The 139,907-nt window shown below is 42.0% G+C and overlaps 14 protein-coding genes and 1 long non-coding RNA gene across 18 annotated transcripts in view; 7 read left to right on the plus strand and 8 right to left on the minus strand.

Moving 5' to 3' along the window:
• Nucleotides 1–4,730: 4,730 nt before the first annotated feature.
• Nucleotides 4,731–5,920, plus strand: LOC128454896 (uncharacterized). The gene is made up of 2 exons (XR_008341655.1): nt 4,731–4,972; nt 5,568–5,920. It is a non-coding gene; the product is annotated as an uncharacterized LOC128454896 (long non-coding RNA).
• Nucleotides 5,921–8,889: 2,969 nt separating this feature from the next.
• On the plus strand, nt 8,890–14,880 carry bcl6ab (BCL6A transcription repressor b). 2 transcript variants are annotated; one of them, XM_053438189.1, is made up of 9 exons: nt 8,890–9,001; nt 10,745–10,916; nt 11,134–11,355; nt 11,447–12,325; nt 12,433–12,557; nt 12,688–12,855; nt 12,981–13,111; nt 13,200–13,337; nt 13,479–14,880. In XM_053438189.1, exons 1-9 carry the CDS (start codon nt 8,971–8,973, stop codon nt 13,620–13,622), a joined length of 2,010 nt encoding a protein of 669 aa, XP_053294164.1. In that variant the 5' UTR covers nt 8,890–8,970; the 3' UTR covers nt 13,623–14,880. The 2 variants fall into 2 exon arrangements, with proteins under 2 accessions (XP_053294164.1, XP_053294165.1); XM_053438190.1 differs by lacking the exon at nt 8,890–9,001 and adding an exon at nt 9,432–10,462.
• Nucleotides 14,881–15,929: 1,049 nt separating this feature from the next.
• Nucleotides 15,930–20,557, minus strand: LOC128454583 (transcription initiation factor IIB). Its single transcript, XM_053438002.1, has 7 exons — nt 20,543–20,557; nt 20,304–20,442; nt 18,542–18,675; nt 17,955–18,101; nt 17,097–17,226; nt 16,397–16,678; nt 15,930–16,063 (listed from the first exon to the last, which is right to left on the minus strand). Exons 1-7 carry the CDS (start codon nt 20,555–20,557, stop codon nt 15,930–15,932), a joined length of 981 nt encoding a protein of 326 aa, XP_053293977.1.
• Nucleotides 20,558–24,981: 4,424 nt separating this feature from the next.
• cmpk (cytidylate kinase) lies at nt 24,982–29,516 on the minus strand. Its single transcript, XM_053438643.1, has 6 exons — nt 29,265–29,516; nt 27,874–28,020; nt 27,267–27,419; nt 27,077–27,153; nt 26,656–26,752; nt 24,982–25,700 (listed from the first exon to the last, which is right to left on the minus strand). The coding sequence occupies exons 1-6, from the start codon at nt 29,406–29,408 to the stop codon at nt 25,659–25,661; spliced, it is 660 nt and encodes a 219-aa protein (XP_053294618.1). The 5' UTR covers nt 29,409–29,516; the 3' UTR covers nt 24,982–25,658.
• Nucleotides 29,517–30,661: 1,145 nt separating this feature from the next.
• fam78ba (family with sequence similarity 78 member Ba) lies at nt 30,662–33,584 on the plus strand. The gene is made up of 3 exons (XM_053438509.1): nt 30,662–30,995; nt 31,171–31,450; nt 32,632–33,584. The coding sequence occupies exons 1-3, from the start codon at nt 30,664–30,666 to the stop codon at nt 32,872–32,874; spliced, it is 855 nt and encodes a 284-aa protein (XP_053294484.1). The 5' UTR covers nt 30,662–30,663; the 3' UTR covers nt 32,875–33,584.
• Nucleotides 33,585–34,612: 1,028 nt separating this feature from the next.
• slc35a3b (solute carrier family 35 member A3b) lies at nt 34,613–45,388 on the minus strand. 3 transcript variants are annotated; one of them, XM_053438900.1, is made up of 8 exons: nt 44,916–45,388; nt 39,992–40,239; nt 39,762–39,916; nt 38,868–38,990; nt 38,502–38,676; nt 37,404–37,522; nt 37,108–37,241; nt 34,613–35,335 (listed from the first exon to the last, which is right to left on the minus strand). In XM_053438900.1, exons 2-8 carry the CDS (start codon nt 40,194–40,196, stop codon nt 35,227–35,229), a joined length of 1,020 nt encoding a protein of 339 aa, XP_053294875.1. In that variant the 5' UTR covers nt 40,197–40,239; nt 44,916–45,388; the 3' UTR covers nt 34,613–35,226. The 3 variants fall into 3 exon arrangements, with proteins under 3 accessions (XP_053294875.1, XP_053294877.1, XP_053294876.1); XM_053438902.1 differs by lacking the exon at nt 44,916–45,388 and adding an exon at nt 42,505–44,676; XM_053438901.1 differs by lacking the exon at nt 44,916–45,388 and adding an exon at nt 42,267–42,482.
• Nucleotides 45,389–46,911: 1,523 nt separating this feature from the next.
• On the plus strand, nt 46,912–49,751 carry imp3 (IMP U3 small nucleolar ribonucleoprotein 3). Its single transcript, XM_053438679.1, has 7 exons — nt 46,912–47,149; nt 47,687–47,794; nt 48,340–48,414; nt 48,520–48,599; nt 48,775–48,826; nt 48,980–49,052; nt 49,256–49,751. Exons 1-7 carry the CDS (start codon nt 47,013–47,015, stop codon nt 49,280–49,282), a joined length of 552 nt encoding a protein of 183 aa, XP_053294654.1. The 5' UTR covers nt 46,912–47,012; the 3' UTR covers nt 49,283–49,751.
• Nucleotides 49,670–53,014, minus strand: sec22ba (SEC22 homolog B, vesicle trafficking protein a). The gene is made up of 5 exons (XM_053438678.1): nt 52,821–53,014; nt 51,377–51,486; nt 51,052–51,212; nt 50,817–50,963; nt 49,670–50,287 (listed from the first exon to the last, which is right to left on the minus strand). Exons 1-5 carry the CDS (start codon nt 52,893–52,895, stop codon nt 50,133–50,135), a joined length of 648 nt encoding a protein of 215 aa, XP_053294653.1. The 5' UTR covers nt 52,896–53,014; the 3' UTR covers nt 49,670–50,132.
• A 41-nt stretch (nt 53,015–53,055) lies between these two features.
• zgc:55943 (uncharacterized protein LOC406337 homolog) lies at nt 53,056–59,585 on the plus strand. Its single transcript, XM_053437323.1, has 7 exons — nt 53,056–53,153; nt 53,247–53,453; nt 54,481–54,622; nt 56,041–56,120; nt 56,944–57,014; nt 57,141–57,204; nt 58,607–59,585. Exons 3-7 carry the CDS (start codon nt 54,532–54,534, stop codon nt 58,643–58,645), a joined length of 345 nt encoding a protein of 114 aa, XP_053293298.1. The 5' UTR covers nt 53,056–53,153; nt 53,247–53,453; nt 54,481–54,531; the 3' UTR covers nt 58,646–59,585.
• Nucleotides 59,586–60,721: 1,136 nt separating this feature from the next.
• Nucleotides 60,722–62,489, minus strand: tsen15 (TSEN15 tRNA splicing endonuclease subunit). Its single transcript, XM_053437322.1, has 4 exons — nt 62,294–62,489; nt 62,121–62,202; nt 61,422–61,557; nt 60,722–61,339 (listed from the first exon to the last, which is right to left on the minus strand). The coding sequence occupies exons 1-4, from the start codon at nt 62,351–62,353 to the stop codon at nt 61,168–61,170; spliced, it is 450 nt and encodes a 149-aa protein (XP_053293297.1). The 5' UTR covers nt 62,354–62,489; the 3' UTR covers nt 60,722–61,167.
• Nucleotides 62,490–62,984: 495 nt separating this feature from the next.
• Nucleotides 62,985–68,138, plus strand: LOC128454586 (procollagen galactosyltransferase 2). The gene is made up of 13 exons (XM_053438005.1): nt 62,985–63,057; nt 63,383–63,533; nt 64,060–64,170; nt 64,292–64,409; nt 64,860–64,994; nt 65,086–65,290; nt 65,529–65,648; nt 65,925–65,998; nt 66,121–66,227; nt 67,037–67,169; nt 67,308–67,435; nt 67,534–67,739; nt 67,855–68,138. The coding sequence occupies exons 1-13, from the start codon at nt 62,985–62,987 to the stop codon at nt 68,136–68,138; spliced, it is 1,845 nt and encodes a 614-aa protein (XP_053293980.1).
• A 1,843-nt stretch (nt 68,139–69,981) lies between these two features.
• zgc:153115 (uncharacterized protein LOC768186 homolog) lies at nt 69,982–76,512 on the minus strand. The gene is made up of 2 exons (XM_053437324.1): nt 75,696–76,512; nt 69,982–74,000 (listed from the first exon to the last, which is right to left on the minus strand). The coding sequence occupies exons 1-2, from the start codon at nt 76,186–76,188 to the stop codon at nt 73,756–73,758; spliced, it is 738 nt and encodes a 245-aa protein (XP_053293299.1). The 5' UTR covers nt 76,189–76,512; the 3' UTR covers nt 69,982–73,755.
• Nucleotides 76,513–79,905: 3,393 nt separating this feature from the next.
• Nucleotides 79,906–85,010, plus strand: LOC128454587 (serine/threonine-protein kinase pim-2-like). The gene is made up of 8 exons (XM_053438008.1): nt 79,906–80,194; nt 80,451–80,726; nt 83,186–83,280; nt 83,395–83,442; nt 83,551–83,772; nt 84,329–84,509; nt 84,620–84,793; nt 84,907–85,010. Exons 1-8 carry the CDS (start codon nt 79,906–79,908, stop codon nt 85,008–85,010), a joined length of 1,389 nt encoding a protein of 462 aa, XP_053293983.1.
• Nucleotides 85,011–127,318: 42,308 nt separating this feature from the next.
• On the minus strand, nt 127,319–132,920 carry LOC128454602 (V-type proton ATPase subunit d 1). The gene is made up of 8 exons (XM_053438035.1): nt 132,703–132,920; nt 131,339–131,510; nt 130,984–131,162; nt 128,976–129,055; nt 128,712–128,789; nt 128,424–128,600; nt 128,257–128,334; nt 127,319–128,010 (listed from the first exon to the last, which is right to left on the minus strand). The coding sequence occupies exons 1-8, from the start codon at nt 132,821–132,823 to the stop codon at nt 127,837–127,839; spliced, it is 1,059 nt and encodes a 352-aa protein (XP_053294010.1). The 5' UTR covers nt 132,824–132,920; the 3' UTR covers nt 127,319–127,836.
• A 2,640-nt stretch (nt 132,921–135,560) lies between these two features.
• The window catches only part of asip2b (agouti signaling protein, nonagouti homolog (mouse) 2b), a 6,242-nt gene continuing 1,895 nt past the window's right edge, over nt 135,561–139,907 (minus strand). The window contains exons 2-3 of the mRNA XM_053438686.1: nt 136,543–136,610; nt 135,561–135,728 (exon numbers count right to left, since the gene is read on the minus strand). Coding sequence (XP_053294661.1) covers nt 135,561–135,728; nt 136,543–136,610 — 236 coding nt within the window. The remainder of the gene's footprint in view (nt 135,729–136,542; nt 136,611–139,907) is intronic.

A 139,907-nucleotide genomic window follows, 5' to 3' on the forward strand; every position in this document is an offset into this window, starting at 1 on the left:
AGTCCCTGCACACGTACAGAACGAATATGCAGAGAAAGAAATAACTTCACTCTAAGTGATGTGATTTGTTGTTTAGACGTCATGAACAACATGCCACTTCAAAAGACCATTTGTCATGTCCACGCCTTTTAAGCTTTTCACGTGTTGTTGCCGTCCAGTCCAGCGAGTCATTTGACACCACTTTAGTCAGGGTCAGGGGTTAGTCAGTGGAGAAATGACGTGGGTGAAATGACACGGGAAAATCAAAAAGATAAGTCGCGATAAGACGTGAAATGACTTTGAAATTGGATGTTGACACTGGCATGTTATTCAAATATAACACCAGGATGAACCTAACCTCTGTCCTTGGTGCTCAATAAAGCCAAAAGGTGTATTTTTTTACTTCTTTTCTTTTTATTAGTCAAAAGAGTGACAAAAAGACTCACATACAAGATAGATAATACATATCGTGTGTGCGCTTGTGTGTACATGTCCATGTTTAGTGGTCTTGAACAAGTTATTGTAGGGCGGTGTTGAGCAGAGACAGAGGAAAAGATGTGGTGTAAACAGTTATAATGAATACATTGTGTAATACCATGTGGCTGAGGGGTATGGCGCGGTTGTCATCCAACCAGAAAGTCGGCAGTTCAATCCCGGTCTTCCCCATCTGCGTGCCGATGTGTCCTTGGGAAAGATGCCCATAGAAAAAGGAGTGCTGCAGATAGATGAATGAGTATGGTGAAGGGGTGAATGGCAAACTGTACTGTAGAGCGCTTTGAGTGGACATCAAGACTAGAAAAGCTCTATATAAATACAACCCATTTACCATATCAACATCATTATAGTGGTAATGATACACCAATATGGTATGATATAATATTATATTACCACTTTCTGCAGCCACACATTAGCATTTCTCCTGGATTGTTTACAAAATAGTGAGCAGCCGTGCGCAAACAAACCAGCAGGCCACAGTCCAACACGGTCCAGGGCCACTGTTAATATATTTGAGTGACTGTCAGACAGCTGCTTTGTGCTGCGAGCTCACAGTTATCTCAGGAAAGAAGAGGAAGACAAAACATACAGGTTTTCTGACATTGGCAGAACACAACTATACCAAAACAAACAATATTGTAATGTAATGTAGATAATAAAAATGTTTAATTCTAAACATCCTTCTGTTTACATCAACATATCTTCTGGAATCAGAAAAGAGAATATGCTCAATGTTCCAGTGGTTTGTTGAATGATGACATTCCCTTATTGCCACAGATAGCAGATAAGGATGGTGTGTAGTGTAGATACAAACAAACACTGCAGGCAATGTTTTTGTTGTTCCTCCTAAGATATGTGCCGCCTTTATTACACTAAGCTGAAGAATTTCAAAATATGAGACTAGGATGTCACTCAGTAGATTGCAAACCTCCTACAGGGCCAAACCGTCCCCTTAGGAAACCATTCACATTTAACTTTACTAGATACAGATTTGAATTTTTTCAACAACATCCGTGCATTATTCTCTCGGGAAAGGGTGATCTGGATCCGTGCCAAAACTCAATGGGTTCTTCCCTAAACAATACCACATCTTTACATACAGTTTTGTCTTTCTCACAAATAAACAAACAAAGTGTGGAGACATTATTTTCTTTTTAAATCTAATGGTTGTTTTGTTTGATCTCATACTGAGATAAATATTCAAAGTTTTATGAGATGGCTATCCAATTTTAGCATAATCTATTTTGTAAATCACATTGTGTTACTGATACTATTATTAACACAATGTGATATTGCATTTTATCCTTGTTTCGCTACTGCAAATTATTCAATTTGACAACCTGATCCATGTGTGTGCACACACACACACGAACACACACACACTGTTTGCATACACTTCCACATTGACCCCTGGGAGCTGATTTGTGCGACAACAGTCATCTTCACCTCCATTCCCTCATTCATTTCTTAATCTGACTCTTTTTCCCCAGCGGCTTCATTGTAAATGTAATTTTCCAAACATAAAACCCACTGTACAGGGATCACGTCTATGTTCCCTCACTCTCTCACACACTTACGTGTACAAATACACACACACCCACAAACACACACACCACACCTCTTGTATCTGTGCCGCCCGGCTTGCCCCCATCCTTCTCCCCGAGGCTTTGCTGTAAAACAACAGTGGAATCTGCCATGGTGACACGACGTGCTCCGGTACTTTTCCACAGATAAAATGCAGCAATATGTGTTTAGATCGACTCTGCACGTTTATTGCCTCACATTCCATACAGCCAGGGAACAGCGTGCTCAGTTTTCCCATCAATGAATATGTTTTGGTCTTTTCCCCTGAGGAATTGGCTGCTGATCTAACTATGCGTCATGATCATTATCTCAAAGTGCAAACTATAAAGACGCTTGCAAAAAAAGATGCTAATAAATAGAATAAAAGCAAATAAATGATTACAAACAGGGAAAGAAAAAAGAGCATGACCTTTCAAGCCGGTGACAAACCGTCAACTGTATGTAATAATATATTTTCAATGAATTCCGGCGTAGAGGTGTGTGTTGTCTTGACCGGCCGTCAGAAAGTGACACATTGCTTTCCACATGATTTACTGCACAGTGCTTCACTCAGTGTTGACCTTTCCTCTGCATGTACAATCCATTTAGCCACCTACAACTGAGGATGCATTCTTTGCTTCAGCACAACAAAGCCGCCATTCATGTCTCCCCTCTGGGCGTTTTATTCAAGGTTGGTCCACGAGGACGACAGTGGCTGTCCTCCGACGACTTGAGATTAACGAGATGCTCCAAACACTGTGATTCATATTTCAGCTGGAGATAAAAACCTGTTTTTGACTTTAGAAAAACAATTAGGAGCTCGGTGGGGATGCTGAATCTAAATGCATGGTTTTAATGTTGGTGTGCTGAAGATTTCACTTAATGTGAAATGAGGAATCATAACTCTAGCTATCAGCCTCTTTTTAATGCGTGGCTGCTGTTATCTTGTGCTCAGCCGAAGCAGGATGGAACAGCAATGCTCTGAATTCCTTCCAGCTCAAATTCTTTGTGCACCTGTAAAAACAACGAAAGCTCGGGTCTCAACGAAAAAATAAGATGAGATGGTTCCGTTAAGCAATTACAAAAAAGCAACCCAAAGTAGGAATACAAATTGTACCTCTCAAGTGCTGAGAGGAAACTCGATGGGTTTAACATTCTCCCGCCAGGTTGTGGAAACTGGAGCTGAGGTTCCTGTTTGATGAGGAATAACCAAAATGTAATTTGACTTTATTCTAATGTGAAACTTTTATAAAATCTTCAGCCCTGATACACAACAGCAGGACCATTGTCAGCAAACAATATGGTCGTTTCGTAATGTTTTCATTTTAAAACAATAATCTGTACAGTTGCCTAAGGTGAAATATGTGCCTGCTCTTTATTCATACCGACTGGTGACGTAACTGAAGATGTTCCCTTTTCTCTACTAAACGTCAGCAGACCTCATGCTCTTACCCTGTCTTACATTGTGTATCAGGAAATGCCTGGTACAGTTTCCTATAAGTAACAAGTCAATGTGTTGAAGTAACTTATTAAAAGAAGAAAAAGAAGATATCACATATAGGACAAAGAAAAAACGAATCCTCACAATTAAGAAAGCATTATTAAGTTGTATTCTATTCGCTGCATATTGTAATTCATGTTAATGTCAAAATGTCTTGCCGCTTTGATTGTTGCTTTTATGCTTTTATTTATTGTTTGTATTTCATTTACACTTTAACATCTATATTGACTGGAGAGAGAAGCCTTTCTCTTTCTTTCGCACTATGGACTATGGGATTGATGCATTTTTGCCTAAAAACAGACTAAAAAAATTAATTTATTAAAAAAACATACATTTTCTTTTGTTGATCGACTTATCAATACATTGACTAATACCCTCGTTCATATGTTGTTTTTGGGTTAGTGACAATATAAATATGTGACGTGCTTCTTTGATTGAGGAAGAGTCACACCACCACCGACTGCATCAGGTTTTTCCCATCCACAGTAAAACACGTTCCGTTCTCCACTTATCTGCAAAGTCCGACACAGTATTTGCAGTTTGGCCCCACAATGTACTGGATGCACCGGGGTCACCAGAGGTTCAGTGACTATTACGCAAAGAACGCATAACACCTGCACTTTAAATGTATACGCGTCTAAGTGAGTTACATGCATGCTTCATCAAAGCAGTTGAAAGGTCACAATGTTCAGCTCACATAGACTTTGCACATTCAGTAGTGTCCAGGGTTTGTGGGTTAACTTATCAACATCTGCTAAAAGTGACACTGAGTCAGGGGTTTTTGTTTTACTTTTATGCTTCTCTATTTTTAAGAAGCTTCATAGCATATGTTGCCTTTCTATGGTAGGTTGGTGGAAAAAAATAGCCGTGTCAGTATGTTGCAATCACAAAGATCTTGAAATTTATTTTTCTCCTGTGCACACTCTCCAAATTCAAGTGCATGCTCCTAGTTCAACGGAAATTAATGCTTCCCTCTTTTCTGCCCCGGGCCGTGTGTCTGTTAAGACTGGGGTAGTTTCAGAGCCCTATTTTACTGATGTGACCTCTGATCCCTGTCAGGCAACCATGTGCCTGGGTCATGTTTTGGGACAGGCACGTTGATATCCGTCTGCGTCTAGGCCCCAGGTCAGAAGAGTTCATGAGAGGGGGGTGGGGGGGAGAGCTTGTTATCACACAGCTCCAGACTCTTCAACTAGCTGAGCAGGAGAGATGAAGAACAGGAGCGAATAAGTTCCAGGGTCGTCAAGATCCCATAATGAGTTGTTTTCATGACATGCATTCTTCCGAGGGGCCTTGCAGAAAATGAGAACGGACGTCTGTTTGTTCTACGGGGAACATAATCAGAGACAAATAACAAAGTTTGGTATATTTTTGGATTTTTTAAAGGCTCAGGGCCAGTCAACCGATTTTCCTATCTAAATCATGCCAGTCAAGGTTAGTACTGGGGCCAGTGGTTAGCACTGTCGCCTTACAGCAAGAAGGGTCCTGGTTCAAATCTGGCTGGGAGTCTTTCTGAGAGGAGTTTGCATGTTCTCCCTGTGTCTGTGTGGGGTTTTCTCTGGGTACTCCAGCTTCTACCCACAGTCCAATGACATGTTATCCTTTTCAACAAGACTGCTTGATATACAATATGTCCACTCAATTAATTTACTTTCTGTTATGTTACAAACTGTTTATTCTTGTCAGTGTTGTGAATACTGCTATATTTGCTGATGTTCTCAGTTACACATGGCATCTATTGCACTTCTGTCCGTCCTGGGGGAGGGATCCCTCACAAGTGGCTCTCTGTGAGGTTTCTATGTTCTTCCCCCTTGTAAATATGTTTTTTTGCTAGTTTTTCCTAACTCTTGTTGAGGATTAAGGGCAGAGGATGCTGAACCTTGTTAAGCCCCAATGTGATACATGTGATTTTTTTATATATGTGCTGTACATATATTTTTTGATTGAATGATTTTTTGATTTTTTGATTGATTGATGCCGGTTAATTGGCGATTCTAAATTGACCATAGACCATTGCTCGTTTCTGTAGGTCGGCCCTGTGATGGACTGGCGACCTGTCTGGGAGGTGCACCGCCCTTTGCCCGCTGTCAGCTGGGATTTGCTCCAGCTGCCCCCTGAGACTCTCAAAGCATTAGCGGTATAGTTAATGAATGGATGTATAATGGGTTCTGTGGCTCTGGAGGAACTGTCGCTCTGTCGTAAGTCTACAATACAAACTGGAGGTGATGAGAAGGATGTGTGGACATTTACCTGTGAGGGAGGGCTCTAATGACGGATGCCATCAAGCTGCATTATGGGAAATGTAGGACTGTATTTTTCGAACGCGACCCAGATAGGGACTAACAGTTTAAATAAATAAAATTATGAATGAGTCATGTTTTATTTCAGTGGCGTCGACCTTGATTTGTGAGAAACTTCAATACCTATTTCTTTCAGCTCGATTGTTTTGTGTCCCATGGGGAAAAAAAACAGACTGACAGACATTTATTCTGCAAAACAACCCTCAACCACAATATTTCTGTGATAAATGTTAGAAATCAAACTATATGAATGTATATGTGACGCACACCAGGTTGTGCAATTCACGTGTGCTCAGTCTTATCTGCTCCTGCGCCGCAGCAAAGCCTAATGTGAAGTTGGAGATGCTGCACTGATATAAGACAGGAAAAGGCTGACTAATCAAATCTCTGCATCCTCTTGCCTGTGAACAAACAACTGCACCAGTAGAGCAGAAGTTGGTTTTCTGCCGCCGACCGAACAAGTGTTGTCTGTTATCGTTCGGACCAGCAAACACTGCTTCTTTCAAAAGGATGTGAAGATGAACAACCCACAGAAACTTGGGCCACTGAAGATAACCGCAGGGGAAAAACAGCGAGGGTGAAAGCTGAAAGAGATGTGTTGTCATAGCCACCTGAACAGCTGTAATTAGACCAGTTGAGCTGCACTGCACATTTCTTTTATGAGGAGAGATTTAGCGTGAGACTTTTTCCTTCTCTGCAAAGTGTATGTCAGGTAGTTGCTTTGTGTGGGTGGGAGGAAGGCTGACAAATTAAGCCACAATACAATAGCTGTTTTTACTCTTAATGCTCTTAATGCTGCTATATTGCCTGTCTGTTATTCAGTGGCACATCGAGGACTTTTCTAAATCAGGGGCCAGGATTTACACAGAGGTGCCAATTATCATTTGATAGAATTTGAAAATTGTTTCTTGTTGAAGAACAATGTGTACTTCACAAAGATTAGAAAATCTTAGCAAAGTCAAATGTATTGGTAGTATTGTTTGTAAGTGACTACTTTATTCAAATAATAAATGAAAAAGACAACGACAGGATAGCGATATACAATATTATATATTTTGGAGACTGTTTTATTAATGGGAAAGTCTAAGGTGTGTGCAGTGCTCATTGAAGCATGTTAATATGCAGAATATAAATCCACTGACCAACCGACTGCCATACACATATAAGTAGAGGAAAATGCTGCATCAAGTCCAAAGCCTGTTATCGAGTCTGAATGTCTTTCTGCCCTGATTGTTTATATTCATGTGACAGAGGCAATCCTCAGTGGAGTCACAATTATCTCGCTCTAATTCTCCATTACTGCGATCCTAGTGGATAAAATGTTGTTCTATGTAACTTCATTAAGTCATAATAATTGATAATAATACTGCATAATTAGTAAGCTACACTTTGATCACATGCACAGAGCTGAAGGAAAACTCTCTTCACCATATTCCCAGATAATGTTTAACATACAGGCTGCATATGAACACGGTACAGAATAGACTAAGGTAGCAGGTTGCATAAGGTACAAATTCCTGAGCAGTTGCCAAGTAGCTGGTGAGGAACCAACCACTTTACATGAAGAAAGACAGAAATAGTCACAGATACATGATAAGGGGGTAATAATTAGGTCCTGCATTGAGGCATTTAGCTGAAGACTCACTGTTAATCACGAGCAAGTCATAAAGAGAGTGATCAGGAATATGTCATTACACACTGACTGATCTTAATGATCTTACCATTGCATTATTGTGTGCATGCCACTCATTGCATATCCAGACGCTTTTGATTAGGGGGTTCTCTGAAAAGCTCTTGTTGGTTGTTGGTTGAAGGGAAGTTTGTTTTGTGATTTGTTGACTCAAATGCTGAGTTGTTACTCAGAGTTTTTAACAAGATTCATGCACAGCTGGGACGGTGAGACAGGAAGTGGTGGGAACATACATGAGTGCAAGTAAGCCTTTATGGGGGTTGAGGACACAGACGCACACACACACGTACACAGACACACAACATTGCACTCCTGAGGACATTCATTGGCATAATGCCTTCCCCATCCTGTTACCCTAATCATCACAACTAAATGCCTAACCCTAACACTATTACTAAAAACGAGATTCAACCCTCAAACAGCCCATTGAAAGTGACCAGACAACACTCTCCCCAATGTCCCCTCTCAAAATGTTCAAAAATGGTATCTGTACAAGTACACGCACACACATGTTTGTACTTCTATCTTAGTGAGGACACTCATTGACATAATACATTCCAAAGCCCCTTAACCTTACCTTCACCATCCAAATTGAAAACCTAAACCTAATCATAACCTTAAAAACAAGTCTTAACCCTAAAACAGCACATTGAAATAGTGATGACCGGTCAAGATGTCCTCACTTTCTGAAAATGTCCTCACTCTGGAGGGTCTTAAGGACAGGAACACACACACACAAGGATGTGAGATCATTGACAGTAACCAGTGTTGCAGGTTTTTCCCAGAAGGCCAGTCAAGTGTTCAGTGCAAACATATCTGACAAGTAATTAAAGCACTGACAGGAATAAAGAATTTGCAAGACTATAGCGTGTCAAATATTAAATGATATTAAATTGACATGACATGTGTCACTCCCAATAGTTTTCTTCATCATTTGAACTGGGTGAAACACGGCTCCTGCGTCTGAAGCAGTTTTTCAGGGCAAGGAAATAAAAGAACAGATCAGACTCATGTGTCAGAACTAACCAACTAATATTTTTTGATTATTTGAAGATGACTGCCTTTTCGCAAATGTTCTCGGGATCTCGGGCAGGTTTACAGAGACAACATGTTCTCATGTTCCCCTCAGTATTTATAACTCGGTCAGCTGACCTTGCATTTGGAGCCAACCACTTCACGGGGAAATGAGCATACGTCGAACAAAAAACTCAACAACCGTTAAAATGGCGAATAAACTCCGCAACAAACATTGAAACATGTCTTAACAGTGGAGTTTGTCGCGCAGCCGTGTGTTGTGTTTAATGGCATACGCGGTGGGGCGGCGAACAGAGGCTCGCGGCTGGAAGCGGCTCCCCCGCGCTGGGCAGAATGGTACGGTCCTCTGTTAAATTTCCGAGAATTGAGCTGCTGTGTTTCTTAGAACTGGATTCTCAGAACTGGATATGCACAGAGTTTCGAGGAAACTTTTACAAGGTGACGTTTTTTCCTTCCCATTTTCTCTGAATTAGGTCAGAAGTGTAGTGAAGTAGCAAGCGGGCTCATGTGGCCGCTCGGGCTGCACCGGGGAGACCCAGCTTTTACTTATAGTGCTTTGAATAATGTGTTTGACTTAGAAGTGAAGTAGCAGATTTGAAAGTGTGACTTTGTTTGCTTTTTTCTTTGACAGCCGTGTGCGTCTTTGCTTGTGTTTGAGACGAAAGTGCGGCTAAGGGTGTGCGCTTTTGGATTCAGACGAACTTTGTCCACACATGTAGTTTTAAAAGAGCAGCGAGATGGAAACATTGGCCAACGCAGCTTTGTTTAGCTTCAGCTGGAGTCTCTTCGACTTCATGTATGAATGTTGTGGTTTTATCTGACGTGTGTTTTGGAAAGTTAGGGCGGGGGGGGGGGGGGGGGTTCGAGCGAAAGTGGCGCAACAGGACCCGGTCGGTCTGGTTCAGTGTCACTTGCGGATCTTCTTCTCCCGTCGTCAAACAATCTTTACACTTCACTTTAAGTCTTCCCATCGCCGAGCAAAGCCGACGACTCGTGCGCATTCACGTGAACCCGAGCGCAGACATGTTTTGATAACACGTTCAACAGCAGCGCGGAGAGATGTGCGCACTTTCGCCGTATTCTCGAAAAGTTGTTGCGGGCTTGTGCTTGTGCTGGCCCGCTCGCTGGCGCTCTGCCGAAGTTACGCAGCAAACAACTGATCGCTCCGCTAAAGCCACGTCCCGTTTAAACCCCCGCCGTGGTCTTAATGTTTGAAGGGTTTGGAAATAACTCGGCCGGGCGAGTTGATCTGCAGTGGGGAGTGAATGTTAATGGGTTAAACGGGGATGAGGGGAACAGGAAACCTCGCTGTGCACTGGCAACCTAATCTGAGCGGCCAGGACGGAATGTGCTCAACGTCAAACACACGTTTACAACTGCAGCTCCCCGTCTGCTCCCACTCAGGCTGCTGCTGCTGCTGCTGCCTCTCAGAGAACACACACGGAACTCTGCTTCAGAACAAACACTCCATCAGCACGAGGCTGTCTTGACATCTGCAGTCGTTTTTTTTTTAAATGCTCCTTTATGATCTGTAGTTTCGTCTTTTTGTTGTTTCCTCTATAATGATACTGGACTTTGTGCTAAACTTAAAAGAACAGGCCTTGAAAATAAATCGCAGTTTTGGGGGGGTAATAATGTTGTGTGAAAGACATTGATCATATGTAATAACACAGACATTAACGCCCAATAACAAGAAGCAAGGCGTCGCTCCGGGATTCAGTTCCCCTCCCTTTACTTCTCTGTGCGATGGCGCCACCCTCGGATAAAAAGGAGTCAAGACACGTTGGCTCCAAAGCTTGTTGTGATTTTAAATCCTGGGGGCACCTGGCTTGTGTTAGATCTGTGTATCAGCCGGAAGTTCTAAGACTATATATGATCTTGTATATTAAAAAAAAAAAGGTGATATATTGATTTATTTGTCTTTTGGGCTTTATGACTATTGCCTCAGTGTATCATACACTTTTTCTTCAAAGATGTTAGAAAGCCTTAGTTTGTTTTATAGTGTATATAGTATTATTAATTATTGAAGTTATGTCACACAAAACAGAGTTTTTGTTCATATTAGCTCTGATATACTCAAATTTGTGTCGGCGTATTACAGTGTGCTATTATTTAGCAGTAGATCCCATTTAAAGTCACATGTGATTCACACTTTATTATTTACTTTTCCCCCTGGTTCAGATTGTGACACCATGGCCACAACGGCAGATGGCTGTATCCAATTCACACGCCACGCAGGTGACGTGCTGCTCAACTTCAACCGTCTCCGCAGCAGGAACATCCTGACCGACGTCACCATACAGGTGGATGGGCAGCCCTTTCATGCTCACAAGGCCATCTTGGTGGCCTGCAGGTATGCACCATCATGAAATCTGACACCCGATCAGCAATATGAATACGCATTGTTATTTTGAACCTGTCAAAGAACTAGAATTGTGGTACGTTTTCATCAGATTGAGCTCACTGAATAAAGGCCCTTGTCACAGTCACACCTTCCTAAAAACTGATCCAGAGTTGTGCAGTCTAAGCTTTACAGATGATTAAACATGTTGTCTCTTTCTCTTTTACAGTGGCTTCTTTTATTCCGTTTTCATGAACCCAGCGAATTCAGACCTTAGTGCCATCAGCTTAGACCCCAAAGTGGACCCCAAGGGTTTCTCCATTCTGCTGGATTTCATGTACTCATCCTGTCTGAACCTCAAAGACAGCCTGGTCCTGGCCACCATGAACACAGCCATCTATCTCCAGATGGAACACGTGGTTGACACCTGCCACAGGTTCATCAACTCCAGGTAAAAGACAGCAGATTGTGTAATTAGACACATCTCTTGACTTGCTAAAAAATTGAATGAACCTGACTTGCATTTGAATGTGTTTCTGCAGGCATCACTCTCTCAATATGGAGCCTGGAGTGGTGCAGACCAACTCATTACATCTGGCTGAGGAGATCCCTGGATCGAGGCCTGCCGATGAGAAAGAGCCAGACTTTAGAAACAACCACACATCAACCATCTCCCCTTTCCAGGAGTGCCGGGGCACCGTTCCCAATGTCTTCAGGGGCATCAACACATCTGGCTCCTATCACGTCTATGGTGACATCCAAGCCCATGATGGGAAGTTTGAAGACCCGCATAAGATTACAACCCTTCCCAGAGGTGTCTCTTTGTCCCAAACACAATGCTCGCAGGTACCCAACCCCAACATAGCTCACAATGAATCCACCACAATGCTCTCTCATCCGGTGCCATCACACTCCAGTTGCCCCACTAATATCATCCAACCAGCAGGAGACCACGTGAGCAATCACGGGCTTGCTGCTCCAATGGAGGAAGAAAACATTCAGCACCCGCAAACCAGTTGCCTGAGGTTGTGTCCGGGCTTTAGCAAAGGTGTGATTTGTAGCCCTCAGAGCCCACTCAGATCTGACTGTCAGCCAAACTCGCCTACCGAGTCCAGCAGCAGCAGAAATGCATCCATGAGCCTCAAACAGCCCTCAGACTACCCAGCAGACACCAAGGCCCGCAACTGGAAGAAGTACAAGTTCATCGTCATGAACCAAACTCCCGATGAGAATGAAAAAGAGTCTCAGGGAGGCAACGCTGAAGCCATATCCCTTTCCCCAATGCTGAGCCCCTGCAGGAGTATAGGAACAGGTGGAGACAGCGAGGTCCATTCAGACGAGGGAGCCAGCGAGCACAGAGAAGACATCCCCAAGTCTCAGAGTGTTGACAGCTGCGGCAGCAGCACGTGCAGCAGCATTAGGTAAAACTTCATGTCAATGTCAAAACAATAAATGAAACATACTATACATTTGTTTAATATAATACGATAACTTCAAATTAACTTAATGGTCTTCCTTCTGTGTGCAGCCACCGCAGATGCTCCTCCTGTGGGTGTGACAGCCCTCCGCGCATGGAGATGGGTCACCTGTCTCCAGACTCATACAGCAGAGAAGAAACTACCAAACTACGCGAGTATTCCTCCTCCAGCTGTGGTACGTGCAGACTCAAAGGCCCTTACTGTTGTGTCAATACAGAATATGTCGGGTCAAAATGGCTGAGACCACTTTTCCCAATTAGAAAGACTTTGCGCAGGATTACTCAGGTGACTATTTCTTTCCACAGAAAACAATACATACTTCTGCAATGGCTGCGACTTCAAGTTCACAGATGAAGATTCCCTCAAAGATCACATGGTCCAGGTCCACAGTGACAAGCCATACAAGTGTGACTGCTGCCAGGCCGCCTTCCGTTACAAGGGCAACCTGGCCAGCCACAAGACGGTTCATACTGGTAAGTAATTTACGGTTAATAATAAAATGAAAAAGTAACTGCTGGCTTTCTAAAGGTACAATCAAGTGGACTTTAGGGATGTGACTGTGTTATTAAAAGCACAACCCTCTGATCTCAACCACCAGGTTCGAAGCCGTACCATTGCAACATCTGTGGTGCTCAGTTCAACCGACCAGCCAACCTCAAAACTCACACCCGCATCCACTCTGGAGAAAAGCCATACAAGTGTGAGACGTGTGGCTCTCGATTTGTTCAAGTGAGTACAGCCACATCTATACTAAAGCTTTGCACAATGTCAACCTCCGGTCTGTCTATATTAAACGTGTTTTCCATTTTCCTTCCAGGTGGCCCATCTTCGCGCTCATGTGTTAATTCACACCGGAGAGAAGCCGTACCCTTGCGAGATCTGTGGAACACACTTCCGCCACCTTCAGACACTTAAGAGCCACATGCGCATTCACACCGGAGAGAAGCCTTATCATGTAAGCTGCTTTGTCAGTTTCGTCTCCTAAGCCACTGTGTCAGCGATTAACTCAAACTGTGTGTGTGTGTGTGTAGAGGGGGGGATTAAAATGTCCAAGTGCAAAGTGGTTGAAATTAATTATTTTCATTTTCCTATTTAGTGTGAAAAATGTGACCTCCACTTCAGACACAAAAGTCAGCTGAGGCTTCACCTCCGACAGAAGCACGGGGCAGTCACCAACACCAAGGCTCAGTATCGCAGGACTCCCAGCAACATCGCCACAGGCCTGGTGACCTCCTGCTGAGTGGGCCGCAGTCCTCTTATGTGCCATTTCTTTCCCACCGGTTTTACATAGGCCACCATGTTGTCAAAAGAGTTTCTATTTTTTTTCGAAACAGAAACATAAACACGTATGCATTTGTAAATGATGCATATGACTTTGTGTAAGCTCTTCAGTATTTGGTAGCTCTTAGTTTAAGATTGTAGAAGTCCATGCTTCTGTGTGAATGTGTAAAAGCAGAGTGTACATTTTTGAATGTGATTCTGAGCAGGTATATCTCTATTTTACAAATTACGTAACTGAATGTCAGCATTGGAGGACAGTCCTCTTTGTCATTCGGATTGAGAACCACTGTTACAGTTCTGCTTTCGATTATGGTATGAATATCCCCAAATAATGTGGTCAAAGTTCATGCCGTTACTCTATTTTTGTAAATAAGATAATATATATTTCCACATTGCCATCTGCTGGCAGAGTACGAATATATTGAGTTTGTTTGGGTCACGCGCAGTGAGCTTCACTGACTTGACACCACGAGGGCTTGTTATTTAGCCATTTCCCAGTTTGCGCTACATGTGGTTCATGCACAGATTGACGTTCATTTTAGAAATTGCTTTGTACATATTTTTTTCTCAATATTTTTAGGCTTTTGTTCATATTTTGCACATACTCATAATGCTGTGATTCATATATTTTCATACTTAAATGTTTCTACTTTAAATGTTGACCCGTTGAAATTGTTTGTTCAAACCCCAATGTCCAGCACCTGCTAAATTCTTATTTATAGTCTATTTTTTTTTTTTTTCTTTACTTAATTAATTTTGGTGCTGCAATGATCCACGGTGCCACAGGATCATTAAAGTTAGGTTGTATTCATCTAACCCTATGTTTTATAGTGCACCTATATGTATCAGTGTATTCATAGTGCCTTACATTCACACTTTTCTATTGTCTGACTAGCTATTTAAGCATTTTCAGTTTGGTAATATGGAAGATATAAGCTGCTTTTGTGATGTTGCATTCGGTACTTTGCCCTGTCATTGTTTGTATGCATGTCAGGTACTAATGTTATGAAATCTGACAATCTGTTGTGTATCGTTCATAAGGTGCAGATACGCTCAAGCTAAAACGCTCAGGAATATTAGTAATATGTAAGCAAATGTCTTTGCAACTGCAATTTACATACATGTGTATGTGTGTACAATATATATATATATATATATATGTGTATATATATACACATATATATATTTAAAAAATGAAAATAAACGTTTATTATGTAGCATTGTTTCCAACAGCATTGTTCATTCTTTATAACAAAACCTTTAAGTATTTGTATATATTCACAGGCTGAACCCTCTCTCTGACTCCCCCTGCTGTTCATTCCTATGGATAATCATTTCTGGTCAACAAACACGCTAAACAAAATTAGTTTTAACCATTACATGATTACTTCCATCGAGTACTATTCATTCTTAATAAGCAATACACTTTATTACCATGTTACTATCATGGTTCAAAAGGGCAGTGAAGAGAGCGTAGAGAGTAAATTGTGTGTGTGTGTGTGTGTTTATGGGTATATGTGTGTAATGCATGCGAGTATGTCAAAAAATAAATTAATAAAATGTGTGTGTGTGTCTGATGGCAGACAAAAGGAGGAAATTAGTGAAGTTGGTTGATAAAGTGAATGGATCCCAGATTAAATTGAAGTCATCGTTCTGATTTTTAATTGAGGGAGATCATATTTCCATTGATGTGTAATTAATGAAGTTAGTAGATTTGAATAGATGACTGTGGTACTGATGGCCTTCCCTGATTTCCAGTTCATCAGGATAGCTTTCTTAGCAATGATAAGGAGAGTATACAAGTGCAGATCTGATAGTCACTCAGATGAGGTTTCCTTCCTGCGGCGACATTAAATCAATTAAGTGAAAGATTTTATGTAAAAAAATGTTTTTAATGTTATTTAAACCATAAAAGGATTACCATGTTCTACTGAAAATCCTTTTTTTATTAACTAACAAACTAACTTTTTTACTGACTAAAATTGTTTATGTATACAGTGTGAAACCAGCCTAAGTTTGCAAGCATCACGTTTCCCATTCCCACTTGGACATATATACATAGTACAGTATATACACACAAATGAAATACTGTAAGTTCAGTCTGCTTTCTTCAGAACTGGAATGTGTCCATCTTATTCCTGTGAGAGCGCCTCGATAAAGGGCCTGAAGTCTTTTGAAGAGACAAAGAAAAATCGCCCAAATTCAACAAAGATAGGATTTATTTTGTTAAAACAAAAATAAAAAATAAACAGTGCAGGCAGCGTCTTCACAGCCGGAGCAGCTTGTCCACGGGCGTGTCAAATTTGAAGACTGAAGGGAAAAGTTCCGCAGCTCGCGGGTAGATGAGTCGGTATGACTGTTTCATTGTGAAGTTTGAGACCCCGGTGATATCTCCGATTTCTGTGGAAGGTTCAGAGACAAAGCTGAAATGTTTGAACAGCAGTAAATCTACTGACTTCTGATGCATTTCCAACAATAAGTAAGTGGAGAAGCATCATTTAGGATCTGGATCTTCTTATAACATCATACAGTTACCAATTCCCACAACTTTCTTTCTTGTTTACAAATACATAGATTAACAATAACATGTACTTTACAGTCTTTCCTGAACCTGTTCACCCTTTATTTGGACCCTTCCCATTTTCAGGCTGGGACCAAGCTTTTATTTTATCTAAGAATTGTACAGATATGTCTGTTCCACCTCTGGTCTAAACTCAGTAGATCATCAATCACCTTTCTGGGTCTTCTTCTCTGCGGAGGCCTGGGAGGCCATGTAAATAGCTGCCGCGGCCACAGAGATCGGGCTCCTGCCGGGCACCAGGTCCAGCTCCACGGCCTTCCTGGCGATATAGGTGGCCGCCATCTGCACGTGCTTGGGCAGCCCGAGGTTTGAGCAGAAGCGGGACATGAAGTCTCCCGTGGTGATAAGGTCCACGCTGGTCTCCAGCGCCTTCAGGATCAGCTTGAAGCATCGACCAATCTCCTTCTTGGAGATTCTAGAGACGGCGCAGATCTCTGTGGAGAAAACGAGGAGATCAGTGGAAGAGATTAATTTGGACTGAGAAAGAAAACTGACTGTCATAATAATATCCGCGTTTTTCGAGGGGCTTTGTCCTCCTGATACTTCCACGGCAGGATGAGAGAAGAGAGATCATAGATCCTTTTCTTTTATTTAATTTGTTTTTTCAAACAGTACGATCATAGTCTTATTTAGTCACAGGAGTAAATTCCTTCCTTATTTCTTTATTAACAACATTTTCTCTTAACTAAGGAGAAATACGTATCTAGAATTTAAATTAACGTAAGTAAATTCTCAAGCATCTTCAAGAATTGGGGAGACCTGTTTGCATTCATGCAGAATTTCTTCTAGTGGTGAGAAATATCATTCTTCAAGAGCAGCTGTGACTTTAACAATCTAACCGATGATTCTGACCTTTAAAAGTTCTCGGTACACCTTCTTGTCTGCAGGCGATGTAGAGACAAGCTGAAGCAATGGCATCGTTGGCTCGTCCCCTCAGACTCTTCTGAGAATACAACTGCTTGAATAAGTTGTTGGATTTGTTCTGCAGAGCAAGAAGATTATTTACAGCAAACTCATTACTAGCAATTATTAGCAAATCGAAACGACAATCTTCTTGTATTCAATTGTGTTTTCTAATGAAATCGCAAATAAGAACTTCAATTGAGCAAAAACAGTCACGATATCACAATTTGCGTCTCTACACATATCCACTCGTCTTTTTTATTTCAATTAAAAATCACAATTTCCTTCACATCATTAATATATATTTCTTTTACATTTTATGTAAAACAGGAGACTTACATCCCAGAACACACACACATGATGAGATTGAACCCTTCATGAGACACAGACCCCAGATAAAACAGTTTTTGTAGCTTCCAGAGACTCCAGTCTTCAGTGTTTGTCTATACACTTATACATTCCTACACAGATTTACATAATCACCACGAGTTTCTGTTTTGTTTCTCTTGATCACCATGTTTGTTCCATGTGGCTTTCGTTTCTCTCTCTAGCTGCTTTAAGTCGGGGGTTCCCCAGGGTGTTCCCCGCTCGAAAACAAAAGACTTAAATGTCAAGAGTGTTGTGTTGTGAATGTATAAACTCCATAGTCAATTCTCCTGATTTTCCCCACAGGTCATATCTGAAAACGTCCTCTATGTCTTCTATGATTCAGCTGACTTTGAACATGCCTGTCGCTAACAGAGACACAACTGTGTTGTGGTATCGTCTGAACCAAACCAGGTTCAGAGAACAGTGACGTGAACTTACTATGATGTTTCTTGGAAGGTTGATGCGATCTGCCATGTTGCTGATCTCTTTAAAGCCATTGAACATGGCCCGGTTGGAGCTGCTCATATTTCGCAGGTTCTTATACTTTGAGTTTCCAAACTCATCAAAACTAGCTGCACCAGTTCCCTGGGGTGGAAACAAAGAAAATGTATTCTTAAAAATGATTGCAACTGTATTTCAAGAGAAGCCCTCATAACTCTGAAGTTGTGTTTGACTGGTTGTTCAATAATTGCCTTTTACTGGCTTGACCTGCATAAACACGCTAAGTATAAAAAAGTTATTACATGCATATAATGCAAGTTGAACAAGAAACAATGTATTGAATAATCCAGAAAAACAAGGGATCTGACAGTCATTCTGAAGGAAAATGGAAAAATACCTTTTATTTTTACATATTCTTTTGTATTTCTATACATGGCTTTGGAATTTCAGTCAGTCAAGAAACCTACGCCACATCCTCTAATCTTAACAAAAATGTGAGTAATTAAAATCACTCTAAGTTTTCTCACATCTTTCCAATGATCAAACTTGCGAGGTCATGGAGCGACTGTAACTGTAACGCTCACCTTGCCGATCATGGTGGTGAGGTCTCCTCCATTGAGCAGTGGGTTCTGGGCGTCTCCCACTCTGGAGGGGTCTTTAAGGGCTTTCTCATTAGAAAACGTCCGCCACTCTGAACCCACATCAATCACACGGTCACCTGAGGAGGAACAATTTGGTAAGAATAACCTCATAACATCATAACATCATAACATCTTAACATCATAAAATCATAAGATTATAAGAATAAGAATTTTGAACTTTAATAAGGCCCAAGTTAAATCTTTTACACATGAATTCTAAGCAGCTTTGATTTGCTGGATGATTATAATGAAAGTGTATTTACAAGTTTATTTCAATATAGATTATGTGTTCCATTCTGATTCTGTAATAATATCCAGAAACATCTTCACTCTGGATTAACCCGTTTTCCCTTTGCAAACACTATCCTGAGTTTTTAATGTATCAGTACTTAACTTTGGGTTAAACACAAAGCGTCAGTCTCGTTTGTCTCCTTTCAGTCTTTTGTATTGATGGCTACGTTTTTGATCAGATAGTGATAACTTTTTTTTCCTTCCAAGGGATGAGGTTTCAATTTCGAAGATGGAACAAGGTAACTGATGAAAATAACAGATTGGGTTCAAGTTCCACAAATCACTGGCACAGACAGTCTGTGCACATAAAACCACATTCACTCTGTTATTTAGTTTGGCTCAATTATATCCCTGTGGAATTATTAAGCAGAAGATTGTGCAATACTGAATACACCGTACTACGGTGGCCCTGAAAGCTCAACGAACGGCAACTTAAGAAAACACATGCAAGTTGACAAAACACCAGCAAAGTAAAAAAACATCTTCATCAATTTCACAACACAACACAACACATTACAGCAACGCGCTGCAAAAAGAGAAAAGCGCTGCAAATACCGGAACGAGCTGCAAATAGAGAAACGCGCAGCAAATACCGTAACGCGTTGCAAAAAGCCAAACGCGCAGCAAGAAGCCAAACGCGCAGCAAGAAGCCAAACGCGCAGCAAGAAGAGGCCACAACACAACGGAAGTGTTTCCAGGGGACAGCTAAAAGTGATGGACACTGCTGCCACAAAAACGTCCGATACACCATAGAAATTCGGTTCCACACAGGGTTCGGCCACCCACGGCTCTTCGGCCCCTCTGCAGTGCCTGTACAGTACAATGTTGTGCATATGTTTAGCGAACGCTGAATTTAACGAATCAGTTTTCATATTATTAACGTGAACGTAACGATGAACGTGAGTGAACGTCACGTACATTTTTTAAATCATCACCGTATCAGGCCATCATGAAATACCAGGAGCGGGCGAGTGTGTGTGTGTGTGTGTGTGTGTGTGTGTGTGTGTGTGTGTGTGTGTGTGTGTGTGTGTGTGTGTGTGTAGCGAGTGCTCCGGTCCCGGGCATAGGTCCGCCCACAAGCTCTTTTGATAGTAAAGGTTTCCTACCCCTGCACACTATGGATAATATACTGCCTCACAAACAGGGGCTTGCTTGTTAGCGCTGTTTATTCAGTTTAACAGGAGAAGACGACATGTCTCTAGATCGAACATCTTCCGTGATCAGAGCTCACTGTGGCTCTCTCCGAGTGAGTGGGCGGGGTCGGAGCGCCGGGGGACACACGTACATACACACACACACACAAAAATAATGTAAACATTCTCTCTTAGAGAAGACACTACTGTTGACCTCCTCCTTCCGTTTTGACGGAGTGCTCTCTGATTCAAAAACAAACATGCGTGAGGTAAACACTGACCTACTACAAGGCCGCATTCAGGACATATCATGTCCCCTGCTCTGTAGTCCTCCACCAGGATGGCCTCTGGGTGGTTGGGACACTGAACTTTGGTAAAGGCCAGAGCATCTCCGCTGGAGGAGGAACACAAACAAAAAATCTCTCAATGTACAAGAAATACAAGAAATGGTGGAAAATGAAAGGATGGGGTATGAAAAGAGAAAGACAAAAGTAACACAACCATGGTTCTTTTGATTTACCATAAGAGGGTACATTTATAGATTAGTGTTGAAATATCCAGATGTGTTTCACTTTCCTTTCCCCTGTGTGTGAATATACGTCACCAACCACCCTTTACAAAAAAAACTGCTTTATAACATAATCACATATATAAACCTATATTTACAACTGTCTAATTCAACTCCTTGTAACTTACAGATTTTTACATGTATTTCAATAGCTTCTATTTCGTGCTTTATCCTTCACTTTATTGAAATGTGTGTGTGTTACCTAATTAAGCATTCATAGGCTTGATCCACACCCAAATTCATTGTTCCTGAACAGTGACAAGACAGATATCTGGAATAATGAGTCTAATTCAGGGGTGTCCAAACTTATTATCCCGAGGGCGACATATTGAAAAAAATACGGAAGTCCGGGCCACTCACATCGGACTTTAAATTTTTTTTTGAGGCGGGCCCATTTAAAATGGATGGCGGGCCGCAGATGGCCCGCGGGCCGTAGTTTGGACACCCCTGGTCTAATTGAACAGGTAATGGTCTGCATCTGAAATGAGAATCCAGATTTACCACCCTGTTTGAGGACAAGAGACTTATTCCCTGTGATATATATATGTCGTTTATGAATGTTGATAAGCGTTTTACGGTTGTGAACACCCAGAATTATTGATCCGTATTTCTCCACTTGTATTGTGAAACACGTTCGTTTATATGGCTGATTTCTTACGATGTATTGGTTTTCATCTGAAAATAAGATTCAGGGGTTTAGTTAAACTAGGCAGCACATAATGTAGATGCACACTTATCTACATTATTCCCTGAAGATCAAGGAGAACAAGGTAAAGATGTAATTTTCTCTTAAGTATCGTGTCCTCATATTGCTTAGTAATTGTGTTTTTTGAGCAGCATTTAAATATAAAGCGATATTACTGTTGGATACATCTGTGCTATATTACAGGTGCTGCTGTCAAAAAACTTTTGAGAACATCATTATTACTTTGTACTGTAACAATGTGCAAAAGTGACAAGTGGACACTTCACCCCATTACCATCTGTAGATTCCAGGTATTTCCATATGTATATTGCTGTAGCCTATTATCTATATCTTTGTCTGATTCGTTATCTGGTCTTTTTCTGCAGATATGCAACTCGGGTAGTTGTTTGAATATATTGTTAATTTCCATTTATCTGCTAAATTTGTAGAAAAAGGTTTTTCCTTCACTTGTCTTTAGTCCAATAGCTTTGGGTCTCGCTGTAGAGACAATTTCAAGGTGTGTTAGCCTATAGCGTTTTATATTACAAATACTGAGTCAGTTGTACTTTCCGATCCACAGAGAAGTCTCAGGGAAAACGATGTACAACAATCTGTTAATGTCAATTAATGTTGTTGCCTTGTTAACTTCAAAGATCTTTTTATATTACAGTCACTTTAACTACAATACCATTGCTATCTTTGACACATGTAAAACCTGCTGTTGATGTGTCATTGCAGCTCTGTCGCCCTTTTAAGGTTCCATTATTAACATTTACCATCACTGACACCACATATGTCATAACAATAGACAATGCTATGATTTAATGCTTTAATTTAGTTATCATTCTCTGCATTTGCATTGAATAAGGAGATTATTTACACATTTTCAAAATGTCTTTCTGTCATCAAAACATTTTGTTATTTTTCAAGTTGTACTCCTTGGTGGAGAGGTACTTTAAATTACTGGTTAGCCAGGAAAGTATAAATAACAGTCTGCTTCAACATCAATTCATTTCACTTTGTCTTTATAGGATAAGCCAGCCTGTATCAATATTGATGTCGATGGAGTCATTGTCAATTAACTGATTTCATATAAATACTGAAGACATGAGAATAAATCTTGGTTAAAAAGTAGTAGGTAAGTAGCTGTTTGTTGTGAACAGATTCGTTTGTCATTTGTCCATATGCACCGATGCTTTTACACCATAAAGTTCATAACTCATAAGAAATATTTTAAAGTTGAAGGAGTAACACTAAGTCTATTTTAAATGGTCTTATGGATTTTAGTGTATTATGATAGTAAATAAAAGTGTCAATGGTTTATATGCAATTGGAAAGCCACATTTTGTGAGTGTCTCATTTCTGTCTTGTAGCCCAAAAACACTGAATACATTCATTCAGCCTGGAGAGCATGAATATAAATGGAGAGTGTGCCTTGTCCTACCGTTACTAAAAACTCTGTTCCACCATCTTATGATGAATTTAAGGCAAGGATAAACATTTACATTATTCATTTTGTTTATCACAGTTTAATCAGGCACAGTAGCAGTCACATTGTAACTGATTCTGGGAATACAGTCTTTGAGTTCTTACCTAGCCATAGACCTCCACATAATGGATCTGGTGCAGCTTTTCTTGATTCAGTGAAAACTACCTCAAACACTTGGTGGCAACTGCCTCCAAACAATGTGGTAACAGAAGCAGCTGCCTTTGAACAACGTGTTATCCAAGGAAGATGCAGCTCCCTTTAAACAATGTGTAATCAAAGGGATCGGCATAATTAAAACATTGTGGCATCACATGCAGCGGCCCTTAGAGGAAACTTTCTCCTTTTTCTCACTGTAGTCAACCTTTGTTGATGTTGTGCTTTGAAGTCAGTGCTAGTTATGTTGGAAAATCTGAAACGTATACAGTGATGTAAATTGCTTCTTCAAAGATCCGGCTTTAAACAAACTCCGAACCAGCCTGTGCACTAGCCCGGCACTGACACAAAATGTATGCAGGCTTGTGTCGCCTTTACCTGTCAGAGTGAAGTTATTGAATAAGTTGGATGTGTAGTTTGATTTTGGCGAGAATACACAGTATTAGAGGGAAATTATTGAACATTCATCCTAAAAAAATTCCTGAAAATTATGCAATGAATGTCAAATCATTATTGAGAGCACTCACCACTGTCATAGACTTCAGTTGTTTTAATTGAAACCCTATAAAAAGTGTGAAAGCGATGAAATTACAGCACCCTTGTAATAACAGTAACCATCTTTAATACATTTTAAAGCACTTTCTACATAAAATTAGTTAATATTTGAATGATTTTATCAATTAATATTAACTGATGAATACCAGCCATGTGCAATAATATAGGAAATTGTGGATGTGATACATTGTAATACATCAATATGCAGAGTTGTGTCCTTTGTTGTTATGTGCTCTTGTGATAAACCTAGTGAATACTAAAGGTCTCAGTTCACACAGAGAATTTTTTTTACTATTGTGTTAGTGAAGGTCATAAAATAATGTTTTGAGTAAGTCAAAGATGTTCTACTTCATTCACCATATTGTTTTAAAACATCTTTTTAAATAAATAATTTTGAGAAGTGCCCTTTTTCTGGCCAAAATGTCTGTGCACATCCCTGATTCCACTGGGCGGGTTATGTACAGTTGACGTTGATTGTCTGAGGGGATGATGGGATGAGGCAGTCCTAGAGGAAAGATAGATGTCCTGCCAGCATTATTTAGATGGTGTGCAGTCCCATGTAGTATTCTGTGCAGTCTGAATGGACATCAGACTTTATATAACCCATTTTGAACATTCTTTCCCCCATGTAGTGTGTTCTCTGAATGGTTTTGTCATTTATGTGAGAGGATGGGTCATTCAGAAATGACTGTGTCATATTATGTCTCTGACGGAGAAGATGACGTCATGTACGATTCCTCCTTCTGTCTGAAGGCTTCAACTAAAGTGAAGGAGAAAGTCTATGTTGCTGGAAGAAAACCGGCCATCATCACGGAGCAGGTCCAGATAGTAACTGACTTGGAGTCTCCATCAAGTCTCAGTCAATTAACTCTGAGTTTTCACTAAACCTCCTGCGTTCTGAGACAGGGCCCAGAGAGTAGGCCAAACTGTCAGTCTACATATGTGTATAGAGACATGACACAAATTATACAGAAGACAAAAAACGTCTTATTCATCAATTATTAAATGACCAAAGGCATAAAAATATATTAATATTAAACCTAAAATGAATTCAGTTATAAAAATAAAAATATATACTGAAACAAGACTAAATATATTTTACCTGGAAATCACTAAAGATATAAACACAGATACATTTTTTTTTTAACTTATTTCTCAATTAACCATGTTTATTAGATTTTTTTTTCTTTATACATTTACTAGATTCATCAAGATATTATCTGAGCATTTGTTTACCTTATTTGATAAATGTGTCATCTTCTCTAGATATAAACTCATGGATCAACTTTCTCAGACTGTCCAGTGACGCCACCTGCTGGTCGACCAGGGTGAAGGCTTACGTGTACGTCCACGTGGTTTTGTAAAGTCTTGTGCAGATGTTGACTTGATAGCGTTTCCCGATGGCACAATATGTTTATAGTGAATAAAGTATATTACAGGGGGAAATGTGTACAAGAAAGAAAGCTCATACTTTATAATTTAACTAAACAAAAGGAGAAAAAGTCAGAGTTTTCACTTTTGAGATTTATCATCCCTCCTTCAAGAAGATACAGTACAGATTTGATAGAATATGTATTTTGACCTGGCTGTTTTCTCTAAATGATGAGCCAGGATTCATGGCTCTGAAGAAGCACATCGGGTTCTAAAATATTAAGAGCCACTTATAACACAGATGGAGAGTACCTAATAACTCCACGTCATACAAGCAGTTTGACTGATGTATGCTTTTTATTTGAATGACAGACTATTTACCTCTCTATAAAGTCTGAAATCGTCGTCATGAGCTCAAACAACTATTTGGTCTGAAACAGTACGGCTCCTTCCGATGACATGATTCTGTGAGGGGAAACCACAAATACCATAGAGACCTCCCGTACTGTAAGTGTTCCTCTAAACTAACGATACATTTCGTTCTTAAGCGAAGGCCTCAGACTATGATTAAAGATGAGCTGTGAGCTCCCTGAACATGGATCACAATTAGCGGCTAGGCATGTCAACTTCTCACTCACACCAATACAAATTAAGCACACACTCACACAGAGTGCCGCAGATATAAAATACATTGAAAACAAAAAGTAACCAAAGTAAAAAGTCATATGAATGGACATAAACTTGCTATAGTGTACTTGCAGCTGGTAAAAAGAAAAAAAAGAAAAAGGTGAGTGAATGTTGGCAGTTGGGAAGATTCAATCCTCTTTGTCTAGGATGGCTTTCACATCAGCGAACACCTGCAAGGGTAAAACAAGGGGCAGGTCACAAACACGGAACAATATTTCAGCTTCAATTGTTCGAGTTCACAGCATTTTCATTTACTATCCCTTTGAAAATGTTATCTGTAAAGATGCTAAAGATTGTTTCCTTTTTTTGATAAATTGAATAATTGTTACTCACAAATACATCTCTCACATTTTCCCCAGAGCTCAATATGAGGTTTACAGATTAATGGTCGTGTTTGAGAGACACAAATGTTCTCTATTTACAATAACAAAAGGCAGACTAGTACTGTGATCACTAGCTAATACTTTTATTAGCGATGACGCTTATAATACTACTAATAATTTCCTTAACAGTTTCATTTCAAAAATGTAATCTGCAAGAAAATACCCTCAATTTCAATTATTTTTTATCCAGGAGATGTAGATGTCCTTGTAAGAATTTCAAAGGGTTTTAATTTGTTGACTTCTGAGTCAAGCACATTCATTAATTTTAAAGCAAAAACGTTATAGATGTTTACAACTACAGACACTTTTCCATTTTATTTGTAATAAATTTAAAAGTAATTTTGTTTAAATGCTCCGCCCATAGACACAAAATATTATTTCTATAATCTTTTTTTTTCTTAAAAGTTTTTTTTTCTTTTCTTTTTCTTTAAGGTTCTTAAAATGAATCAACTCGTTTGTTGCTTTTTAACTCATGTGCACACAATATTTTGGGAAAACATGTCACATTTCTCTACTTCTGTTCCCTTTTAACATCAGACTTCCAAAATTGTGTTCCCTCAGGATATCTTAAAGTTTAAGGAGAGGCATGTTAATGTTTTGTTGCCCTGTCTGACAGATTTATCTTGCAAATACACTCAGCTGTAGTGGAAGTAATTTGCTTATTTCCCTCCTTTCATCCACGTGTCTTTTCAGGAATCCAATGTTACTGTTCATAGATGCTACAGCCACATTATTTACTCACCTCATCCACAGAACGAGAGGCATCTACTTTGTGCACCTTGCCTTGCTTCTCATACAGTTCAATGATTGGTCGTGTGGACTGTAGGTAGGTTTGGATTCTGTATCAAAGAAAAATGTTCCTGGTTATTGGGGTCAGATGACACAGGGGACTTTAAGGAGACACAAATTAGGTCAAAAACCCACGTGCAGGTAGCGACAGTCAGTTAAGTGGGTCGGAGAAATCCATACTGATCAGATATGCTTGTTTTACTTGACACAGATACAAATAAATGAGTACATGAGACTGATTCTTGAAAGTGGCAGGAAATTATTCATAAAAAAACAAAGTATTTATACTCATGTAGGTATTTGTAACTTAAATCTGGGATTCAACAGTGATCAGGTCTTCAGTCATGTGTTTTGCTTGTGTCTCAGGACTGCACCTTTTCTCCAGACTTTCTCTGTTGTCATCTGTGCGTCCACTGTTCTTCCCTCTTTCTAGACATCTGTTAATGCAGACCTGTGCACAAACCACATCATGTCTTCAGTGTTAATTGGATCCTAGGTATATCAGCTCAGCACTTTGTATGCAACTGAAAACAGATGTTGGGGTTTCAGCTTTCCTCGACCTACCTCGTTACCGCAGTCGAAGAAAAGCACAAATTTGACGTCTGCTTTGCCATCCATGACAGTGTTCCACCCCTGGAGGTTGTCCTCATTGCGGGGGAAACCATCGATGAGGAATCTGAACTTTTTCGCATCTTTCTGCATAGTCTCTTCCATCGCCTTAACAAACATGGACAAAACGAATTTTAGTCCCAATACATAATTCAACGTAGGACAAGTCAGCACTAGAAAGGGACAGTATCACGGTGCTGACACTTCCTATGTCCGTCACAGATTATAGTCCACACGGTGTAAATCTTTTGTTAATCTAATTTAAATTGTAAAGCCATTTTGCCACGCCCATTTCAAAAGAGTACAAACATCTTCACCACTTTTTAATTTTCTGCAAACTTTGGGGACTTGGAGTGTTTTAAATCCCTCAAAAAGGCATTTCATTTGCCTGAAAAATAATAATAATCATTGTCGGTGCTCGGGCCCTAACTAAAAGCTTTTTTCAAACAAGGTTGAGTTGCATTTGGTTCTGAGTAAATAGTTGGGCACCAGTGGTCTGGTCTGGATTTATCTGGAGTTAAACAAACACAAACTGGATCTGCAGCCAGTATCTGATACATACCTTCCTGAGTAAATTGATGGTGATCTCCACAGGGACGATTTTACCGTCCTTGATGAAGTTGGCAATGAGCTGTCCAAACTCTGACCCCTCTCTGGCTCGCTCTGCTCTCAGCAGGTCCCCAGCCGACAAATGAGTGTAGCTGTAGTTCTAAGAGACAATTTTCACACATTAACTCATGTGGGGGAATAAAAAGCACCTGGACATTATTCATCAAGTGAAAGTAGCAGTCATGCTTTTTTATTCATGTTTGCACACAGCCCATTTGTACGAAGAGTAAAACTCCACAGTGAAGAGGACAGCTTTTTACACACAGGCTAAATCCTCCCCATTTACAACTCAGGAAAAGTCACTCCTTGTGGGCAGAATGAAAAGAGCCTCTATGCATTGCTGCCATTCAGGCCTAACCACTGTACACGAAGCACAGCAGCCAACACCCTTGGACATCTACGTGCACTGGTAGTCTCTCTTATAGGAGCTATGACTCACACATACACACATACTTTCAGACAAATATCAGGGCAGGATTCTTACGTGCAACCTTTTTAGATAGCTTGATAAAAAATATGCTTTCTCTAACACATGCTGTTTCTTTAGTATGGTGTGTGATAAAGTGGGGGGAAATGTATGAATGGGAGCAAATTACATCATATTTATACAGTCACACACACTCTACAACGGGACTTTTTAAACTCTGATCTTGACTTGTCTCAACATCAGTGAATAGTGACTGCAAACGGTCAGATCACACTCGCTGATGCTGTGGGTGCACCGCTGCAGAAAGTACAACACACACCTGAAGTGTTAAATCTGAGGTGTATCCTGCTGACGTGTGTTTGGGCTGTTACACCTACACGCCCATAATGAGGTGATGGTTCCTCGGACAATAAAACGTGACCACTGACCATTTTTAATAATCTCCACAGCGAAGATAAGTCAGTGATAAGGGTACAACGGGAGGCGAATGTCAACAGATCATCTCCTGTTGGCTGTGTTTGTATTGGGTGTAGCTAATAGGCACATTTTCATTAGGCTATTTACACTGAGCTTACCGGTTTTATTTGTTATTATTTCATGAATTCAGCTAATAAACATGAACTCGGAGAGAGTCTGGATAAGATACATATTTCAAATTGCTCTTACATGCTAACACCGGCTTGTAGAGCAGCACATAGTGTCCAACCTGTGCGGCTAACTAGCTAGCAGGGTAACACTTGTTCATTTTAGAGGACAACCGGAAGTCGGTGAAATTTAGTCATTGCCTCGTAAAAGAGCCGCACAAAACATCAGTAACTACCTAGATGTTAACTTTATACTAATGCCATCTTGCCCCACTCATTCCTAACAACAACAATCCACAGTTCACAGTGTCCTTTTATTGCCATCTCTCGTACCTCCACGATGTTGGAGCACTGGGTCCCTTTGCCGGCGCCAGGCCCGCCCAGCACGAACACAACCTTCGGCTTCATCACAAGCGACACCGGGGAGAACAAGCTCGGCAGCCTCTGAGACACAGCACCGAACAGACGGCCGATCATACACCAGCGACCACCGGCAGCAGCTGAGGACTCGAACCGGCGGTGCGGGGGCTTTGGTAGCTGAGGAGGGGGTGGAGGGAGGGCAGGGACAATAAAGCTGAGCTGACCGGTGAGTGCGTGTCGGGAGGAGGAGGCAGCGGAGCCTCATGACACCACTTCCGCTGTTGGCTCCGATGACCAATGGGGATCTCACAGAGGTGTGACGCGTCATAACCACCCCCACACAGGCGTGTTGTGTGTTTTTTTTTTTTTTTTACGCAGCGGCCGGGTGACGCCCCTCCCCTGCCTCCCTCCAGCATCAGCACCTCCACACCGACCAGGGCGACCCGCGAGCCGGAGGAGGATGCTCTGCGGACCCTGATGCTCACATCTTCCTTGGGGACGACTCACCGACACACGGCCGGGTGCACGTTAAGGATCGCCGCACGTTTATGCCGCCTCGCCGACTCCATTCATCACGCACCATTCATGCTTCCCCAAGAATGGGAGCGCACCGGGCGGACAGCATTGCAAGCAGCAGCCTTTTGTATCGCCCCGCCGTCTCTGCTGTGAGGGACCGGCCGCAGCGCGTCTGATGCGGCGACTCTGCTGGAGCGTCTCCTCATGTAGGTCAAAGTGATGGAGAGCCCGCTTTCTGTGTTTTGAGGGCGCCGCGCGGGCGTCTGGCTGACACCACGCGAGGAGGAGGGCCGAACAAACAAAAGGCATCCAGCGGCCACCCCCACCTCCCCACCCCCCCCCGCCTCTGACGCACCTGGCTGCCCTGTCGCCACCTGACATGACAGCGCGGAGCCGGGAGCAGAGCAGCAGGATCGAGGGGCACCGACGTGCAGCCGGACGAGTGGACTCGACACGGAGCCGTGGAGCCTCCGGACGCCCCGCGGAGGAGCAGCAGCAGCAGCAGCAGCAGCAGCAGCAGCAGCAGCAGCCCCGGGGAGGCCGGATTGCAGTTTCTGGGGACGAGCGCCAAGGGCAGTGCGGCAGTCAGCAGGCAGACCGGGGGGAGGAGGCTGCGGAGATCTGTGATACTTCCCCCCCCCCCGTCCCCCACTGCGCTCCCACCTCCATACCATCACATGCTGACAATATGATGGTGGATGCCTCTATGTTTGATCAATGGTGACTGTGATAGCCCTCCCCATCATTGTCTCTCCCTCCCCCCCCCTCCCCCCCACCTCTCCCAACTATCAGTGATGATGGGTATTTAAAATACTAGATCTGCTCTTCAGGCAAGGGTGGAATCCGGAGGGGACTGATGTGCATACTGGCCAGGTACCATTTGCTCCCCTCTCTGGTTTTGCTCATCCTGCTTGTCGCCTGCACCATGGGCTGTATTCAGAGCATTGCATGCAAGCCCCGCATCAGGCGGGAGAACATTGTGGTGTATGAGGTGTCAGCCTCCATAGACCAGTGTCCCACCATCATTGAGGAGAACTCCCCCATTGTGCTCCGTTACAAGACGCCTTACTTCAGGGCCTCAGCGGGAGTTGTGATGCCACCCGTGCCCCGCAATGAAACCTGGGTGGTGGGCTGGATCCAAGCCTGCACCCAGATGGAGTTCTACAACACCTATGGCGATATTGGGATGTAAGTGTCAAAGAAAACGCCGACACACTTTAACTTCTCATATGTTCAGGGTGCATGTGTCTAAAGTGTGTTTGGATGAGCTCAGCTCTGTTTGTGAGGGTTTCGGTAACAGCATGTCCAAAGCTCTGCCACAAAAGAGCATCTGACCCTCTGTACCCCCCATCTACTGCCGCAGGTCCAGCTGGGAGTTACCTGAGCTGCGAGAGGGTCGAGTCAAGGCCATCAGCGACTCAGATGGCGTCAGCTACCCCTGGTACGGCAACACCACCGAGACGGTCACCCTCACCGGCCCCACGTCCAAACCGTCCCGTCTGACCGTAGGCATGAACGACAACTTCTACCCGAGTGTGACCTGGGCAGTCCCCATCAGCAACAGCAACACGCCCATGCTGACCCACATCACGAGGGACCAGAGTTTCATCACCTGGCTGGTAGCCATGAACTCCGTCACCAAGGTGGGACAGACAACACATCGAAGAGAAAAATAAGGGGGAATAGGTGGTTTTCACATGCATCAAACCAGTATCCTGATCATTTAAGAAATCACAGTGTCACTAATACATTTTGTCCAGTTTGAATGAGGAACTCTGACTGTAGACTACATCTGAAACAGCTTTCACAGCACTTACAGACCGACTGTGATGTGATCAGCTCCTTCTGCACTTTTCTTTTCCGGTGTCACGTAATACGGCCCTGAATTTGTCCCTCAAAACTCAGTCAAGGATAAAATGTGTATCAAAAGGGCTTTAAGTGATTTTTGTACTGTCGACTGTTAGATTCTTTTCAGTCTATTACAGGTAAATTGTGTTCTCTTTGTTGATGCTTAATAAGTTAGGAGCAGGAAAGAGCAGGCCTGTCTCTTTGTGTGTTGAATGTTCAATACAGAAATCAGTGTTCAGAGGTGAGAAAACTGGCATTAAAACACCTATAGTCAAATGATGTCAATGTGTCAACTAAACTTACCTGATATAGGTTAAGTGATAAATCATTTAGTAGGAAGCACATTAACTACACATATACCATCTGTTAATGACATTCAATTGAAGCTTTAAATTGAGTGGTAGTAGAGTTCAAGGCCCAACATCCCCCTTACAAAACCACGTTTAAATTCACTAGCTACAGATATTATTTTGATCTGCACCAATTACACACTCATATATAGTAGTCCCCTAAACATGCATTATTTTTTTCATTAAGTTCCTCAAACTACTTTCTGAGAAATCAAAAATGTTAGGAAACATTTTATCTCACAATGTTAAAGAAAGGAAAAAACAGATCCTGGTTCTGCCCTCTGATCCGGTTCGGCACCAAATTGATGTAGGTTCTCCCCTGCGTTAAATCGCATCTTTCCACCAAGATTTGTGGTAATCTGTTTTAGAGTTTTTGGGTAAACTTGTCTACAAACAAACCAACAACACACACACCGACAGGGTTGAAAACAACAAAACACCCTTACCCCTGCTGTCTACTTAAACGAGACTGCATCATGCAAACACATATACGCAACACAGGTCATATCTGTGAAGAGTCTCAGTCATCCAGGTCAAGGAGTTCTGCAAGTGTACACACAAACACAGGAAACACGGGCCATATTAACCCATTCATTTGACCATTTGATATCGCTCTTCTCCTCCAGGAGCGTATTGTGCTGCAGACGGTGCGGTGGCGGATGCGAGTGGACATAGCTGTAGATCCAGACATGCCTCTGGGCTCCCGGGCCTCACTGATGGGTCGTTCCTTCCAGGAGCAGCCACACATCCTCAACTACCAGGAGCCCATCCCTCCCAACGCACTGGGGAGGCCCAACGCCAACGACGCCCAAGTGCTAATGTGGAGGCCACGGAGAGGGGCTCCACTTGTAGTAATACCGCCAAAATAAGAGGGTCATGAAGCTGCACAGACAAAAAAAAGTCGAATTGTTCCCTTTTGCAGAAAAATGAGGGTCGTGAAGTTTGATTAAGTGTGTCAAAGAGGAGAGAACTGATGGTTTCACTGCGCTCAAGATGCCAGCGGATCATTGTACCTGAGGGATTTTAGTGGAACATTGAAGCAAGCTGGAGTGGATATTACTGTTTGGATCTGACACAGAATGGTGTCATGGGGAAAATGAGCCGGCAGTGAACTAGTATCAGGGGCCTGGAGTTGCACTGAGGCTTGTTTGGCCCCTGGCAAGTTTTGGACTGCTTTGAGAAGACTGCTTTTAGACGTACCGCGGAGGTATGAGTCCACAACCGGAACTGCATCCTGCATCCTTATGTAGATCTTATTGCATGAGAGATTGAGAGACAAAAAAAACTGTCGTTGAGAAGTTTAAGAATAGCATTTGTTTTTTTTACAACTTGATACGTGAAGACATTTTGATTGAAAAGTCAGCCAAAAAACCCTGCGGCTGGTTAAACCTTGTCAGCGCCAATCCAGGCCTTCAGAACTCTCCAGAGTAACAGGATGTATTCAGAAAACTTAAGACACAAAAGTATTATATTATTATATATGGATCTTTTTAGGTTAAGATTTCAGTCATACATCAATCAGATTGTATTAAGAACATCCAACCCAGGTGATCAAATGTGCTGTAGTTGTCACTGGAGTTTTGCTAACACACCAAACTTATGCACCGACATGTTCCAGCCTCTGTAGTGCAGCTAATTCTGTTGTATTCAGGTGGGGGACAAAGCATCAGAGAGACGAGCCGGACCTGTTACCACTTTAAATAAATAATGTCAGCTATGCTCTAAATAAGTGTGGTGTAAATGACTTGGAACAGTGCATAACAGTCGTATATATGTCACAGCTGGAGCGGGGCCGAGCTGAACTCAGACCAAGGGCAGATTTGATGTGGTGATCGGGTCAGGTTGCACTACAAAGTTACACCAATCTTCCAACAATCAGGGAATCTAAATGTACTCTTCAAGTTGATAGTTTCCCTGATGTGGAATTAAACATGACTGAATTTATTAATTTGGATAAGTGCCATTTTCTTTTGCTTGCTACGAGGTCGTCTCACAATATCAGCCCGCATCGCTGTCGTCACCTTTTTTTCAGGTTTGTACAGATAATCATTGACGTAATCTGTGACGCTGTCCGTCCACTAGCTCAGTCCAAGTGTCCCCCTGTCACTCCGCACACAAATCACATGACCCATCCTCCATCTGTGCCTCTCTCCAGGTTCACATCTCACCTTCCCATCTGCTCGCTCTTTTCCTCCTCTTCCTGAAATATGCAACCCTAGAAAGATGACAAAAGCAGTTTTCTTCTGTCTAAAATCTGTTTTATCTGTCTGTTACTGCCACGTTAAAATTCACAGAGGTTAAAATAGGTGATATTAATTCAGTGGGTCCACATTTATCGCTGCACAGCTGCTCATCCAGCCATCTGTTGCTATAGAGACTGCTTTGGTTTTTCTGAGAGCACTGCAACTGGAAAAAAAAACTGTTCAAAATATTCATGGGTGTGACTTGGTCTGTGTGTGTACGCATGTGAGCCTGTGCACCCTCCCTTATGCACACAGACACACACACAAACAAACAATTTCAATCCATCCATTAATTTCACTTTGATGTAAGAAGAAAGGCAGAGCTCCTTGTTTCAGCATAAAAGAGACCTTATAATTTATGCAGTTGTTCTTGCATAAACACTTTTATTTTGCATTTAAATATTGAGTGCGTTTGATATAAATACACAGGCTGTGAGCAGCAAGGTCAAAGCAGTCATATCCCATCTCATCTCATCTAAAAACAGACATTCAGCATCTTTGAACAGAGGTAACCCCTCCTCTTTGCAGCAAGTTTGATCTTCACTCCACCACTAGATGGAAGCTCTGTCAAGGATTTGTCCCTTTTTCATGACTGCATCATCAACACCCTTTCCCTTTTGTAAATACAAAATGATCATTTTACTCACATTATATAAACTGAAACATGTCCCCTCAAACATTTCCAAACATTCATGTGGCCAAGGTTTCCTCAGTTTGTTCCTGCTGGTCCCTTCACACTGCATGAATAACATGTTTTCTGACGTCAGAGAAATACATCTACAAAGCAAATGTAATCGACATCATTGACTAAGAGGTGTGATGGGACCCATCTAGTCGCAACAGTCTCCAGTTGTAGTTGTTGGGAAGTAACAGGTTTGATCACCTCCATGTTTTTACCGCACCCTTCATTTCGGAATACTCTTGTATGTCACATGTCATAGAGTTCCACTCCTTTCTACGCTTGGGGGTGATTTCCTTTCAGGTGGCACCGGTCTCTATCTTGATCATGATAACACTGGAAGGTTTGCACTGGTAGCTGTAAAGAATGGTGGCGGCCATAACCAGCATGGTCCCAATGAAAAATAGTCTAAGAGGACAAAGAAAAAAAAGAAGAGAGAAAAATGTTGTCATTGTAGTTAATTCAACAAACAAACAAACAGCTGTGCACTCAGCTTACACCCATGAATGCTAGTGAGGTGGCACCATAACCTAACACTTCCCAAAAGTGAAGCCAAAGGGTCCCGATTGCCACCTGGTGGCTGGCAGCATGAAGCTGCCTCCTTAATGTAAGTGGATTGGACGTCGAACAAACCAAAAAGTCAATGGGCACATCAAAGATGGTTTCGGTAATTCACGGTATAGTTCTTATCACGCTGGTGTTTGTTTCAGTGTTAATTTTCCCTTTAAGTTTGGTTTTACTCAGCTATGTCATGTGATAAAAACTGAGACGGACTTGCGATTGGTCGAGTGTATCTGCAGCACTATCCCCTCATCTCTACTGTGCAGATTTTGGCTCCAAAGTCACAAGATGGCAACGTTTATTTACAAGGATATTTTGGCTTCATTTCTAGATAATGAGAAGGAAGTGGAGATTTGCCGTCCATCTTTAAATACACTCTATGGCAGTGGTCGTCAACCCGTCGCAGTCTTCACTGTCGATCCCGAACTCACTGGCTGTCGTCGCACCGCAGATCAGCTGTGTGTCGGTTGTCTGTGTGTCGGTTGTCTGTGTGTCGGTTGTCTGTGTGTCGGTTGTCTGTGTGTCCGTTGTCTGTGTGTCGGTTGTCTGTGTGTCGGTTGTCTGTGTGTCGGTTGTCTGTGTGTCGGTTGTCTGTTTTTCACACAAGCTGAGTGTCTGCTACTGGCGGTGGAGTTGCAGGTCTATCTCCTGCATTTCCTTCAAGAACAAGTTGGTTTATGTACTAAAGTAAATGTCAGGACTGTACAGTATCAAGATGCCCATCTTTCGGTCTGTCGATAACAATGAGTGGATTCAGAAGGTGAATCGCTGGAGTGCTTTTACTTTGAAATGGGTTCGGAAAGTGTTGTAAATACATCCGGTCATAGAGATAAACATTTTGGTTCACAGCAGAATAAACAGAGAAAATGATCTTTCACCTGAGTTGTAATGTTTATCTGATGAATTTAAATCACAAGCAAATAGTTTCAGCACTTTCTGTATGCCTTTTCAAAAATAAAAGCACTCCAGCATTTCTGTTGATTGAATCCATTCCTTTGTTTAAAAAGGGTATTTTATTACAAAATATTTGCAGGAACGGAAAATGCACGGCTTCATACTTTGTAGTACTGGTATTTATTTGAGAACAAAGGACTTCTTTCATACCGGGCAATATTCATATTTGTGGCCATTTCAAATCAAAGTCTATATCTAAAAACATTCTGTGGAACTCAGAAGCTATATATTGTGCATTGTAAATATGAATTGATATTAATTTAAAATTCTGTGCATTGATTAGAGCAAGTTGCACAACTGCCCTTCTTTGTGTAGATTTATTCCTTGTACATTCAGCCTTTAACAGAAATTGCAAAAAATAATAAGTGTGACTCTCCTAAGTGTTTTTTTTGGAAGATATCAGGGTGGTAGATCTCGAATGATTCAAAATGCCACATGTAAACCATGGTGCTGGGGGAAAATCAGTAGGATTTATTCTCTGGGCGCAATGAATGTCTGTGGTAAATTTCTAAAGACATTTCAGTCAAGACAAAAGTGGTGGGTTGACAAATAACCCACTGACAGACATATCTATCCTCAGAGCCGATTAGTAAGTCTAACTAAAAACAGACAAAGAAATCGAACCTGAGCCTTGTGGGAGTGTATGAGAGCATGCTTGTGTTTACCCAGTGGGATTGAAGTCCGCCAACACGAAATATGAAATGAGAGCGGACAGGATGATGGACAGAGATGTGGCGAATCCTTTGAGGATGTTGTCTGCATATTTAATGACCACAGCTACGACCAGCCCGCCCATAGCCTGCAGACGGAGGAGACATTTTTATCCCAAATTCAGGGAAACGCACTCAAAATTAAGACAAACCTGTAAGAGAAGTGTGTGTACAATTTTAGCAGCAGCTTCACAAACATGAAAATGTAACACAAATGATAATGGGAGATTGAGTAGACTCAATGACTGAACCTGTAAGACAACTACGGTCCAGGTTATAGAGTTGTAGCCCTGAAATATTCCTGACTGCATCACACTCTGGCCGTCGTACATCATCATGCCTATAGAGCCAAACAAAAAGCTGAACAAACCTGGAGGAGACAAGAAGCAGGATAAGTTACATTTCAGTTGCTTTGTATTTCAGTGTAAGAGGAAACCCAGTTACATTGACTGACCTCTCCACCACTTTCAAATCTGTGAAGAATTTCATATCTCCAGCAGGACTAAAAGCGGCCCCTCTTAAAGAATTCTAATTGAGGTCATCTCCGTAACATGGCTCCTCTCCGAGCAAGGGCAGAGTTTTCCTGACGAGTAAACCTGTCAATCTATTATTTAATAAATCATTCCTGTGATGACTGACATGGCTGCTCCATGAATAATTGGATCCTATTAATTTATCAAGTTTTCTGAGTGTTAAAGTTCATGTCCGCTTCCTAACCGACCTCTGGGAAATATACTTTGAATAATGTGATAGTAAATCTATAATAGTTTTTCATATCTCCTACGATTTCAATTATTGGTGATTTATGGAGGGCTGCCAAGTGTGTGTGTGTGTGTGTGTGTGTGTGTATGTCTCAATATACAAAATAAATCATATATTGTCAAATATCTCAAGAGCTCAACCCTCATTAATGTGGACAGCCTCTGTAGTTGTCTTATTCTCTTCTGATATGTTTGAAAAATATATAAATTATGCAGCTCTATCATTATGAAATTTTAATTATCTACTTGGTTTCTGAATATATATATCGAAGAGGATAAAACGGACTCTTACAGATGCTGTGTTATACAAAAATGTATGGGAAAACAACGTTATCAAAGCCAAACTGTATGTTTTGTAATTCACAAAAGAGAAAATGCCATATGCTTTCAGCTACAGATTTAAAAAAAGCAGGTTGTGGAAAGTGAATAGATGCAGAAAAGTAGCTGAGAAAGATAGAACAGGACACACGAAGGGAAAAGACTCAGAGAAGCTGCTCGACAAATAATTTATGCTTCTGTCCACCGACATGATGTTCTTCAAATGCCCCATTCACACTCCCCAGAGAAATCAAGGTAAACGTAACTCACCCAGCTGTATGTTACGGAGCCACACGCTCTGTTTGGTCTCCTTGAGGATTTTTTCAAAGTAAACTCCAGCAAAGCCACTGGACACACAGGCCATCAGCACGGCAATCAGTCCCACAAACTGGGATCCTGCCGTCGGGATCGTCTGCTCCGGGTCACCTCCAGACTCTGTGGGCAACTGTGGTGGTTCAAACATCAGGTCAAAACTGTGGGCAGGGACTTTGAATCTGTCTGCTCAGCATGTTACTCATGGCCAAAACATGTGACGAGTGAGTACAGTCACATTTACACTACAACACTAGAATAATCATACACCTGTGTGTTTGTTAGCTGCTCAGGGACTTCAGGATTATTAGTGTCTAATGGTACCTGCACTAGAGCAATGCCAGCCGTGAGTAGGAGCAGCGAGAGCCACTGGTGGAGGCGCAAACTCTTCCCCAGCATGGAGACAGAGAATAGTGCCGTGGTGAGGATCTTCAACTGGTACGTCACCTTGGTGAAGCGCAAAAAACAATGGTAAGGTAACAAAGTAAAAATGGTCAGGGAATACCATTTACATCAAATGGGTCCTTAAGTTATCATATACATATACATATGACTTGATTCTAAAGGAGGGTTTCTTAGTTTAAAAAAAAAAAGCTTAAACATGATGCAGGGGTTTTCCATCCAACTACATTGGTTTTTATTTACTATCGATCCTAGCTACTGACAACACAGGGCGCTTCTGCAGTTGAGTATCAAATATAATGTTATTATTTTCCTCACTATTATCCTATTCAGAAGTGGAAACTAATTTCATTACTAATATGTATAGATAACCTCAGTATATCTAAAAAGCAGACTCCACTTTCCCCCACTATCCAAAAAATTAAGCCACAATATTCCTGATATGAACTGTGCAGTCTGTGCAGTAGCAGTTGAGAGGATGGACCCACCGTAGCGAGGTCCCTCCAATACACACACTCAACCTATTGTGAGTCAGGCTAAGCTGTCAATCATGTTTTTCTCCTAAATGTATAGCATGTAATAAGTAATTAAAACCAAAATTACTGGAACTTAACTAACTCAGTGTGATAAGAACGACCTATATTGACTGGAACCATCAGTGTCACCAGTAGTATCTTGTAGCAGTTTGTTAGCTCAAACTGGTCAAAGCTGAACTGAATTTTCAAGTTTGGAAAATGTCTGCCAATCAAAGACAACAGCCAATGTGTACTGGAATATCTCTCACACTCACACACACACCCACACACCCACACATACCTGATAGGTGGCTCCGTCAAGGTTGGATAAGGCCACATAGAGCAGATTGTTCTGCAGCGTGTAGATTCCTGCAGGAATGGCCAACTTCATGGTCTCCATGGGCTTGTTCACAATCTCCTCCTTCAGCAGCTGGTTCATAGACTGCACATTGAAACCTGGCAGAGACAGAGAGTGTGTTGTCTGTAACGTAAGGTGAGGACCACCCATGGAGTGATGAGCAACACACTCACTGCAATCCTTGAAGACCAACAGGGTGCAGGTGAGGACCTTGAGCACCTCGGCCAACACCACAGCGGAGGAGGCCAGGTAGCGGGGGCCATCTTCCTTCAGGGTGCGGGAGTGGCGCATGGTGAGCACCAGCGACGTGGTCTGCAACACCAGGACCCCCAGAGACGCATACTTCAGCCTCAAGGAGTGTGGCGAGGAAAGGACCATTTCGGGCGACTCTGTTGTTCACGTTTGCAGACGACAATGGATCCTATAGGAGAGACAGACAGGGTGAGGACAGAGAAAGGAGACACACATGGATTCACCCGATGCCCCTCGATCAGGCACAGGAAGAGAACGGCTGCTCGCGTGTGATTGAGGAAGGAACCAACTTCTGCTTTGGCAGGTCTGTGTCGAGTAAAACGCAGAAGGACAGTATTAAAGATTTAAAAACGACCTGGGAGGTGACAGTCCAGAGCGAGGGAGGATAAGGACTCCACTCTGTAATTAAAAGTTTGTAGGTTCAGCCTGAGGCAGTAAAGAACATTCCTCTGAGCAGCCTGCATCCCTGGAGCTACACACACAAACACACACACAGACAAGTTATTTTAGTAATAAGGTGAAAACTGGGATACGGTTAAACCAGGTATTTTACAGATTTACTCAAAGGTCTACCCAGAAGTTGAGCTGTAGGCTTGATTAGCCTTTGTGCTCATATTTTGATTGCTTTCATTGAATACAATGGCTAAACTAATGCAAAATAGAATGAGCATGAAACTTGGATCAATGACAAATCAAAAGACCACCACCCAGATCAACATATAAATCAAAGATGCCAACTCAGAGCACAAACATTGTGAACCAGAGACCTGCTGAACACGTTGCTGTGAAATCAGTTATGCTGCGGCTGCACCCTAGTTCATATTTCAATGAAAATTAATTTCATACTTCTAGTCTTGATGAACACTCAAAGCACTTAACAATACATTTGAACAACAATATTTATTCATTGATACAGAGCATCTACTGTATGTGCAGCACTTTCTCTATGAGAAGGGGGAATTTGGGGTTTCTTGCCCAAGGACACTTCGGCAGTCCCACACATGACTTATAACCCCAAAGATAGTAAAATGTTTTGATTCTTGATCCTCTTTTTTTACTGTATGTTGCTGCTAATACAAGTAAAATCAGCTCCTTTTGATGCTTGTAAGTTACTACAAAAATACAGTTTGACAAAGATATGTTTTACAGATAACAATAATACAATTTTACTCATGACCAAGTACATTTAACTTGAGTGTAGTGACCTTTACTTATAAAGAAGTATTTGCTCATTGTTGAATTAATCTTTAGCTTCTGTGAAGGATTTTAACACTTCTTTGTCACTGCCGTGACAGAGTCTAATGTTTTTTAAACTTTTGGCCCTCGTGAAATTACATAAAATGGAATGAACAGTTATTCATTAACTAGCCTGCATGAGTAGTTAAGTTGAGAGAAACAATCTTCACCCTTCCCATTACATTTCCTAACCTCATCCAGGTGCATCCAAATCTTAAACCAGTGTAAAGAAGGCCGAATACTCAAAGAGACAGAACATTCTAAATGTCTAAATTTTAGGGTTAAAATAACAGTGACCATCTGTTTTCACTTCTAACTGCACGTTTAGAGATAAAGTCAGAGCAGTGTCATGATAAAAAAAGGGTTCAATGTACAATTCCTACTATGTTAAGTAAATAGACGATGTTAAACAAACCAAGAAGGCCAAAGGTGTGGTGCGTTCAACACACTGGTCTCCTTATGTAGCAGGACAATCCCGCCCTGTGTATGTGTATGCGTGTGTGTGTGTGTGTGTATCCTTGTACACACCCAACACTATTCCTCTCCCTCTCTCTCCTCACATTTGAGCCAGCCATGCCCTTGTTTATTAAATCATCTGGTAAAACTTACGGCTGTAGAAGTTTTGAGAGTTTACATTCTTAATAAACTGCAGCGTGCTGGAGGCTCAGTCATTACAGACACAACCTGTGAAACCAAACATTGTTCAAATGTACAGAATGTTGAGTTCTGGTGGAGTAAAGAAAGTTTCCCAAGACACCAAATATGTGAGAGTTCCTTTGGGAGATAATCATGTATAAATTATGCACATTACATTTCAGATATTTCCACACAATGCAAAGGGACAGCAGATACACACAATCCTGTCAAGGTTGGCGAAGCTTCCTATCCAGGGTCGTTTCCATTTCTATAGCATTCTTTTTTTTCCCAAGTTAAATTACTGAACACATATATCACACTTACTTCTTTAATGTGATAGCTGACATCCAAACTCTTTGGCACTGTGTTTGATGTCAGATGGTAATGATGATGATGAAGCTGGTCCTCCAGGTTTGGGTCTTGAGCAGAATTCTACTCTTCAGACTCTTGGAGGCTTTGCAACACTCTGTATTAAAGCTAACTGCAGCAGGTTGTCTTAAGCAGGGATACAAACATCAGAGGCTGTCTCCTCAAAGTGGGTAGGTCCTCAGGGTATACTTACAGTTTTACTACGAGGTCGTTGTGCTGGGCTTTGTGCTCCTCCTTGGTTTACAGCTCAATGATTTCACATTGTAGGTTGTCAGGCACAGGTGGTTTAACATTAGGCTGAATGATGTTAAGTTTCTTTGGTTGCCTTTATAGTTCGTAGAAGCTCTCACTAAATTCCTGAGGGGAATTGGCAAACTCACCAGCATACTAAGATGCCATTGTGTTGTCTCTTTCTTGTATCCCTTCAAAAATCCTGTTTCAATCCACTCCCTGACGGTTCTTCAAGTCAAGTTCACAATGGATACATTTTACTTTGTCTGATACGTTCTTCTTTTGAATGAGGTTTCATCATCTTAGATATCAGTTCACTCAAAACCTGCAAAACCAGCCTGTAAGGAAAGCTGCTTGTTGTACACCAGACTTTATCCATGAGAATTGTCCTTCGGGTGTTTCCAGCTGTCGTGAGATAGGCCTTTATCTTCACTGCAAAATGAATAACGGCTTTTCTTTTATTTCGATAAGAATAATTTGTATCAATTCTATTAGAAAGTGCAACTTCTTTTCTTTCTTTGCCAGTGCATGGCCATGATGCTTGTCAGCAATGACACTGACCATAACCTGATCCCACAAAATTTGGTTGGAACCAAAGCAAGATGGCATCTAAGTAACATTTTGTCATTGTGGCTTAGCAACATGAAAAAAATCCAGCTTATCAACAGCAAACTACATCGGGGGGGTTTTTCAAAACTACCTTATATTTCAGAACTCCAAGGAAATATCACAGATTCTACCTCTTCTTTTTTTTTCCAGAGCTAATGTTAATGGCAACAGCTATTTGCAAGATCTCTGCATATCACACACAAAAAGGACTCAAATTATCAACATCCAGGCCATGTTGTCAATAAACAGTGTGCTATTTCTTGCAGTATCGACAGACAGTGCAATATAATGAGTAACGAACTACAATTAGTAGGAAATTTGCAACGTGACAGCAGCAAGGGGCAAACAAACAATGACACCGGTAAAGTAATGATAAGTAATATGAAATTAACATGTAAAGAAATATAAATGGAATAAAAAAACTGAAATACGTACAGTGTAAGAATATGTACAATGAGAAGGACTGCACACAAACTGTTGAACTGCACTGACAGTAAATTAATACTGCGTTAATTAAATGTTAAATTTGCAAGATGCAAAAATGCATGATGTGCCCTCTGCCTCAGTAAATGTAAATATAAACATTGAGGAATTTTGTAACATCCTCACACATTACTGTATATGCCACCATATGTTCTGTATATAGTGTATATTACATTTTATCTGAACAAGAGAATAGTGGCTGTCTAATTCCACAGATACTCCCTTCTCTCTCCAAGCAGTACCCAAGGTCAGGTTATAGATAAAAGAGCCACCAACAGCACATTGTAGTGTCTATGATCAGGGACTTTCACTTCTAACGCAGATGCTCCAGACAGTGAAGAACCAACTTTAACTATTTTTAATATTGAGGGGGGGGAAGTAACTAAACACTGTACTTATACTCAGTCACTGAACTTTGTGGACGTATTTGTACTCAAGTATTTCCGCTTTCTGATACTTCCACTCTATTGCATTTTTTTTGCCCTTTTTCAGCTGTGTTTAGGACTTTTCAGAACAACATTCTAATTATAAAACAATTGAGAAGTTTAGAAAAAGTGATGTGATGAAATAGATTAAATTATCCAAGTGTGTATAAAGCAGCAATGCTTTGTGTTGGCTTATTTCCTTTGAAAGACAGGTACAGTAACACAAAGACTATCTAGAGCAGTGGTCACCAACCTTTTCGAGCCCAAGATCACTTTTTAATTCCAAACGTAAGCCGATGATAGGAGGGTCGTATTTATTATTTTTAGCAATTTCTGTTAAAGGCTGAATGTACAGGAAATAAATAAACACAAAGAGGCAGTTGTGCCTCTTTTTCACAACTGGGGGGGGGGGCTTATGTTTGCTGGTCCATCTTTGGCTCATAAGACTAAAGTCCAGAGCCTATTCTGATAAGTCAGAGTCATAAAGGAGAAGAGCACCAGAGAGACAAAGAAGATTTCTCAGATCCAAAGGGAAACCGAACAACAACAACAACAACAAGCAGACAACAAGGAATGGACCCGCAGCTGGGGACGTGGAACGGTGTCCTGATGGTCCCACAACCCTGGGAATCACTTGACAGAATATGGAAATTCACACCACCATCATCATCAGGATGTGGATCCGCCACAGGAGATGAAACCAACAGGTTGTGACTCCACAGGTCCACACATAGAATCGCATCAGTCCGACTGTCAGTGTCTCTGCAGAAACAGGACAACTCACATCTGCTTCTAGTTCACTCATTCAAACCGTAACGTCTCGCCCATCCACGTTGACAGTCCCACAGAAACTCACCTGGAGAAGTGGATCGGAGACGCGGACACGGATGAGGACACTCAGTCACCGGATCGTCCTCCCTCTGCTGCTCCTCCATGTATCATCCACTCTCATGGCGTCGAGACACAGAGGAGCAGTAAAGGGGCTTAAATATAAACTAAAAATGAGGCGTCCCCCCCTCACCCTCCTCCAACACACCCCCTTTGTCCTGACATGTGGAGCACCAACGCACTCTAGAGGTCGGGCGCCACCTGCTGGTGGACGAAGGAGGGTGGCTTATTAACATAGACAATCCAGAAACAAACTCTTCCTAGTGACCCCGTTGCCAATTAAAAGAAGGGTCCAGTTTCCAAAACAATTGCGATTTGTTGATTTCGTTCGGCAGGGTTTCCACGGTTAAAAGAGCAGAACCACTTTCTCTGTGATAGGTCGATTTCCCCCAAAACATAGACATTCCGTTCACAGCCATTACCACACAGTCAAAAACTGTTTGCTTCAGCACATGTGTCAAGTACCCCCCCTGATTATATCAACCTCTTGCATCATTGACAGCGGAACTACTCCCCCAAGTGGTGGGAGATTTAACAAAACAAAAAGGCTCTTACACTTTTTATTAGATTTTTCACCTAAATTCATATAATGATTAACTAGATCATGTTAAAACAACCATTGTCTGTCAATCAGATAGTTCAGTGTCACTCGGCAGAGCAACACACCTCCACAGAGGCCCAGTAGTCTTCTCATGAAAACCACATTTTATTGAACTGGTTTGGATCAGCAGGGGCGGCTCCTGGTAGAGGCGCCCAAGGCAACAGCCTAGGCCTGTAGGGTCGCCTGTACCAGGATTTATTAATTTAAATTTACTTAGTGTAAGACATTTAGCAATTAATAAGTATTTGGAATCACTGCCAATTTTAAGAGTTCAGTATATGTCGGCATGAGTGGGGATTGAACCAGGGACTTTTCTGTAGAAAGACAATCACTCTACCGACTAGGCCACACCGCCTGCTGATTCCAATGCAGAACTAAGAATCAGCCCGAAGTAAGAATCAGCCCGATTGTGGACATCATTAATGTTTATTCTTGTCGACATGACATGATATGCTATCAGTACAGCTGATTTCAGACTCTTTTTATATTTTTTATTATATATTTTTATTGTTTTTTATAGCTTACAATTTTGTCTGCCTGTGTGTGCATATTTTTACAGTCCAAAACTTCTTGGGGATGCATGACAGTTTGCGTGTGTGTGTTGGGGGGCGCCAATTTGAAATCTCGCCTAGGGCGCCAACATTGCCAGGGCCGGCCCTGTGGATCAGCACCAAATTTCACACACTGTTATCATTAATATCTTATCAGTGATATTATTACCCTACATGTGCCTGATGTTTTTAAAATCAAGATCAATGAATTGTTCTCTGAGAAATCAATTAAAATGTAGAACAATGTCAATATCCTAACTAGCAGTGTGTCATACAGTGAAAATAAATTCCTGCATCTGCCCCCTGATCCATATCTGCACTATAATAAAATGGAGCCCTCCTTAGGTCATGTCCAACCTCTACACTAAATTTCATGGATATCTGTAGAGTAGTTTATGGGAAATCCTGCTGACATTTAAAAATGACTGAGTTCCAAGGATATATTGGGCCTACTTTATGTTTCTATATGTATTTATGTGTTCTTTTTAGTATTATACGTTATTATAATGTATGTCATATGTTTCAGCTGGTGTTTTACTTTAGGGTAAATTTAAAACCCATATAATGTCAAAATAAAAGGGTCCTGACCCAAAAAACATTAAGATTATACAAGAACCTTAGTAATTAAAAATATATCCCCTACTTCTCCTTATACTGATTTATGTTAATATACTTTATAATGTTCTCATATTTTGTTGATATAAAGCTGAGGAGTATTGGATGTTTGGTTTGTGTGACAGGAGATGTTTAACGTTGAAGAGCGCTAGATGGCGCTGTGGCCCGCTTTGACTTGACGTTCGTTCCTCATTTCTAGCCGAAGAAGAAGCACACGTGTTTCCGGTGATCCTCCAGTGAACAGCAGAAGAAGTCAGTCCTGTAAATAAATCCTGTTTATCCCGCAGAGGAAGCGAAAATGGTTCGTAAGTTAAAGTATCATGAACAGAAACTGCTGAAGAAAGTTGACTTCATCAACTGGGAGGTGGACAACAACCTGCACGAGGTCAAAGTGCTGCGGAAGTACCACATCGAGAAGAGGGAGGACTATACCAAGTGAGTGTGTGTGTGCGAAAGAGAGACAACACTCCGTCTCTCTGCGTGTGTGAGAGTGACCAGAGGAAATTGAACAATTCTTTGTTTATAGATGAAGAGATTTTGTCTTTGATACAAGAGAAAGTAACTGAGTAACATATAGGTGTGGATTTAAATTTTGAATTAAATCTACCTGCAGAGGATGGGTTATTGGTTATTCCACAGCCAAAATGAAGAATGATGAGGAAGAAAATATGTGGAAATTCGGAATATCATGGGTAGAGTAGAACTAGAGCAAAGTGTAGTGGTGCAGGAGGATTGCATGTTAAGTACTGTTATGCACAAATTGAACCGATATTTATATAGACTGATATAAAGATATAGGCAGGTATAGTATACAATACTATTTGAATGCCAAAATATTTTCTTACACACATAGGTTACAAAAGGAATAGTATGTGGGGTAAAAGTTATAAAGATAGAATATACTCAGAATCTAGACAGAGGAAGTTGGATACTGGGCTGACTCTATTTTCCCCCCTCTCTCCGTTGTCTAAGGTACAACAAGCTGAGTCGTAACATAAGGGATCTGGCGCAGAAGATCCGAGACCTGGACGAGAAGGACGGCTTCAGGGCTCAGAGCACTCATCGACTGCTGGAGAAAATGTGAGCCTCTTCGACAAATTGACAGACTCTTAACAGTTCATTCTAATAATCCATCACATATTCATTGGATTGTGCTGCCTGTCTTCCTCCTCCACGCCAGCCTTCCCATCGTTTGGAGGTTTATGTTGTGTGCGTTGTGGAGACGGCCCGACCTTGAATATCTTTGGTTGGCTATCTCTGTTCATTGTGACAGAAAGAGCCAAATAACAAAACCCTCTGCTCAGTTGTGTACATAATTTGATCCCCTCTTCTATGAAGTACAACATCAGAGTGATGTGGGAGACACCTTGTTATAAAGAGGGGTCCTCAAAGGGTACAGAAACATCTCAAACGTTCCACATGTTTACCATGTAGTTTTGTACATGTTGGTTAATAACCATTTCCACAGATTTTGTCTACTTATAACATAACATTTTGCAAATGTGCATTGGACTCTGTTACACGTATTACTGCTGTATAATTGCCATTGTTATCCTCAGGTACACTCTGCTGTTTCTGTATAAAATCACAAGGTTTTGACACAGATTAATGTTTATTCCCACTAGTTACAGTATCGGCCTCATCCCCACCAAACAGAACCTCTCCCTCACAGAGAAGGTTACCGCTTCCTCATTCTGCAGGTAAATAGTCCTGTACTGTCCCAATGTTACTCGCATTCAGTCCACAACACTTCGCCATCTGTCTCTGTTTCCTTATCATTCCAATCACCTGTGCGCCCCCTGCAGGAGGAGGCTGCCCAGCATCATGTTGAACCTTCGCATGGCTCAGAATCTGAAGAACGCCATCACCTTCATCGAACAAGGACGTATCCTTCTTTGCTGCAGCTGCTTATGTCTATTATATTGTCAAGCACTCTCTTTCTTAGGTTGCTTTAGCTTTATTGTTTTTATGTTAAGCTTTCTTCTTAGAAAGAAATTGCATTTGTCTATGTTCAAGGGAAGGATTAGTTTTTGCAGTAGTGTGCCTTGACACAGTCTCAGATGTGCGTGTTGGCCCAGACATCGTCACAGACCCTGCATTTCTGGTCACAAGGTTGGTGTCCACATTTTTGTTAACTACATTTCTTTAGATTTGATGTAGCTAATGACTTTTTTAAAACAACTGTATATTCTGTCACCAGAGAAAAAATTACAATCAGAATGTTTCTATCTCAAGTCACCAGTTCTTGAAACATTAATTTTTCAGAAATATGGAAGATTTCGTCACTTGGGTCGACTCGTCCAAGATCAAGCAGCACGTCATGAACTATAACGATGAGGTGAGTTCTGTCTTCAGAATTTACTTGTGAACAAATATGATCTTTTCCGTTGCTGAAGGAAAAAAATCTGCAGTTGTATGTTTTGAAGCAACATACATAGTATTTAATCTACGTGTCCAAACACACTCATACATATTGGTGAGAGATTTTATGTGGCCTAAGAATAATTATAAAATGATCGGACCTTTGTGTTTCTTTTGCAGAGAGATGACTTTGACCTGGTGGCATAAGTCAGTTTGCCAATTTGTTGCTCTGGAGGAGAAGACCGGGACCAAAACTCTGTGACATGAACACATCCCCAACGGAGTATGAATTTCCTATCAGCTGGGATTATGGAGATAAAACAAGTTCTTGTGTGTCCTCAGGAGTCCTGACTTATTTGAACAAAGACTGAATTGCGGACTCCAATGTTTTTCACTGAGCATTTTTCCTGATATGATCTATGTTTATACAGGGCAGCTTGTAGAGGTGTGTATCCGGGTTGTTCCCTCTCCCGGAACTCCATGTTGTTTGCTTTGTACAATGTGTGAACAGGACCTGCCTGAGGTTATGAGGACCGTCCCCGGCCATCATGTTAACAACCTGGGTCATACATACAGATGTAGAGTAGAAACTGGTTCCTTGATAAATATTTAATCTTTTCAACAAGACTTTGATACAATGTAAACTTTATGAACAATAAACTATCTTATCAAAATATTAAGACTTTTCATGAAACCTCTGCAGAATCATGTTTATGGTTTTTCTTTAATTTTGAATCCTACACCAAAGTGTAAAAAATCTATTTGTCATCACCCTCTCTTAATATTCCAGTCAACAGTTGCATGAACTCCCCATGAAGCATTTGCTTACACACACACACACACAGACAAAAAAGTCCCATCACAGACCAATGGCTCAGTTTACACTATATCTGACATCATTCAACTCAGAGCTGAATAAAGCAAAGAACATTAACCCTCAACATTAACCGACCTTTAAGGCACCTGCTATTTATAGAATGTAACAGGATCTGTTAAAATGCTAAGTTTTCTCAGAGAGACACCTCCTTTCTAACATCAGAGTCCTTGTCCGGGTCCATCAGAGCCACCAGAAACGCACGTAGATGATGAGCGTGAAGAAGAACACTGTCACAGCAGCCACCTTGGCATACGCGGAGCGGGTGTTGAGGTATTTGGCATCGCTGCGGTACTTCTTCGACAGGGTGGTAAGATTGCTGGCTTTTGTGTCCAGGGCTGAGGTAAAATACAAACAGATGAATGAGACAGTTGTTTATCAATAAATGTACAATCAACAATACAATAAAATCCAAAACACTGACATATATTTACTGTAAAGCAGAATCACAGCCTTCTTGACACTTGTAGCACATTTTAACATGTTAAATAGCAATTTTCATAAAAGTAAAAGTTGTCACAGCGGGGTAAACAAAAAGTAATTTCGAAAAATTTAAGCTAAAATGTCCAAAGATTTCTCTGCAAATAACCAAGAGCTCATAAGACGCTTATCTTTATCAGAGCAGTATTCTCAATCGAATGATGCTTCAAGTGACGTCATGAAGAATGAAATCAGAAAAAAACCTAATGTATACTTCAATAATACATTTTTCCAGGTATCTCTGCATCCTACAGGACTTAAGACACCAGTTAAAGCTTATATAGAAACTATCTTTATGAATATATGGTTGGAATGATATCAACTTAAGTCCGAAAATTCTGTAATTTATAGTATAGTATAACATCGTAACATTATTTATGTACTCACCAGACAGAGCTTCTCCTCTTTGCAGAACCTCCTCAATATTGGCCACCATGATTCTCTGCACATCCTGCAGCTCTGTGTTGATGCTGCCCAGGTTCCTCCTGGCTCTGCTGTCAGCGTACATCTTCTTTGCTTTCTGGATGTATGTGTCTGGAACAGAGCATGTATGGGCAGAGTCAAGGTTTATGTTCTCCCCACAGAGACAACGCATTACAACAAGATCACAAAACCACCTTACCAAACTCGATGAAAGAGTATGGCCTTGTTACTTTGGCTACTTTTCTCCCATACTGGTCATGGAACTCGTTGTGGAGGTCTTCGAGGTAGGCGAAGGCGATCTTTTTGGGGAATGAAGCCTCACAAAGGGTCAGGAAGCACACTCCCTGTGCTATTACGTAGCTGAGAACAAGAAACAACAAATTTTGTTCAGTTAGTCGTTATCTATAAGGAATTAAGTGCATTAAACTAAACCACACCGAAACAAATAACACAATATATCACAGCAGGAGTACATGGCTTCTGTTTCAAGGTTGATGAATACAAGATGACTTGTATTTTCTTACTGGAAGTTCATATCTCCGGCCTCCAGGGTACAGCGGTCGGGACTCTGGGCATTCAGTCTACGGCACAGCTGCTTGGCCTGGCCCTGGTAATGCTGCAGGTCTCTACCGGACTGACACACAAACAAATACAACAAACACAAGCAAACAACAAAAAACAAACACGACAAACACAGGACTTAGTTAGACTCAGAACTGACACTGACATGCAGGACCTTCAGTTGTGGAAGATAATTTCACGACTCATACTTATAAAAGCACACAGAGCGGCTCGGGAGGTAGAGAGGGTCGTCCAATAACCGAGAGGGCCGGTGGTTCAACCCCCGGCTCCTCTATTCTGCATGTATGAATGTTGTGTAATAGATGGCGTAATAGATTAAAAAAAGGTGTGTAGAAGTGCAGTTTGAATGTGTGTGTGAATAGGTGAATATGACCTTTACTATAAGGCCCTTTGAATGGAAGCAAAGACTGGAAAGGTGCAATGTAAATATATTCCATTTACCACTTGATAAATAATGAATTGAGGACTTGTGTACCTCCCAGGAGGTTGTGTGTCCGCCTGATGTGTTTGTTTGTTACATAGTTATCAGGATTACACAAAAACCATGCACCCAATGTTCATGAAATCTTGCAGAGGTGTGGTGCAAGACCCAAGAGAGTGTCAATTCAATTTTGGTGCAGATCCGGGATTTTTTCTTCCACTCTCTTTAACGTTGCGAGATCGGGCATTTTTCAACATATTCATTGATTCCTCATCCCATCTAATTTATCATAATGTTTTTTGTTTAGGGGGATGATATTTATGAGATTGTGCAATTTGGTGCAGATCCACATAATAGTGCAGATCTAGTGAATTTAAATACGGTTTCATAAGTGGACTATTGGGCCTTGGGGGGCGGGGGGATCTTCTTTAATGAGTGCCATTGGAGTTTGTTTAGGACTATTTAAACACAAAGTGCTTGACAGAATAAAAGAAATCAATAAAAAACTAAGAACAATAAAAACAATACTCCCTCCACCCACTCCCATCCGGGCACACAAACAAATGTCAAATGATTGAGTCTTAACTCTCTCCATCAATCTTAAACATTTTATAACAGATCAAATTTGCAGCAACTGTACAATAAAAAACTGTTTTATAGATTTAAGTTAAAACTTAAATCGTATACCCACAACTCGTAGGTGTACACATAGAGATGGACAGAGCAAATACTACCCTACGTTCTAGTAAACCGACAAGTATATACCTTGCAGTTTTATTAGACCCACTTTAATTATACAAACGCCGAACTTGTCAATGCAACTCCACTGATCTGAAGCAGTTGATCAGCTTGATTTTGAGCAGGTCTACTTCACCCTGTGGGGATGAGCTAGCCGCCTCAGTGTTAGTGAACGGGGCTCTGCACAGAGACAGTGGCTATGAGGGGAAGCTAGCTCTCATTCATACCTGTTCATCCTCCTGCACGGACGCAGACAGCGGGAGTCCGTCCGACACCCGAGCGATGATCGTGAGTACAATCATACCGACGCAGGTCAGCGATCGGCGGCGTCACCTGTGGCTTAATGTCCGAGTCAAGTGAACTTCAACAACTTTTCCCCCTGTGTTTTTTAACTGTCAACTGTGACGAGCAGGAAGAAATGAGCTGGACGGAAGTGCGCGGTGCGTCGCCCAACTGGGTCCGGGGGGAAACTGATGGGGGGAAAAACCGCACATCGCAGTAAAATTTTCCCCGTCGCATGAAGAGGAAGGATCTGTCTCTCAAACCCCCCAGAGAAGAATGTAGAGTATTTCGTGCCTTTCGCATAACAGCGAGGAAAACACAAACTGTTGAGTTAGTGGTGAGCAGATGTCAGAGTTGTGTGTGTTTTGCAGGCGGCGGGCGCAGTTTGGCGGCGGTGGCAGGACAGTGAAGAGGCCATGAGCTCCAGCAGTGAGAGCCGGAGCAGACAGCTGGCAGACGGACTGACTGCGGCTCCTCTGCGGCTGCAGCTGCGGGCTGAGCGCCTCCTCCACCTGGACTGAAACCTCCCTGAAGTCTAGCCACAGGAAGGAGATCTCAAATATGGACCAACCCAAAAGGTAAATTGCAGGATTTGTTGTTGCGTTTGATTTATTTCCCGGCTCTATTGTTTGTTTATGTGACTGGTTGTGTCTGAGCGTTAATCTGTCCCCTTATGTTTGCTCCCGGCGGAGGAATGGCTGCTCTCTTATCGCATCTTTTGTTATTGTTTGTGTATGAAGCTGCGTCGCTGTTATCCTCTCACTGCCCTGCTACCAGCACAGAAGATAGTTGATGTTTTGCAGCTTTCAAGTGACGCGGTCCTCTTCTTTCTCATGCTTATTGTTATTATTTATGATGCAGCTGCAGCTTTGCATCTTGATGTGAATGCGCACGTACGAGGTGAGGACGGTGGGGAGCGGAGGGATGTGTGAGCAGCAGATGACTCTGCAGCTGGACTCAGCTGTGCGCCAGTGATCAACCACACCATGTGGGGATCGATCCCTCCGCATGTGCACATGCAGCACACTCACGTCTGCAATCACATCACGTACGTGCGCTGTAACGTGATCCATGTGGGTCATACGCCGGTGGAGATGGGAGCAGTTTAGTTCCCAGTGAAACCTTCTCATTCACTGGTGAATTAAAACCAGCCCTGGCTCCGCAGCCCGGCAGCGCGTTGAAAGGCCTTATTGTTGCGGTGCAGCTGGCACCGCCGTGCGCACGTTCAGACCGGCCGGTGCATGCGTGACTCACGGCCCGGCTACACCGTCTATTTTATTGTCTTTCCAGGGATCGACGGAGATGCCCGCGCGTTTTAATGCCAGGGTGGGGCAACTCATGACTAATTGATTATGAAAATTAGTGCTTCGCATGCCGCAGTCCAGGGGATCTCTCCCTTCGACTGGTTCACCTCCTCTACATGCGAGAGGCTCGTCCTCCTGTAGTGATCACAGGGGCCATGCTCTCTCCACAGACGCTCCTCACATGATTTCCCCAGAGACCACCCGTCAGTAGGCCTGTCTGATATCTGTGGGGAGTGGGTTCAGAATAACTTTGGTGAAGTCCTGGATCTAACCGTACATCTGGTCCCTCACCTGTCCCCAGGTGTGCCTGTGATGCTCAGGGCTGAGGAGGAGAGCCGCTGAAGAGGAGGAGATGGGCTGCACCTCAGCCAAGCAGGTGTCAGCCGTGCCCAACGGGGAGGAGAGCCAGAATAAAGCCTACAGCAATGGAGACCTCCTCTCAGGTCAGTGGGTCAACAGGGCGCATCGTCGTCCAACACTGCTGACATGGACATTTATAACCGTCTGCAAAACATGGACTCCTATAAATAAGGTCACATTGATAAGATAAAGATATATAAAGATAAATCTGCTGTTTAGTTTTATTAATTAAGAATTTTGGTGCGTCACAAGTGCTGATGTTAAGCTGATGTTGTCAGATAGTGATGGACTTCTTAATGAGTGCTCTCAAACCGTTAGACCTCAATAAGAGGCAGCCGTCAGTATGAGGAGCGTTTTCTTAATTAAATGAGTAATTGTTTGGTCATATTTCTAATTTCCATCACAAATTTCCCACGAGCCTTTCAAGAGTCTAAACCCCAGAGCTGTTCCATTTTTTATTAAAAGAGAGAAAAACAACAATTCTTCATAAGGCTAAATGTTAATCATTTTATCCCTGAAATGTTACTTAAATGGTTGCTGCTTAATTTTTTTATGGATTATTGCATTATAGGGCTTGGCGAGTTGATTCTGATATAACCATGATAAATGTAACGATATATTTTTTGTTAGTTTAAAGAGTTAGTGAAGGGTGTGTTTTTAAACCCTTCTTTATGGACAATGATGTGTTATTCCTCCTCACAGCGCTTTCACAATATCAAAGTATGTCATAAATATGTATTACCCTTTTGTTATATTTCTATGGAAGAAAATTATACTGCAGTAATTACTCTAATTGTGTTATTGCCCACGCCTTGGGGATAATTCACTTCGGCTCTTGGTAGTTTGTGTGCATGAATGTATTATAAACAAATACTAAAACATAAAGTAAAATAAACATCTATCTCACTATCTCTTGTGAGCAGGTGTACTGTGCTAAAAGCAAAAAAGAGAAACAAAATTCCAAGCTCTCTAGAAATCTAAAAACCATATATTTTCAGAAGCTGTGAATGAAGAAGTCTTAATGCAATCTTTTTTTTATTTTTTATAACATTATTAAGAGCACAGCAGTATTAAACAAGCACTGGAATAACTTGCTTCATTGTCCAGTTCTCTGGGTCAGGTTGACCCCTTATTACAGCTTTATTAAAGGTGCTGTATGCACGTTTTTGCTCTCGCTACATAGCCAACATTAGCATTAATAACTGTTTACTTCTAGCAGGGTCATAAGGGGGGTAAAGGAGGAGGGTGCTGGGCACGGATCAGACCGACAGCTCATGTGCTCGCCGCTTGCCAGCCATTGTTCAGAGGGGCTTTAGTCTGGAGCGTGAGAATTCGAGCACATAATCACTTTGCCAAGTAGTGAACTGTGAGAACTGTTAACTCGGAGAATTGCGGCAGCGAGTGGGTCGTCCTCCGCGTGCCCGCCGCTCGCCTCTGTGGTCGCGTATTAATAAGAGGGGACGTGCTCCATTCTGCTTCTATGTCTCCCATTCTGTCACAGATGAGTACAAGATGAGAGGAGTGGAGAAAGTCAAGTACATCAGCGGAGATGAGGGAGGGGTGGACGGCCAGGACAGCACAGTCTGTGATTCTATTCTACTCTACTCTACTCTATTATAATCTATCCTGTTCTATTCTATTCTTCTCTACTCTTCTCTCTCTTCAATATGACATTTATGGTCTTGAATGATGTCTTCTGTTTCAGGTTCGTGTTTATAGAAAAGTCCATTTGTGAATAAACTAAGTCATGACAAACGTATCATAGACTGTATACAAAGACGGACGACATGACTTCTCCCCAAAAGTGAAGCACAAGTGTCTAGATCGCCACCTGGTGGATGGCTCCAGTCTGGGTCGTAAACTCAGCTTTCTCCATGTTAGTTCATGGGACAGTTATCACACTGAAGTTTGTTCAAGTGCTCATTTTTCCTGCAGGTTTAGTTTATATCAGTTGGTTGATGCTATTAAAACAGGGTGAAACATCATGATGAAATCATGAGGCTGCCTCGCATTCGGGGAGCACGTGTATTGGTGGGACCTCGCCACCACGGCTCCAAATGTGCAACATGGCTGCGTTTGCATACCAGGATATTTTGGCTTAATTTCTTGATATCGGGAGGAAGTGTAGTCTCACATCTTTACATACAGTCTATGATTCATATTCCCCCTTAATCGGATTAGAACGTAGAGCAGTGATTGTCATACATTTGCATATAAAGAAAACAAGACACAATTATGCTGTACTACAATGGAGTTTCTATCGACATTTGTAAAGTTCAGCACTTTTAAATATATTTAGGTGTAATTAGGTAATATGGTAGAAACATTCTGCTTTCCATTCTGCTGTATAATGCAATTCAATAAGACAGTTTGTGTTGTTGTGGATTTGTGTGTTGTCCCACAGGAGAAAAGCGCTCTCCTGGGTCAAGGCCAACAAATGGATGAAACAGGATCGAATGGAAATGAAAAGATACTGTAAGCGTCGCCGGCTGATGGAGGAGCTGTTTTTGTTTGACCAATTTAAATGTTATTACCATACATTTACATACATATTGTGTTTGTCTGTTTGGCTCTAACCTGCTGCACCGTGTTTCCCTGCAGGAGCTTCCACTCCTCCGAGAGTCAGCAGGAGTTCTTCAGGATGTTGGATGAGAAAATTGAAAAGGTGAATGACGGGAACGACAGAATCTGTCATTGGAGGGCCACTGTTTGATTTTTGTGTTTTTGCAGAAGGCCGCTGCTAGAGGACATAATGGAGGTTAATCCTTTCACTGCAGCAAATCTGTAGCAATTGAGGACACAACAGATGACATAATGATCTCACAAAAGAGCCTCAATCTGTCACGTCCAGTGCATTTCGCTAGTGTGGTGGTTTAAAGTGGTGTTGTTGAAAACAAAAAACATTTTTTTCTACTGCCAGCGCTGCACTGCGACAGGATCTGGTCACAGAGAAGAGTGGTTTAGGTAGCTTACAACCTGAGACTCTGCAGAAAGCTACAGCCACTCTCATAGATCTCACAGCCGACAGTGCATATCCCAGCAAAACCCAAACCATAAGGTCGAAGGAGTACACTGCAGAGCTCAGGGAAGAGGCTACAACAAAATAAATCTGCTGCATTTATGGTTCCCAAAAGGAGCGTCCATAACTCTTACATGTAAGAAGTGTGGAACAGCCAGGACTCGGACTAGAGCGGGAGAAGAGCTCTGATGTATATGTGAGCACAGAGAGGAGGATGGAAGCCCTATGTACGGTTTTAACCAGCTTTGTTCATATAGATGTTGAAATGACTAAAGCCTGACAGATTTTTGGGGCCGACATTCTAACAAAGTATAAGTACAAATAAATACACACAAATATACCACAGTAAAAGTAAAAACATCACATTGACCTTTCTACTAAAAGTAAGTAAGAACTAAGTAAAAGTATGTAGTCAGAACATATAACGCTTGTAAAATATAGTGGAGTAGATATTTGCAGATATGTGAAGTGGTTTAACAATGAAAAGTACCTGAAAATAAATCAACTTGCGCACTGTAATGAAGTAAATGTACTTTGTTATGTCCCACTACTGGGGACTGATGTTCATACAGCTATTAGGGAGAAATAAATTACAGTGTGTATTGGATGATATGCGTATATAAATAAGAATTCTTAAGATGTTATCGAACCCTTGTGTAAAATAAATGTAATTGAGGTTTAATATTTTACAGTTTGAACTCTATTATAAATGATAAATAAAAAAAAACACAGATACAACCAAATGTATTAAAATTATCAAACTGAACTCAGACACGTTACCTCTCTAGCTTCTTTTTGAAAGCTGCTGGAATGATTCACTTGCCTTTTATTTATACTGTTTTTATCAATTATATTATTGTTGAAGTTATTTTTTGCCACTTTATATTTTATGTGCCCTGTGTCATTTTAGCCAACTGCCCTGAAAGCTTTAGTTTTACTTCTTGTTGTTAAGCACTTTATAGCGTAACTATCCACTCTGTAAATAAAGTGCATTATCAAGAAAGAGACAAGAGCATCTCTAATAACTTTTTCTCTGCTGTGTATCCAGGGCCGGGACTACTGCTCAGAGGAGGAGGACATGACATAGCACTGTGGCCGTTCCTCCGTCAGTCCGCAGAATGAAAGGAACTGTCTTTCCAGTGTTAGGGATGGAGCCCACCATGTGACACCACGTCCAGGGCGAATCTGTCCCGTCTCCACTGTCCCTTGTGTGTATGCGCCTGAGAAGAACGGATCACTGACTCAAATCAAGCACCTTTTTTGCCGTCCTGCTCTGTTGACTAACCCTGAGAGAGACTGAAACCCAACGTCCAAGACAGATCAGTATTTGCACGTCTGCAGAGGGAGGGAAGTCTTTACTCTCCCGATGAAGCCAAGGAAATGTTGGGATCCTGAGTAGGAAGCTTATTTTTTCCACTTTTTGGAAAACTCTTGAAAGATCAATATACACGGCTATCATGGAGATATCATGTAGACACTAGACACACAGACTGTTTATTTAATAATCCAACGGTGGGAATGACCAGCGCTGATGTGGACGCTGAGTGAAAGTGAAAATAATGTCTCTGTCTGCATTATTTTAAATATTTCGTCCTCCTGAAAAGTGGACGGGTTGGAAACTTACATTCCGAGACACAGTATGTACCTCTTTTCTACAGCTTGTTGGCCAGTGCGGTGTGTTCGTCTGTCCCTGTCTGTTTCTGTATAACGAGTATTTATGTTGAATAAGGCTCAGGGCTGAAGTGTTGTGATAATTGTCCCATATAGGCGAGTCCTTCCTCTCATCGAGACACTGCTGCACCATTCAAATATAAAGAGACACACACACATGCACTCTCACGGCGGGGTCACTGACGAGCCCCGCTTCAGTATCTGCTCCATGTTAACCCTGCAGGGCGGTGGACACTGCGACATCACAGATTAGCCTCATCATGTGTTTTGATCACCGGTGTTTCTTTTTTTTTGTTCTGTTTGTGTGTTGAACTTTTGTTTTTCTAGAAAATTAAAAGCGTTTTCAGTAACTTCTCCACACAGCTGAGGTGTTGTGTTGTTCTGATAAACAGAGCTGGGAGTGTAAGTGGAGCTGCAGCCGACACAAACAACCTGCAGGGGGAGTCGGTTTGTCAACAATATATTCTGTGAAGCTGAAGCAGCAAAAGGTCGGTCAAATCAGAACACAAAAAAGCAAAAATCCTTACAAAGATATGAATTGACTGAACATCTCTTGTTGCCACTTGTTTAGATTTTAAATTAAACTCAAATATCCCTTTCCCTCTTAGTCGTTCCAAAACTAGAATGGCGCTCTACAACAGTCTCTTAGATCCAATTGAGCTGCACCAAATTTCACACACATAGATTTGAATGTGCCTTATTGTTTTTCATTAAGATCCATGAATTATTCCCCTGGATTGTTGAGAAACTCCCTCATCTCAATGTGAAAGTGGGTTAAAAAAAAGAACTCCTGGATCTGATCCACACCAAATTGAATGGGTTCGTCCCTGACCACCCACACTGCATCATTTCACCAAGATGTGTGGCAATCCATTTGGTCATTGTTGTGTTATCTTGCTTACAAACAAACACACAGTGGGGAACTAAACACACACATAACCCTCTTTGAATGGGTAACCCCTCCATGTTTACATAGCCTTTACCTTACCTATCTGACAATGATCCCCTCAAAACAGGGAACTTTGGTTTTTAAAGGAAGTCAAATATCGTCAAGCAAACTAGGGACAAACTAATCAAGTCTGCTGGTTATTAAGATCAGAAATACTAAACAACCTAATCCAAATGATTTATTTACTTAATGTGCTGCATCTCTTGATTATCATTTGATATAACTTGCAGATATCAATATGTGCATCAGCCTCAGTTCATCAACAGTTGGGCTGCGTTGTAATGCAGCCAAATCATTTAGTGGATGAACTGGGAGTGATCTCGGGTCATGTGACCAGGGGTTACACACTTTACCAACTGCATCAATAGAGCAATGATTCAACTTAGTTTGTTCACAACACAACAAAAGCTGCTTTCAGACATGCCCTGACCTCCAGAGATCCTCCGGACACGTGAATGTGTGAATGCAAGTGGGAGGAACACATCAGGGAGATACTCCGCTGGATTCACTGCGAGGGAATGGGGGGGGGGGGGGGGGGGGGGGGGTTGATGACTCTTCTAATGCACGACAGACACAAAAATAAAAAAGACAAAAATCAAATAAAAAACTCATGGTGAAAAAACGGAGCCATTAACGTAGAAGACCCAGACGATCATGTGATCTCCACCGGGGAATGAATAGGCGACATCCTGCCTGCCTGCTGCTCCTGCCCTCTCCTGAATCCTGTGAGGAATTGGTTGCTGTTGTGAACACGTGTGAGCAGAGTACCTCCGGCTGTTTTGTGCATATGTGAAAGGCAAAGTGTGGAGAAAGTCCCAGTTTTCTGGAGATCATCTGCAGGACATGTCTGAGAAAAGGGCTTTATCAACAGAGAATCACAGGCTGTAGCCTCATATGTCCCATGGAAGAGTCCGGTCGCACCTGTCTTACACAGACTGAGAATGTCTTTCTGTCCTGTCTTCAGTTCATCACCTCCTCCCTCCAGCTTCTCAGTGCTGCTGCCGCCTCTTCCGGTGCTGCCGGCGGCCGGCATCCTGAAAGGGCCCCACAGGAGGGTCGGGTGTCACCAAACCATCGGTCATCTTCTGGTAGACTAGGGTGGAGTCCGATGCCACCGCACACAGCACCATGGGAAAGCCTCGGTCCAGCACGTGTCGTATGCTGCACAGCAGAGAGGCGGATACAGTTAGCACATAGAAGGAAGAGGATCTGTGGTGGTAAAAAAAAAAGAAAGTCTTTTCACCTTCTGTGGCAAAGAGATCGGTGAACAGGTAGAGGAAGGATGGTCTGGATGGGGGCTCCATCCTTCTCTCTCCCTTCTAACAACACCAACTGCAGCTCAGGACTCTTGAGGCTAGACACGTCCTTCCACCGACGCACTGAGGAGAACACAAGAGAGTGTGAGACAGTGAGAGAGTGTGTGAGAGTGGTCTATAGTCTGAGCAAAGGTCCTGCAGTGTCAGTAACCTTTAGGCTTCACTAATATTGTTATTATTTTGTTATTTCTTATGTCCTTATATTATTTGAAAGATGCAGGAAGTCACTTTTAATCCTCATCAGGAAACCTTACCTCCTGTGGATGTGACATTGACAATATTGTACATAGTTGTAGATTCTATTATGAACCCCATGTTTGTGTCTTCAGTCATTTTAATGAACAAAGGAAGAGTTAACAGTGCACACAGTCACATGAACTACACACTGTGTGGAATAAATAGGATTATTTTACTAAGTTTGCTATTTTCTGTAGAAATAATCAAAAGAAACATTATGTTTTACAAGTTAAAACAGTGTTTGCTGGTAAAAGTTATATTCTTATATTTATTTATTCACTTCAACAGTATACATGAATCAATAGAATAAAGAACAGGATTGGCAGGTTGTTAAATTAAACCTCAGGCTCTGACCCAATGCGACCACACAGAGTGACACAGACACTCACCCTCCGTTAGATCCATGTATACGAGGAAAGCTGCGTGCAGCTGAGCGCTGTCCTCAACCTCCAGGTCCTTCATCTGCTGATACTGAGGACATAGACAGACACTGGTAAGTGCGGGTTTTATCAGAGGGCACCTGAACGCAGCACAGACCTGAACCTCTGACATCTGGACTCACCGCTGGATGCTGCAGGATCCAGTTCGGACGAGGAGGAGCTTCGTCCGACGCCTCAGACATTTGAACCACTCAGGAGTCTACGAGTTAGTTTACCGACAGTATACACAACTAATACTACAAATACTACTACTACTACTACTACTACTACTACTGCTGCTGCTGTACCGACATGTGTGTGCTGTGTTTACTGGTTATACCGGCGTGCTACACTGAAAGCCGTCCGGGTGGAATTTTCCCTCCTTACTCTTGTGTTCCGCGTAGCCTGTCAGACAAAAAAGCCAAAAAAACGAATACATAAACTATTTAAAGCCTATATATACTAAATACACTTAGCACATTTTTCAATTTACCCTATTTGACTATATTTACTTTATTTTACTTTATTTATCTTATTTATTCATACCTAATTTATCATATGTTACTTTCATTTACTGTATTTACGACATATATATATATATGTGTGTCAATGTAAAAATTTGGTATATAACATATTTCTTTGTCTTTGTCTCATTTTACATTCCCAAGCTCAAATTATATGTGAAATGTTGCAAAGACTTGTCAAAACTTATATTCTATTATTTATGAATTCACTTCAACAGAAAAATCAGGTACACCAAGTATATATCTCTGTTTGGTATACATAGTTAACATCAACATGGGAAAGAAGTCCACGAGTAGATTGGAAATCGTCATGACAACTGTGCAAATTGTGGTCACGAAAGATATGAACATCACGTTAACAAACAGACTTCGAGGTCTGATTGGTGAGTCGACACGATGGACTTCACTTTCCATTCATCCATGAGAGCCACAGACTGTAACCATGATGTGAAATATTCACAAAATCAAACAGTAGACGGTTTCTCATCATCTGGGCATCTCTCTCTCTCTCTCTCGCTCTCTCTCTCTCTCTCTCTTTGACTGTGTGTGTGTGTGTGTTTTACCATGTGTGTGAGAGTCTCTCCTCTCTCAGTTGCACCAGTCGGACTCTACAGGGACATGAAGGTGTCCTGCCTGCTGCAAATATGCCTCCTGAATTAGTGAGATTCAGATTATTGATTGTCCTTCTCTTGCTGCTCACTGGCACAGAGGAGACACCAGCCGATGACCTCCCTGAGTCGTCCCTGCTGAAACCCACAGTGCTGATCACCATCCTCGCTCGCAACACACAGCACAGCCTCCCTCACTTCCTGGGATGCATCGACCGACTGGACTATCCAAAGGAGCGAATCGCCATCTGGTACTGTTAACTTTATTTAGTGAATTTATCACTTCATTCAAATATGGGGAATGGATTTCAGGAAAAGGGATATTGTCAGAGATTTTATGCATTTTGTGAATGTCATGGTTGATATTTGATATATATAAGAAAAAAGAAAGAAAGAAGGAAGGAAGAAGGGATGGAAGGAAAGACAGGCAGACGAAAGGAAGAAGAAGGACGGATGGAATGAAAGACAGGCAGATGGAAAAGGAGAAAAGAAGGAAGGAAAGACAGGTAAATGAAAGAAGAGAAGAAAGAAAGAAGGATGCAAGGAGAGAAATAAAAATGGAAAGATGGAAGGAAAGAAGGAAGGAAGAAAATAAATTAAAAAAGACAGACAGAAAGAAAGAAAGACAGAAATAAGGAAGGATAGTAGGAAAGACTGGCAGATGGAAAGAAGAAACAAAGGAATGAAAGAAAGTTAAAAAAAAAGATGAGAAAAAAAATGAGAAAAAGAAGGCAATAATGAAGGAAAGAGAGTAATGCTGTTACTGTGTGTTGTCAGGGCGGCGTGTGACCACAGTGTGGACAACAGCACAGTCATCCTGCAGGAGTGGCTCAGACGAGTCCAGCACATGTACCACTCAGTGGACTGGAGACCAGCAGAACAACCAAGGTGATTCAATAAGGAAAATAAGAAATGATCATCCTCCATCTAATGAAGAGGTAGCGAGGCAGACCTCCTGTGATCGCCTCATGCTGACAGACTCATTTCATTATTCTCTTTCTCCTCTCAGCTCTTATGCAGACGAGCAGGGTCCAAAGCACTGGAGCGACTCTCGCTTCATCCATGTGATGAAGCTAAGGCAGGCGGCGCTCGGAACTGCCAGACGACTGTGGACTGACTACATACTGGTGAGACATTAGGGACCCCAGACATGAACTCCAGAAAATGTCCAGAAAATTGGGTCTGCGCATTTTTCCGGACTGGGCCTCTCACATATGAGGAACACAGCAGGAGATTGTGTGAGTCTGACGTGCTCAGCGAAATATCCTGAACAGTAGGTGAGGGGTGATGTCTGAGCAGGAAGCTCTCGAATCTGGTGTTTCCAAGTGGACATCTTCATCTGTTTCTACCACACATTTTACCAGGAGATTGGCAGGAAATGTTTTGGAAAATGTCCGGAGCAGCTGATCACTTTCTACCAGACAGCCCCTCCGGTAAATTTCAGGAAAATATCCGGAGTTCAGTGCCTGTCTGAAAGCAGCTAAAGAAAAATGTATTAGCGTATTCAGAGAATTGATCCAATGTCACAGTGTCTGGTGTTTCAGGCGTCTACAGTGTGTTATGTCTTTGTCCCTCAGTTTGTGGACAGTGACAACTTGCTGACAAACCGCCACGTGCTGTCTGACATGATGGAGGAGAATCGAACGATTGTTGCTCCCATGTTGGAATCAAGAAGTCTGTACTCCAACTTCTGGTGTGGCATGACTCCTCAGGTACAAACACACACAACACATGGCTGATTCCACACCACTCAAAGCAATGACCAAAACTCTAATATGACTTTTTTTTATAATACCCACACAGGGATACTACAGGCGAACCCCTGAGTACATCCCCATCTGTAAGTGGGAGAGACGGGGCTGCTTTGCAGTTCCCATGGTGCACTCCACCTACCTGCTGGACTTGAGGCGCAGAGCCAGTGGAGCACTGACCTTCCACCCTCCTCACCCTGAGTACCACTATCATGTAGACGACATCATGGCCTTTGCTTTCTCTGCCAAGCAAGCAGGTCCGACCTTTTTCAAATGTTTTTTTAATTACCACCAGTGAGGAGGTTATGTTTGGCAGATATTTGAAAAATATTCTCAATTTCCATGACATTTTGTGTAGAGGGACATATAATATGTGTAAACTGAGGCTTCTTTGTGGCCCCCAATGTAGAAATCCTAGTTCAACCTCTGCTGCCACTGCTTTTCAAATGATAGATATTTTACACTGAGTCCTGATGATGTCTGTTTCTGTCGCAGGCGTCCAGATGTACTTGTGCAACAGGGACCATTATGGATATTTACCAGAGCCCCTCACGCAAGATCAGACCCTGGAGGAGGAAGAGGAGAGTTTTACCCACACGCTGACAGAGGCACTGAGTACGTTCCCTCTAACTGAGAATTGGGGGGGATCTCCCTCTTCAGTCTTTGCTCATCGTTTCTCTGGTCTGTGTGAGCATATTTGGTCTCTTTCGCTCTCACAGTCTTGACACATGTCTCACTCCTCTGTTAAAGGCCACCGCCTCTCATTTATCTCTCCTCCTCTTCATTGAGTTTCACATGAGCTAGGTGTTGAACTCAGAAAACTCCCTGAGAAATCCCCCTGAAACCAATAGATAATCATGTGAGATTAAAGGTCTGTGTGTGTCTTTCCAGTTGACTTCACCATGGAGCCTTCCCAGTACGTTCACACCGCATCTAAAGAACCAGGAAAGATGGGGTTTGATGAGGTGCAGAATCTTTTTCCGTTGAGTGGATGTGTCATAGTTGTTTTCTGTATAATTGAATGGTCTCTTCACCCCCCCCCCCCCCCCCCCCCCCCCCCACCCCCCCCCCCCCACACCCACATCAGATCTTTCTGATCAATCTGAAACGTCGCTCGGACCGACGGGACAGGATGTTGAGTTCTCTGGCCGTCCTCGGCATCAATGCCACACTGACAGAGGCCGTGGATGGCAAGTATGACCAAACAGTAACTGCTCTCTGTTCACAGTGTGGTGGAAGTGGGATTCACCGATAAGAGTTAAGACCGCGTAGAAATACTCGATTTAAAACTCGCAGGGAGTAAAGTATCGTCATTTAAAAGTATCAAATATAAAAGTTGTACTACTACTTAGAACGATCTCTCAGACTGTTATATGTATATGTAACATATTTAAATATGTAATCGATATCTTGGCTTGTTTTGATGGAGCATATGTAAACAATTGTGTATCAAAATGCTGCATGTTATATATTGTACATACATTTTTTATCTCCAAGGTAACTATTGACCGGTGGCAAGCTCCAACTTGTACTTTTTATTAATGGTATTTTATGAATCTGTTCACATTCAACAGGGAAATATTTTCGGCAATGCATTGAATTCACAGTCAGAGTTACTAGTCACTTTAAAAGGACTCTAAATATGATTTTTTTTTCTATGAACAAACTCTCAACAGTATAGAAAGTAAAAAATACATGTTCCACCTTGACCAACTTTTATCCAGGGGCTGTTGTAACGGATTCAATATACACTGTGGTCTATCAGTATAATTACTCAGAATGGAAAGGATCGGAATGCCTCTCTCACCACTTCTAGAAATTTGAATTATAATTATTATTAAATGTGAGAATTTAATAATAATTTCTTTTTGTAAAGATGCAAGTTACTTTAATAGTGACATTTTGTGTCATGTGTCTTTAGCATGAAATAAACAAGGCTTCACTGGTCAAAATCTTTTCCCTGTCTTAAACTGATGACATGTGTTTGTGTTGTCCACACACAGAGCCTTGAACTCCTCTCAGCTGCAGGCCATGGGCATCGACATGCTGCCCGGGTACAAAGACCCGTACTCAGAGCGTGTGCTGACCAGAGGAGAGATCGGCTGCTTCCTCAGTCACTACAACATCTGGAAGCAGGTAATAATACACACCGTGCACGACACACTCCTCAGCGCAGCTCGGTTCACCGACAATGCCGAGGAGTTTGCTACTAATGAGGGCAGAGTGGACATAATAAGCTGTTGATGATGATGGCTGCTATGTGTCGCCCCCTAGGTGGTGCAGCAGAAACTGCAGCGTGTGCTTCTGCTGGAGGATGATGTGAGATTTGAGGCCAGATTTCGAAGCAGGCTGGTCGCCATTATGGAAAATGTGATGACAGTGGGACTGGACTGGGACCTGATGTAAGTGAATTCTTATTCACACGTTACTATTACAGATAATGGTGCAGATAAGGACTTTTGGAATACCTTTCTTCACCCTGTGACCTGTCTTCCTGAAGTTATGTGGGTCGCAAGCGGCTGCAAGTGAAGGAGCCAGAGAGCTGGGTGGAGGGAGTGAGTAACCTCGTGCACCCTGGTTACTCCTACTGGACTCTGGGTTACGTCCTGTCCCTGCAGGGGGCCCAAAAGCTCCTGCAGTCCAAGCCTCTGCACAAAATGCTTCCTGTGGATGAGTTCCTACCCATCATGTTCGACAAACACCCAAGTGAGTCTCATGTACTGTTTGTACGTTCAAATGTAAACTTTGAATGACAGTAAGAGCCTCTTGAAGTGAAACTCGCCTCATTTTCAAACATGCCCACTTCCTTCTCTCCTCAGAGATGAGTACAAGCAGCATTTTGAGCGGAGGGAGCTGAGAGCGTTTTCCGTGGAGCCTCTCTTGCTCTTCCCCACACACTACACAGGAGAGCCCGGCTACCTCAGCGACACCGAGACGTCCACCATCTGGGACGACGAGGCAGTGGAGACAGACTGGGACAGGGACGGGGCCAAACACAGGCGTGAGCCGGAAGCGCAGGGGCCTGGGTTTCGACATGTGGCTTCTCAACCTGCTCGTGGTGGCGGGCCTCCCCTCGCTGCCAGTGGAAACCGAGATGAACTCTGAGGGAGACTTGACACATGTCCTGGCACAAAGCCAGGCCAGTTGAACAACACCAACAAGCTCCTCCCCCCCTCTCTCTGTGCAAGTAGGCTGTTTAAAGATAAATTACCATCTGGTCCTAATTGGGTCATTTGATAAAACTCGATAAAAAAATAAATAGTTAAGGTCTAAACATTTCCATTTTAGCTCAAGTATCTTCCTGAGGACCCAACTTGAAGTCATGATCATCTCAGGTGATATTGGACTTAATTGGTGCATATTTACAAACTAACCAGTCGGGTTTTTCAGCCCAAGGTAGTCGCCATATACTCACCAAGACAAGCTGTAAAGACCAAGAACAGTGGCACACATTTCATTAGATTCGGAATATTATAGAAGTCCAGAAATACACCAGTTTATAATATCTACAGGGAAGTACGTCATCATAGTGCAGCCACCATTGAAAAAAAGATTCAGATTTTGACAGGATATTTGAAATATCAATCAATCCGTCCATCCATGGTTTGAGAGGCAGCGTAGACGCTGGACAAGTCACCAGTATACAGAGATGAACAACCATTCATACCATACAGGAGATTTAGTGCTGCCAAATAACCTGACCTGAATGTATTTGGACCGTGAGAAGTCAGAGAACCGCTCCAGTGAAAGGTGCCTTAATACAAAAATGTCTTGTTCCAATATAAGAAGGATCTTGTTTAAAATGTAAGGAATTGTAAGGAAAAAGAGCCGAGCCAGCATCTTTCAGAGACGAGCCTTAGATAGACATAAATCCAATACTACAGCTCAGCCACTCCTCACCAGTTGTAAAGCCTGAGGTGCATCAATGGGTCAGAATGTAATTTTCTGTTTAAAGAGTAATTACATTATGTTTCTCAAAAAAAAGTATGTTTTGGACTCTTAAGGGAAATCAGCTGATCTATTATTCCTCAAATATATATTTCTGTTCATATGTTGTTGTAGCTGACACGTTTGATGTACCTTCAATGACCAGAGGAGACACAGCAGTCAACTTAAGGATTTTTATTAAAAAAAAAAAAAAAAAAGCACTGGAATTTTCATGTCAAGCAAACAATGGAACCTTTTCATATTAGTATTGTTCCATATCACAAAGTGAGTAATGAAAAGAATAATTAAACCACACAAATGATACTTTTTTGTAATAAATTAATCAGCATAACAAAAGATATAAAACATGCTTGTACTTCGGTGTTGCAATGGATATTTTGAAAGTCCAATGCTAAAAATTTAAGACACCTGAGAATATAAATATCAAAACAGCTTGTTGCAGCAATTATTTAGTTCCACAGCTCCTCCTATTCACCTTAACTAAAGCTTTGATAAGAGGATTTCTTTTTAAAATTACACTAATGTAAAAATTAGGCATCAATTTAAAAAACATCAGTTTCTGTACAATGTGCATATCTGAATTAGTGTGGTGACGAGAGAAATCATCGTGGGTTTTTTTCTCAGCAAAGCAGCGCAGCAAAAAGTAAAATCCAAAGTGGATAATGCTCGTCTGTCATCAAGCCACATTCAGTGATATGAACAAATAGATTTGGACTGAGCTCTTTCTATTGATATCTGCAGTGAAGTGACGGTCTACTTTTTACATGTTCAGTCTCTGTCCTGCAGCCGGCAGCGAGTCTTTCTCTTGGAAAACCAAGCAGCTGCTGAGCATTACAGACAGAGGCTAGGGTGCAGGATTTATCCAGCTGATTAATTTACTACTGTCAACTAACAACAGAATGTCACTGAGGCAGGGAGAAGGAAATTCTGCTGCTACACAGGTAGTAGTAATGTTGCATATACAGACAACAGGAAAGACATGGGCACATTACAGACCATCTAGCTGATAAAAACTCATTTCTGAAACCCAAGGCTCGATGGCTTTATATGAATTTCTGAAAAACAAGTTGGATGGATGCCGCACAGATCCCGCAAAGAAAAGAAAAAAGGAAAAAGTCCGTGAGGTATGTTGTTCTTGTGATATTGTAGCTTTGAGATCTGGACAGAGTCTGAGCGTAAAGACACTTCCATCAATGAGGAGAGATGGAAGGATAGATTTCCAGTTTGAAAACGTAGCAAACGAGTAGGTATTAGGTGTGTGATTCTTTGTTAAACAGTCCATGTGTTCGTGGTCACTGCCAGCAGCGACCAAAAACCGTCAACAGATTAAACCTCAGAGGAAATGTGCACACAATGTCAAAGCCTTGTATTCACTTGGATGAGTACAGCTTGTATTAAAATGAACAGATCAACAGAGAAATGGTGATAAGAGGATGGTTTGAAGTATGAATGAGGAAGACACCTGAAGTTGTTCTTTTTAAATGTGGAGGAAACAAAGTCAAAAGATCTGGGAGTGATGATGAAGTCTGTAGAAACAAAAACAAAAACAAAAAAAAATCTAATCGAAACAAATTGCTAAACATAAGATGGCATGGATGACTACGCAAACACCAAAATAAACAAAAATCTGAAACAACAACTACTCAGTTCTTTTATCATGCTTTCTAAAGCACTTGGACATGAAGGCAGTTTTACAAACCATTAGTTATTAGAGACATCAGCAAAGTTCCACAGTGCTTGCTTGTAGAAGCATAGTAACAGTGCAAGCCATTACACTATCCAACTGAATACACCTGTAAGGAAAAAGTGCCATATTGCATAATGAGTATCTGATGAGCCCACAGGAGGGCATATATATACCTATACAATGATCTAACTGTAAACATGGTGCGAAGTAGTTATGACATAGTTTAAGGCTTTCAGAGTTTTCCTGAAGAATTGATGTTCACTGAGATAAATGAATACGTCCACGAGTTGGACAAACAGTGTGGAAACATTAACAAACATTTTTTTTTAAAGATTCAACCTCTCTAGACTCGGACCTGGACAATGCATGTGCTCAAATTGGTTTCATACGTCTACTTTACTTGAGGTTTACCCGATTCAGTCAAATGTTACTCCACGAGGAATATTCAATTTAGGTGCCAGGTTTTGTTTGACCCAGTATTGAACTAAATCTTTATTATAGTGGCCATTTTAATTTATCTAACACAAATATAATAGCCACAGACTGTATATAAAGATGAAAGAAACATATCCACTTCCTCTCACTATCCAGAAATGAAGCCAAAATACCCCAGATGTGAACTCTGCAGTCTTTTCGCACCAGAATCTGCGCAGTGAGGCGGTCGGGGGATGAAGCCATGTTGGCAAAATATAGTAGACACGGGTGCTCGACCAATCATGAGTCAGTCTCAGCTATCCATTGCGATGTTTCACCTCATTTCGATTGCATAAAATAAATAATTAAAACCAAATTAAATGGAAACAGTTGCATGTGAAAACACATCAATGTAATAAGAACTATCCAAAATGTCAGAAACAAACTTTGAGAATGTTTTTTTTGTTTGGTCCATGTGAGACATGGACCACTAAAATGGAGGTGGCATGCTTAATGACCAATACTGCAGCCAGCCACCAGGTGGGGATTGAGCAATTTGGCTTCACTTTAGGGGCGCAATCATGTTGTCCATCTTTCTGTACAGTCTATGGTAATAACATTATTAACGGCTGCAATCCATTTAGAAGTATTGTACAAGTCTTGTTAACGCTGGTTCAATGGATCACTGCACAGAGCAGAGCCATTGTTTAAGTTAGTTACACCTGAGCGACAAGTTAAAATGCCCTTCACAATAAAGCTCTAGTGGTATCATCTTTCCCCGACTTTTTTTAAATTGCTATAATAATTCTAATACCGGATTTGATTCCCACACACAGGGTTAGAATGGGAAGTATTTGAAGTCATAAACTTTGTTTCAACTGCTGTTGAAACTTACACCGTGTGAATAAAATCCGGCACACCTGATCCTGATATATGCTCCCCGCGCCCGTTGAGCACGGGGGTGAACGCCTTTACTTGGAAGGTCAAATATCAAGCTCACCTAATGTCATGTTTTTGTCCCTAAATATTTTCATACCATTGTATACACACATTCTCCAGTTCAGTCACTAACAAAAAATACCTACTAAATAAAATACACACCAACACTCACAGGCAATCTCATCCTATCAAGCGTATACTGTTACCCCTAATATAAGGACTACAATTCATCACATGTATTAATTCTGCTGCTAGTAGCATTACCATGTCTCTACATTAAAAGCTTAAAGCTTATATACATTTGCATCAGTATTAGAGATAATACTACTGTGTATTATGTGTCAGCGTTTCATGAATAACTCATCTAAACTTGAGCATGGCGTGCATACAGCTTTTCTAGAGTGAACTCTGACCCACTTTCTGGAAAAAAAGGGTCATTTGATCAATTAAACTCAAAATACACGGGAAAAACAATATAGACAATTATCACCTCAATGATGGTTATGCGATAAAAACAAATTAAGGAATGTGTCACCACTAAAACTCAAAGCTACAAAAAAAAGCTCAAAGTCACTGCCTCGCTAGCTAACATCACAATATTGTGCTACTCATGGTAAATAAATGGTACTTAAAAGCACGACAACCAGGAAATAAACCACAAGAAACAGAAGTTTTGGCTTTTGATGAATGAGATTTGTACAGAAAACGTGAAAAATCCCTGCAATTTGTGAAAGTGTTTCAGTTTGAGAAATGAGGTTGGATTTAGGGTCGGTGCTTAATGATTCCAAATCTTATCGAATCCTGATTGAGAATGAAAACCGAAGTATGTTGAAAATAAGGTTTGAACTGCCATTAACCTGTCATGAATGAAGTTATTTGCTCTTGGCTAAAAGAAAAATGTTTTCTGTTGCACCATGTTAATGGTTTTTATGGCTGTAATTTTCACTTTGAGGCTTTAAAGTCCGGCATTACGAGTCAAGGAGTACGACAGCTGTGTGGCACAACTGGTTTTACAGAATTTTTGCATCAATGTGATGAAGTACCTTGACTTTACTGGTGTATAATTCAGAGGATAAACCAAAAACGGACTCTCTTATCTAGTTCTTTTCGTATAAAAGGTTTTCACCGTTTAATTTCACTATGTCACAATACAGCATAAGAAACACCCTGCATCTTTACACCTTTCTGTAATAAATGTGTCATCATATTCGATTAACTTCCCTCCCCTGCATGTATTTATTACTGTGTAGTTTCATGTCACTTCATTTTATTCTTTTGTGAAGCTACACTTGAAAAACTCGCTCCAGTCTGCCATATTGTAAACATTATACACGTGGTTTGATCCATGTGTAAGCAGCCATGTAAATGAAGTGCAGAAAGTCCAAACTTTGCTCTCAGGAAACGATAAGTGGAATCAAAAAACACATTTCTTAAACAGATCCTTGGTTCTCATAAATTTGGAACATTCGTGAAACCAACCCTGGTTAAGTTGAGCAGGTGGATAGTGGTCACATGACTCATCTGGGTGGATGGAGAGATGAGGCTACGTGCTCCTCACTTCCAGCTCTGTGTGTTCACTTGTGTACAATGTGTGTATGTGTGCATTTTGGAGTACAACACCGTATTTCTAAATCCGTATCGGTGGATCTGATTGTAGCTGGTTAAGTTGAAACCACCGCAAGCTTCCGTGCTGCTGCTGATCCCAGTGCACAGGAAACCCAGACACGCACCATCCTAATGGTGCAGGGCTGGACTGGAAGCTGTGGATGTGCCCTTGTTGCGTCCCAACATGGAGGGCTGGAAGTCGGGATGGCGACGGGCGTGCTTGATCAGATGGTCGCTGCGCATGAAGCGCTTGTCGCACAGTGGGCACAGGAAGCGCTTTTCTCCTGTGTGGGTGCGGGTGTGGCGGGCGAGCTCATCGGAACGGGCAAACTTTTTCTCACACTCGGGCCAGGTGCAGGGGAAGGGCCTCTCGCCTGCAGCACAGAGAAGGAAAAGAGCCGGGACAACTATTTACTGCCATGTCGGTGACCAATAACAAGCCACCAAGTCACCACGACTACAAGCATGCAACAGATGTGTTTGAGTGAAAGCAGGTGAGTATCAGTTGGGAGAATGCTTAGCTACGCAGTGTAGCACCTAGACAGTGCAGAGGTTCATCAATACACAAAATTATAGTATAGTATAAATGGTACATACAAAGTATGTCTGCTGTCTTCAAAGCCGTAACAGACGCAACACAACAAAACAAAGTCTGACACTGGGAAATGTTTGGTATTCGAGTTGGAAAAATTAGGTTTACATTTGCCAATTTATCAATTAATCAGCAAAGATACAATTTCTAAGAAATCCAAATTCATGTAATAGGTGGGCTGCCCATTGTAAGATTTCATCCTTCATATAATTTAAATAGGAGCAGGGCATAGTATTTAACAGTTACTACAATAAAGCAAGATATGTTCCGATATTTTAACGAGTGTAACGCAACATGCAAACAGTTTATAGTCTGTTTTAAGTTGTTCCTTATAGAAAATATCAATCTACTTTATAGGACAGAGTGAGGAATGTTTTTGGTCACTGTATGAATATTTTAATGAATAAAGTTTGACTGACTACATTTAAGATAGTGACGAAACTACTGCCTGCATTTGCTTCATGAAAAAAAAAGAAGTAATCTCTTCATAGTTAAATACGTGTCAAAACATATCTAGGATTTAGATCCTGCAGATTAGTCTTCCTAAACCACTCCTAGCCTTAATCTCTGCCAGGCAACATGAGTCAAGCCACGATGAGCGAGTGGGATGCTGCTCGGTGCCATTTTCAAGATCACAAAGCCGGGGCCACGTTGTTTGTTGCAGAGACACTTTGTGGGCGTTCCCACCACCGTTTCTTTCCTGCCCTTAATCCGTCTGCGCCTGCTCAGTGATCCTGAACACACCGATTCCCCTCGTTTTACAGCAGGGGAGAAAGAAAAAACCACCAGCACGTTTTACTCTGGGCTGCCATATCAGGCTGGTTTGGTTCCAGCTGAAACCAGGTTTTTACAATGGGGGGCTACGAGACTGTTTTCAGTGACACTGCCACGGCAAACTCCAAAAACTGGTGAAAAGTAGATGATCATCTTTTGTACACGATCTTATTGAAGAGATTTGACAACACACAAAGTCAGTTTCAGCTACCATCAGCAGAGATCGTGAAGTTAACGTCCGGGGGGGAGGCTACACAGCCACACATCGAGCACTTGCTGCCGCCATCCACAGGACAGGCGGTGTCCGACGATGAACTCCGTGCCACTGACGTTAGGGTTTCGTCTTACGTTCATTTCATATGCAAATGCGGCCGGGAGGAACACCGTCGTCACCGGTTTTAACATCCAGCCCAGTTCTTTTGTTAGTTTACTTCTTTGTCACGGTCTCCGAAGGGGAGTTTCTCTATCGTTCCCTCTTTGTTTGGCCACGTTACTGAACCAAGTCGACGGTTAATGGGGGGGACAAACTGCCGCCGCCACGCTGCTGCTAGCTAATCCCGGGAAGTACAAAAGAGCACCCCCCATGATCTGATTTAATGGTCATTAACGATGTGTGTGACAAAGTTTATATATCAAGGTTCAGACGTGTGTGTGTGTGCTCGCGTGCACGACATGTGAGCTGAGCGTGTTGTTGTGGCCGTACCTGTGTGTGTCCGGATGTGCGCCTTCAGGTGGGACGATTTCCCGTAAACTCTGTCGCATCCGTCAAAAGTGCACTGGTGTCGCTTCACCGGGGACCGGGGGGGCCCCACGCCTCCTCCTCCCCGCATCTGCTGCCCGGGCACCGGGGTGGCGGAGGGGGTCATGGTAGGGGTGGTGGGGTCGGACAACGTGGTGTAACCGCTCTCCCCACCACATGACGAGTTGCTGCTCTCCGAGTAGGCCGACATGGGGCGGAACTTGCCGTGCAGGTCGGTGAGGATGCCGGCCACCGCCATCATGTTCGCCCCCTCCAGCCGCAGCGTCTCCCGCACCTCCCTGTCCTCAATCGTCCCGTCGGGCTCCCCGGGGAGAAGGCCCGCCGTGTTGGGCAGGCTGGCGGGGGCGACCGGGGTGGGTCTGTGCAGGACGGGACCGCTGGATATCGACACCAGACACTCGGCGGCGAAATAATCAGACGAGGCAGTCAGCGACATGGTTCCCTGACTGGTTGTGTTGGCTTTAAGCGGTAAAACAGAACAAAAAAAGCTGAAAGATCCACCAGGAGGGGCTAACGGTTGACTGATCCCGACCTCGTTTTTATCAAACTCGACGATCCAACCGTGTCCAGCGGAGCCCTGTTACCGCCATGCAGCGCCTTGGTAGTTAGGAAATGACTCAGTAAGTCAAAGAAAAGGCGCGTGAGTAATCGATAACGGGCTAGAACCGGGTCAGTTCCTCCGGGCCAACGTGTGTGCGCCTCGCCGCCTGACGGTTCATTGTGTCTGATGCTCGGAGAAGCCGCTGCCGGTCAAACCTACGCCCCCTGGTCCCGACTGACGATGCGTTCACAAACAGTCAGTAGTAAATGAGCAGGAGGTGCTCATGTGTTTACATCTCTGAAACCACCACACCAGTGCGCTTGTTCTGCCAATGCAATTACCTCAATGTCGTTTTATTAGTCACGAGTTTAACTTTATGTCCAAAAGTCACAAATAAAGCCGACATGTGAGAGAACGAATAAATAAAATAGATGTTGAGCTACTTTTATACGTTGATAATTATACACAAGTATAATCGCCCGACCTTTCTAGTACACTGATCATATTATTGCGTAAATGAAACAACAAGCTACACAACAAATACAATGCGGTGACCTTAAAGTTGGGGTGAACGCACGTAGGGGTCTTAAATCCGACTTTTTTCTGCGCTTGAACGCACCGTGAGCCGCCAGCGCGCAGTGGCTGACGTCGGCAGCTCGGGCGTGGACCGCGGCGGAGGGTGCGTGGTGGAAAGTAGGTGGCGAGCAACTCGGGTAATGATGGGGGAAGGAGAGGAGCCCCAGATGAAATGAAAGACGTGTGGGATCGTTTCGAGGGAGCTGAAGTCAGAGGCGGCACAACATGGCTGTGTTCTGGAGGGAGTCAGTCAGGTCACCTTTAAGACCGACGGTGTCCGACGATAACCCCTCAAATGTCCACTTTTTCATCAGAGACACAGACGCTAGATGTCTCTCTTCTCTCAGATGACTCCTTCCTTCAACTGTGGTTGTTTGGACCCATGTGCTATCTGTCAGGAGGAATCTCTCAGTGTGGACTGATTGGGCCATGACTTGAAAACGTGGCAGAATGATGGATTTGATCTTCAAATATTAACTCTTTAGTGTTTCAACTTTGACCAGCACAGTGTGCTACTAAAGCTGAATTTTGAAAAAGCTTCCCAGTTTAATTCTAGCTTCCAGTGGACCAGTCGTGAATAAAACGGTCACAAGCTGTCAATTGTTCGTTTTTTATTATGAATTTGAATTTGAGATTCTATGACAAGAAGAATCATTTTGTCTATTTATTGTCTATTTGTCTATTTATTATTATCTAAAATTAGCTATGTATTGATTTTTTTTGTTCTAAATGAATTCCCCTGTTTTGATCAACTGATTCACAAAATTAAAGTTTCCCAAGACCTAGAGCTGTGTTAGCTGTGCTGCTTCAGATCTTTTTGTTCACTTTGGGTTTTTCTTTAGCTTTTTACATTACATTACATTTCATTTAATTGACACTTTTATCCAAAGCGACTTACAGTAAGTGCATTCAACCATGAGGGTACAACAAGAATCAAGAAAGTACAATTTCTTCACGAAGGCCGAAACACTAAGTGATACAAGTTAACTGTCTCAGAAAATATATTGCTACTGTTTGACATAGAGTTTAACAGACAGAACAAAGCCAGAGGTGAAATTGTGAAGGTGGATTGAGAGCTAACATTCGTGCTATAATTAAGTAGAGGAAATTACTGAATAATCAGAGAAGCTGTCTGCATTGAATCCACATTTCCTAAGCTTAATGAAATGTTCCAACTTTGTCGAAAGTAAATCCTGGTTCCTTTTAAGATATGTTCATGAGATAGAATAAACCTGTCACAGTCTGGAATTTGCAACTTTAGTTTTCAAGAATGACTGTGATTTCGATGTAAACAAACGGTGGCTATTCTGTCTGGCTTGTAGATTCTGGGAAAACCACGACCAGGAAGTAACGTACATATTGTCCTAAAGAAAATGAAGGACATCCATGTAGCTAGAATTAATAGAACGGTTTTGGATAGTGTACAGTTCCTACAGAAAGCCTACCGTAAAAGGGCTTGATTGTTGATTACAGATAAAAAGTATGTAGATATTGTTTGTTTAAACGTTGATAGGCTAACAATCAGGTCTATAAAGACCAGCAGGCCTCCTACCTACGAATATAAAATCATCATGGCCAGTGAACCAATACTCAAACACAACTGGAAAGGGGGAGAGGGGGCTTGTGCATCTGTCCGTCACTGCGAGCTCTTACACATGACGTCACTTAGAAGTTCCCAATGACACAAGATGTGTACATGTACATCTATGGACACATATTTGGGATCCTTATTATTTCTGTCTTATATGAACTGTAGTGTATATGACCAGTATATGGTCACAATATGAATTATAACTATACATTAATCCATGAGAAAATGAGTGAGGTGGAAAGAATGATTCAGGTTGGTTGACATTGTAAATCAGTGGTTTCATTGAAGAATAAGGAGGTAAATGCAGTGGATGGCGTTGAAGTGTGACACAGGGGGGTTTACATTGGAGCTGATTAAAAGCTGACATGGAAGGATACCTTGTGCGTCTGTAGGAGACGCCAAGGGGCATGACTGAGCAGCGGAATTTGATTCTCCTGGTTTGAGAACAGGTTGATACAACGGCATACAACGGCAAAATAGGACAACTAACAGTCATGCACTGAACTCCTAACATCTCCTGACATTCTCTGGAGGGGAGAGACTCTAGACTTTCTGCTGAGATTCTCAGACCAGGCTCCTGGTAAAAACTGAATGTTTCAATGAGCCCATGTGAGAATACAGCAGGAGATCCTACAGAGGATTCACAGAGAGCGAATGAGTGTGTTGATGATGTTTCTAACATGCATCATATATCTCTCTATGTAAAATATGTAAAATTATATGTATTATATATTCATCTCTATGAGCTATGTGACAATCTATATATACAACAGGCCTCTAACGCTACTGTAGCACAAGGCTACTCCCCCTTGTTTCACTCATACCTGTCCTTCCTTAAAAAACATTGAAAGGTAGGAATTAACTCCTTGGTGAGGGAATACAGCAGCAATTTAAATGTTACACATGAAATATATAATTTACCTTGTAAACTACACAGCTAAATAAGAGACGTAAACTTTGCACAATATCTTAAGTGATTAAAATAACCCAAAACACAATGTGGACAATAAGTTACATGCATGTGTGATTAGACAGATGTCCCTCATAGTGGCAAACACAAACATTGTTTTGGTTTAAACACTAGATGTCTAGATGGTGAACAAAGTGGAGCACCTTGTTCTGAGGCTCTGTGAACTAATAAAGTCAAAGTCTCCAATGCTTCGGACTCCCGCATTTTTTTTTTTTTTTTTACTTCAATGTCCAATATCAAAGGAAATGTGGCTTTGAAGTTTCTAAAATGTAACCATGTCTTTTTTGACTTGAATGTCAAAGATCAAAGTAAATGTGGCTTTGAAGTTTCTTGAATATAACCACAAATTATGAGATCACATAATCAGTTGTCCTCCCAAAATCAACAGAGTATATCCAAATATCCAAAGACAATTAAACATTGTCTTTGGATATTTTTCAACCTACATCTCTATTGATCTGGATTATTGGACGACATGGATGGCCCCCCTGTCTCACCTGGCCCCATCGGGGCGAGTAAGAGGCCTGTGACTAAGGCCACCAAGAGGAAGGCCACCAAGAGGAAGACCACTGAGAGGAAGACAACCAAGAGGAAGACCACCAAGAGGAAGGCCACACCTGAAAATGAGCGCCCACAGAAGAGGCAGAGGGTTGGAGACGGCCCTGATACCAGCACCGATTCTGCTCAATCAACCCTGGAATCAGTGATCGTGATCAACAGCTCCAGTGACGAGAGCACGGTGTCATCAGGCGACACCAGCACAGGTGACTTACTTAAAATAATATGTGCTGCTGTTTTAAAAACTGCCTCGTCCAACTTAAAGGAATAATTCTACATTTGAGAAATATAATTATTTACTTTCTTCCAAAGGATTAGATACAAATATTGACACAAACCACTAAACTTTGCGAATACAACATGATGTTGGGTTTTATTGGCACTTGCGTATCAGACTAATTCTTTACTTCAGCGTATTTTCCATCATACATCATGCTCACTGTTTTCTTTCCTCTTTTGTAGTGAGGTTTAGCCTCCCGCACTCATCAAGCCACACCTTGGCGAGTAGGCGGCCCGTGACTAAGGCCCCCAGGAGGAAGGCCACCAAGAGGAAGGCCACCAAGAGGAAGACCACCAAGAGGAAGGCCACACCTGAACATGAGCGCCCAGTGAAGAGGCAGAGGGTTGGAGAGGGCCCTGATACCAGCACCGATTCTGCTCAATCAACCCTGGAATCAGTGATCGTGATCAACAGCTCCAGTGACGAGAGCACGGTGTCATCAGGCGACACCAGCACAGGTGACTTACTTTTAAAGAATATGTGCTGCTGTTTGCATGGACGCAATATGATCATGTTAAAATGGGGATTGGTGTTGACTCTAGTTCAGAGGTATTTCACTTTTCTTTTCTTGATGTTTTTCACGGTGGTTTAAAAACTGCCTCATCCAACTTAAGGAATAATTCTACATTTGAGGAATATAATTATTTACCCTCTTCCTGAGGATTAGATACAAATATTGACACCAACCACTAAACTTTGCGAATACAACATGATGTTGGGTTTTTATTGGCACTTGCGCATCAGACTAATTCTTGACTTCAGCGTATTTTCCATTAATATAAGTTAGAGGGGTTCATAGTATTTCCACCTACTTCCAGCAAAAATCATTTTATTTCAAGTATTTCTTTAAAATTAGCATTATTTTTGTTGTTTCCTTGTTGTTGATGAGATACACACACATATTTTTCCTTTAGATGATAAATGGGAAGGCACACAGGATTCCCAAGGAGGTGATGCTCAAGCAGAAGGCAGCAGGCTAACCCTTGACTGTGGAAAGATCTGCAGCAGTGTTGATAATGGACTGGTACAATCTGGATCTGATGCTAGCCCATATTCTGATCTATCAACCCTGGAGCCAGAGGTCAACAGCTCCAGTGACGAGAGCACGGTGTCATCAGGCGACACCAGCACAGGTGACTTACTTTTAAAGAAAATGTGCTGCTGTTTGCATGGACGCAATATGATCATGTTAAAATGGGGATTGGTGTTGACTCTAGTTCAGAGGTATTTCACTTTTCTTTTCTTGATGTTTTTCACGGTGGTTTAAAAACTGCCTCATCCAACTTAAGGAATAATTCTACATTTGAGGAATATAATTATTTACCCTCTTCCTGAGGATTAGATACAAATATTGACACCAACCACTAAACTTTGCGAATACAACATGATGTTGGGTTTTATTGGCACTTGCGCATCAGACTAATTCTTGACTTCAGCGTATTTTCCATTAATATAAGTTAGAGGGGTTCATAGTATTTCCACCTACTTCCAGCAAAAATCATTTTATTTCAAGTATTTCTTTAAAATTAGCATTATTTTTGTTGTTTCCTTGTTGTTGATGAGATACACACACATATTTTTCCTTTAGATGATAAATGGGAAGGCACACAGGATTCCCAAGGAGGTGATGCTCAAGCAGAAGGCAGCAGGCTAACCCTTGACTGTGGAAAGATCTGCAGCAGTGTTGATAATGGACTGGTACAATCTGGATCTGATGCTAGCCCATATTCTGATCTATCAACCCTGGAGCCAGAGGTCAACAGCTCCAGTGACGAGAGCACGGTGTCATCAGGCGACACCAGCACAGGTGACTTACTTTTAAAGAAAATGTGCTGCTGTTTGCATGGACGCAATATGATCATGTTAAAATGGGGATTGGTGTTGACTCTAGTTCAGAGGTATTTCACTTTTCTTTTCTTGATGTTTTTCACGGTGGTTTAAAAACTGCCTCATCCAACTTAAGGAATAATTCTACATTTGAGGAATATAATTATTTACCCTCTTCCTGAGGATTAGATACAAATATTGACACCAACCACTAAACTTTGCGAATACAACATGATGTTGGGTTTTATTGGCACTTGCGCATCAGACTAATTCTTGACTTCAGCGTATTTTCCATTAATATAAGTTAGAGGGGTTCATAGTATTTCCACCTACTTCCAGCAAAAATCATTTTATTTCAAGTATTTCTTTAAAATTAGCATTATTTTTGTTGTTTCCTTGTTGTTGATGAGATACACACACATATTTTTCCTTTAGATGATAAATGGGAAGGCACACAGGATTCCCAAGGAGGTGATGCTCAAGCAGAAGGCAGCAGGCTAACCCTTGACTGTGGAAAGATCTGCAGCAGTGTTGATAATGGACTGGTACAATCTGGATCTGATGCTAGCCCATATTCTGATCTATCAACCCTGGAGCCAGAGGTCAACAGCTCCAGTGACGAGAGCACGGTGTCATCAGGCGACACCAGCACAGGTGACTTACTTTTAAAGAAAATGTGCTGCTGTTTGCATGGACGCAATTTGATCATGTTAAAATGGGGATTGGTGTTGACTCCAGCTCAGAGGTATTTCACTTTTCTTTTCGTGATTAAACAAACCAGATATGAGAAGTAAATTAAATGATTCAAACAAATATTTATCTTTCAGCCGCCTGTCAGGCAGATGGATTTAACTTAGTTGTCATGAAGTTATCTGATGATTTCTCTCCACTGAGCTATTTCCACAACATCTGAAAAGACTCCATATGTTGAAATGTGGTGGTTGAAAGCCTTAGAAAATATGAAAAAGTGGATTATGAGTTATACATCAAAATGTCAGTCCTGGATAAAAACAAGATATTAAGTTAGAGGTAGTGATGCTCCTTTTTTTCACAACTATATTAAACCATGTGTCTGTGTTCGTTGGTGCAGATGACTTCAAGGCCAAGTACTTGAAGCTTGAAAAACTTGGTGAAGGAGGATATGGCTCAGTGTATGCCGGCATCAGAAGGTCTGATGGTTTACCAGTAAGTACATAATATGATGTGATAAAATAATTCAATATAATATTCTCACATCCTACATACATACTCTGACTTCATCCCTTGAACTAACAAAAGTGCTCATGATCTGTCCTGTAGGTGGCCATAAAATACATCCCCGACATCAATGGGCGCTATCAAAAAGTGGTGAGTGATCTGTTGTCTCAGCACCAACTGTTGAAATCATTCTGTGACTTTTATGTTTTTGTTGTTTCCTTGTTGTTGATGATTTACACACGCAAATTTTTCCTTCAGATGTTAAATGGGAAGGAATACTTGATTCCCACGGAGGTGACGCTCATGCAGCAAGCCGCAAGCGATCCAGGGACTGTGGGAGGATCTGCAGCAGTGTCGTTACTGGACTGGTACGAGCGGGACCAAATGGTTGTACTGGTCATGGAGAGGCCAGTCCCCTCTATGGAGCTAGTGCGCTTCATAAAGAAGAACAATGGTCCGATGGCCGAGGACATTGCAAAGGTACTGTTGTTTTATTCTTTGTGTGAGATGTTTCCTAGACTTCTACTGAAAAGCTCATTAATTTGAGTATCATCAGTTTCAGTGGAGAGTGTTTGGCTGCTATCCCACCTATATTTAATTAGAGTCCAATCGCGACTAACATTTAAATGTCTAAATTAAATTATTTGAGATTCACTTTTAGAAACCTTTACTTTATTGACGGCTCTTTAGTTGTAATAATGGATATATTATTAGCTGAAATGTGGAGAAAACTATTTCAGCACAAATTCTCTTTTGAAGTTCTCAGCAGATTACATAGTATGATTAAACAGCCATTAAATAGACCTTGTGTCAGGTCGTTTTCTACAATCGCCCGTCCATAAATAAGAAAGGCCTTTGGACCTCAACTTAGTCCTCAAAGTGTTTAGGAGTAGATGGATATTTGAACCCCTATAAGTTCATGTGAAGTGTGCTCTGGTTGAAAGATCTAGAGCAGCTCCAACATAGACTGTGTTTTTCAGTCCCACCCAGAGTCCCTTCTTCATCTCTCTAACTCATTTGTGATTCTCTTTCTCAGATCATCATGAGGCAGCTGGTGGATGCTGCCATAGACTTGAAAGCCAAGGGCATCTTGCACAGAGATATTAAAGGAGAGAACATCCTCATAGAGTCAAGCTCCGATGGCCTGCGAGTGCGCTTTATTGATTTTGGATGTGGCTGCAATTGGGTGGAAAACAAAATTTACACAGACTTCTCTGGTACGTACGGCCTGTTTTGTTATCCAGCTTTTCATTCATCTGACTATTAAGTCTCTGCCTGTTCCTCATCCTTTGCTTTTTTCTGTCTCCTTCTATCTGATTTATTGTAGGAACCCCTGAATTCCATCCTCCAGAGTTTAAAATCAACAGGCAATACATGGCTGGCCCCATGACAGTCTGGCAGTTGGCATCATTGCTTTTTGAAATGCTGGATGGATTCAGGCGGTTCTTCACATCAGAGTTCCTCAGAAAGGAACTCCAAATCAGCTCTGTATGGTCCAAAGGTGAGACAACGCCTGTTACAATGTGCAGTTATTATGTTCCTTTCCATGTTACAGTCAATCATTGTAGATTCAAGCCTCATCGTTTCCATATCCTCTGTCCTCTCTCTTCACAGACTGCCAAGACTTCTTGGGAAAGTGTTTGACTTTAGAGCCTGAGGACCGTGCCACTCTGGAGGAACTTAAGCAGCACCCCTGGCTACACAACCCCGGTGCCTAGCCCCAATCCCCATCCCTGGGGACCCCAGCCATAAACATTTTTGCCTGCTGCCGTCTGGCCGACGGTACCGCAGCATCCGGGCCCGCACCACCAGGCTCAGAGACAGTTTCATCACCCAAGACATCTGAACTGCATTAACTTCACCAAACCAGCACCGTGGCATATTTGCATATTTTCACTATTGCACATAATTGCACTATTGTTGTTTTATTTTTCCATTCATCTGTATATATATATATTTAGATATAAATATATGTTATTTTCTATTAAAAAATTTTAATAAATTGATATTCTATTTTATTCTATTTTATGCTATTTCTATTTAATCTTTTTGGGGGTTGTAATTACTTGAGCATTGCTAGAAGAGAGCCTGTGACTCAAGCATTTCATTGCCAGCAACTGCTTAATGTTATTGTTGTGCATTTGAAAATAAAAAATCTGGAATCTGGAATCTGGAATCTGGTCCTCGTTTTACCAGACTCCATTAGCCAGACGGAATAGCCTCCATGTGAGTCTACATCAGGGGTCTTCAACGTTTTTCAGGCCAAGGACCCCCAAACTGGTGGAGAGATGGAGCAGGGACCCCCTACTATATATATTGTATACAATTGTGTTTTATATTAAACTGGGCCTAGTGCCATATATAAACATAGCTACCCTGTTATTGTGCATTCAATACTAAGCTATTCAAATGTTACTCGGGTTCATATATTCATGTTTTTAATTTAAACATGTGCACGGTACAGGATGGCCATGCCACTGCCATTTATAAACATAAATCTTGCATACAAGACAGAGCTATTAAATGAATTCACAGATTCATGTTTTTATTTTAAACATACATGTAGAAGAGACAGTGAATCCTCAAGCCATCTATGGATGCCACACATACTCCCACATTAGTGAGATGTCGGACCCTGATGGGTAGCACACAACTTATCTAACCTTGGACGGATGGAGGTTGTCAGGCAGAGGGTCATATCAGCCTCACAAAAAAATTGGCTAGAAAATAAACAAAATTGCCATAATCAACCAAACATTTCGCGACACCCCTGCAGTACCTCCCGGACCCCCTAGGGGTCGCTGACCCCCTGTTGAAGACCTCTGGTCTACATCGAAATGATAGGGTCATGCTTGAAAACCAAAGTATTAAACTCCAGACTATGTCAGGTTTATTCTATCTTATGACTTACTTGACTGTTCCTGCTCTCTCTCTCTCTCTCTCTCTCTTTTGTCCGCCCCCCATTTCATCACTCCCTTCTTTCCATTCACCTTTTCTGTCTAACTCTTGTACCTCAGTTTTCTCCTCTCTCTTGGTCGAGGCAGATGGTATCCTACACTGAATCTAGTTCTGTTAAAGGTTTCCTCTCTGTTGAAAGTAGAGTTTGCAATTTGCTTCGTATGCACTTTTTATGTAACTTTTTGAAATCCTTTCATGTATCGTTATCAATAAGTATAGTTGTCTGAAAAATAAAAAAGGTGGTGTCTGTGGCCCCTCACAGGACCGTAATTAACAGGACCGTAATACTCCTATGATCGTACCTCCTGTCTGATAAATGTCTCAGCTGGATATCACACTGTCTGCCTCTCACTAATCAAACTGTTTAACTTTCCTGAAATAAACTTTTCTTACCATATGTGGCTGTCGTCGTATTTCTGTCCAAGTCAATGGGGGTTTAAGAAAACCTTGTGTGAAATTGATTGGCCCGGTGGATGTTTGTAGCTCCAGCTTGGAAGGTATTTCCTGATTGGTTGCCGTGAGCAGGATGGGTCACGGGGGAAGCCCACGTACAAGTGTGGTCATTCAGTGGCTGTGAACAGTGCTCCGTTTTCATCTCACATACACGCGAAGGCTCGGAAGCAGCCAGACCTGCAGTGACTTGGGATTGCTATGGCCGTGTACTTATTATGGCTTCATTGGCTGCATTTTACATTGATTTTTGTTACACTGCAAGGTGAGTTGTATGGCTTAAAATGTGTATTCAATTGTTTATTTATCTCCACTTTATGTGAAATAGTTAGTTGTTTAAATTGTTTCTTTTCTTTGTGCTTGTTGTTTTTTAAAATCTTATGTCTGTCTTATTATCATATTATCAATCATACGTGAAGCACTTTGAACTGCACCAACCATCTTTCAAAGTGCTAAAAAGTTTGATTGATTTATCGACTGACTTGTGGCGTGATGACATGACTCAGTGATAGAAGTATATTTGAAAAGGTTTCTTTAAAATCGTTTCACGTTTTTGTGAGTGAGAGATTTTCATACCTTAGTTTCTCTGCAGGAGGTGAATGCTTCCAGGAGGAACCAAATCTCTGTGATTCAAGTTGTACTGGTGAGTTTTTTTTTGTAATGCACATCTAAGCTGATTCATGCACATTGACAAATACGTCCACAATAATCTTTTTCCCCCCCATGTAGATTAGTAAATGATTTTGTGCATTTGAGGAATTTCTTCTATGATTAATTTAGTTATGATTATTTGTTATTATTATTTCACATCCACAGGAATTCCTTCCCCTGATTTGTCCTTTCAGAGAGGGGTGAGGTACACTTACAGGTATAGCACGACCATTACCACCACCCTTCATGGCTCTAATGCTGGCAGAAATGGACTGGCTTTGGACTGTGTGATTGATATCGATGTGGTCTCCAAGTGTCACCTAATGATGCAGGTCAGCTTTATTAAAATTGTCAATTAAACACTGCAAAGGGTCGAAGATCCTGTGGTTTCATGCTCAGGTTTGTCCAACAGATCAGGAATCCACAGATAAAGCGTCTTTCCCCTCAGAAGGAGCACTCTGTGCAGCGCCTAAAAAGCCTGAGGTAATACTATTTCGTGCAATTTGGTGTTTTTATAACAAGAGCAAATAAATGAATAAATGCATGATTAATCTTTTATCTGCTCCACACATTTTTGCAGAAGTGCAGGTGGTCTCTGCACTGCACACAGTGAAAGTCCAGATCATCTTGGAATGCTACAACTGTTTTCTTTGTGAATGTGATACTCCGTTCTGAAGCTCCACTTGTCTGTGTTCTCGGGTCTCGGGGGGGCTCATCTGGTGTTTTTGTTTCCCAGGGAGTCACTGGAGAGGACGCGCCTCAAGTTCTCCCTCCAGGCGGGAAAGGTCACAGCCCTCTGTGTCCAGGAAGGGGAGCAGGTGTGGGCCCTCAACATTAAAAGAGCTCTACTGAGCATGCTCCAGACCTCCCGCATGGGCGCCAAACAGGAATTAGAAAAGGAGGTGAGGGGCTGATGTGGGTCTACATGCCAAATTTACACGGCAGTATAGAGATTTAACATACATTTGTACTGAAACACACTAAAATATAAGAGTAAAAGTGCTTCCTCAGATCGGACACTAATAATAACTGTCATTAACAGTCATATCAACAGTTATGCCCTAATATAGTGGATTATCTAGGATCATTTTTCGGCCTCTTTCTCAGACGGATGTGTACGGGACTTGCAGCAGCGTGTATGAGAGGCGAGGACCCCTCCTGCTGAAGACCAGGGATTTAAAACAGTGCCAAGAGTCCAGGCTGGCAAACTTCTGGCCTCATTCGGTGGCTCTGAGTGAAGATACGGTGAGTTTACATTTTGTTCTCTGCAGTGTTTCTGGACACTTCATATTTAAATAAATAAATGTATAGATGACTCAAAACAGAAACATACATGTAGTTTATACTTTTGGAAACAAAAAAATGTAAAGTTTGCAGAGCTTTGACCCGTAACCTCATCAATTCAAGAATTCTAGCTGTCTCCCTAATAGATTTTGCCTGTGGATGTTCTTTTTTCCTGTTGCTATCTGAGTTCAAGAAAATTGTGAATTTGATAAAGGGTGATGATGCTGGTTGACAACTGTACCCTGAATAAGTTGTTATGTTTTTTACACAAATTGGATTTCACTTTTTCACCAGTCAGTGCAGTCAGAACTACACTGTGTTCAGCGCCATGGATCTACAGTGATGGAGGAGGTTAACTGTACAGAGGCTATTTCCATGGCAACATGGTCCAGATCCGAAGGGTTGGTGAAGACCCAAACAGTGTCCGTCCTCCTTCTGCTCCGAGCCCAGCCAGGGACTCTGTCAGGAGCAGGTCAGGAACACTCTGAATTGATGACATCTGTGTTTAATCTTGACTCTTTGAGCGCCATGGACCCTGATGCCTGTTCGTCTCCTGCAGATTCTCTGAGTCATGGTGAACTTACCGACCTGCAGTTCGAGGAGGAGGGAGCTGCAGGGTCGGGAAAATCCAGGGTGTCAACACCAGAGCAAGCCAGTCAGACTGTCAGGATTTTATGTAGCCTCACCTCAAAGCCACAACTGGTAGGCCTCAATGACACTGGCTCAAGTCAGCCTTTAACTGTATTTATCTGTAAGGAATACTTCACTTGATGAATACTCTCTATACCACTGTTCCTACAGTGATGAATACGAATCACTTTTAGGTAGCTGGCCCCACTGTCAGCTTGTTTATGTTTGTAAGGCCTGGTTTCACTTCCCCTGAGGCTTTGCTGCATATGAGCCAATTATTTCCCCCCCCCATACACAGAAGGTTAGTCAACCCCAATCCGGTGCCCTTCATCACAGTCTATCTACCCTGGATATGTTTAAAAGAGTACCTCAGAGCCAGAGGCTGACACAGTGTGATTAAATGACTGTGTGGGGGACGGCTGAATGATTCGGATACAACCGTACATTCACAGTTCTGTAGGAGGTAATCGGTTCTTGAAAGAGTATAGGGCAAAATTACATCTGTTTTATACTTACAAAACAGTGTGATGTGTGTGTGTGTGTGTGTGTGTGTGTGTGCGTTTTTTCTGCTCCTAGGTGTCACAACAGTTCCTTCAACTAGCTTTTCAGCTCAGAGATCTCACTCTCCCTCAACTCAGGACGCTCTGGCAAGAGGCGTCTTTCAAGTGTCGCAATGACTGGTCAGTATTCCCCTGGTGTATTATGATGGAGCATATTTTGACTAGTCCTTCACCGATAACATATAACAAATATGAGATGTTTACATTTTTTCATATTTACACACCACTCAATAATTTTGTCCTTAGCAACCAGATTAATGTTAAAAGGACTGCTGCTTATGGATTATTATTAGAAAAGTACACAGTCCCTCAGACCGAACATGCCGGAGCATTACAGTGTCCTGAGTTCAGTCCTGAGCATAATCTTCCACTGAATATACAAATTATCACAGACCACAGTTTAAACAAAGGTACTACACCTTTGTTTAAAATTCAATCCATATTCAAATTAGCCGTGACAGTCCCTCATATTGTGCGGTCTGGTTCTGTGGTTGGATTAACTGGCATTGAACTAAATGGAATGGAGGTTTTGATTTGAAAGAGTTAGAATTAGTAAGCTTTATTCTCATTGCACAAATCTGTACGACAACATTTGTGATGCAGCACCTAAAACATACACACATTCCTGCACACATCTGTCCTAATTCATAATTATTAAATATATTTTGAAACGGGTTGTATCCACACAGCAGAGACTGACGTTGATTAACTGCTTGGACAGGCAGCCGTTGTTAGACGCATTACCAGCGTGTGGGTCGGAAAACTGCATCGTGCTACTGACTGACCTGATGAGGAACACGGAGCTGGAGACGGAGCAGGCTCATTCTGTCCTCACCACCATAGCCCTCATCCCTCATCCATCCCCACAGATCATCGACTCCATCAACGTAGGAACCTCTGGGTGACATTCATAATGACCTCAGTCTCTCATCGAGGCCATATCCTGTATGCACTCATCTCATGTTGCTGTCAGCGGAGCTCTCCCATAGAAATCCGTATGATCAACCCTGCAGTGTGTGCTGAGAGTGCTGCTTTGCTCCTGTTGGTGTAGGCCTTACTGGAGGTCCCAGAGGTGCGGTCCAAAGCCTTGTTGGCTGGATCATCTTTGGTCTACCAGCTGTGCCAGAGGTCCCCCACCTCCTGCAGCGAACTTCCCCAAGTGCAGACACTAATGCAGACGCTAAAGGAAACACTCAGGGACGGCTGCGAGGGAGATGAACCCAGCCGAGTGAAAGATGTAAGGAGCTGACACAGCATCAGGCTAAACCATTAATGATTTATAATAAAAACAGTCAGAAGCATTACTCAGTTTGTGTTTATTATGCCACCTGTCAGGTTTTTTACGCTCTGAAGTCAGTGGGAAACACTGGTCTGTCAGCTCCAGGCTTCACTCCTCTGCTAAATCACTGTGCGCTCGGCCACTCAACGGCGCTCGAACTGAGACTTGCCGCCATTCAGGCCTTCAGACGCTTTCCCTGCTCAGCTGATGTAAGTTAACGATGACACTGCTATTTTAGACAGAAGTGAAATAACAATGTCCAACAATAAAACCGGGAATGTCACATGAATTACCAGAACAGAAACAAATCTAAATGTTTGAAGGACATGGTCATTGATTCATGATGGGTTGAGGTGGAGGTGAAAAGGTGAGCGGGGTACTGACCTCAGTGACTGACAGCAGTTTCCTTCCCCAAGAGGTCTGTGCTGTTGCAGCTGTACCGCTCCTCCCATGAGGATCCCGAGGTCAGAATCGCTGCATACCAGCAGCTCATGCGCTGCCCCGACCAGAACGTGTGCGAGGCGGTGAAGACAACGCTGAGGAACGAGACGTCCAGCCAAGGTCTGATTGAAACTGGTGTTTGTAGAGAGGGTGTCCATAACCCCCCTCAGCGGCAATTAAAGGAAACTGTTCTGGGCACCTGAGATAATGTAAACACTTCATGAAAATCTTCTCAACCTGCTCTGTAATGTAAATGTCATTTTCTGAGTAACAGGCTGACAAAGTCTTTTGTTTTGTTTATCACCTGCTTGTCTCTCGGAGCCATGTTTGATTCGGTCATCTCAGACAAAAACACGTGATATTACAGACCCTTGATTTGAATTGGCTGATGCAGTTTGTAGAGTTATTGATAGTGACTATTAATAATTATTGCTTTCTAGTTCTGTCTCTTTTAAGTGTTATGAAACTGTAGTATAGTATATTGAAGGTCTAATGAGTGTAATGATTGACCGTTTCAATGATTTTGAATGATTCTGATTGTCAAGTGTTTTTTAACTTTATTAGCGTTTGCTTTTCTGTTTTTCTAGTGGGCTCATTTGTTTGGAGTCACCTGACGAACGTCCTGCGGAGCGAGGACCCCATGAAGCAGACCCTGATCGACTCGCTTCCTGACGACATCATCAGCAGAGAGTTTGAATCAGAATTATTAAAATACTCTTCATATTCAGATTACACTGCTACAGCAGGTACTGAAAGACTCAATTGAAGCAAAATAGCAATATTTCAATGAGTTTAAAAACTGGATATTAACATGCATATACATAAATGCACTTTTTTTGGGGTTGCAGGCATGGGAATCACAAATTTGGAAACATCTTTGATTTTCTCCCCCAAATCGTTTCTGCCGAAATCCGCCTCAACCAACCTCACTGTGTATTTTCACGGTCGAGCCCACAACCTTCTGGAAGTGAGTTTTACATCTTTTCAGTTTTCATATTATATTATCAATGAGAGAAGAGCCTTCCTATTAATATGACAAAATGATGTTGAATGCATGCATTCTGTTTCCCAAATTTAGGTGGACCTTCATGTTGAAAATGTGGAACCACTTTTGAAGAACATCTTCGGTCACAACACACACAACTCTGAAGATGGAGGGTCCACTGCTCACAATCAAAAACGTGAGACATCAAGAAGAAAAACAGACGATGGCCAAGGAGAAGGAAAAGAGAAGTGTTTATCCAGCACCAGCAGTTATCTGAACCAGGCCAGGGCCATGGTGAGGTCACTGCGATAGTCGTAAGACACTCTTCTGGGATTGGGCTGTTACCTCATGGCTCATTTCTTAATTTATCAATTTATGGAACATCCCCAAATAGCAGAAAAAAAATCTCCCTCGGGAGTCTTCAAAATGCTTTTTTTTGTCTGGATAAACCCAAAGACATTAACTTTCCCATAATGTAAAAAATAGCAACAAATTCTCTCATTTGAGAAGCTGGAACCAAAATAAAGCTGTAGATGAATTTCCTGTCGATGGACAAACTGATTAATTGATTAGTTGGTCTAACTCTATATTGGATAACCTGCACTATAAGCAACAAAACCACTTATACGGGTAACAAAGCAATCTTCACTAAAGCACAATCGCAGTTCATGTGCCATGTTCCAACAATTCATTATCATCATTCATCATCAAGTAAATCAAGGCCTAAAAAAGTACGCACAATTAGAGGACTGATTTTTTTAACGTGCGCAATGTGGTGCAGCTTGATGGAATTGAAAGGAAGTGTTGGGTCGAGGTCTTTGCTCTTCTTAGTGCTATGATATTTGTTTGTATTTATTATGCTGTCAACTTGTTTTGTGATGGTTAGACTGCTCCACTTGTCTGTTCCAGTTGTTTGGGAGAAGGACAACTGAGGAGAACAGGCCAAAGTGTTGGGTCGGTGTGAAGGTGTTTGGGAACGAGATCAGCGTCTTCACATGTGACGATCTCTACGATCGAGTCAACCAGCTGTCACTGAGCATGGCGGGACTGGCTGTACAACTGCTCAAGGTATTTGTCACAGAAACCAGAGGTTCCCAAACTTTTCAGCCCCCCGACCCCCAAAATACATCTTACATATACTGTTGCGACCCACATTATGCCCCGGTTTAGGCAAACAAAATAAATTTAAATCACCAATATACACGTCTAAATTGCCCTGCTACAACTGATGCACTTACGCAACATTTTTGTATTTTAAATGTATCTACTAGTTTTGTTTTTAATTTCCCCTATTATTATTATTTCTAATCGCTTTTAAATTTCATTTGAGTTTTGGAAATCCCAATCTCAATGGGTTCCGACTCCTAGTTTGGGAACCACTGCTCTGTCTTATTGCTGTCATACTTTCTCTTATTAATCTCTTGATTTCTTTCTGATCCACTCTCCCTCTCTGTATCCTCCAGGGTCAGGAGGTTCAGTTGAACCACAGAGCTGTGCTGATGACAGAGGAGCTGCTGTTACCGTCACTGTCTGGTTTGCCCATCAAACTGGGCATCAACATGACCTCCCTTGTTTCACTGCGTCTGAAGGGCAACGTCAACTACAGGGACACGTCTCACTTCTCCCTGACCGGATACATCAAACCTAAGTATTTCCCACATCCCCTCATGTAACGGTGGCTTCAACATTTTGTTGGTACAAACGGTGTGTGACTGGTCTATGTCTCCTCAGTGCCTATGTGGGACTGTCAGCCAGAATGGGTGTGGACGGCGCCCTCGGTCAGGCTGCAGTGGACTGGGTCTCCGAGCTGACCAGCTCCACCAGTCTTGATGGCAGTGTTCAGCTGCAGGAGGGCAGGGATGTCAGGGTCATGTTGAACACTCCTGAGGACATCATGGACATCTTCTCTTTCAGGTTAGTGTGGGCATTTAAATATAAACTAGTACTGAATGTGTAGACTTACACGTGGATCATATTCATCCCTCCATTATCTGATCGGGTTATTTTTAAGAGTTGTGGAGGGAACTAGAGCAAATCCCAGCTGACACAGGGCAAAAGTGGGGCATCACAGGGCCAACATACAAAGACAAACAATCCTTCACACCAAGGGCCAATTTAGTGTCTCCAATAAACCTAACTCCGATCTGCATGTCTTTGCACTGTGGGAGGAAGTTGGAGTATCTGGAGAAAATCCACACAGACACGGGGACAACATGCAAAATCCAAACAGAATGACCCTGGCACAGTGCCCCATTGTGTAATATGCAACATTGTAAAGAGTATGTGTGTTTAATTGTTGTGTGCACCAGCTCCAGAGTGTTTCAGCTCAGTGGAGACCACAGAGAGGAGCTGAAGGGGTCAAAGAGTCGGATCCAGAAGACCACCTGCACTCCAAAGACTTGTAAGTCTTTTAGTAACCTTAGACCTGCAGATTAGTGCATTAGTTACAGATCACATTTAGCCACAATGTCATTGTTAACTATATTTCAGAGATAGTTGCAGGCTTTTACCAAAAACTGATTGCTTCCTTTGCAGGGTCCAAGATGGTCGGCTGGCAGTTGTGCTCCAATGCGTCTTATCCAGCAGGGATTGCCCTCCCTGCTGCTGGACCCGTCCACCTTTCCCTCAGGCTGCTGAAGCTGGACAGAGGACTCCATTACTACCTTCTGGAGGCCGCCTATACACTGCTCGCTCAGGTGCAAAGGAAATTGAAGATTTTCCAATTTCATTCATTCTTTGAGATGATTCACTCTTTACTCTCTTTATGCTGCTTCAAGACATACAATGAATTTGAGACCTACTCCTGAAATGATCCAGAGGGGCAGCATGTGAGATGTCTGCATATCTCGATGTCAGTTGCTCCAGACATTCTCCTGGGATTTAAAAAACAGGATGGCGATCACTTTATCTTCTCTCACAGTGGCTAACACCTAAACCTGTCACACCTTGTGTTACAGAGGGGCACCTGGCTCCCCAGAGAGGCCTCCATCCACCTTCTCCTGGCCACTCCTCAGTCCTCCATCCCCAGAGACATGTCTGTGGACTTGGCCTTCAACCCTCACAGACTGCTGCTGAGGATCACTCATCCTCTGAAAACCATCCACATACAGGGTTTGTCTCACGCAAACATCTTAACACAAATAATAATAATCTCTATAAGAGTTTCTTAATGAGAATGTTGTTGTTTCTTCAGGGCAACTTGAACAAGAGAGGAATGTGAAATCAGGAAAGCTGGAGCTGATAATTGATGGTGTTCATTATTATATTATGGTATGTACCAGCTGGAGTTTTTCTGCTATGTGTTTATGTGAGTTTTCTGTTTATTTTTAGATTATTATGTTGCGCACCATGAGGCAGTGGTAATAAGGGGCTAGAGGAGGCTTGGCTACGAGTTGCTCCCAGCTGACAAGTTATGAGAGTCAATCCAAACCAACTGAAATGCAAATATATGCGTTTATGACCCACCTGATCCTGACCAGACCCAGTTAGATGTTAGTTACTTCATAGTGCAGTAATTCCGACAGATGACACAATATCCTCTAGTGCTTGTGTGTGTGTGTGTGTGTGTGTGTGTGTGTGTTTGTGTGTGTGTGTGTGTGTGTGGAGAGTGTGACAGTGAGCTGTAGCTTCTCCAAACATGACACCTTCAAAACAGCTGTTTTGTCCGCAGGGTTTGGTCGACACTCAGTCCCTCCTGTCAGAGCACAGGACACGCTACCACCTTGAGGCCAAGATGGCCGGCGATGGACATCCCATGATCCTCTCTGCTAACGTTACTCGTGGACTGGGTAGGAAGACCAGCCTCTCTGCTACGTTGAAGAATGTGCTGAGAGAAACGGCATCACTGTCAGGTATCTTATTATAATTTACTTTTTAAATCTTCTCTAAAACCTGTAGTTATAAACTTAATATTTAAATATAAAATTTAAATTTGTTGCCATAATCATCACAGCCATATTTAACTTTAAGCACAACCCCTGCTGACATGGTTTGTGGCAGTAGATGTAGTTCAAGTGATGTCTGTGTTCAGTGGCCCTGGAGCGCAGGCGGGACAGCAGCAGCAGGCAGTACTCGCTGGAGGCGGAGCTCCTGTTACCTGGTGTGGTCGGCAGCAGGATGCTGGGACTGATGGAGCAGAAGGGCTCACTGTGGAGCTCTGCCCTGCGGCTCAAGTATGGTCTGGGAGGTGAGTGAAGGCACACAATGCAAAGGAAGTCTCTAATGGTGGGAGTAAAGAAGCAGTCCACCAAAAAACAGACTGGCTTCATAGAGCTGCTCTGTTCATTCAGATTGTTACGGTATAAGACATATTTGTAATGGTTCACTCTGTAATGATGCATTTAGAGAAAGGAATCAACAACATGTGAACTTTTCTATCAAGATATGCCCAACAACTGTCGATATCAGAGACTAAATAAAACTTAAACTGAGTAACACAGTCACAAGATGGATGTGAATAACCAATTTACTTTATAGGGAGAGATTTAGCTGTAAAGTGTTTAAAATGCATCAGTGTTCTGCCCATCGAGCACCACACAAATGCACTTCAGCCCAACTGTATTGGAACACTGCAGTTAGCTCCAGCTGACAACAAATTACAACATAATTAATTGAGAACTTTCTTTTCAAATGAGAGGAAAAAACTGTTGGCTTAACTGTCCCTCTAGGTATCTGTTAGGAGGTGTTTCCTCTGTCATACAGTAGCACAAAGGAATTATTTAAAGTATTTTCTTCTTCTAGTCTAAAGGTCTTTTTACAGGAGACTCTACAACAACATGGGCAGAAAAACTATTGCAAGGCCTCATGTCACTATAGCTAATTGTAGAGGTTTGGTTAAAGACAAGAACATCTAGAAGTATATGTGATGTGACTGGGATGTTGCTGAAGGTTTTGCACTTACCCACAAAAGGCTGCCCACATTGTTGTTCGATGTTTTGCTTCTCTGGTCCCTTTGGTGTTGCTCAGTTTGAAGTGTTTAATGATCGGGTTTAAAAATATCCAGCCAATGCCTCCCCTCCCAGGAGATATGTATTTCAGATCATCATCATATCTCCACATCATCAGATTGTGTTGACTGTCCTTCAGGTGATGCCCGACACCTTCGTCAGGAGTGCTACACATCTCAGAGACTGAGGAGTGAGAGGGACTCGAACTTCACCTACGTCATGAGAGCGGATCATGAATTCTACTGCTCCAACACTGCTCCCATCAACCACAAGGTAACTACACTCGTGGAAACACAGTATGACACAGAGGATTGTGTTGTATCAGATTTGAAGCATAGTATAATACTTATGCTTATCCTGCTGATTTCCAGAGGGTGTTAACTGGTATCTGAGTTGTAACAGAGGGTCTGATTACTCTAACTGTAAGCTTGATATTTTCTCTTTACTTTATGCCGCTCGCAGATTCACCTCAGGCATGCAGAAAACCAGAGCCACATTAATTCAGCTCTGCACATGAGCTACGGTAAACACTGGGATGAGATTAACAACAAACGCACAGTCCTCTTGAGCCAGTCCTTCAAAAACCAGTCTACACAAAACCACACCAGCTACACTCTGGAGGTAAATAGAAACACACTGTGATCAACGATGCTATATTTCCTCCTACTCAAATGATTCATGTTATTTAATAAATGTAAGTTTTTGTGTCTTCACGATGGCGACAACCACCGGCACCAGAGACATCATGTGCTTGGATTGTTTGTACAACTCTTGTGAACATGATATCTCAAGACCACCATCAACACCTTGAGGGAGTTTCTTTATATGTTCGATGTTCAAGCATTTTTTGCCTTTCATTTCAGTGGTCAAAGGTCATGATCTTTACCACAGACCCTAAACATTCGTTGTGAGATGATCTTTGTATTGACATTTCTCAATGTTTCATTAACTTACAGTTTTTCACCATTGCTTTGGCTCATTTCACGAAACATAAATGACATTCTCAGAGCTCTAAGTGCAATTGGCAAAATAGCCCATATGGATCAGCACAACTACATAGATCACCTTCAAAAGGTCATATCTAACCCAATACAGTTAACTCAAGTTTCAAAAGCAAATCATTTTCTCATATAAATAGTCAGTGCCCCCAAAATGAAAATTTCCTTCTCGCTTGCTGTGGCTCATCTCTCAAAATAACATAGATGGTTCAGCAAAACTCCTTAGCACACCTGCAAAAGGTCATATCTCTCCCAAAACAGTTAACTCATCAGTCAAAACTAAATCATTTTCTCATATAAATAGTCAGTGCCCCCAAAATGAAAAGTCCCTTTGGCATTGTTTAAACACTACAGGTCAAAATGTTTAGATGTTTTGTCAGTATGGCAGTGGACCATAGAAATATCCCTCGTGTGCACATTTCAATCTTGGCTAAGTCCTTGAATGGTCACTGAATGGTTACAGTAGATGTTTTCTTTCCAGAATATTATGTGTATCAAACAGAAAAAAGATTTATTCAAGGTTTCACATAAAATATGTTTATTGAACTCATACTGCCATGGAAATTGTTACAGTAATTGCCATACATCGTGCTTACAGGAACAGAAAATGTGTACAGCACAATATACTTTCAAACAATAAGCACATCAAAACTCAAATTTGATATAGTGAGATATGACCTTTTGAAGGTGATCTATGTAGTTGTGCTGAACCATATGGGCTATTTTGCCAATTGCACTTAGAGCTCTGAGAATGTCATTTCTGTTTCGTGAAATGAGCCAAAGCAATTGAGAAAAACTGTAAACTTACTGTGTGACTGGTGATCAGATGTGTGAAACTCAACCTTCATTACTAAAGCTCTAGTTGCACCTGAAAATTAAGCCGATGATCCAAGATATCCTTATTACAGTATATACCATGATGTTTTTCATGGTATTATGTGCCTGTAAGATTTTGACAGTGGAGTGAACTATTGTGCAGGTGATGATGTAAACAATGAAATTATGCCAACATGTTCTGCAGAGAACAACCACTTGACTGAGAAGCGACAGTCAGTTTTCACCAGCAATATATATTCAATTGGTAATTGGGCTAACTGAAGGCAATTGTACCTAACCGTTTGCAAAGGTGTGCTAAATCATTTGAAATTTGTGCAAGCTGTTGGAAATTGTACTTGTCATGTGCAAGGATGTGCTAATACAATTGCAATTTGATTAAAGGAATGAGATATTCCAATCTGTTGTGAACAAGTGCCCAGTGGTTTGGAGGTTTGCACGGGTTGTTTTGAGAATGTCATTTCTGTTTCGTGAAATGAGCCAAAGCAATTGTGAAAAACTGTAATGAATAAATCTCTCACATTATTCCAGTTTAGTCTCAAGGTGCCAGAGAAAAATCTTAACTATAGGACCCAACTTCTGCACTCTCACCTGAGACACGTTGGATCTGAGAGCAGCACTCACTTAAAGATCAACTACAACAACCTGATGCCACTGGTGGCTGGCTTACACTGGAAAAGCCCTTCTCATGATGGTGTGCAGAAGAAGTGGGAAGGTAAACTTCCCTGACAATTAAAAAATAGATTACATTTGCATAATATGAGGGGCCTGCACCTGCAGTGAGACACTGACCAGCGTTGTGTCTTTTTTTTTGGTATAGGCACATTTAACATGGACTCACCCTGGCTGTACATCTATACTGCCCACAAGCTGAGTCACCTCCAGCGTCACACACTCCAGCTCACGTCTGAGCTGACAGCCAGTAAGTGGCTGACGATCCCTAACCTCACCCTGGAGGGTTTCTACAGAGACAGAGGCAGAGAGAGGGAGGCCCGTCTGGAGCTGTACACATCGTCTGCCACTTACCTTCACGTAAGAAGAGAAGAGGCTGAGCCTTCTTTTAGTAATTGACTCAGGGAAATCATAGTTTGTTTGCTTGCTGGATTTGTATTTGTTGTTAGTGAAGCACAACATCATTCAAATCTTACTGGACAAGATTTTGAGGTAGAAAATGAATCTGTATGTACCTGAGCATGAGCCAAAGCCTGAATAAATGCACTGCTGATCACTAAATTACAAGACACTTAAAGGTTAAAACAGTATCAAGACATCACGATTAACTGTCAACAAATTGTCATTGTCAAGAGAAATGTTTACATACTTAATATCTGACCAACTCTAACTCCGCCCCTCCCCAGGCAGAAGGATGGGGTGTGGTGGGGAAGCGAAGGGTGAAGGCCTCCTGCTCCTTGAGCTCATTGTGGACTCCTCCCCTGAGAGGAGATGTCTCTCTGGAGGCCTCTAAATTCAGCCATTCCCTGCAAATGGCCTCCACCTACAATAAAAATAACATCAGCCTCTCTGCTGGGCTGAACACTATAGACAAGGTGGGCGGAGGCACAAATGGCGATGACCTGTGAAGTCATATTGGTATGCTATGTGTTAAATTTGTGATGTTCTGAAAAATGTATGATCTTTTTAACTGACTTGTTTAAGAATTTGAAAAAGAGGCAAGCGACGCTGAAGATGACGTTCTCAAGGCCCAAGAGTCCGTCCACAGAGCTGGAGTTTGAGGGGGTTGTGGAGGAGCTGAGGAAGGACAAAAGGATGTATCAGAAAACTGCAGTGCTCCGTCTCAGGTCTCCGCCTCAATCTGATTCACTGATAATGAAGCTGTTGGTGTGTTTTGGGATATCGATTACTTCATGTTTTATTTGGATCTGCATCAATTTGCAGTCACTCAGATTGAATAGCATTCCCCTAAAATTGTTCTCAGAGAAATCAAGTAGAAAGTTGAAAAACATCATTTTGAAAAAAGTTAAAAATAGTTCCTGGATCTGATTCCCCCTGATCTGAATTTGCACCAAATTGTGGTAATCCATCTAGTATGTTTGATATACTTGTGCTAACAAACAAACAAATGCAGATTAAAAACATTACCTCTCCATTGGAGGTTAAAACAATTGCTGACTTTGAAACCAAACCTTCTCTCACAGACAACCCTTCCAGACCTTTCCTCAGACTCTCCTGCTCAGAGAGACGTTCACCGTTGACCTCCTCAACGGCCTCTACGTCCTGGAATCTAAAGCTGGTTTCCATGGCGACGGAGAGGTCATCCACACCCTTACTATGGGCTATCAACCGCCAAGCCCTTTTGTGCGTTGAACACAGGTTGATTTATTGACTCAACACATAATGCTCAAAGTGAAACTGCAGGGGCAGTGTTTTATTGCTGTATTCAGTGATTTTCATTTGTGTCTCTCTTTATATTCAGGTTTGTTCTGCACTGATCCATCCTTTCAGTTCTGACACTATTCCGTCCAACTCTGAGATCTGTGTGACCGTCACAAGCAACCAGGTGAACTGCTGGCCTACGTAACGCACAACACTGACCCCAAAGATCTGAAACTAATCGGAAAGAATCTGTCTAAGAAGGATTGTGGGATTTTTACTAGGGCTGTGAAATGATTACAATTTTTAATCAAATTAATCACAGGTTTCTATGGATTAATCATGATTAATCACATTACTGATTTTTTCGGAATATTTTTGTGAAAACAAGATTTATGACATTTAACTTTTCTTTTGTGCTGCAACTCAACAGTTCTTCAGCAGTTATCATTGCCATATGGAACATTAATATAATCTTCATCCTAAACAATATTCGGGCTCCTTAGCCATTGTGTGGTTGAATAAAACTTTTTTTTTTAAATTAAACAGAAATTATTTGAGCTTCTTAGCCATAGAATGGTTGACATTTTTTATATTTTTTGTCACACAACCATTAACCACACCATGATACAATCTAATGCCTCTAAAGGCCCTCTTAGCTACTCGTTCTTTAGCCAGTTGGTGAGGCAAACTAACTTGTTCAAATTCTCTGACAGTAAAGCTGACCGCTTCTTTTGCACAATGTGTCCTGCGAGTGAGTCTGGTTTGGCGCATTCAACTTGAACGCCCCTCGCCGACCAACACATGCTTCGCGTTGCGGTGGTTAGGCGGGTATTGCTACGGTGAAACGATAACGTCTTCTCGCAGAGTGTGCATATCACCTTGGTTTTACTGAATGTTCGATCTTTGTTTTTTTGGAACACGATCTTCCCGTCCAGAAGGTCCTCAGGTTCATCAGAATTATCCATGTTGTTTGTTTGTTTGAATGGCAGCTGCCGTCTGACTGCATTAGAGCGGCGACTAGTGCAAAGGCGGCGGAATTGGAAGGTCCTTCTGCGCATGTGTTAAATGCGTTAAAAAAAACAAACAAATTAATCCTGTAATTTAATCATAACGCGTTAACGCGTTATTTTTCACAGCTCTAATTTGTACATATTAATGCTCGAAACATTTAGAGTCCTTACCAAAAAGCTGCAGCTAAATCTCTCTGTATTTTGATTAAGTATAAATATGGATGACATGAATGCTCCCCATCTTGATACAAATCTACAAATAATCCAAGAATAACGTCGGACACTTCAGATAAATGAGAAATGATTCACTCAGAGTTAGGATTACAGTCATTGGAGAGTGCTGTTTGTGTAGTTACTCTCGCTGTCGGAAGGGGGAGACAACAATTTTGCATTACAAACGACTGCTCTAAAGTGCATATTCAGCAGAAATGTTTAAAACATCCACATCGGCGCTACTTTCTTTTTCAGACCCAAAAGAATGTGCAGGGGAAGATTCGAGTCGGCAGCAAAGAGCGACTGACTTTCTTTGGACAAGTTCTGCTGAGTCCTTTGCATTCAAGCCATCAAGTTATAAAGATCAGAGCCAACTTTACGAATCAGCTGCAGGTAAACCAGCCTTTCCACTTATTTACAACACAAGTTTTCCACACTGTGCTGCTCTCCACTGTACACAGGGTTGCTTTGTGTGTTGAATGCTTGGGTCAGCAGTGCAAGGAGTGTTATAAGTTCACCTCCAGCAGTGTGCAGTATAGTTTACAGTAAAAGAGGCCAAACTTATGACCGGTAAAACTGTTATTGCTGTCACAGCTGCAGCTCCCCTCGTCTGCTTTAATGGAGGGAGACGTGAGTTGGAACCCCAAAAACAACACGGACTTTGACTATCAGGCCAGAGGGAGACTGAGAATTGAGCGACAAGAGTGCAAAGTGAGTAAAGATGAATCGGTATTATCAATAGGGTGTGTTTAAGCAGCAGTTTTTCAAATTTATTTGTGGTCGCCTGGTGTTTTTCTTGCCAGCTCTCTGTGCAGCTCAATGGAACATCAGACAGAGTGGGAATGTACTCGTCCCTCAGTCATCCGTTCAAATCAAAGCTTCCCCAAACCCTAGAGGTAGGCTGCTTCTTAGATCTGTCAGATATTTATCGTGAAGTTCTAAGCAGTAATTTCTGATGAATATGGGGGTCTTTTATAATTTTGCTGTTTTTGTCATGTGAAGGTAAAGGCCACCACAGACATGTCCACACTGGATGGTAAAGGAAGCAGCTTAGTACATGTGAGGGCTGATGGGAAGGAAAGGGTGAAGCTGGGCGTCCTCATCTCCCACTCCCTCCAGGGAGAACACAGAGCCGTTGGATTGAGGATGAACTTATCCCAAAGTTTGCTGCCTACGGCCGTTGAGCTTCTCTTGGACGTGGCTGCCAACATGTCCTCAGACAGGTGTGTACATGTATTTTACACCTAACAAACAATGCCACTGCCTCTTTATGGACGTTTGATCTGACTTGTGTGTTTTCCACTTGTCTCTCACTCTGCTAGTGGGTCTTTACATGGCTCCTACACTCAGGGGAATGAGCACCTGCTGCTCAAGGTTAAAGGCTCTGTAGGAAACACTCATGGTCGACAGCTGGCTGTGTCGGGGGACCTGAGGCACTCCATGGCCAACCTCGCTATTCTTCCTCCAGCGCTGGGGTTGGATGGGGCCCTGGGACAGACTGACACCTTGATCGAAGGTGGAAATTTTAAATTTAACAATATCAAACTTTAAAAAAAAATTTGGGCAATAAAACAAATACATGTGTTTTAAAAAATACTTAATTTTCCATATTATTTTAAATTGATTGAGTTACTTTAAACAAGAAGACGTCTAAATCTGAAAAGCTTAGTTCATGATACTGGGAATCAATTGAATTTAATATCACGAGTTGTCTTTGTGACATAAATAAAAAGTACAGACTATATTGATTTGCCAAGAATATCATGTGTGTGTGTCTGTTTTGCAGGACAGCTGAGAGTTAGAGTGATGGAGACGTTGTACAGTGTAGAGCTGAGACATCAGGAGGACCCTGGAGAAGCTTTGGAAAGTGAAGAAGAAGAAGGCATGATGGGAAAAAAGTCAAGCAGGGCCCGTGATTGGCTGTCTGTTCGTTCAGGGGAGGAGAATCTCTTTTTGAACGTGACCCGCCAAGTGGGGAATCAAGGATGGGGTGAGGTCTTCACCCAGCTCTCTCACTCTTTCCAGCTGCTTAATCTCACAGGTAACCGTTACGTGAACGTACGTCATATTGATATTGTTTCAGTTTTGTTCCTCCCTTTCTCTCAGTCTCTTGGTCTTCTGGATACAGGTGTACCCGCCAACAGTAGTGCCCAGGTGAAGTGGGCCCAGGGTGGCGGTAACATGTCGCTTGTGGCAGAGCTGCAGACTGGACCTGAATATCTAAAGGCGGAATTTAAAGGCGGAAAAACAGACCATGTCATCCCAAGATGGGAATACTTCTCTGAGCTGCGGCATCAAGTCAAAGCTCTGTTGAAAAGAGGCTTATCAAGCTCCATACAGGCCAAAGCGCACTACCAGGTGAAGCTCAATCATCATAATACATTAAACTTCAACTAATGTGTATTAGGAATCACAAATTTCCTAGTGAATTATAATACTTCCAATGTTTTCCCCGTCTTAGCTTGAAACCGAGGGGCTAGATACAGGTTTGACCCTACACATGGAAGAGCAGAGAATGGCTGACATCGTTTTCAATGTTGGATCAAAAAACGGCACAGCTATATTGGCAGTGTCTCTATGGCAACAGATGAAACTTCTGCAGGGACTCTTACCTGCCTCTTTACAGGTGAATATGACCTAATATACTCATGTTCATTTGCATATTTCTGTCTTTATTTATTGTTATCGATGATCTTAATTTGCTGTGGCACATTCAAGTCAATGTTTAAGTGATAGGTGCTGAATGAATCTACATCATGAAGATCTGTTATTTGCATAATTAAAGCAAATAAAAAGTCTAGAAAATATGCTTGTTCACCTTTTTGCACATTGCATTTTTAATTAATCTGTAGAAAGAAGCTTTGGAAGCTCTGGTTTTTTTAAAAAGTTAAGCTAGCCAGCTAAGCGCATTAAACCCTCTAAATGTCAACCATCTAACTCACAGCAAGTCTAACAAGTCTTTTCCAACCGTTTTTCAGTATGAAATAAAGTTTCATCTTAACATTTGCTGTTTAATAATAAAGGCCTAGATAAGCATGTTGGTGCACCACGATTTTGTATGTGGTCAGTTTAAAGTTCAGGATTTCCTTAGAGATTCTTCCATCTCCTCCCTCAGCTTCTCCTTTGAAAAACAAACTTTACCAGCAGGGGGTTCTGTTTTCACAGATGAACTGCTCAGGGGACGCCGCCGCAGACCGTATCACTGCCCAGTGCTATGGAAATGTGGAGGGTCGCCCTGTGGAGGTACAAGCCTTTCGCTCCTATAGACCACACAACAGGCTGTGTTATGGTCTGATGCTCGCCCACTATAGCCTCAGTGCTCAAGCTAAAGGTTGCTACAGTTCCGATGGTCAGAGGGAGCTCAGAGCTAACCTCACACATTCTTCAATGCTACTCATGACATATTTGGGCATACCCACCAAATCTGGACTCAGGATCCTGGTCCGCCCGGGGCCTCAGAGGTGGGCCTTGGGGATGGGGTTGTTGGTTGGCCCCTGGAGGACAGACTTGAATGTGGCACTGAGGTTGGAGAGGCCTGGGCTGTATGGCTGCCATGGGCTGCTTGAGTATGGGAGCAGCATTGTTACACACAAAGCTGAGTTTACAGGTCGGGTGAGGTCGGAAAGCTGGTGTCACATCTGGGCAGATGTCACTGTAGCGTGGAACTCAATCAGCTCCAGTCTGTTGGCGTCTCTGAAATGTAAAGGGGTGGGACGGCTGGTGTGGGTGCTGGTTAGGGATATTGAGGGGGATGCACCACATAAAACCTCTTTAACCGTACATGGACAAGCAGAGAGAGATGGATTCAAAGGTTCTCTGGGTTTAGAAAACCAACAAGACTCCCTCCAGTGCCTCATGTCTGCACTGCTAAAGGACCAAAAGGCCGAAGTCAGCTGGACCATGCAGCACTACTGGACCTCTCTTGTGTCAATCATCCCAAACAGAGTGCATTTCCAGGGGTCAGGTCAGCTCCATGATACCTCCCTCTCCGGAAGTGCTCGATACTCTATCAACACCCGCTCTGCTCAGATGGACATGACTGCTGCCTGGAAGCCCTCCCCGTCTTTTAGGGTCATACTGCAGCAAAACATGGCCTCTGCTTGTTTACCAGGGGGGCTCACTGTTAGCATGTCGAGCACGGCTAGTCACGCTCAGTTTGAGGTGGAAAGTGATGCGTGCTCAGTGCTTCTCCTGGCAAGTCAACACAGGGGAGGAGAGGACAGGAGGACCAGCTGGAATGGTTTTGTCCAGCAGCAATGTGGCCCACTGAAGGTTAGAGAGGAAACAAGAAAACCACAGGAAACTTGTTTCCCAGCAGAGTGAAAGCAAAAAGAAACATCTTCATCCTGGAGATGACTCTTATCTTTCCCTTAAAGCAAACACATTTCTTTGATAATAACAACATTATCTGTAAACAGAAATAAGACCATGGTTGATAGGAATGATAGCCTCAGAGTTTAACTCCTGTGGTGTGCCAGTCCGTCTGTTGTTACATCTAATATTTTAGTCCAGACTGAGGTACATCAATATATATTTGGGGGATTTCAGTGGAATTGTATCCAGCTGTTCAAGGAGCTCGTATGCAGCTGTTCCTGGTCCCCACAGGATGAACTGCAATAACGTTGCTGATTCCTAAACATTAATGCTAACATTCCATAAAACAATCCAGATTTATCCTGGATTTAAATCTGCCAATACACATATCCAAATAAATATCTAAAATTTCCACTGAATCTCAGGAAACCTCTACAATAACAACCTCTATGGTACATTATGTGAAGTGTATTCAAGTCGAGGCTACCAATCCTGTCAGTCATTTCATTTAATTGATACCAGATTGCTTAATAAGGTGAAAAAGCTGTGTACTTTAATATTCATAAGATTTTTACATCATTCTGACGTTACAATTTATACAGTTAATTTGTCTGAAGGAGTAAAAATAATCTTATAAAATATGAATAAAAATAAAATCTATTTTTCTTTCTTTTTTCTCCGTATAGGCTTTCCTGCCCCCACAGGCCTCAGTCAATGTCTCCATCACTCGTTCTGGCTGTTCCACCAATCTCAGTACTGTTCTCCACTTTGTGCAGGCTGAGGGCAAACAGGAAGGAAGTCTTGATCTTAATCTTACTTGTCTCCCCCGCTTTAGTCTAAAAGCGTCTGTCCAGCACTCTATAGATACATTACAGACACTGGGATTTCCTTCCCTTGGGACACTTGTTCTGAATGTCTCACCTGCACGTCTGCCTGGTGTGGAGGTTGGCCTGGAACTGGGACGCTGTCATTTCAGGGGTAAATTAGGGAAGAGCAAAGAAACAGAAGGGGACCAGGCTTCTTACACTGTCAATGTCACCAACTACTGTCCTGCTCTTCAGGTAAGCACACACATAGGTTTTGTATCATGCTGCTTTTGAAAACCCCAAAAGGTTTCAGACGTAAATATTGCTGTTATTTCTAACTGTGACAGAACCACATCAGTGCTTTCCTCACAGTTAGAAGCAGTGGGATTTCTTACATGAATCACCCCTATTGATTTGAGCAAAAGTCTCATTGAACTACAGTTTCTTCCTGTTAGAAGGTCAAGCTACAGCTCATTTATCACAAACAGCAGGACAGACATGTGTCACTGATGATACAGCTGTACTGTACATGATCAACATTTAACCCCAACAGCAGCTCGTAGAGTTGAGTTTATTTTACTTAAGATGCTGTAATATATACAATACTATACGACAGGCTGGGATGTGACACGATACGATGAAAAATGTGACAATAAGACATAATGCGATGTTATGCCATAAAATAAGATACAATATAACATGATGCAATAGGATATTCTAAAATGTGCCACATTAAAGGAAAAAGGGGGTTCGTAAAAAATAAGAAAACAAAAAAGTTATATATAAGTAAACATAGGACTTATGACAAAATGAAATGTAAAAAGTAATATATACTATCTAAACAGAATATATACAGCTGGTTATTATGAGGGAGCTATGTATGTTCATACATTTTTCTTTCCTAGGGAACGGTCTTCCCAGTGTCCCTGGATCTCCATGGTCTCCTGTCTGTCTCCTCCTGCCGGCTGAGACTGACCTCTTCTCTGAACGTAGACAACCAAGAACTCACCCTGGACCTGGCGCAGTCCTGCAGGCCTCAGCGTCTCTTTGGGACGCTGGCTCACTCCTTTCCTGAGCTGAGGAGTCGAGGTTTGCCTCGGATGATCTCCATAGATGCCTCTGCTCCTGAAGGTGCCGGACAGAGCGGAACTCTGTACATTAAAGCCGGGACATGTCACATTAGAGCCAGTAGAGTCTCAGAGGCCAAAGGACAAGCACAGTGGCTCTGGGCTCTGGAGTCAACGTGCCCGATGTTAGCGGTAGGGTCTCGATGATTATTGTAAAATTTCACATGGATGAATGTTGAAAGATAAAACTGTTGCTCAGTTAATCCATCAGTCAATCAATCAAAACACGTTTTTACAAGAGCATGAACCCTGATTTTAAGCATCATTTAAGCACAGGATAAACATTATTATTCAATGAAATTTTTGATTATGGGATAAAGCATCATTAGTTACACTAACTGCTGCATGGGGTGTTCGTCCTATACGTAAGTGTGTGGGTTTTCAGAGACAAAAATGCATATACTAAACACAGAAGTGCTCCTTATATATGATGGAAATGTACTAATATCACATAAAATCGTATTATGAAGAATGATACCCAGTAGACTGTATACCTCCACCGAGGCCCAACAGTCCTCTACAGAAACCACAGTTGTACACATTCTTAAGTATCAGTTCCCTAAACATGCCAGATTTTTAAATAAAGAACCATGAATTATAATCTGGGAAATCAATACAAAATAATGCAAAATACCCTATCTTGCAATAGATTAATAATAAATGAGGTTAAAGTGAAAGTAATCAAATCCACTCCAATATTAAATGGGTTCTTCCTCAGCTTCTATTGCATTCTTTCACAAAGGTATGGATTTACAAATTTGTATATATCTGTCCATGCTATACTCTGGCATAGAGTATCAATTAAATCTTCTAATATTCTCCTAGAATCTACTGATACGTCAGACGATGTTCAGTGTTTGTGTATATATTTGCCATCATCAGTCAAATTGATCGCAGTCTTCTCATCCTCTCCAGACACAATTGAATGGGTCAGTGTGGCAGGGCCCTGATGGTATCTGGACAGCCACAGCGGTCACTGACCTGGAGGGCACAAGGGGTTTCTTGAGGATTAATGCAAGGCCGTGGCCGGAGCTGAGTATAGAGGGTGAGCTCAGTCACAACCTTCCTACTCTGGCAGGTTTACCTGAACACAGCAGACTGAGAGTAACCAGCAGGGCAGGGAAACAGAGATATGACACAGAAGGCTTCATTCAGATGGATGACTGTGCCGTTAGTGCCAGTGGAGCTGTGATGTCACAGTCAGGCCTGCAGGGGTCACTGGAGTATCACAACAACTGCACAGTGATTAAGGTACAGAAATGACTGATTGAATTCTTTAATCATACACAAAGTATCAACGATCAAGAGTGATTGACTGTATCATGACCTGGTTCTGTTTCCAGGCGTGGGGCAGTCCTGACAGGATTCATGCTTCTGGGATGTTGGTTATCTCACCAGCTCTTACTGAGTCCCAGGTCTCCATGGCGATAGATGATGCAGCGTTACAGGCTAAAATGGCTCTTCAGAAAACAAAGGTGAAGTATATTTTAATCTATTCTTTACATTTAAGGGATGTTAATAAATTGTATTTATAGTGCAATAAATACATATATTATATGTACTATATATCTATTACAAGAACAATACAATAATGTGTAGGATTACAAACCAGGTGGATGTGCTGGACTTAAATAAGCTGCCTTCATTTTTTCAGTTTAAAATCTGTTGTCCCTTTAATGCTGTTGTTGTTGTTGTTGCAGGACAAAAAAGAAGCATCACTGTATCTCAATCACACTGTGCCTGTGTTGAAGAAACTCGGTCTCCCAGCAAAGGCTGCATTGACAATTAATTCGGGGAGTCACGGAAATGGCTCGTTCTTTTACATATTCAACAGCAGCGCAGGAAATCAAAAGGTAAGAGCAGGAATTGGCAAAAACACACATTCAAACCACAAAAGTCCAAAGATTAGGACCATAATAATATACTGTATATATAATTCGATGATCACACCCCAGCTGACATTTCACTTTTGCTGGCTTAAACAGCCAGACAGATGCAAAATGCAGATACATTTGTGTGGTGCACGTTTCAAATTCACTATAACAGCTGCTGCATTAGATGCATGTCTTACAGCTAAGTCAAGAGATGACGGTGTCAAAGATATCCGGAGCAGTGAGAGTGAAGAGTCATTTCAGACACACAGTGAACTATCTGAAGACGCTCGGAGTCCCTGGAAACAACAGCATACAGGTCAGGGGCACAAGTAGAATCTTGTTGTTAACAACTGAGTGACGATTAGATGATTGTTCTCATAATGACTGTGTGCAGGTGGAGCTGGCTTCCTCTGAAGGGAAGGATTTAACTCTGCAGTCCCAGTTTGGAGGTCAGCATTCAGGACTGAGAGTGAAGATGAAAAGTTTGCCCATGACCAAAGAGATAAGTGGAAGCATGTGGCACAGTTGGTCATGGCTACAGGACAGAGGCCTTCCACTCAATGTAGAGGTAACTGAATGATGTTTCAAACATCCTGTATAATCATCAACTATACTTATTTACATTATTGATTCATTATTGAATAATAATTAATTATATTGATTGATTTTAACTAGTTTAAGTATGTCCTGGTTGTTTCTTGGGATTTTTTGTTTCTCCAAGGGTCTCTGTTCCATCCAGGGAGTCTTCTCTCAGTTTCAGTCCAGGGCTCAGCTCACCGTGGACGGACACAAGCTGCTCGCCTCTGGCTTTAACGTCAGTGCGGTTGATGGACGTCTGGCCCTGCAGCTCTCCTACTCCCCACTGGCTTCTAATCAAACAAGGCCACGAGTCGGCCTGGGCACTGCACTGACTGCTCAGTTCAAAGGTCAGATCATATTAACAGTTGGCTTAATGTGTGTTGTATGTTTTGCTTGAACCTATTTTTAACATTGTTCCCTGAAGTTTAGAATGTCCAAATATTTCTACTGTAAAAAATAGCGTATATATATTTTCGCACGATGGAGTATTAGGGGCCTATTCTAGGGTAAAGAAAACAACAATTTGTACAATTGAGATGAAACACACTAGTGAAAACATCATTAGGATTATTTTATATTCAATTTCTTCTAGTAAATCCCTTTCACCTGAATGTACACACTGAACCTTTATTTCTTACTATGCAAATGCAATATTAAAGAATGGCCAGCAGGTGTCAACAGTTGGCTTCATAAACTACCAAAGCACACTCACTTTAAATAGTTTCGGTAAAAAACAAAACAAAAGTCGTGCTTATTCAATTTAAATTTTCAAGATTCTCATGATGTGATGAGAGGCTTTTACCCGTGACATCTTTGCTCTGATGCTATGTGCAGGTCCTCTGCGCAGCGCCTCAGTAGACATCCAGTGTCAAGACTGGAGGCTCCGAGTGATGGGGGATGTCGGAGCCTGGAGGGCGCATGGGGGGTCCAAGGAGGCCAGAGTTACACTTAAACATGACGTACAGGGACAAAGCAGTCCTGCTTTACAGGTGAAGATCAAGTGCACTCAAATAGTCGTACGGCTTTGTTCCTCTCTGCTAAACATCCCTGTGACTGTTAATGTAGCTCGAAGCCTGGGGAAGACTCACCGGGTCACAGCTGAGGTGCTCCATGGCTGTGAACCCTGAACTCAGTAAATCACTGGCACTCATCATCCAGGGACACCATCTCCCTCATAGGTATGTACACACACACACACACACACACACACACACACACACACAAACACACACACACACACACACTCACTCACTCTCACGCACACAGACACACACACTTCTTTAAGTGAAAGATGTTCTCATGTCTAGCAAGGACCTGATGGTGAAGGTCGTCCAGAATATCCCCAAGCTATTGGTGTACCTTCCTTCTCAGCTCAATGTTCGCTCTCAGGTGGGTTTTATTTATCAGACGCATTCAATCCTTTATTTGTTCATTTGAAATGTATTTTGGTTAATAAGCCTAGGGGGTAGAGTGGTCGTTCTCCAACAATAAGGTTGCCGGTTCAAACCCCACTCTTCCCCATCTGCATGCCGAAGTGTCCCTGGCAAGATACTGAACCCCTAAAAATGGCCCCTCATGAATGTTGAGTGAACTAATTGTAAGTCGCTTTGGACAAAAGCGTCAGCCAAATGACATGTAATGTAATGTAATGTAATGTTATAAATATCACCATCCCTCTCCACTGTCTCCAGCTAAACCAGTCTCAGGCCAGTGTGTCGGCCCTGCTGGAGGTGTTGTCGGGCAGGAGGAGGCTCTGGGCTCTGGGGGAACTGGCAGCAATTGAGAGCGGTTACAGACAGGCCCTGGAGATCAAACACTCTTACCCACAGGTAAATTTAGACAAGCAGCTCCGTGATTCCTTTGTCAAACATCACAATAACTTAAATCAAATAATAAAGATACCTCCACCATATCCATATTCATGTTTCCTTTAATCCAGGACATAGTTAATGTGCATGTGATTTGTCCTTGTTCTGGTAGTGGAAGCCGTTCCCCAGGACTATAGCAGTGAGGACAGTTTATGAAGCCAGAAACTGGAGTTACCAGGTTCAACACGGAGCTGTGTGGGGGAATCAGGAGTTCAGCATGTCTGGTCTCTACTCTGCTCCTCCAGCAGTGGAGCTGGGCAACCAGACGCTGAAGGGTAAACCATTGCAAACCAACTCTGCAGAGCTACACAACCAATGAACAGCTCTTGATTGTGAACTGCTATCCACCTAATCTCAGATTAAAGATGGACACAGATTGTTCATGTCATGTATATTTGTCCTGGATGTTAGTTCAGATCAAATGCATCCCACGCTGGACCAGTTTGGAGGTGACACTGGAGCGCTCCCTGCAGAGCCGACTGGACAGTGTGTCACTGGGCTGGATGAGGCATGGGCGAGTGGAGCAGGTCAGAGTCTACATAGGGTGCCACGACCATGTTATAATTGAATTACTGTTACTCGGATATGGTCTATCAGGAGCTCAGATTGAGCAAAGAAAGAGAGAGAAAAATACACATGCAACTTTAGAACTGTACAGCAGAATATATCCCCTGATCTGTAAACACATCCCTGACCACACCACTAAGCCGCAGCTGTGATGATTTAAATATCTGAAACGTTTCGTGGAAACGCACCTTTTGCCTGTTTATGAAAAACCCCCGCTTTTTATTAAACGTTAAGTGTGAGCATCTGTTTGGTTTTCTGTTCTGTTTTCTCTGGTCGTGAACCACAGATCAGAGCTCTCAGCACTTGGAGTCGGTCAGAGGAGATTAACGAGACCAAGCTGGAGCTGAAACAGCCGTTCTCCGTCACTCTGAGCCAGCTGTCGCTCCACACACTGTCGCACGGCTCACAGAGGGAGCAACGCAGCAGCCACCAGGTACAGAAGATGTTCACACGTATTTATTTTACAGAGCAGAACCATGTTCCTCATCGTTCAACCTAGAAACCAATATCAGCACTTTCGTTATTGTTCAGTCTTTGTAAAAAAAAAAATGAAACAGACACCAACATTTTTTATATAGATTATCAATTGAAACCTTAATTCTATTAGCTGAAGTGGAACAGGTCCATGTCTCTCTTTTATTTAAACCTCAAAATCCAACATGACTGAAAGTTTTTTTTCCAAATATTTCTTATATTTGTTGAACACAATGAAGGACTCCAGGCAATAATAGTTTAATGTTGTTTATTTAAATCAAATTACATTGTTATGTATACGTTACAGTATACACATACAAAGCTTCATTCTATTTTTAAAAACATTTCAAGGATATATAGAATAATAGGGACCAATTGTGGTCTTTTTATAAACATTTTGATTCAATTTGATCAAAGAAAGCTGCTTTAAAAATGTCCATATGTTTTATTTTGATCTTTTCACTGATCTACCTTGATGGGAATAAAACATTTCCTGATGTGCATAATGCATATCACCACATTCTTAATTTGTTATTCATAGATCAGGACATCAAACTAAAAATAATGAAGTTCAGTTTATTTCTAAAGCAAATTTAACCAACCACAGTTTAGCAATGTGCTGTACATTAAATAAAACAGAGAAATACTACAATAAAATACATTATGATAAAGTGTAGTAAAATATGTAACATAAAAGGCCAAAAAGTGATTAAAAAACACAAATTACAGTCAAAATCCTGAGAGAAAAAACTTAAATACATTTATGGAGACGTATTTGTGACTATAAAAGTTAAACTGTTAAACTATTCCAAAGTTTCACAGCGGCAAAAGTAAATGCACCATCACCTTTCAGATAATTTTGTAAAACATTGTTTACAAAGCTTAATCGTGTGTTGTTGTGTGCGTACAGACTCATCTGACATGGGACAGTGCGGTCCCTGTCAATGTCTCCTTCAGCCTGAACAAACAATGGCACACCAACTCCAGCAGGGGGCAGGCATGTGCTGTGTTCTCAACACAACAGGTTGGTGGGTCCCTCAGTTTCAAAACTCTCCAAGGATTTTGATGACCATATCGTGTGTGTGTATGTGTGTGTGTGTGTGTGTGTGTGTGTGTGTGTGTGTGTGTGTGTGTGTGTGTGTGTGTGTGTGTGTGTGTGTGTGTGTGTGTGTGTGTGTGTATGTGTGTGTGTGTGTGTGTGAGTGTGTGTGTGTATGTATGTGTGTGTGTGTGTGAGCACGGCCCAATATTGGTTCAATACCAGAATTGTGTACATAATATCAAGCCCCTATTATGTTAATAATTGCATTATAGAGTGAAGACACGTTTTAACATTCGGGTATGGGTTAGGTTTAGATTTAGGCAAGGTGTAAGTATGATTAAGTAAGTCTGCATGAAATCAATTTAAGTCAATGCAATGTCCTTTGAATGGAGTCATGACTCCGAGTTTGTGTGTGTGTGTGTGTGTGTGTGTGTGTGTGTGTGTGTGTGTGTGTGTGTGTGTGTGCAGATGACGATATCTTCTGTTAAAGGTTGTGTGTCAGTGGGTCAGGAGGGAAACACCTACTCACAGAATGCAGAGCTGCGATGGGACAACAGGAGCGTCAGACAAGGCATGAAGTACCAGGTATTCCTCTCAATCATACTTCAGTCCAACATGGAATGTAGGTTTGCTGCCTGTCAGTGCATGTCTGGTGTTTGGTATATAAAAGTCTGTTTGGGATGTTTGTAGAAGGGTTCACGGGGAGTGCACAGCCTTCAGGTCAATGTGGGGTTGGAGAAAGTTTCTCCTGGACCCTGTCCCTCGCACACACTGCTGGCCAAAGTCCAAACCAACCTCAGGGATCGTTTGGAGCACACGGTGCTGCTGGGCCTCTGCCCCTCCCAACCTGTGAGTCCACACACATCGATGATGCTGAAGATAAATAGTTTGTACTTAAAATATGATTCATGGTCTTTCCGTCTGTTTGTCTTGTCACGGACCTGTAACACAATCAAGGCCTGCAGGTAGAATCTCCAGGCTGAATGAATGATTTGATGAAGCATTCAATAAACAACAATGTGTGTGTATGTGTGTGTGTGTGTGTGTGTGTCAGACTCTTTCGTGGTCAGGATCCCACAGAGTGAACTCAGGAGAGGAGTTGTTTTACACACAGTCTCGCCTCTCGGTGACGGGGCGTCCCCACCAGTGCAGCCTCACCCTCTCCCTCATCAACTCCTCCACCAGTCAGGGCACCAACATGTCTCTTTACTCTGAGGTAAACAGCTAGAACCCCCCGCCAGTGAATAATCAACAATGAAGTGTCTCTGTAAACTTAGTAAAACAGGGCATGTTATGTTTCATTTCTTTTATTGGGTATAATCTATTCGTTACATTGTTATAATGGTTTTAAAGTGATTTGGGTTGAAAGATATAAAATGAGAACCTCAATACCTATGTTATGTCCTTTGTTGACTTGTATAGTTACAAAATCCAAAATGTTTCCAACAGTGTTCAAGCTCACACACTGCTAGCCAGTTAGCAATTTGCCCTTTTTTTATTGGTGATTCATAATACAACCATACAACCAACCAGACTACCATTGGGTAGATCTTCATCAACAATAAGTGGTGAAGACAACAACTCCCGTGATTCTTCACTAGATCATCATCCTCAAACTAGGTTTTTTGTTTTTGTTTTGATTGAGAGACCCCTACTGGTCGAAGTTACATGTCCATGTTTACATAGCACACTGAACATAGTGGCTGTTTACGCATCCGTCTTTTGGAGAACCAGTTAAAGTTTTAAACCATTAAAACATTTCAGTTGATTCTCACTTCAAGGTTTAGATAGATATAATTAGAATTTGAGTAATTCATGTTTTGGTAGTTTAAAGTTACATGATGGCATTTCTTTGCTTTCTTGTTGGGATGTTTTATCAGTGAGGGTCCTCATAAATGTACAACAACCAATGGGTGCATGTACTTCACAGTCTAAAATAGGTAACTGGAGTGTGGAAATGGGGGGAAGCGCCCTTTCGTGGCCCCAGGGCTCCAGTATCCAGGTGCAGGCCAGTCTGGACGGCGCTGAGAGGATCTGGCTGAACGGGACGGCACAGGGACGATGTCTTCAGACCACAGCTGGACACACCAACGGTAAATACTGAATAATCTCTGTAATATTGAGCAAAATATTTAAACTGAGATAATGATTAAATCCACTTGCTTAATGTCCAGGTGTAGGCCTCTGTGAAGACGTCACTGTGATGGCGTGTGTGGGAACAAATCACAGTTTGATGTTGGATGTACAGAAAAGAGACAGCTGCAGTAAATCTGAAACTCTGGGTCGTGTGTCTGTGGGAACAGCCAATCAGAAGCTGATGCTGAGAGCGATTGGCTGTTTGGAGAGTCTAACTGCAGTGGAGGTATCTCATGATGAAAAAGTGTCATCCTTTCTGTATCAATACAACATCAAATTATAAAATTATGTATGCTTTTTTTTTCACAACAGGCACGGATTGACTATTTGAGCTCTCAGATGTGGAATAAACTGTCAGAGAGAATCAGGACGTTGCAGCATCTTCTCACTGAATTCAGACGACAGGTAAACATTACAGAAACAAAACTAGTTCATTAGCAAGGACCACACCCCAACTTTATGTGAGTTATGTTGAATTAAAAATTGATATAATGGATGTTGGGGAGAAATGAATGAATGTTGAGTGAAAGGGTCGAGCTGAAGATGCGTCTCATAGGCTGGTCTGGGAGGATGCACTGGTGACCAGGTGGAGGGAGACCCAGAGTGGGGGTGGGATGTGGGATGGAAGATGAAGGAGTGCGGGTAAAATGGATGAAGGGATAAGAGAAGAGAGGAAGAACGGATATAGGGAGAGAGGATTAAGGGATGAGGAAAGAGGGATGAAGTGATAAGGGAAGAATAAAGGGTTGAGGGAGGTCAAATGAAGGGATGATGGATTGAGGTTGAAAGGATGTGGGTGGAGAGAATGAAGGGATGAGGGAAGGAGGATGGTGGGATGTGGCAAGACAGAATAAAGGGATGAGTGAGGATGAAGGGATGCGGGTAGGGATGAAGGGGTGCGGGGAGAGAGGAGGATGGGGATAAGGGTTGTTTCCGTTGTTTGTTTGGTTGTTTTCTCTCTTCTTTTTCTTCTCTTCTTTTCTCTTACATTAAGGAAAGGGTGTGTTGAAGAATCTGAGACCTTCAGATTGTGATGGGTTGACAGATGATTAGAGGTGTGGTTGAGGTTGAGGTTGAGGTTGAGGTTGAGGTTGAGGTTGAGGTTGAGGTTGAGGTTGAGGTTGAGGTTGAGTTCAGCCAATAAAGTTGTATACGGCTCGAGCTTGGGTTTTAATGTGACGTCTGCTTCTCTTCTCATCATTCTCCGCAGTCCAGAGACAGCAAGTTGCTCCAGGAGTTGAGCGCCATCCTCCTTGATGTTTCCCAGCGAGCCGAGGGTCTGCTGGGTCAGAGAGACAGAGGTTTAGTGACTCTGTGGCAGAAGAGCCGCCTTCGTCACGCCGCCACCAACAGCGTGCCTCGCTTCCTGAGTCTCCTGCAGCACGCCTCGCAAATGGGACAACAGGAACTGAGAAGTGAGTTCCTGTGACGCACTGTGGATGTGTATGCACAGTAAATTTAGCTGAAGTATATATAGAGATGCTCTGGTTTTTGAGTCACGGCAGCACAACCAGACTCTGCATTTCCTCATCGGCAGAAATCTAATTTTTTCAAGAACCTCTGAATCATAAACTAATCCTCTCGTCCTGTTCTTCATTATCCAAAGCTTGAAAAATATCTCTTCAGTTACTCATGTCAATAATTGTCTTGATTGCGGTGCCAGGATACTTTGACCCCTGTGCTCCTTATTGTTCCGTGACCTGTTACATTAGGGAAATGAAAAATGAAGTGTTTTGCTGTTTGCTCTTATGTTCTGTCCCTCTGGATGCCTGAAGTGTGAGAAAGCGTAAATTGAAACCCTGTGTTTGTTTTGTTGTACGGCCTCAGGGCCCCTGGCTACTCTGGCAGGTGTGTACCAGGACGTGAGCGGCCAGCGGCTGGAGACCCTGTGGAGGGAGACTGTTTCGTTGTGTAACGAGAGGCTGGCGGAGGTCGTGGAGGCTCTGCTGGGGAACCCTCAGCTGAGGCCTCTGGCTCATGCAGGTGCCGCCATGTTCAGCGTTGCCCTGGATGTGGTGAGGAACTTGCACATCAGTGCCTTTTTTCAGTTCAACCACAGTTTTATCGGAACTTATCATTTTTATTTGGGTCATTTCGTGTGTGCGTGTCTAATTCTCTGTTAACATGCACACATGTATCACTAATGACTGGGTCTCTGGAGTATCCTGGTGTTGTGTTGTTCATGCTGAACCCCTCCTTTCGAAGAACCTGGATGAGCTCATGACATTTGAAGTCGCTGTCCAGAAGAGAATCTGCACAGATGCCTCAAACTCACAGACCTCTAGTAGAGAACCTGAGCGTGAGGAAGTAAATACCACCTCCACTTGTGAATGAAAGACGCCTTTCCTCCACAACCCGCAGTCTCATTCCGGCCTGACAACACCTCCAACAGTCATGACACACTGGACTGGGATTAGTTTAGCTGGAGACAGAAGAGAGGGACAGTGATATTTGTTATATTCGTATATATGCTAATAAACTGCACTGCCAATATTGAGCTGAGAGGGGAGATAGACCAGCATAAGAGAACATCTATCACTTAAAGTGTGTGTCTGTGTGTGTGTGTGTGTGTGTGTGTGTGTGAGTGTGTGTGTGTGTGTGTGTGTGTGTGTGCGTGTGTGTGTGTCTGTGCACTCGTGTGTGTCTGTGCGCGTGTGGTTCAGGTTTTACTCATGTTGGTGGGACCTAAAACTATTTACAAAGTCATATTATAGGAGCTTGTCTTCAAAAAGCTATTTCCCCAAAACATGAATCATTGAACTTTAAAAACGTTTAAGGTGAAGACATGTTTTATGGTTCGGTTAAGAGTAGTTTAGGGTAAGGGTTAGGCAAGTAACTATGGTTGAATGCAATGATCTCTGAAGTGTGTGTGCGTGTGTGTGTGTGTGTGTGTGTGTGTGTGTGTGTGTGTGTGTGTGTGTGTGTGTGTGTGTGTGTGTGTGTGTGTGTGTGTTGCTGCTGCTGCTGCTGCTGCTGCTGCGTGTGCATGGTTCAGATCCTTGATGCAGCTTATCTCCAGGCAGAATCTTTTCTCAGAGGCTGCCTCTGTGGATTTAAGTGCATCAGCAAGGGAATGATTGTCTGTGATACAGATCATTGCTTGAGCATGTTCAGCATCAGCAGTAGTCAAAACCAGTAGCCAGACAATAATGGCCTTATCAATTCAATCAGACGTTGCCAGTGTTTCACCAGCAGGAGTGCTCCACTAAATCTTCAAGTTCATGCAGATCTACAACCCCTGTTTTATCTTATTTAGATGCCAGTGATTGGGTTTGTATGGTGAGACTTGTGACCGAGCAGCCTATATGTCAGGGTAAGGGTTAAAGTTGCAGTAGTTAGAATTTAGTGACATAAAATGGTGAAGTTGCATGTTGCAGCTGACTACCCCTCACCTCATCCTCCCCTTCCAAACATGGAAGAGAACCTGTGTTTCTAAAAAACTCAAAGGGTGTATACTTTGTTCAGTCTGGGCTACTACTACAACAAGCATGGCCGCCTCACAGAGAGGAGCCCCCTGATGTAAATATAAAGTATTTCAATATAAAGGGCTTATTCTATGGTAAATACAACAACAATTTGTATAATTTAGATGAAACACACATTATTTTATATAAAATTTCTGTCAACAGATCCATTCACCTAAATCTTTCACACTGGACCTTTAAATCAGAGAAAGACTGCCACTGCCACAACCAGGCCACCAGTGTTGTGCAAGTTCACACCTCTCATGAACTAGTTCAAAGTTCCGTTCACACAAGTAAATATGAATAGTTCACGTTCATAGTTCACCATTTAAATTCTGAACTAGTTCATAGTTCAGTTCATTTCATAGTTTAAGGTGGAAAGTGAGCCATTTTTGTAAGAGGCCAGAGCTGTTGTGTTGCAGGTAGGGCCTGCCCCTTTAAGGAAAGTTTGTAGTGTGTGACGTAGTGCACCTGGGTATTGTGGGAAGAGACGTTAAAAGTGTGTTTATAACGAGAAGTGACGGAGCACCTAGAGGTGATGCGAGTGTTGCTCCTGCTGTATATCCGAGAAATAAAGTGGCCGCATTCCAAGTAAAGAAACATCTCCTCCTCCTTCTTCACGGAGCGGTCCGGACGGCTGGTTACCGGCCAGACAGCGAGCCAAGATAACCCGTGAGCCGAGCTCCAGACTACGGCTCGGAGCCGAGACACTGGCCAGAGAAGAAAACACTTGGAATACGTTGCTTGTTTGGTGTGCATGTGTGTGTGCGATGAATCATTGGTAACGTAGTGCGAAGTCGAGTTACTTGGTTCAGGTTAGGCTACATCGTGGACATTTCACGGGCACTGAGCAACGACATGGTGCAAGCATTCGATTTAGACAGCGCCTCTCCTCAGGAGAAGGAAAACATTCCGTAACGTTTTAGGTAGATCTCAGATAATATTGTAACGGACTGGTAGTTAGGGTTATGTTCTGTTTGACTGCTATGTGTTTGTTATGACTTATGTTCAGCTAACTACACCATGTCAATAAGTATTGGGATTTCCAGAGGGTCAGTGAACTAGTCGGGGTGGGGCAAGTGACAGTTCTAGACCAATGGCTGGAGAGTTACCTGGCATGACAGGCTCTCATTGGCTGATGAGTTGGCATGTCAAGGGTGAATGAGGAAGGGGAGTGAAGAACACAGTGGTGGAAGATAGGAGTGTCGGAGTTACAACAAGAAGTGTGTCGTGTTCGCTGGACTTTAATAAAGTTACACATAAAGAGAGAAGTTTCCTGTCGTCTATACGCGAGGACGCTGAAATATGAACGTGTTCACCGTTCAAATTCATTATTTGTCATTGAGTTGCGTTCAGTTCACCGTTCTCACAAAAGTGAACGTGTTCAATGAACGCGTTCTTTTTCGTTCGTTCATGCACAACACTGCAGGCCACACAATAAACCTGCTCAACCACACCAGTTATGGGTGGGGGGGCCATTACTTTGGGTGATTTGTAGTCTGTCCTCAGAGGCATTAGCAGAGATATTTCCAACACAGCTTTTTGAGCTACTGGCCTTGAGTGTATGCCTCCAGAAGGGTAACGTACGTGTTCCTTCACCTGCCTCTGGCAGATTAGGTGATAATGGGGTTAGAGAGAAAGATTGCTTCCCTACAGGGTAGAGGGAAAGCAGTGGGGGGCCATGGTAAGTGCACTCGAATATACAGTTTAATAAGGACTACCTAAAATGACAGAAACCCTCTGCGAAAATATGTATTTAACAGGTTTTTTTCAGCTAAAATTGTTTGGTTCATGTCCCATCCATTAACATGGATAGAGCTGGGTTATGACCTATACTGCAACCAGTCACCAGTGGGCAATCAAGACGCCTTGGCTTCACTTTTGGGAAGCTGTCACGTCTTCCATCTTTATCCGAACAGATGCACTAGAGCTCTTTAGTCAAGCGTTAGCTAGCCATCATTCATGGCCTGTCTTCTGAGATGGAGAGAAGCTTCAGTGCATTTAAAGACTTGAAGACCTGGCTTCACTCTTCCGTTACATAATCATCAACTTCAAACACGTGGTGAGGACCCCATGCCGCCAGAGTAAACAACCCCTGCGGATGTAACTATCCAGGTTTCTAATCATATTCCAAATATGATCCGATCCAGGATGAGATTCAACTTAAAAGATTAATATGAATGTAAACGTTGTCATGAATCTGTATTAAATGATGTTTTGCGTGAATCAGGCAGGACAGCACACCTATCACTGGATGGAGACCAGGTTGGCCACGGCTCTGTCTGGAGTCAGGAAACGTCTGGCCTCTGTCTACAAACTCTCCCCCAGGTACTATCTGACACTTCTAGAGGAAACTCTTGTTCCTTTCATGAAATCCCTTTAACAGGTCAGAGAGGAGAAAATTCCTTCTGTGGAAGTATAGCGATCCCATCTGCCACTGTGTAGAGTACAAAGCAGAGATGAACTAGAGGTTTGTGTGTTGGATGAAAAGGGTCCGAGCAGCACATGAGCAGCTGAGGAGTGGGTAATAAAAAGAAACAGGGTTAATGTGCATATTTATATATTAACAAATACTAATTGAGGCAAATATGTAGAGTTATAACTTGTTTTAAGGCCATGTTGTGATTTCTCTTCACAGTTAAAACTGGAGAGAGGTGAGTTGTATGGGTTTAATCAATGCCAGGAGGAAGGATAACATTTTGAGGGTCACTGACGTCAAATGGGAGTTGTTTCCCCTGTGGCCCAAGTTAATGACTGACATCTTTAATTTCAAGGTTGCGTGTCTAGGACTCCCCAATTAGTCAGTTAGAAATGAAGAAGCCTTGGGTTTGAAAGGTGAAACGTCCTGAATCTCAAGCAAGTCCAGTATAGCTCTCTCATAACATGACCGGATGGAAATCTTCACAGACATACTCAACACATGATATGTAGATATATCAATGTTATGGTTTGAACTGATTTGACCACAAGCCTCAAAGCTATGCATTTGTTGTTAAATGACCACATGAGCTACACAGATGTCAGAAAATGATTCGACGTGAGATGTTTATGAACAAAGCGGTCTTGCTTTTGTTTTTCGTCAGTGAGTGTTCAGTGACTCTGTCCGTGGCGCTGCCTCCGCTCCCCCAGTCGAAGTTACCGCTGGCCGGACTGGTGGAGGTTCTTCTAGAGGAGTGGCTCCTGAGGCCGCTGCAGGCCCTCGCCGCCATCAGACCCACTGCCGAACTTTACCGCCTCAAGAGGAAGATCATGGACAGCCCCTTTAAACGTAAAACATACTCACCTTTAAAAAGTATTTAACAATATGCATGAGACAGCTTTAATAAAGGTATTAGTTACTTTTTTTTAAATATTATGTTATACATATTTTGTATTATCCATTACTTCCTGATAATTTTCTGTGAAGATTCCTAAAAAAATTATTTGAATTACTAGGAATAAATGATTCAGTCAATTTGAAATTATTTTAGTTAGAGCTGGATCACAAGGTGAACATGTTGTTTCTAAGCATTCGTTAACTAACTGTAAGAAGGAGTGACTGTTGCCAGGAGGGTTTGTTAAATCAGTCCTAAAGACAGCCGAAGGGACAACGATGAATTTCAAGGACCTAAATCTATGTTTTGCTGTCTTTTATCTTTGTTTCTCCATGTGAAAAGACCAAGCTTTGCTGGTTGCGGATCAGTTTGTGATGACGTTTGATGGCCATCTGTATGAGCTGCCACGTTCGCGTCCACTGCTCCTCGCCCAAGACGTCAGCGCTGACCCTTCGTTCACACTGCTGCTTGGCTCAGACTCACAGAGCTTCCTCCTGATAGAGATGAATAACAGCAGCATCAACGTGCAGCAAAATGGACAAGTAGGTCCTAATGTCGCTGCCGACACTTTAAGGGTTTAGTGTTTTGTATAATCTATACTCTTATTTCCTGCATGGGGATAAAAAACAGTTTGATTTCTTATAATCAACATTTATTCTAATCAGTTTTGTAAAACTACAATTTTTGTGCTTCTCGTTATTATTTGTTTTACTCTTTTGACTTTTTATTATTACAATTTCTTAAATTTGTTTTAATTTTGTACTTCTAATTTTCTTTAATTTGTGTTATTTGCTTGTTTATGTTGATCTTTTTTTATCTTAGCTTTTACTTTTGACTTTCCTATCATTGATTGCCTTTTTTTCTCTAAATCTAAAGTAAATCTAAATATTTAATACATTTTTTATTCATATTAACATCCTTTGTTTTATCAACCACCTGTAAAGAAATTTATTTTGAATTGCATTTGACATGTTTTGAAGGTGCTTAATATTAAAATAAATAAAGGTTTGATTAATTGATTAATTGAAGGTGCCACTAACTTTTCGTGTCACAGGTGAGGGCCGACTGCATCCACGCTGTAACACACACCTTCCACAGTGATAGTGGAGTGTCGGTCAGAAGAGGCTCAAGCATCGTGCAGGTGGCCAATCAGAAGGGAGTGTCAGTATCTTGTGACCCGTCACTTGAGTTGTGCAGCTTCACTCTAGATGGATGGTTACACGGTAGGGAAGCTATGGACATACCAATATTTGTTGTCACTAATTTCCTAATTTAAAAAAACACGTAAAAAACTCTGGGTCATGCAGGTTTATTTTCCACACAGGCACGTCCACTGGTCTGTTAGGAATCAATGACAACGAAGCAGGCAACGATTTCCCTTTACCTGATGGATCTCAAGCTGAAAACCTGGACAGCTTCCTCTATAGTTGGCAGGTGTGTGTCCGTCGGTGTGTCTTCCCATGTGTATAACATGTCCGTCTACATTCACACGTGTAGGAGCTCTGACATGAGTATTTGCAGTTTGATCATGTGTTTTCTCTCTTTAGATGAAACCAGAGCGTTTCAGGCCTCCAGCTCCAGCAGCCATGAGCCCTGTGAGCTGTGACTCTCTGTTCTCCTCTCCCGACTCTCCACTGGGTTCCTGTTTCAGAGTGGTGAGGAGATTACACACTGCTGACATGTATGAGCAGTGTCTTTCTAGGAATGAGATTAAGGAGTGACTTGCAGAGGTGTCAAAAGTATTCCCATTCATTACTCAAGTAGAAGTTTAGATACTAGGGTTTAAATCCTCCTCCTCCTCCGGAGGGAGGAGGGGGATTTAATGTCTCACAAAAAGTGTGTGCGTGTTTTTGAACGATGACAAACCGGAATGAAAACAAGCCAAAATGACAAATAACGAGGCTATTTTTAAAATGTAAGGAGTAGAAAGTACAGATTTTTGCGTGAAAATGTAAGGAGTAGAAGTAAAAAGTCGTCTGAAAAATAAATACTCCAGTAAAGTATAGATACCCAAAATTTCGACTGAAATAAGGTAACAAAGTATTTGTACTTCGTTACTTGACACCTCTGGTGATGTGTCATTCATAGCTCTCGTCACCGGTGAGTTTACCTTGTATGGACATGAGATGTTGAAAACACGTGTGTGGCACCGTGTCAACCATATGTCTCAGACCTTTCTCAGCTTTTAATGGATGTCTTGGCCAATATAAGACATTCTTCAGATGGAGATTATGTGACAAATTGATATGGTAAATTAAGATTACAGTATGCATGATCACTGTGATTGCTTCAATTCATGGTTTAGTAAAATGAGTTGATCCTCTTTTCCTTCAGTTAAAAGTATTTAACGTATTGGTCGAATCTCAGGGATTTTCTGGTCTACACATACAAAACGTAACCTCCTTGGCGGAGGAAACCATCACTTCTTACTCTTGCAGAGATGCATCAAAGTAAATGTAAATACATTTCAGGTAAAATGAGATCATCTAAAATCTTGCATGCATTTGATGGGAAGCTAAATGTTCTTGAGTGTCTCTGCTGCCTGACCTGACCATAAACTTGAGGAGTTAAAGACAAGATATAGTATCTGGCTGTCAATCTAATTTGTTCTCTAAATGAGAAACTGTGTCTCGTTTACCATTCCCATACATTGTCTGTTATTGATGGTGGAAATTCCTGTTTACAACCATGTTTTCTGTGTCGTCAGGTGGACCCCGCTCAGTTCTTGTCAGTGTGCGAGTCTAGCTCCTCGGGGGCCCCCTGCAGATTAGCATCGGCGTTTGTTCATCTCTGCCAGCAGAACTACATCCCGCTGGAGGTCCCTGTCCAGTGCTGTAAGTTCAACCTTTATGCAGCCAAGATGTTCATGATTAGAGACTGAGGCAGAGTGAAACTGTACTCTCATGTTTATATTTCTCCAAAAAAAAAGAGGAACGATTTTGACATTTTTCTAATTTCTTGTATTTCTTCTGTTTCAGTGAAAGTATGAAGGCCTTTGAGAAGCAAGGATGAGTGATTTACCACACCGTTAGCTGCTTAAGCAAAACTGCTATAGACCACTGGTTATGTTACATTAATTATATATTTTTTTATCATACAATGTTGTACCCTATTGTTTAGTTTCACAATATTTTAAATCCTGTAATGTACACTTTTTTCCTGTCTAAATTATGTGACGTTGAGCAATCTATCTATAACAATCAGATTTTTAATAATCACTGTAGCAAACAAACAAACCCTGAAGATATTTGCTATAGTTAAACTCAGTAACTAATCCTAACAACCGAACTTTGATCACAAAGACATTGACAAATATTATTTTCAGTATGATGATGTGCATTTATCAATTCTTTATAATATGCCCTGTATGTTGAATACATGTTTTTATTTGTTTCTGTCGCTCAGTTCAATTTGTGCCCTGGAAGATGGGTATGTAGTTGTGTATCTTGGACTTCTGTCTCTGGGTGACACACTCGGCGATCCAGACAATGTTGCGACTCTCCTGCTCCTTCAGTCTGATGTAGGCGTAAAACACTCCAAAGTGGAACTGCTGCAGGAACGCAAGTGTGTTCAGTTTAACCTGAGGAGAGAGGACAGTTGCGGTCACTGAAATTGAATGAACTTGCACTGTAGATCTCAAATCCTTCATATTGTCTGTAAAAATAGCGGAATCAGACTGAGCATGCTTTTAAAATGAATTCAGAGGGCCAATACCAGAGTACGGAAATAATTTGTCTTACGATAGGAAAAGTCAAATACAAATTATGTGGTGGTGACCAAAGCTATTGGAACACCATCTTCTTGAACGTCATTAAAGTGAAATTACCTCTCGTTCAAAGAACCTGTCCTCCAGAGTCTTAAAATCTGATCCTGGCACAGGGTCATCAAAAATGATTTTATAGTCCTACAGGGAGGTTGAGGTTAAAGTTAACAACATGCCAATTAAGTGCAGCAACAACACAGCAGCCCTCGTTAAGATGTGCTCAGACTCACAGGGTAACAGTCGGCCACAGCTTTGACCTGCTCGTGGTGTTCCGCCTTGGCCAGCAGCTGCAGCCCCTCAGGGTGGAGTTTACCACAGGACGGATACAGAGCGCTCCTGTCAGCGCCACTCAGATCTGTCCCGAAAGAGTTCACTGTGATGATGAAGGCCCGCCTGTCCGCCTCAAACTGCAGCACACACACACACACACACATGCACACACACGATTTCAGCCAAACAAATCTTAAATATATGTAAAACTTCATCATCAGGCCACGTGGTGGAAAATATCACAGTACCTCCAGGACAGGACACATTGTTTCCTTCGTGGCTCCGCCTATCGTTTTGCAGAGTGAGTGGAAAGACTCTAAATACGCCTTTAAAAGAAAGAAGAGTCAGACCTCATACTATGAAAAACTAATCATATATGTTTATGGTACAAGTGTTAAAACTTTGACCTCCGTAAAAGACCATAACTCAGGTTTTTAACAGACAATAGTAAAACACACACTCCACATATCATGCCATCACACACACTAGGCATCATGGTAAGTTGTAGTCACCTTGTACAGTTTGTTTCTCAGGATCTCAGCCTCCATTTCATCCAGGTTGGACTCAGATACAGCATCCTGGAAAAACTGAGCTGCACAAACAACACAGTGATCAACAGTTTGATCAGCTTTCATATGATCGTGTCTTTTCTTCTTTTTTTTTTATCATAGTAGAATTTCAATATGGAAGCCGATTCCTCCCAGGAAAAAAACAACAGGTGAAAAGTTATGGATGAGAATAATAGAAAAATTTATAGGGTCATTCAAAATCACTACTTGATCGCCATGTTATAGGACCTTTACTGTGCTACCAGGTGACCTAGCAGGCTCCCGCCCCTGTTATGCAGCAGCTGCAGGTTTGATGAGTGTCTTCCCCCATTCTCTCATAACACATTGCGTTCACGCACTTTCCAATCAGTAACGGCATAATGCCCCCCCCAAACAACTTGACATAGAGCGATTTTGCGAAGTTTTTTGAGGCAAAATCAATTAATCTGAGCAAATCTTTGCAACATTAGCTCATTTTTTATAAACCCTGACCTGCAAATTCACGTTATTGCTTATTTAGAGTTGACTTGACAATGCTGACAACTGAGGGAACCAATTGAAAGACCAATATGCTGTCACAGTGAATTAGCTAGTGTTTCAAACAGACTAATGGAAAATTTCCTTTCCTTGAGAGCATTTATTTTCTCTTCACTGACAGAAACTCAGGCCTGACAAAACTGAAATTGGACAGCTTGATGCTCACTGACCCAAACCCAACCAATCTTACCATTTATGGCCTTAATACATTTTTCAAGTTGTGTGCTTCAATCAAGATGGATAGATTAGCAAGACAAGACCGCATAAATAGGGCAAACAGTGTGAGGATACATTCACATATTGAAGAGAATCTGGATAAATCTTTGTATATTTATTTCATGAATTTAAGGATGAACAGGTGGCTCAAATAAAATATAATTAGATGTGCCTTGACCCCCTCTGCGGTTCAAGTCTGAATAGTTATGGGGAAAGCTTTACAATCCCCCAGGTGACAAACTGCTGCCTGAGCCAGTTCAGACTGGTTCTGTAGGCTAGTTTAAGACAGGAACTAAATCACAGTAACAAATGATTTAAATACATTTCCATTGGGTTCTTTGGTCAATCACTAAGTAATGGAAAGGTCAAACAGGTATATAGAAAGGTCATACAGGTTTCAGGTCATAAACATTTAAGGTCATGGAGTCTTAGACAGGTCTGCAAAAAGTTTCAACCACTCTTAGTTAATTTTTCCAATTCAGACTTCTATCCATTGTGGACAGCCTAGAAAGCAAATCCCCATACCCTGACATTAACCATGGACAGTTAATCCCTAACCTTAACCTAAATGGAATGAAATGATGTTTAGCCTCATTAAGACCAGGCTTTGGTTCACATGAGGTCTGCCGGTCCAGACAAGGTCGGTGTGTGTACTGGGAAAGGTCCTAGTGAGGTAACACAAAATGTGAATACATTACACACAGTGCAAGTAGGGGTGCAAGAGAAAGAGAGTTTAAGCATATGGCAGTGTGCATGTGAGCTACAACCGTTAATATCAGATAGGCGTTTTAGGGTCATAGAGAGGAGGGGGAAAGATGACTCTTCACGAGGTTGTTGAAGAGGAAGGACGGCCCTGCTCTGATAGCATTCAGTGATTAATTCCACCATCAAGGAATCGGTCTGGACTGTGGTCACCTCATGTGCAGGAATGGCATTGACCCAAGACAGAGCATAAGCCCAGTTCAAAGAGATGGGCGCAGACCCAAAGAGAATATATAACTGTAAGATCAAATGGCTTTTAGTAATTTCATTAAACAATACATTTTTGATTCTAACTATATCTTTTTTTCTTCAAAAATAAACCACTTGTGTTTCCTCACCAGCATTATAACTTTATTTCCACTGTAAAATGGTGAGGGTAATCTCTACTTACTAATGAATACTGTACATAATTCAGATTAGCATCATTGGGACTAGAACGGTGAAGATGAGTCTGTACCTAGTGGTGTGTCCACCAGAATGGCGGTGTAGAGCTCAGTCGGGGTTCGGGCGATGCCCACTGCTGCCATTTGTTCGAAGGCCCCCAGGGGGTGACAGCGCGGGAGGAGCTCGGACACGTCTCTCTGTTTCAGGGCCCCGGTGATCAGCATCACCACGTTGTCGATCATGTAGCTGTAACTACGTCAACACAGAGAACAGGGGTTTAGTGAAATAAGCTTTCTTTGAATTTTCGGAAGTGCTTTTGTCTGTTTACAACTGAGGCTTTCTGGCACATATGGGTAAAATAAATAAATGTGGTCAGTTATCCCTTTGACATGACTTATTGCAGGTCACATTCAGTGTGGGGGCATTACGTTATATAGTCGAGGAAGGTGGAGAGAAACGGCAGGGCGTTGGAGCGCAGGCAGCTGAACTCAGTCACCAGGTTCTCCCTCAGCTTGTGGTCCACCAGAGACACTGTCAGGTTTTCATCAGACGAAGACAACAACTTCCCGTAGTCTGTACTCTGCAGGTGTAGCTTCATGTCTGGGAGGAGGAGAGGAGAGGAACTCAAATCAGGCCTTTTTTTCCACACTCACTTCAGATCAGGTTCAAGTCACAAACCAGGAAGAGGTGAATCATACAGTGCTTTACACCAACGCACACATCGCTATCTTCTGATGGTGAATCAGTAGTTAGTTCTCCATTTGAATCCTGGCTCAGCTGGGGTCTCTCTGTGTGGAGTTTACAGGTTCTTTCTGACTCTGCTCGGCTTTTCCCCTCCAAAGTCATGCAGATAGGGGTTTGGTTAATTGGAAACTCTAAATTGACTGTAGGTGTGAATATGGGTGTCACTGTAGCCCGTCCTGTGATGGACTGGTGACCTGTCCAAGCATGTGCCCTGCTACTTGCCCAAGGTCAGCCGGGATTGACTACAACCCCAAACCACGACCTTAAGCGTTAGCCTATTTGAATGGACGGATAGATCAACTTGTCAAACACTTTGCAGCTGATGATGACTATGACACGTACATCATATACTTTTTATAGACAAACATACGGTATAGCTGTGTGTTTTCAGTCAATTTCAGTCTCAGTTCAAGATCCATTAGCCTCAGTGTCAACATGTCAGTTGTGTTGGAGTATGAACACACTGCTTGTAATCTTTACGAACTTGCTCCATCTGTCTCTCTCAGAAAGGAATGCTCGTTTCTTGAGAGGAAAATTCTGATGATCTCCTTGACAAATGAGAGCCACCTGAATAATCCAGTACAGCAAGATGAAACATCTGGCCCAACATGTGGGTCCTCTGCCTAAGTTTGGCCCCTGGACTTCCACGTATGGGCTGATTGCGGCTGTAATCCTGTCTTCTGAGAAGATTATGTCTATGTGTGTGTGTGTGTGTGTGTGTGTGTGCAATAGTTGGTCCAGATGTGGAAGTAGCCTCAGACAGTCAGACAGTAGGTGGTGCTGGAATAGAGCCGAGGAACAAAGCGAATATTAAGCAAGAAGTCGTAAAAACAAGCATTTATCAAACTATATTTGAAAATAAAGAGATCCCTGTACCTCTCTCACTCTCTCTCTCTCTCTCTCTCTCTCTCTCTCTCTCTCTCTCTCTCTCTCTCTCTCTCTCTCTATATATATATATATATATATATATATATATATATTTCTGATAAAACTTTATTCACAAAACAAAAATGTGCCTGAAAATGAGACTGTGGTACAATATTCCTACCGTCGAGCGTATCACACTGGGCCAGGTTGTTATAATCAGTCTGAGTCAGGATCCCAGCCTTCATCCCTCGAACTAGACCCTCCAGATATCCATGGTCGACGTTGAAGCTGAATTCTGCCATGATTCCAAATGAGTTGTCAACAAGTCAGGCTACAGGTTGAGCAACATTTGACTGTGTTTCTCTTTGTTTTTCTCTTATATATAACAACTTCTGCATTATTTCCCCTTCTGACGCACATTCATGCTGTTATTTTTCCTTCCTCTTTGGCACCTTGTAATTCCAGCTCTGTTCAGTATCACCTCACTGTCTTCAACACCAGCATATACATGTTCTCAGGAGACATGCATGGAATTGACTGCATGCAGCCTGCTGCTTTTCACAGCAGGTGTATGTAGGTCCCGAGACAAGGCCTTATATATTCTCTTTGATGTAGGGGGCGAGAGAGTGTGGGGGGAACTGGGCAGAGTGAATACTTCTACAACCTTGTTGAAATAAGAACTGGTCTACTGAGTAACATTCTAGCTCCCTCTGCCATGGAGGTTATGCTTCCCTTGTTGTTTGGCTGCCTGGTAGCAGGATTACGCAAACTACTGTATACTGAACTGGGGTATATGCCATGATAGAAAGCCATCGACTCTTAGGGTGTATTTTAATTTTTCACCCTCTATAACATCACAGGATGCTGTGATTTTCAACATTTTTGCGAATTTCTCAAGAACTAATGCAGGCCCACTTAATGGACTGACATCTTTGAGGGTGTATCATTTGGTGCAGCTTGATTGAATTTAAGGGGACTGATGGAACTTGGCGGAGGTATGTCCTTTACTGAGAGCAGATCTAGTTCGAGACATTTTTCCAATTAGCCTCTCAAGGAACCCAGCTTTGTAGTCCGGGGCGGTGTACCACTTTGTGACATAAGAGCAGTAGCAGCCGTTTGTGGCAGTAGATCAGACGCACACATTCCCCTTCGGTCTCTGAGCCCACACAAGAAAAGTATTGCAGCAAACCTTTTCAAAGTGGCTGTCGTTTCGGCAGCATATGCTCAGTGAGACAGCGCGATATGGCATTAGGATATGGGTGGTCTGGGGAGACGACCAGTGGAGGCTCGTTGCGGAAAAAGGAGCTGCTGGTTCATTAGAGGTGAGGACATAAGAAAGAACAAGCTGGCCGCTCCCCTGTTCCCTCCTTACATTAAAGAGAGAGACCTTAAAAGTTTGCTCTCTCCCAACGCCACTGTTCCTTATCTCCCAAAGAGGAACATGAATGTGGTCCTCCTCATCATGCTGCATAAAATGGTGTGATCGTGAGCCCGATGTCATCCGGGACTACAACCACAACCATGGACAACCTTCCAGATTCCAGCTGCTGGCCCGCTCTTCCAGCATGTGTCCTCATATGACGCCTTCATGATATGGAAGTAGATCAATAATACCTGGTTTGCTATAAGCAGAACAACAGGAAGGTTTTAGTTGGTAATGGCTCTTAGACAGTAACGTCTGCAGTACTTGCTGTTCAGGGGCTTGTAATTTTGATCTTTTTTTTTTTACTGTGCAGTGTGTAAAATAATCAAGTGTTGCAAGTCTCTTCTTGATATTTTTGATAAAATGCACAAAAAACACAACTTCTGTACATTTCTGCTACTTCCTTCTAAGTCTCTGTCTCCTGACAAAATAACGTAACAACACCTATACAATGCATATACAAATACCAAAACTATTACTAAAACTAATAATAACAACAATAATAATGATAATAGTAATACAAATTAATCTCTAGGATGGAAAACAATTACTACAGGAGTAGTTAAATACACAAAATATAAAAAGCATCAAGAAAAGATGAAAAAACTAAATCTGATTTTTGTCAAAAACCCATCTTTGCTCTCATAGGCAAAAACTCCCCAGATATTTTCAAATTCAGTTAAGCTGCCTTCATTTAGGGGTTTGGTGAGTGCAGGTCATTTTTGGACCCTGAGGCAACGGATGAATGTTAAGAATACAAATGGATTCAAAACACTTCCAGCAAGAAAAAAATAATAAAGAACAGAACAAAACACAAGGATGATATAGGATTATAATGTTTTTATTCAATAACAAAAAAAGATATAAACTTACTTCAATCACAAATACACATATGAAGAATTCTTCATCGGGGAAACCAGATCGTCTCGTCTCCAAGGCATGGGTTTACATAGGAACAGAAACATCTGGGGTTTAACAGCTTTCCACATTTAGTCTGTGGGGTCATGACTTTTTAAGGAGTAAACAAGAAATGTGTGTTCCAATATATATCTATTGATTAGCTTATACATTAGCTCATACATACAAGCTCTATATGGCAGGAGTAAAGGAGTAAAGATAGAGTAAATACATTTAAAAGTAGCAATAGTGCGGGACATTTCAGAGACATAACACACAGTTAACATGTTATTGTATGTGTACACTAAAAAGCATATGACACTTGTCCTTTTTTTACACCTAAAAACAGTATGTTGCGAAACTGTATATTCTGTAAACATTTCTGTGGGTGTTCAATGCTTCAGTTGCTTCTCTCTTCCCCTTCAAGTGTGGACGCCAACCGGAATGGAAAGAACGTTCACTTCTAATCTCAGACTGTTTTCTCAATGTTCCTATGGTTTACACTGAGCTGTGATAATGTTCTCTAAACTGCACCTGTGCTGTAAAAGAGAAAAACCCCACAGGCTAGTGGCCGGAGTGAGAATTCCCCTGTGTACACCAATAAGTCTCAACAGGTTGGTTTTAACATCATGGCTGACATATGCTCATCACTTAGTACGTCCTGGTGCTGGGGTGTGTTTGCACAGGAATACGCCTGTGTATGTATGTGAGGTATCCATCTATGTCCTCTTTTGGCACACGTGGTTCATCCTCCAGCAGTGGCAAATGGTATTGAAGAGTCGACACCGGCAAGAGGCGCATGGGTCGCAGCACGGCACACGAGAGGAGCAGCTCTCCATTAAGCGGCCGCAGCGACGTGCAGGCATCGGTCTGCCGGAGTTTTCTCTCTGAGACAACATCAACAAAAAGGAGCATTTGTAGAAAACCTCCCAAAACATTGATTTCAGCACATTTCTACGTGTGCTAATGTTAAACAGGTGGTTCACCTAAATCTTCCCCGCATTTCTACAACGTGTTCAGTGAATATAGGCTACACGAAGCCGGCTCACATCAGACAGAAAGCTGAGCAGTATTTGGAAGCCTTTAGCAGCTTAAAAGTTCAAAGGTACCAAAACAGAGCTGTAAGAGGGGGAATATTAGACTTACACAAATTGTCCCTATCTGCTGAATGTGTAAATAAGCAGCAACATCTTCACTAACAGCTTTACCAAATAAACCTCACAAGGCCAATGTCATTTGTGTTTATTCAACCTGTTGCACTGCCCCTCAAATCTATAATCTAATATATGGGAGACAAGAACAACTTATTAATAAATGTAATTGTACTGCCCCCAAGGGGCTCTAGAGTTTGGGAATTAATTATACACATAGTGATTTTAAACACTTAAATACAACGGGATGAATAATCCCCCCCAAAAAAATGTATAGACTCATCAATGACTTCATCTATATAATTGATCATGCCATATTAATCAAATTATTGAGTGACTCTTCTATTTCTTTATTTTTAATTTGGTCCAGTTTTTGTCCTCCATGCAAAGTGCAAAAAGTATAAAATCCACTGTCCACACTTTATAATCAAACTAGCATTATTCTCACCCGTCTTATTTACAAGCAATCATAGTTATACCTGACTGAATCATTACTGAACATGCAGTGGTTGCCTGTGGAATACAAAGTCAGTTTAAGAAGAAAACTCACAGGTTTGGTATTTTCCTGTGAAGTCCTTTTTCTTGCAAACAGCCGTAGGCTCTTCGCTTGGCTCCAAACTACCATTGGAAAGAAAAGGAGAATCATTGTCACTTTTAATAAACATATTCAATGACATGTATTTGAAAATGATAACTGTGGTTCCGTTTGAGTATTCTAACGAATACACAACAAGACATTGGCTGATGTCTCTGCAGCTTTGATTGATCACTGTCAACACCCACCATCTGTAGCCTGGAGAGAGGCCAGACCCCATGTTTATTGCTTATATTGACCATTGAGGATGTCCCTAATGACATTTGTATGAGTCAAAATGTATTTTGGGATATTGAAATCACATTATGGATATCTGGGCTGGTTTTTCATTTGGGTTATCTTTAAATATAGGATTTTAAAATTCTGACAAGTATCAACTGGATTGTGTCTAAAGAGGGAATCATTTCATTAAGAACTCTGTTGCACATATCAAGAATGGTCATTCTGGATATCCAAAATATAATTGTGGATATAAGACATTGTATAGGTATGAATGGCAGAAGTGACATAATTTGCCCTGGAAAGGATGACATGAATATTTGAAATGATCTTTATCAAGACATCTATTATATTTGCAATATAGTTCTACTGTGCATCCAGTGTATAGCTTTCACATGTTACAGTGTTGAATTATATTTTAGATATAGACATCCTGAAATAGCATTTTTAATAGTAAGACAGTAAATATCTTTAAACATACAACATGTAGTAACTATGTAATTAATAATCAATTACAAGAGACCGATTCAATCAGTGGAAGAAATTATAAAAAAAGTTATAGCAGACAGACAAAGTCAAGCTTAATGAGATTATGATGGAACTAAAAGTTGCCCTGTGAAAGCTGTGACCCCTGTGAATCAACCACAATTAGATGGATCGTACACAAAGCAAGGGGGGGACCCCCTTGTTGACCCCAGCTGGGTCTACGCTGGGAGCCGAAGGCTTGGGGCCACGCTGGGATCAGACTAAACAATCATATTGAGTTTGCCACCATATGGGCCCACCAGTCACAAAGAGGAGGTAAAACATTGGTTCATTAATCGGTTGGTGACGGAGAAAAACTTTGAAAGCTGACAGCCATGACCAGACGCTGGGTCTATTCACAGAGAACAAACCGTCTGTCATCAAGTGGACTGACCTCTGTGAGGCCTCGGTGTCAGAACAATTGGAGAGTCTGTGCTTTCATGGTTTACAGAAAAAAAAAGTTTGAAAGGCTTTGTTTACATACGTTCTCATGAAACTACCACTTAATGAAATATTAGAGAGACTTTTGTACACAGTGTGTTTCCTGTTTTGTTTCCTGTCTTCCCCCATTTGTGGATCCTTTGTCACAGTTCTGGTCAGACGATTTATGACTGGAAATGTGGAAGTCTACATCTTCTTCCTCTCGTCGTTGCTGGATAAGATCAAGAATCAGGGAGTAAGAAACAGATTGTCTTTGTCTTGTTAAATTGTGAAAAATCAGTTTACGAAGTGGTTTTGTATGGTACAGTGTAATTCTGTCAAAACAACTTTCTACTGATTTAGTCACACTAGCGGCGACACTGCGTATTCAATATCAGTCTGTCAGATGAAATATCCACAACTATTGGAACGGCTGCCAGTAGGGTTTCCACACACATTCATGGGCATCTGTGATTATATGATTTGAACTATGGTGCCATCATGAGGTAGTTTGGAGTGAAACATCTCAACAACTAGCGAAAAGATTGTCAGGGAATTTCACATAGCATGGCTTAGCTGTGGAAAATACTACAATTGCAGTAGAAGGGTTAGGGGTTAGAAGCATTTCCATAACTGATTGAAATGAAAACCGGAAAATAGACCTTTTGTCTATCTCACAATGCCAAACAGCACAGAGAACAGTGAAGTACATAGGGTTTCTTTATTTTTTTTCTTACTAAATTGACTCACTGTGGCAAATCTGTACAGACGGACATCATTTACCATGATGTTTGCTTTGAATCATGCTCCCAGAAATAATGGAGCTTGATTGATATCCAAGGCTTTTAGCAGTCTGGTATATTTTAGAGATACAAATAGCAGCAAAGGTCCAATTCAAAACCTAAATGATTTGGCTCTAACCTCCATTGGGCCTGGAGGATCTCTGGATCCTCACCAAAACATTTCGCATCAAAGTTGAACTTTTCTCCTCGGAAACTGGCATCATTAAAACCCTGAGCCTTATACCACAATGTGTCTTTTACAACCTAAATCCTCAGAGGTTTGCAAAAGGCAACAAATCAAAAACCCTCCTCCTCGCCTCTAAACCCTTTTACTTTCTGCCTCATGGGGGATGGCCGCTGCACCTTCTCTTCCACTCCAGCACATCACCTTGGGGCTAATCTTTGCCCAGATGTGAACACTTGATCTGCTACTTGGGAGAAAATACCTTCGCTCAACCTCCTGATGTTTCCTGCCTGTGATGCTCACGCCCTCATCCACATTTTGATCATCCACTCCTTGAAATATTGCATTTTTTTGTGAAGCCACCATCTGTCTTTTCAACAAATTATAATGAAACTATTCTCTTTTCCTTTATTTATATCTAAGCAGGTTCTCGTACTGCATCTTCTGTAGCAACACAGATAGATCGATTTATTTCCTTAGTTGTGTTTTCCTTCCTTCTGTACTTTGAAATGCAATTATTCCAGAAATTTGGAAGATATTCCCAACACCTATAGTGGTTATTTGTTAACCTGTCGCATGGTCACACATCACTGTCCCTGTGCCAGTGCTGCTAATGTGAAATATGAGCTGCTCAGCACAGCATCTTTCCAACTCGGGATTAAAACATGCCATAAAATCTTGAACGATTTGACTGGCAGGTCAGGAGATTATCCTTATTGATAAAATCTGACACTTTTTAAGGATTGTTTATATTTTCAGCATTTAATCAAGATTCATATTCTTTTAAATACATGTTATTATCATGTCAAATTCTTGTTTATAAACTTTCTAGGCTCGAAAATTATGGATTTTGCCTGTAAGTGTGACGAATTGTAGGCCTGCTTGTCCTGTTTGCATCTATCGTTAATCCATCCCAGTTTAGATGAAACCCCTCAGTAAATGACTGAACCCCCTGTCCCTCGCCAGTGCAGAGTTGGGCATGGTTTCAGTTGACTCTATTGGAATGAAAATAGAAGTTTCCTGCTCCTACTGTGCTTGAACTCCTCAGCCAAACTCGTGAAACTGAATGAAACCGTTTGTCCGAACGGAAGGTGTTGATATTTCACCAGTCCAGAGATTTGCTTCTAAGATCATAAAATCATATCCGAGATATACTACCACTGGTTTGATTCAATGATAAGCAAAATTGG

Source organism: Pleuronectes platessa, chromosome 13 (assembly GCF_947347685.1).
Source record: "Pleuronectes platessa chromosome 13, fPlePla1.1, whole genome shotgun sequence".
Classification (NCBI taxonomy): Eukaryota; Metazoa; Chordata; class Actinopteri; order Pleuronectiformes; family Pleuronectidae; genus Pleuronectes; species Pleuronectes platessa.

What these genes read in the sequence shown, in the direction of transcription:
- zgc:153115 (XM_053437324.1), bottom strand. Translation starts at nt 76,188, where the DNA reads ATGTCGCTGACTGCCTCGTCTGATTATTTCGCCGCCGAGTGTCTGGTG. An exon ending in GCACATCCGGACACACACAG is followed by an intron (nt 74,001 to 75,695) that starts GTACGGCCACAA and finishes TCTGTGCTGCAG; the next exon opens with GCGAGAGGCCCTTCCCCTGC.
- sec22ba (XM_053438678.1), bottom strand. Translation starts at nt 52,895, where the DNA reads ATGATTGTACTCACGATCATCGCTCGGGTGTCGGACGGACTCCCGCTG. An exon ending in GCCGGAGATATGAACTTCCA is followed by an intron (nt 51,213 to 51,376) that starts GTAAGAAAATAC and finishes TCTTGTTCTCAG; the next exon opens with CTACGTAATAGCACAGGGAG. An exon ending in AAGAGGAGAAGCTCTGTCTG is followed by an intron (nt 50,288 to 50,816) that starts GTGAGTACATAA and finishes ATTTTACCTCAG; the next exon opens with CCCTGGACACAAAAGCCAGC.
- zgc:55943 (XM_053437323.1), top strand. Translation starts at nt 54,532, where the DNA reads ATGGGCTGCACCTCAGCCAAGCAGGTGTCAGCCGTGCCCAACGGGGAG. An exon ending in TGGACGGCCAGGACAGCACA is followed by an intron (nt 56,121 to 56,943) that starts GTCTGTGATTCT and finishes GTTGTCCCACAG; the next exon opens with GAGAAAAGCGCTCTCCTGGG. An exon ending in TGGATGAGAAAATTGAAAAG is followed by an intron (nt 57,205 to 58,606) that starts GTGAATGACGGG and finishes CTGTGTATCCAG; the next exon opens with GGCCGGGACTACTGCTCAGA.
- LOC128454587 (XM_053438008.1), top strand. Translation starts at nt 79,906, where the DNA reads ATGGATGGCCCCCCTGTCTCACCTGGCCCCATCGGGGCGAGTAAGAGG. An exon ending in ATCAGGCGACACCAGCACAG is followed by an intron (nt 80,195 to 80,450) that starts GTGACTTACTTA and finishes CCTCTTTTGTAG; the next exon opens with TGAGGTTTAGCCTCCCGCAC. An exon ending in ATGGGCGCTATCAAAAAGTG is followed by an intron (nt 83,443 to 83,550) that starts GTGAGTGATCTG and finishes TTTTTCCTTCAG; the next exon opens with ATGTTAAATGGGAAGGAATA.
- slc35a3b (XM_053438900.1), bottom strand. Translation starts at nt 40,196, where the DNA reads ATGGTCCTTTCCTCGCCACACTCCTTGAGGCTGAAGTATGCGTCTCTG. An exon ending in GGACCGTAGTTGTCTTACAG is followed by an intron (nt 37,242 to 37,403) that starts GTTCAGTCATTG and finishes CTCCGTCTGCAG; the next exon opens with GCTATGGGCGGGCTGGTCGT. An exon ending in GCGGACTTCAATCCCACTGG is followed by an intron (nt 35,336 to 37,107) that starts GTAAACACAAGC and finishes TTGTCCTCTTAG; the next exon opens with ACTATTTTTCATTGGGACCA.
- LOC128454586 (XM_053438005.1), top strand. Translation starts at nt 62,985, where the DNA reads ATGACAACTGTGCAAATTGTGGTCACGAAAGATATGAACATCACGTTA. An exon ending in AAGGAGCGAATCGCCATCTG is followed by an intron (nt 63,534 to 64,059) that starts GTACTGTTAACT and finishes GTGTGTTGTCAG; the next exon opens with GGCGGCGTGTGACCACAGTG. An exon ending in GGTGTGGCATGACTCCTCAG is followed by an intron (nt 64,995 to 65,085) that starts GTACAAACACAC and finishes ATACCCACACAG; the next exon opens with GGATACTACAGGCGAACCCC.
- LOC128454583 (XM_053438002.1), bottom strand. An exon ending in TGAATGCGGCCTTGTAGTAG is followed by an intron (nt 18,676 to 20,303) that starts GTCAGTGTTTAC and finishes GTTCCTCCTCAG; the next exon opens with GTGACCGTGTGATTGATGTG. An exon ending in TCACCACCATGATCGGCAAG is followed by an intron (nt 18,102 to 18,541) that starts GTGAGCGTTACA and finishes TTTCCACCCCAG; the next exon opens with GGAACTGGTGCAGCTAGTTT.
- LOC128454602 (XM_053438035.1), bottom strand. Translation starts at nt 132,823, where the DNA reads ATGGCAGAATTCAGCTTCAACGTCGACCATGGATATCTGGAGGGTCTA. An exon ending in CCAGTGTGATACGCTCGACG is followed by an intron (nt 131,511 to 132,702) that starts GTAGGAATATTG and finishes TCCTCCTCCCAG; the next exon opens with ACATGAAGCTACACCTGCAG. An exon ending in CTGTGGCCGACTGTTACCCT is followed by an intron (nt 128,335 to 128,423) that starts GTGAGTCTGAGC and finishes ACCTCCCTGTAG; the next exon opens with GACTATAAAATCATTTTTGA.
- fam78ba (XM_053438509.1), top strand. Translation starts at nt 30,664, where the DNA reads ATGTGCATACTGGCCAGGTACCATTTGCTCCCCTCTCTGGTTTTGCTC. An exon ending in ACCTATGGCGATATTGGGAT is followed by an intron (nt 30,996 to 31,170) that starts GTAAGTGTCAAA and finishes CTACTGCCGCAG; the next exon opens with GTCCAGCTGGGAGTTACCTG. An exon ending in CCATGAACTCCGTCACCAAG is followed by an intron (nt 31,451 to 32,631) that starts GTGGGACAGACA and finishes CTTCTCCTCCAG; the next exon opens with GAGCGTATTGTGCTGCAGAC.
- cmpk (XM_053438643.1), bottom strand. Translation starts at nt 29,408, where the DNA reads ATGATCGGCCGTCTGTTCGGTGCTGTGTCTCAGAGGCTGCCGAGCTTG. An exon ending in AGTGCTCCAACATCGTGGAG is followed by an intron (nt 28,021 to 29,264) that starts GTACGAGAGATG and finishes ATTGTCTCTTAG; the next exon opens with AACTACAGCTACACTCATTT. An exon ending in TCTTCGACTGCGGTAACGAG is followed by an intron (nt 27,154 to 27,266) that starts GTAGGTCGAGGA and finishes GTTTGTGCACAG; the next exon opens with GTCTGCATTAACAGATGTCT.
- tsen15 (XM_053437322.1), bottom strand. Translation starts at nt 62,353, where the DNA reads ATGTCTGAGGCGTCGGACGAAGCTCCTCCTCGTCCGAACTGGATCCTG. An exon ending in GGATCCTGCAGCATCCAGCG is followed by an intron (nt 62,203 to 62,293) that starts GTGAGTCCAGAT and finishes CTATGTCCTCAG; the next exon opens with TATCAGCAGATGAAGGACCT. An exon ending in CGATCTCTTTGCCACAGAAG is followed by an intron (nt 61,340 to 61,421) that starts GTGAAAAGACTT and finishes TCTGCTGTGCAG; the next exon opens with CATACGACACGTGCTGGACC.
- bcl6ab (XM_053438189.1), top strand. Translation starts at nt 8,971, where the DNA reads ATGCACAGAGTTTCGAGGAAACTTTTACAAG. An exon ending in CACAGGTTCATCAACTCCAG is followed by an intron (nt 11,356 to 11,446) that starts GTAAAAGACAGC and finishes GTGTTTCTGCAG; the next exon opens with GCATCACTCTCTCAATATGG. An exon ending in GTATTCCTCCTCCAGCTGTG is followed by an intron (nt 12,558 to 12,687) that starts GTACGTGCAGAC and finishes TTCTTTCCACAG; the next exon opens with AAAACAATACATACTTCTGC.
- imp3 (XM_053438679.1), top strand. Translation starts at nt 47,013, where the DNA reads ATGGTTCGTAAGTTAAAGTATCATGAACAGAAACTGCTGAAGAAAGTT. An exon ending in CACCTTCATCGAACAAGGAC is followed by an intron (nt 48,600 to 48,774) that starts GTATCCTTCTTT and finishes ACACAGTCTCAG; the next exon opens with ATGTGCGTGTTGGCCCAGAC. An exon ending in TCATGAACTATAACGATGAG is followed by an intron (nt 49,053 to 49,255) that starts GTGAGTTCTGTC and finishes TTTCTTTTGCAG; the next exon opens with AGAGATGACTTTGACCTGGT.